Below are 130621 nucleotides of genomic sequence, written 5' to 3'. Positions count from 1 at the left end.
AGCTCAAACAATGAAAAGAGTAAGAGAGAGCAGAAAGGCAAAACCTATGAGAATTGAGATTTGGGGAGGAGGTTGACCTAATTACCTAGTTAACACACACTGTGACTGAATGAATTCTTGTATTTATATTTCAAGATTTGATTCTTGGTGGTTTTCATCTTTCATGACGCTATATCGTTAACAAAACAATACCCTCACCATGTTTTTTGAACATTTACTCGGCTACAGTAATACCGTATTCTGTGAAGTAGACCTGTGAAGTATAAAAGTGCATAAGATAGTGATGTATGGTACTTTGATGTAACTAAATGATTGCCACCATGACCGCTCTATCAGATTAAACAGAAGTATATCAGTAAAGGCGACTCTTCCATCAGTAAAATGCACTAAATAGAGTCAGCACCATCATGTGGGCACAACTGAAATGGCACACTGATGTTGTGCTGACTTTGTGCAAGGATAAAACAACCACAACTAAAAATGATTTAACCCTTATAATATGTTAACATATGGTGGATATACAGAAATGACTATTGCATAATACGTTTATTCAGCAAGGATGCATTACATTGATCAAAAGTGATGGTAAAAACATGTATAATGATACTAAAGATTTTTAATAAATGTTGTTCTTCTCGAATTTCTTCAAAAAATCCTGAAAATGTGTAAAGGTTTCTACACAAATATTAAGAGACATGGTTTTCAACATTGATGATAATAAGAAATGTCGCTTGAACACCAATTCTGCATATTAGAATAATTTCCGAAGGATCATGTGACACTGAAGACTGGATCAGGGACTGCTGTAAGTTCAGCTTTGTCATCCCGGGAATAAATTACATTTTTAAAATTTATTAAAATATAAATTTTTGATCAAACCAATGCAGAGTTGCATTGCTTCTTTCAAATATTACCTCAAACTTTTGGACAGTATTGTACACTACAGCAAAAAAAAAAAAAAAAATAATAAACTTTAAAAATGTATCAGCATTGTAAATTGTATAGTAGACATTAAAGGTGCACTGCAGAAAAGAAATTACCCATAAATGTATCAGTATAGTAAATTGTATAGTAGACATTAAAGGTGCACTTCAGAAAAGAAATTACCCATAAATGTATCAGTATAGTAAATTGTATAGTAGACATTAAAAGGTGCACTGCAGGAAAGAAATTACCCATAAATGACTTGGAAGGACAAGCAGTTTTTGATTGGTGTTTGACTATTGAGACTTATTGTAAAGCTTAAGCGTGTCCAAATCAATACAAGCCTATGAGATTTTTTCAAGAAATGGTGACATTAATGGACAGTGCAGTAAATCAATGCATCATGCAGTATTCAGTGCCTGTAACTGCCGTCAACATTGAATTGCTCACTGAATGAATAGTTTAATTGTCATTATTTGATTGGACATTTTTTTAAATTGTGATTGCCCTTAAACACACACAGAAAAAATGGAGACTTACAACGTCCACTGGAATTTTTACATACCAATAAAATACCTTGATGGCTGGATTATGTTGGGTCATTAGATTAACTAACAGATTATTGACAATTGTTAGAGTGCAAGACAACAAATGTCACCAGGGCTGTGGATTTTAAGATGCAGTCAGAAAATTGTACCAATTTTTTAGCAATCAGACAGACAGAGACTAGATAGACAGATGTCAAGCTTGGCATTCTTTTTTTTCCCGATTTTTATCAAATGAATACATAAGATAAAAAGAGTACACTTTAACTACATGACAGTTGGAAAAGCCTAATCCCAATCAAGTAAAATGTTTCTCGGTTTATTGTATCAATCTCACGTTTTGAGCAACTTTTGGCATCAAAATGGCAACGGATATACTGACTACTAAAGATGTTAAAAACAGATGTGTTCCATATAATTGAAGAGTCACCATTTTACGATTTCCCATCAGTCATATGATAGCTTTCAAAATCCTTTGAACTCAATATTCTCTTATAAAGATGACAGTTGTAAATATACACCTGCTATAGATAATAATGGGAAATTAATAAATACAGAACCTAAACAGAACTGATGTTTCTTAAAGGATTGTTAATAAAAGTTAAAATTTTAAATGTGGTAACCTACACTATCGTTTGAGGTCAGCAATATTTTTTTAATGTTTTTTTTTTATTTATTTATTTTTATTGTCTTATGTTATCTTATGTTCACCAAGGCTGCATTTATCAGACCAAAATAAAAACAGTAATGATGTAAAACAAACAAAAAAACAACAACATATATATTACAATTTAAAATAACTGTTTACTATTTATATAATATATTCAGCATCATTACTCCAGTCTTTAGTGTCACATGATCCTTCAGAAATCCGATTTCTGAAACATTTCTTATTATTTTTAATGCTGAAAACAGTTGTGCTGCTTAATATTTTTATGGAAACTGTGATACATATTTTCATGATTGAAGAATAAAAAAAACGCATTTAAATGTATTTATAGGCTAATAGAAATATTTTGTAGCATTGCAAACGTCTTTACTGTCATTTTGATCAATTTAATGCATCCTTGCTTAAACAAGTAATACATTATTGTTAGAAATCTTACTGAACCCAAACTTTTGAACAGTATACAATCAGCACTTAAATCAAACAATCCCCACATAAATTATTATACATGAAAAGATCTCAAGGAGCACATGCTGAAAATAGAGGACAGTCTCAGTGAGTCTCAGGTCTGCCTGAGGGAAAGAAGTACTGGTTATCTGACAAAAAGGGCACTGCAGAGGTCTGGTATCCGTCCCGTGGAGGAACGCTGTCATGAAGTGGGTTCCTCTTCTGTCTGGCTCTACAATTTTGGAACCAAACCTACAATAATTCAGTAATAGTGGTTAAAAATATATATTTTGAATTAGCATGCTAAAAAGAACAATTCAATTGAGTGAGTCACTAAAACTTGAGCCTATAAATGTTCTGGACCTGTATGACTCTTCTGCTCAGCCCAGTCAAGTCTGCCAGCCTCTGCAGAGTCTGTGCATCAGGGTTCTTGTCTTGGACAAAGTGGGTTTGCATAATCTGTATAAAGCAAACACACATGAAAACCCAATCTGATATGCAAATATTTATGAGTAATACACATTTATTTGTGGTTTAGGATGAATCCTTGGACTTAAAAAAAATATTCAGAAGCACATGAATACAGTTAGCTGTTACAATCCCTTTTACCACAGGTAGAGAAAAAGCATCTGAAGTGTACCTGTAGCTGTTCTGAGGTGAATGACGTACGAGGTCTTTTAGGCAGCTTTGGGAGATACTGTATGGCTCTGTACAAATCATTTTCTGTTGTGATACAAATTGCCTCATATTTAATCTTCTGACTACTTAATATGCAAGATACTGTTTTAATGTCCCTTTCCGTTGGTGTTATGTATGAAATAAAATGCAAACAAAAATTACCATTGTCTGACATGGGCTGTAGGTTTAGCATTATGTCATAGTGAATGCGACAGAGAACCTGGTTCTCCATCAAGCCGAACTCCTCCCCTGTAGAAAGCTGCCTTTTACAGAAGAAGCAAGCGAAGCAGGTGAGATGATATATGCCGTTTCCTGCCCTCCGAACCCAGTCATTTGCATTGACTTGATGGCCACATCGGACACATTTTATTCCAAAAGTACTGAAAAGAACATGTATTATTTTCATGCTGTTATACTACATCATTCTGTAATCACGACATTTGTCACAATAATTCATTTTAAGAGTTTTCAGAACTTCAGTTTTCTCAATTTTCTTCTTCAGTAATATAATTCAGGTTGCTCCATACTATATTATATTACATTACATTATATTATATTATAGGCCTAATTTAAGATAAAATGTTTCTTAAACATTTTACCATATGTACTAAAAGATTTCTGTTTATTATAAAATTATCAAATACAGTACAATTGTATAAGTAGGCTAAGTGCAGTATTGTTGTCAACCAACACACAATAAATGTAAATAAATTACGAAAATACCGAGCAATGGAGGAAAGCTTGGGGTGGGAAAGATTAAACACTTTACCTGTTATAATCCTTTCTACAGAAAATATCTTTATTTCTGATAAAGCAGCTGTTATAGTGACCCAAGGAAACTGCGCACACCGAGCACTGCAAACATTTCAGGTGCCAAGTTAATCCATTCACCTGCGAGAAGAAATAACGTTGAATATCTTTAAATGCTCAAAAAATATTTGTATTTGTCGTATTCATTCAATATAGCAGTCTATTTAATGCACATTTTATGTTGACAAATGTATTATCACTAATCTTTCGCCGTCATTGGGGTTCATAAGCACCTTCAGAACTTGTCGGTCCACAATTTCTGTCCCGCAGCGCGCGCATATGAATGAAGACGATATCGACGAACACCTTGATGTCAATACAGGTCCTTTCTGACAATGATGGTTCGACTTTGGAAAAATATATTTAGAATTCCAAGGTTAAAATATATTTCGTAATAAATAAGTTAAAATAATTGAAAACTTAATTAATTCCATCTACTTACCATTTCTGTGCGCGAGGATAGCCTACTTGAAGCGATGAGGAGACTGGGTTTTAAAACCCGTGTCACCAAATAGGCTACCACTCACACAAATCCTGAATATGGAAGCTAATGCTACACTTAGGTCCAATTATAACAGAATTATCGATCTTAACCTCTAAGCCCTTCAGAATTGTTATCATGTGCCATATAATAAGAGAACAGCGAAAGTCCATAATTAGGATGACTTGAAAAGTTCAGGATTGGAGACAGCCAGAGTGTATACATTTCAGCTGTCAGTCAAACGCAATAAGGCCACCATCAAATAACATAGACAGGAAATTCAATACAAGCATTTTGTGGCACTTGACATGGTTTAGCTGGTTTTGAAAAAAAAATATTAACGTTAAAATTGTCTTTTTTTTTCAATTATTATTATTCTATATTAATACATTTATATTATTTTATACAGTGTATTTCAAATATCTGTGAGAGATTTCGTTGTAGATCTCTAACCTCAAAATATCTTTAATTTATAGACTTCAAGAATTATTGTTCAAATGACTTCTTGTTACAACCAACCTCAGTAACTTGGTTTTGTTGTAATTTAATGCATTTTTCCAGTAAGGTTTCTACTTTAGCATATAGGAGTGTGCGTATTGTTGCAACACTTTTTGCATGTCCTTCCTTTCAGAGACTGTATGTATTGGAAAGCCAAAACTGTTTATACCAGACAAATTCATAGTCAAATGTTGCAACTAACAGTATAATATGGGACAGTTTGGTAAATTATTACAATAAATTTAAACAAAATATATTTTTTCAACACTGAAATTTAATATTACCCCTATTTAATATTACCCCTATCTGTTGAGCATTTCCTCTCTTGTGGCACACTGAAAACAGAACAGATCGAATGTATGCCTAGTATGATTTTTTTTTACTTCAATAAAAACAGTTTAGCCTACTTAAATAAAAAAGAGGAGATACGTGACAATTAACAGAGGTTCTTTATATAACACATACAATTATAATCTTATAATCACCATTATTTTCTGTTAGTGTCATTATTATGGACTTTTAGTTTGTTTTCATTCTATTCATGTGTTACTTTGTTCAGTTTTCCCACTCCTCAATGGTGTTCAATTGGTTTCAGCTGTGTTCTGTTCATCCTCATTTGTGTATGCTTTATAAGTTGATCCCTCACATTCATTCTCCGTTTGGTCTAGGTTGCATTTAGTGTTTGTTGTCCTTCCTGTCTGTTTATTCTTTGTTTCATCATCATCATCATCATCATCATCATTGAACATCGTGTTTAAATTATCTTAGTCTACCTTCCTGCAACCACCTTTGACAGTTATGCTATGACAAGGGTTTACATCAATGTTGTGATAAGGGACAGTTGGGACAGTTGCAACAGTGTGTTGCAACATTGACAGCACTGGCTACAGTATGTTAGCTTGACACAATAGCTTTAACACATGCCTTTTAGAAGCTAAGAAAACATTGTTTATGATTATCTGACTTCATAATGCTTCACGCAAACAGTTTACACTGTATGACAAAAAATCTGATCATAAAGAAATTAAACTGGAAATATATGTTTTGTTTTTGCATGTGGCTGCTTTCTTCCAGGAAGGAAGAGGGGCTAACAAAGCATGTGTAACATGAATATCATCTCTCTCATTTCTGATTGGTGAAACAAGTCATGTTGCAACTGCCCCATTTTTGCAACTGTCGTCCCTATAGTATACATTAACTACGTTGACAGTCTTAACCGCAACCCATTCACACATACAGGTAATTAGAGGAAGATGCACATGTGGGTAACCTGAGAGCTTTCAAATAAGTTTTTATAATGTGCAATACTTTGTGAATCACAGTGAATCACTCATTGCTTCCAACAACGGTTGAACTACCAGTGAAATTCAAATTTGGATTTTAACCGAAGGGGACGGGACACCTCCATCCATCCTTTAAAGACCATTATAAGGTTATTTTAGAAAAGATGTAATCAAATGTCTTACCACAAAAAGATATTGAAAAGATATTAAAGATATACTGCTTATGAGCCATATGAATATACCAAAGGTGCTTTCTAAATAACAAATAATCAATTATACACAGTGCTTTTAGTATACTGAATGCCAGAGAGGTGTTTACATGTACTTTCCTGTTGATCAGTTCAGTCAGTTATTCTACAAACACTTGAGTTTGAATATGTTCAGCTGTGAAGCAGTTCTGTAATCATTAAACACTAGAATTCAACATCCTGTTAGCCACGGGGGTGTTGTGACGCTGCATAAACTTATTCAGCTGACAGCATCATCTAGAGATCTGATGAAGAACTGCTTTATATAAAATAATCCAAGGCACTCATTTGTGTAGAAAATAGTTTAAAAAGCCTTTATTACATCAAGGCTTTTAACAATAACATTGGTGACAGATGCACCTATGCGTTGCGGCTTATGCCTTCGTCAGGGTGTGTGTAACAAACTGAGTCAGGTACATTTGAAGTAGCAGTTAATTAATCAAATAGCAAACACCTGGTCACACTATGCAAGGCAACTTGAAGGAAGAAAAATTCAAAGAATGGAATACTTTGGACTTTTTTGGACTTAAAAAACTTTAAAGAAAGTAATGGAGTGATGCATACTACTATTTGTAGGAAAGAACCCGACATAAATTCCATATTAAGAGCAGACAGTTTTCATCCGTTATGGATGACCGAGAATATTCCTTTTGGCCAGTTCCAGAGGCTGAAACGAATATGCGATAAGGAAGAAGATTTTAACATTAGGGCACAAGACATGACTCAAAGATTTAAGGAACGAGGGTACAAAATTAACAAAGCATATAATAGGGTAGGAAACATTAGTAGAGACGAACTATTACGACAAAAACGTGAATCACAGGATTCAGATACTCTGTTTATTTCATGACACAGTATAGCACAGAGGCAAACAGAATTAAGAAAATTATAAAGAGTAATTGGGAAATAGTTATGAGTGATCCTTATCTCAGGGAAGTCATGCCTGAGTCTCCTTCCATTGCATTTCGGAAAGCACCAATAATTAAAGACAAATTAGTGAGAAGCCATCTTTCCTCTAAGAAATCAAATACCTGGTTAAATGTAAGCGCAGGAAATTACAGGTGTGGCAACTGTAATCACTGTGATAATATGATTAAGACTAAAATGTTTAGAGATGTAACCTCGGGCTCCGAATTGAAAATAAGATATTTTATTAATTGCAATACCTCATTTGTGATATATAGTTTGGAGGTGTCCATGTGGATCCTTTTACATAGGGATGACTACCAGAAAATTAAAGATAAGATTATCAGAATATAAAAATGCTATTCGAGTCTGTAACCCTCTATACCCTATGGCCATACATTATAGAGATACAAATCATGGCAGCCCAAGTACACTGAAGATAATAGGCATTGAACATGTCCTCAAGTCCACAAGAGGAGGAGATAGGGTAAACAGGCTATTACAAAGAGAGTCGTTTTGGATCTATAAACTGAAAGCTAGCCTACTACATTTCCAGGCTTAAATGGAGAATTAGATTTTGTACCATTTTTGTGAAATTATTCTTTTTTTTTCTCGTGCAATAAATTGTATTATGTATTATTTGATGTATACATCAACTGATTAGTGACTTTGATCTGTGTCACTTGTTTTAAAATACTTTATCTCATTGAATATATAATATTGATTTGTTTATTTTGATTTGTATACCGTATTCAAGATATCGATTAAATTGTTCATTAATAATTTTTTTATGTATGTGTATATGTGTGTGTATGTATGTATATGTATATATATATATGTATGTACATATATGTGTGTGTGTGTGTGTGTGTGTGTGTGTGTGTGTGTGTGTGTGTGTGTGTGTGTGTGTGTGTGTGTGTGTGTGTGTGTGTGTGTGTGTGTGTGTGTGTGTGTGTGTGTGTGTGTAAATATGTATATGTGTGTAATGTGTATGTGTATATGTATGTATATATATATATATATATATATATGTGTGTGTGTGTTTGTGTATGTATGTATATATATATATATATATATTATTTTTATTTTTTATTTTTTATATATATATATTATTTTTCCTTCTCTTTATATTGAGTTTGATTTAACTTCATAATGTGTGAGATACTATTCCATTCTTTGAATTTTTCTTCCTTCAGGTTGCCTTGCATAGTGTGACCAGGTGTTTGCTATTTGATTAATTAACTGCTACTTAAAATTAACCTGTGACTCATTTTGTTACACACACCCTGACGAAGGCATAAGCCTCAACGCGTCGGTGTATCTGTCACCAATGTTATTGTTAAAAGCCATGATTTAATAAAGGCTTTTTAAACTATTTTCTACACAATTTGAGTGCCTTGGATTATTTTTTGTTTTTGAGCATAATTATCCCAACCAAAGAGCACCGAAATTTTACACCCATGCAGAACTTCTCTTGCATTATTTGCTGTGATGCTTTATATGTTAAGGAATTAAATTATAAAGTCCATGATAAGGGAATAAATTGTAAGATGTAGAAGTGGAGGAGAAGTAGATGTTTTGATTAATGCTGAAAAGCACATTTCCCAATAGCTGAAAATGCTGAAAGGTTCAAATCACTTCAGCTATAGGTTGTGAAGATATTCTTTGGTCTTCTGTGATTTTGTGGTAGGAAAGAGCGGGGCATGTTTAAAATAGGGTAATTTGTGAGAAATTTACACTGGAAGGGCTGAAGGGTGTGATAGTTGGGTGGTGGAGCAGACAGAGATTGTAAAAAAAAGTCTGATCGTAAAAGTTGGGGAGGCTTTTTACTTGCGAGTCCCTTTAAACTGTTGTTTAACATCTAGAAGCCATTTAGTGGGGAAATTTCTTTCAGTAGTTTACAATGTGTTGGTCAGTTCTAAGGCCTAAGTTCTAAGGTCAGTTATATAGGCCTACTTGTGTGAACAAGTTCAATTAAAGATATAGGCTACATCTTTTCTCCTTGTCAATATATATATTTATTAGTATTGTAATTGCCTAAATCATCATTGAATTTTACATGCATGCCATGTTCTTTCCTTTTAGAAAAGAGGGCAGTGGCCATCCTTATTATTTCCCTGAAGTTCAGCCTCCTACAGGGCCTACAGCCAGAATGGTAAGCAATGATTTTGAACTAAAATCACCTGCCTGTTGAAACGGGATGCATATTAAAATAGTTTGCTAAATGAGCTGCATATGACGTTATACCAATGCACAATTTCTTTATCATTTGCAACATTTCTGAAAATTGTATTGATATATTTTCATGTTTACTCTTGTAGCCACAATAAATAGACTAGCCTATAAAATATTATAATTATTATAATCCCATATAGCAAAGTTTTTGTTGTTGTTGTTGCTGCAGCAGCTGCAAAGCTCGGATGTTTGGGCCATAAAATGATTTTCTCTGCATGAAGTAACAAAAGTTATGTTTATTGGAATGTATATGATACTTTGTTGTAGACTTTGTAGCTAATAGCCTAACATTGAAAAATATGTTGATGGCTAATGCACAACAATTTATAAAATGAGTTTTCAACCCCCAAAATGATTATTGTTATGATTAAACTTTAAACATTGTCATGTATCTTATTAATCGTCATGAATCCTTGTTCCGCTGATAAAAATCCTTTATAAGTAGCCTACATCATTTATTGGGGCCATATTAGGTTGCGCTTGCGCGTATAACGCGTGTCTAGTGTTGCTCAACAGATTCAGACACGCGGTGGCGCAGCAGTAAACTTTTTCTTCTCAATTTGTTCTCAAAACTGAACTATTGTTACAAGGCGAGATCCCTTTCAATTTTTGCATTGGGGGTTTTAATCGCGGGTTTAGTCAAAGGGTGGAGTTTCCAGTAGGCTATTGTGTTTTTATTATCGCTCTAAAAGTTCCATTTGAACGATTTTCTTATCAGTCAGCTAAAAGCCCCCGCGAGTCCCTGTGCACGAGCTGACTTTGGCACGAAGGCTTGCATGGGAAGATAAACGACATGGAAATATTTATTTGGAGTTTTTTCCTTAACACCACTTTTTGAATTATTTGTGCTTTGGTATTGTAATCGTATTTTTTATTTAATTAATTTTGCGTTCCAAACTGCAATGAAAGGTGAGCAATTAACATGTTTAAATCTCTAAGTTTTATATATCAACTTTGTGGCAAGCCCTATCTGATATCTTGCTTTGCAGCGTTTAACTTTTTCCTGAAGTGGACATTTATCCTGCTGCTGAGTCTCTCTTTATGTGTTGGTGAAGAAGGTGAAGAAAGCGAAGAAAGCCCAACTTCACTAAACAATGGTAAATATCTCCATTATTTGTGTTATGGTTTAAAAAATAACATGTTTTTATTTAACAAGTATTTATTTAGATTGGTCAGGTACACTCAGCTTTAGTGGTTTTTCTTTTTCATATTATCATAACTAAGTCAGTTTTGTGCTTTCAATAGATTGTGACAATTTTTAATTTCTCAATATTTTCTCTCAAACTCATTTTTATAAGGCATATGCTTAAATCATAACAAGCCTATTTAACATACTTTGAATTTGGAACCTTTAATTAGCTTTCATCAAAGTCTCATATGTTTAATCATACACGGCTAAATGCTCAAAAGGTCATTTTCTCAACAAAAAGAAATAAATTATGATATAAATATAAAAAGCAATCCTTTTGTGTATACTATCTGGGTATTAATAAGCCTGTTAAATTTCACAACAGTTTCAAATAGTTTATCAGAAATTTACAGCATGACTCTTTTTCCGTTCATCCTCATGGAGGAATGGGTAAGCAGCAATGAACAAGTCTGATCTTGTTTGGGTAGTTGTGAATGTTATCTCTCCGTTACGTCAGTCTCTCTGCTTACATAGGTTAGTTCGCTAAAATATCTGTAGAGGTTTTGGAAATAGATTAGTAGTTATCCTAAGTTTTCTCAGGTAGTGGTTGTGTTTCTCTGCTCACTGTTGTATGTGCATGAGCTAGATGTAGTTTGTGCAGTGATGGAGTACTGAATGACAGTAATGAACTACTGGAGAGAGTAGATGATTTTGGTTATCTGCCACACAATTTGTGCACAGTAAACACATTTCATTCAAAATTTCCTCTATTTTTAGGCTGTGTCAACATGCTGTTGTCAAGAGAAGTAGAGGGTCATGCCACTGGCAACCATGAGCGAAGATATGATGTGTCTTGTATTTATGAATAAGCCTTATCAGGGGAAGCCCCTTGTCTCATTCCTATTGAGAATACATTAATAGTATTGTGAGAAATGTATGAAAAATGTCACAAAAAGCATAGTTTACCAACTCACTGTAACTGTACAATACTGATAATTTCACTTATTTCAAATGTTACATTTGACACAATGAAACAAATTAGTGCAGAAGTTCATACCATTTCGGCCATGGTTACAAAACCATCTATTACCATTATACCAACATCAATCCATCATATCTTCCAGTTAAAGTGTAAAAAATTAAAATGCTGGAAATCCTGAGAGCTGCATACAAAAGCACATGATGCATTTGTCCTGATGAGGCATGTCATAATGGTTACGTACATCTTCAGATATAATCTCAGATCTAAACTAAGCCTGACATTTTGTAGTACATAAGATTGGGGGTCGCCGGGGAGTCATAATACAAAATGAAGCCTTTTATAACTTTGACTTTGTGTAATGGCTTGTGTTGGAAACTTAGAAGTGAAGACCAGGAGACTCGGTTGTATCTTCAGCAGGATTCTTTATTGAGAACACGAGCTGTTGGTAGCTGCAGTTATCAAAGTCTCTCTAAGGCAGTGTATATTGAAGATTATATATATTTTAGGAGTCAGTGCTTAGAATTGGAGACAAAGCACCTGGCTGACGACCTTAAACAAAGCATGCAAATTAGGTATCTAGGTATAGGAACCTGCCCCAGATTCCTAAGTGTTACCAGTCCTAATCCAATAAGCATAACTATTCAAAGAATGGGAAGGGGCTCCAAGAGCTATTAAAGACAAAGGGCGAGAGTCTCAGTAAAATCTGATGCATTTGACTTACAATAAAGAGAAAAGGACTGGTAGGAACCTCTTGCTAAAATCTTTGACTGAATCATTCATCTGATGTCATCATCTTTTCCTTACATGCTAAATACAATGTACTTTCCCATAGTTTTGTGATGTTATGAAGGATGTAAGATCAGCAGATTTTAAACAGATTCTTAAATTTGTTTTCCCACACTTGTTCTCTCCAGTGAATCCTTGTTGCTATTACCCTTGTCAAAACCGAGGGATTTGTGTTCGATATGGCATGGACAGATATGAATGTGACTGCACCAGAACAGGATACTATGGAGAAAATTGCACTATACGTATGTATCTTGCTCTTATCTCATTCTTTCTGTATATTTGTACTGTACTCTTTGACTAAATGATGGACTGAGCTACAGGTAATAATAATGTTTTACCCTAACCTGAAATTTAAGCCTACCATTTCTTTCATTTTGATATTAACCTAAGCTGTGTGTACATAATGGCAGCACATACATTTGCTGAATGATTTAAACAGAACAATAAACTATCACAGATGTTTTGGAAGTAGATACCTCTTTAACAGAGTCCAACATATGTGCCAGCCTATTCCTGGCAGAGAGAAAGGCTCAGGACCAATTTTTACTCTCCCACAACCCCCAAGCCAGCTTTGCTGTCTCTCTCCTTTTCCGTTTCTCTTTTTATGTTTATACTTCCTGTCTCTCTCAACTTTTTGGCTCATGTGATCTGGCTCAATAAAAGGTTTTGCACATAGTTTCAGTGAAGTTACCATATGCTGTTTGTGTTGGTAGGAGGACTGTGTTAGATAAAAGACAAAAAAAAACAACAACAACAATGATGCATGTTTTTTGAAAGAGCTTTATTTTCTAGAATAATTAGATTGCTTAATTTAGTGTCAATCCAGTTTGAATACAAGTTTTCAAAGGAATTCCGAGACGCATGTCCAAAGTATTGGGCATATATTTTACCAATGCAGGGTGTATTCATAATCCCAAACAGTTGCACCTTCTTATTCTTTATTAGATTCACACTCTCCTTTTCTTCCTATCTCTTCTTCAGCTGAGTTCTGGTCTCGAGTATCTCGGCTCCTGAAGCCCAGTCCTAATGTTGTCCACTATATCCTAACCCACTTTGACTGGCTATGGGACATCATCAACAGAACGTTCCTCAGGGATTGGCTCATGCACAAAGTACTCACAGGTTGGTTTTGTTACACATACTCCGCATGGCTTATGTGTTCGCATGTTCATAATGTTGCTCATGTGTATTTATGTGGGATCATTACATGCATAAATAGTATAATACTGATTTAGAGTGTTAGTAGATGGCAATGTCTACGAAGTGTACACATTTATTTGTTTGGCTCAGTTTGTCTCTTGTGTAATGCACTAATGCCTTAAGTCACTGTTCTTTCTGTTACTTAGACATTTGTTAAAGCATTTGTTATAAAGGGACTCATCTACCAACCAGCTAGCTGGTTACTTTCATTGACTTGTGAGTTTTGTATATAATTTAAAAATTCTTTAATATTTTTTAAAGTTATCATGAAATCAAAATTGACGATTCTTATTTTTTATGGAATATTGCAGTATTTATTATAAATTAGCTTTCAATCATATGCCCTCATAATCTTTAATCAGAATAACTTCTAACTCTTGCAACAACATCTCCTCTCTTCTCTGATGACATGTTTACCAGTGCAAGGCCGGAGCAACCTGAAATTCATGAGAGCATTTGCAAAACACAAACGTCCAATCAAATCCCACCCTACATTTTTCTTGCTTTTTTCAGCTTTCAAAAAGCTGTATATACATCACAATAAGGAAGAAAAAACTATTACAACTTCCTTTTTATGCAACTTTAAAGGTGCATTTAAAAGTTATTTAAGTTGCATTAGCATCACTGTTCTTTTTGCACTTTAAAGGGCACCTATAATGCAAAATTCACTTTTACATGGTGTTTGAACATAAATGTGTGTTGGCAGTGTGTGAGCAAAACCACCCTAGAATGATAAAAATCCACCCAGTGGTTTTTTTTTTCAATCTCAATAAATCATAAGCACTGTCTCAGAGCTGTTCTAAGATTCGGCGCCATGTGACGTAGAATTGCGCAAGCCCCACCGACGTGGTTTGATTGACACTGTGGTTTTGGCATAGACCCCGCCCTCGGTGATCTGTACAACATCCTCCATTGTTTCAACGACAGCCGGTGTTCTGACGATTTGTGCTGCCTTGTCGAAAATGTCTCCTAAGAAACATAAGTGTTCTGTTGTAACAGAACTGGGATTCTGGGATGTAACAATGTACATAGTAGTTTTCACTTACTTCCGACATCAGAGCCACTGAAAACGCAGTAGATGGATTTTATTTACGAAGGAAAGGCGACACTTAAACTTCCAAAATACGTTTATGTTTGCGCGAATCATTTTCTGACTGACTGTTTTGTGAACGAGGGTCAATTCAAAGCAGGTCTTGCTTCAAAGTTAATCCTCAAGTGTGGATCGTTGCCTACTGTTCGCGATCCAACGTCACCTCCAGTAGAAGTGTATTTTATGATTTTTGAGCAAATAGTCATTTCAGTCGATGTCAGCCAATTCAACAACAAATGCGTCTAAAGTTGTTGTCGTTGTCGTAGGATGTCTGTGTATATAATTTGAACCTTGTTTGTATAGTGTCTAACCACACGTTTATAAATATGTTTTTTAAAGATATTGTTTTAAAAACTGTGCATGTTTTCTGTAAAGACAAGACATCAAAATTGCTATGTTTATACAAAGGCCAGCACATCGTCACGAAGCTGTAGAACGAGGGATATTGGCGTGCAGACAGAAACATCACATAAGTAATTTCATTTGTACGTAGCAAACGTTATCACAGTATTTGTGTTTGTAGTTTCAAAAAATTGCGCCAACGTTATCACAGTTTGTGTGTGTGTGTTGCACATCCATAATTGCAAAGGGGACGCGATTACAACTTTATAAGTACATAAATGTATCAAATAACCATTTCGAGACGTCCTGGTCCTTTCTCATTTGTGTTTCTTCTGCCGGAATCTCTTCATCATCTGGGTCTGATTCTGGTTCAAACATGTACGGCTGAATGTCATACAAAACAGCGGGTCTCGTCTCTCACTCTCAGCCATTCTGCTTCTACCGACTGTTTATTGCCATAGGTATGCAAGTTCCAAAGGCCGGGCGGGGATATGCAGCTCATTTACATTTAAGGTGGTACACACCAAAACAGCTCTTTTTAAAACGGGCCCCAAACATGACATTTTCAAATGGTTATAATAAATTAACTGTGTGGTATTTTGTGCTGAAACTTCACAAATACATTCAGGGGACACCCGAGACCAATATTACATCTTGTAAAAAGTGGCATAATAGGTGCCCTTTAAGTATTGATTCCACATTGGTGTTAGATGCTCCACTGTCTTCTATCCACATGGTTTAACATGAACATCTGTTTTTTATGTTAATTACACTGATACTGAAACTGATATGTTTAGTTAAAACAGTTCGGGTCACATCATTGGGTGCAGCAGAGATGACTTGTAGGTCAACCTGGAAGTTAGCATCACCCTGGTTCCCTTGACAAAAAGCCAGAATTTTCCATTGGTTTTTTAGATTATTGAAGAAAATAACCAAGATAATCTTCACAAATGTACACAACTTTTATACATTTTGATGCCTAAATACAGTCGCCAAAGGTAAAAAGCTAAATATAGGCAAACTATACTACGGTCATTACTTCAGTGTCACCATCAATAAGATTTTCGACAACTCTTTCCATCTTTATTTAAAATCTACAACAAAGGAAGATTCTGAAAAATGTTTGTAACCAAACAGTTGTGGGACACCATTGACTTCCATAGTAGTTGGGAAAAAATACTATGGAAGTCAATGGTGCCCCACAACTGTTTGGTCAAAATATCTTCCTTTGTCTTCAGCAGAACAAAGAAATTCATACAGGTTTTGAACAACTTGAGGGTGAGTAAATAATGACAAGAATTTTTATTTTTGTTTGAACTATCCCTTCGATGTGTAAACCTTTTAGATTAGAACCAAACTACTGAATGCACCTTTAATAATCTTGTAATATACACTGTAGTTTTGCACATCCACATTAACAGCTTAACGTAAATATCCAAATTGTCAGTGTCACTCTGAAAACTAATTTAGGAAACTGGTCAGGTTGCATGCAATGTCACGAATTTAATGAGCTTTGCGTAAGAAACACTGTTACCTTCTGGACTTTGTGTGACATGAGCTGACATACAACAGATTCAATTCCTTCTGTTTATCATGGTATCTGTGCAGCCTAAATTGTACCCAATTTTCACTTTTCTCTGCCCTTCACAGCCACTGTACCAGTGCAAATACTGCTTAAAGGGTTATTTCCCCAAAAAATTTAAATTCTGTAATTCATTTCTCACCCTCACGTCGTTCCAAACCCAAACCACTCAATTCATATTGATAATTTTACAATCTCTTTATTAACTTTTTGAAACATCAAAGTGGTAGTTGCATAGCTGTCAATAGATGGACAGAAATTGATCAGATTTCATCAAAAAGATGAACGAAAGTCTTAAGGGTTTGGAACGACATGAGGGTTAATTAATGACAGAATTTTCTTTTTTTTTTTGGTGAACTATCCCTTTAAGCTTAGTTTTCAAGTCTTATTTTAGGGGAAGAGGAGAATAAGTTCACTCATAGTGTAATCATTTATGTTTTATCTGCGCACAGTCTTTAAAGTCTTTGGCTGAGTATCTACAGTACTTCCAGACCAGACCACACATGTATAGTTTAGACAGAAATTCAGCTTGAAGTCTTGGTCGGTGGATTAGAAATTATCTGTTTCCTTTGCTTTGGCAAAACTATCTATAAACTAAATGGCTTGGATGTAGTTCAGATGGTGGTGTATCTGAGTCGGACTTGTGATGATTGTGATTAATGTGTGTGATTGTGCTCTGCAGTTGTTGTCAGAACAAATGGGATGGTGTGAATGAATTTGGCTTGGTTGTATTTCTTTTCTTGTAAAGGGAGTCTCCTTTAACTCAGCATCCTTCCCTTATTTACTCAGTCACTACTCTGTTTTGAATGGCCCCTATACTAACGGACAGCCTTTTTTATCATTTCCTCCCAGTTGGTGCTCTGTAATGTTTTCCTGTACAGACATTAAAGTCATTTAAGCTTTAAGTAATGTGAATGTGGTGGCAAGATACAGAGGAATCTATCATTTCATTCTGCATTCATTGCAATGACTCCAGCCGGCTGTTGCCATGGCAATGCTAATGTACTCTGCAAGAGGCCCTCAAATTCCTCATGTCCTTCACACTGCTGTTGGCCAAAAAAATTCCTTGCAGAAGCCAAGTTACTGATTATCCTGAGGTACTGTTCCAGGAAAGTGTAATGGAGAGCATGTTAACTCAGAATAAGTCTACCTGTGAAGTGGTGTTGCTCAATTGTTTGTTTATGTCTCCTGTTTAAACGTGCTTCCATATTACCCCAATATTAGCAGTTACCTTTTTATTGAACAGCTGCTGTGAAAAAAACAACAACATTATTATCCTTTTTGCTCTAACTATATATTAGGTGTACTTAGGTCAACATTTTTTTGTTATAACAATGTTGATGTTGTACTGCAAAACACTTTTGCTGCAGTTGAAGTTTTGTGGTATGGTTAGGTTTAAGGGTGAGCTAAGGTGTAAGGGAAGGTCAACAGTGTAATTGTACAGTACTTGTGTTTACAGAAATTAACTGCAGCTATAATTACATGAAGGTATTTTTCAAATGTAAGTACAACATAACATGCATGTACACAATAAGTGCAATGTATCAGATGATTATTTAATGTCTCCTGGGGTCTATATGACCCCAATCGACTTTTTCGTAGTAAATAAACATGGTTCCCTTCATCTCAGTTGCATACATTTTTTTGACTTTTTCTACATTATCTATCTATACACACACACACAAAAAGCTGGGCTTGATTCGGTTGTTCTAAAGGCATGTACAAAAAAAAAAGTCACACTTAGTGCCTTTGGGGTCAATATGACCCCACATTGAAATGAATGGGAAAATCGATAAAAATGTGTTTTTTATTTTTCATTTGTCAAAAAAAATCAATAAATCTGAAAATTTCCATAACGCAATGAAGTCCTGGTACTAGAGCACAAATGCAATGTGGAATGAACATGATCACTTGCACACACACGTGTACACGCACACAAACACACACACAGGTGTGACTCCAATAGAAAGCATTTTTATTGAAATTGGCAAATAAAATCAATAATTCCAGCATAAATCTGAAAATTCTCACACATAAATGAAGGTCTGGTACTAGATCACTAATACAATGTGGAATGAACATTATCACACACACATGTGCGCCCACACAGACACAAATACACACACAGATAGAGAGAGGTGTGACTGCAATAGAGAGCATTTTTATAGAAATTGGGAAATAAAATCAATAATTTCTGCATAAATCTAAAAATGTTCACACACATATGAAGGTATGGTATGAGAGCACAAATGCAATATGGAAAGAACATGACTACACACACATAACATATACACAAACAAACAGGTGTGACAGCAAAAGAGAGCTTTTTTCATAGAAATTGCTAAATAAAATCAATAATTCCAGCATGAATCTAAAAATGTTCACACATAAATGAAGGCCTGGCATTAGAGTAAAAAACAATTGGAATGACAAACGAACAAACAAACAGGTGTGACAGCAAAAGAGAGCTTTTTTCATAGAAATTGGGAAATAAAATCAATAATTCCAGCATGAATCTAAAAATGTTCACACATAAATTAAGGCCTGGCATTAGAGAAAAAAAACAATGTGGAATGAGGCATGATTACACACGCGCACACACACACACACACACACATGCACGTGCGCACACACAAACACACACAGACACAGGTGTTTACTCTTCACTCCTGTTCATATCCGCCTATAGCTGTTTGTTTTTATTTCCTTTTAAAAAATAATTTCTTATTCTAAAGTTAATCATTTTGTACATTTCGATTATTGAAATATGAAATTGCAATGTTTTTGCCAATTTTCTTAAAAAAATGTTGCCATCAGGGGTGGTGATGGCGCAGTGGATAAGACACATGCCTTTGGTGTGAGAGACCCGGGTTCGAATCCACTGTGAGACACCAATGTGTCCCTGAGCAAGACACTTAACCCCTAGTTGCTCCAGAGCCGTGCGACCTCTGAAATATAGCAATTGTAAGTCGCTTTGGATAAAAGCGTCAGCTAAAATGAACAAATGTAAAATGTAAATGTAAATGCAATCAAGTATTTTCTTTAAGTGGTAACTTGTGGCATTATTGCAAATTTATTTGGCATTACTGCAAAATTTATATAGCATTATTGCAATAACAAGATACTTCAAAAGACCTCAAACAACAACAAAAATAATTTTAAACTTTGACAAAATACTGATTTAATGTATTTTAAACGTTTAAATATATATATTCATAACAAAAGCTGTTATAAGAGCAGTAAGTCACATCCAGAAAAATGAATGGATCTCTATGGGGCCTCTGCTGGAAGTAAAGCCCAATTTATACTTCTGCGTCGAACTTACGCCGTAGCTACGCCGTAGTCTGTGCGTAGCGCGCGTACCCTCCGGCGTACCCTGACGTGCATCTCTCCAAAAATGTAACAACGCGTCTATTCTACGCGGACGCAAGCGCTGTGATTGGTCTGCTCAAACCGCTTCATCGGGTTTCACATGCTCCCTCTGCGTGCGTCAACGTGGACAACGAATCAGAAGTATAAATTAAAACCAAAGCGTAGGCTACGGCGTAGAGGCTCCGGCGTAGGTCCGACGCAGAAGTATAAATCAGCCTTAATGGTAATTACACTTTAAGGCTAAAAATATAATATCTACAAAAAAACATCTAACCAGCAGATGGCAGAAGTATGCATCTAACACCTAGATCAATATCCAGAAACAATTCCTATTTAAATTTAATTTTCATTAATGTGTTTTTTTTTCACAAAAATTTAATATTTCATATTTATGCTAATGGTGTTGTTGAGGAATTCTGCAGGAAATAGGTAAAAAAGTACTTCATATCCCCCAAAACACAGCATAAAAATATAGTTGAGAAGTAAACGAAAAAAATTATATATAATTTGTATTATTAAAATTTACATTTTTTTGTACAATAGTTCTTTATGTCTGGGGTCATATAGACCCCAAATACACTGAGTGTAAACAGGAAGCAAAGACCATAGTAGGGTTAAATGTTAGTACAAAGTAGTCAGACACTTATACAGTGGGTCCTTATTTTTATCTAACAAATAACAAAATACAAAATCTATAGGGGGAGACTGGGTATGGTTGTAACACTTTTTTCACCAACTGTAACTCACTGAATTTTTAGAAAAAATGCGAAAAATATCATGATTGTGTTGTGATTGTCAAAACATTTGGTTACTAAACTGAATTTCATTAAGTTTAGTGACAACATATTACAATGTTTACATGGTACACTAACTGGTAGGCTACTGTTTTTATTAGTGCTAAGTTGCCTCAGATTTTAATTTACAAGCTTATGATTCGATTCTGATCTTGATTCAATATCGATTTATTTGGATAAATATCAGGTACAGTAGCTACATGTTATTTTTTGTTAAAGGTTAAAATTAACAACTCAAATTAACACAATGTGTTTTTTATAATAATGCCGTTATTTTTTTAATGATATGCGTAAAAAATAAAATAAATGCTATATTTAATAACTATAACATTATATAACATATAATAAAAAAATATGTTTAGCAAAATACTCCTCTCTATAGTTTATTCTTTATTACATTTTACATTCAGCAATTACATAATACATGAATAATTTCAGTAAGTTGTAATGTATCTTTCAAAATACCTTCTGATGTTCATTAATGTTTATTTAATATATACTTATATTTAATACTGTAAGTGGTAAGAGATGATCGGTTCACAAAGCGCTTGAACTGAGGCTCTACAGCAATCTGTCACACGGCACATTAAAGAGTGCCAAAACGGTATTTATTGAATTTCGTAATAAAATTGACAAAATTTTAAAGCTGAGACTTAGTTTCATGTTAGAGTAACCTGCTCTGTCTTGTCTGTCCGTGTCAGTGTCCACTTTGCTTTGTGATCTTTCACAGCGTGAGAAAATGAATGTGTGGCGTGAGAGCGTGAGAACAGTGTCAATTGTGCAACTCTCACGCGTGAGAGTTTGCAGCCCTGTGACTATCAGAGTAACACTGGTGACAAATGTTGTTAACACTATCATTTCAAGTGCAGACTTGGTAGTCCCAAAGACTGCATAGGCCACATTTTACTCACACTTCCTTGAGCTTTGACTTTGAGGTCAGAGTATCCTCACCACTGGCTTTCAAAAAATGTTTTGTAGCTGATCAGGCTGACCTGCCATTATTTGAAACCTCACCAGTTCCTTTTTAAAAACACTGGCAGGCACACCTCTATCTTTATTTCTTTTCTTTCTTTCACTGACATTCTGTAAACATTTTTAAAAGAAACTGTTCTTATTTTTATGTAAGGGGATTTTTAAAGATGTGTTAAAGATTGGTATCAAAGAGCGCACCTAGGTTCCTAACTGACGATGAAGGCTTGACTGAACATCCATCAAGTGCTAGACAGTATTCTAGGTAGGGTTGGGTGCCGAAACCCGGTGCCAATAGGGAACCGGTTCCGACGTAAACGGTAGTAACGAGACCGAATAAGAACGAAAATTTCGGTGCCTGATTTCGGTGCCTGCCTTTTTTTTACCGCCCCCTGGTGTTCCGGCGTCAACTCGCTACTCGGCACACTTGTTGAACTGATAGTGAGGGGATTAATGAAGATGTCGAAGGCAAAACGCTCCAAGGTTTGGCTGCATTTCACGTGTAAAATTACGCGTCAGAACGCCCTCTGGGTGTGCCGATTGTCTGAAGCCCTTATAGAATCACGCCAATGCATTGGCTGATGGTGCGGACGCCGCCTCGACGCTCTTACGTGGTCATATTATATTGGCGCGCGCACCATCTGTTCCTCAGATTTCTCTGCCAAAAAAGGAAGCTTGTCGGCAGCGCGAGGAGCTTGCCAGCGAATGCAGCGTCTCGTTCCCTATTCAGAGAACATAGGTTACACCAGTAACCAGAGACGTTCTCTTTCATAGGTTCAGAATTAAGTAGTTGGAAATTACTAGTCATCCAATTTTTTATTTCAGCTATGCATTCCGTTAATTTTGTTAATTTTCCGAGTTGGTAAGTTTCGCCGGGGCGGGAAGAAATATAAAGCTGAGTATCATCAGCATAATAGTGAAAGCTAATCGCATGCTTCCTAATGATATCTCCCAAGGGTAGCATATACGTGGTTAAAAAAAAAAGCAACGGTCCTAGTACTGAGCCTTGAGGTACTCCATACTGAACTTGGGATCTATGTGACATCCCTTACTGATTAATTTCAGTAAGTTGTAATGTGTCTTTCAACATACGTTCTGATGTTCAATAATGTTTATTTAATATTAACAAGTAGTAAGAGACGATCGACAAAGCGATTGAACTGAGGCGCTACAGCGATCTGTCAAACACCACATTAAAGAGTGCCAAAACGGTATATATTGAATTTCGTAATAAAATAGTGCTAATAGTAAATGTAATGAGTTGAATAAATAAAAAGTATGAAAAATGAAAAGGAATGGGAAATGAAAGAAACCATTTTTCTTAATAAAATTGACTGACATGAAACTAAGTAGCAGCTTTCAAATTCTAAGTAGCCTGCTTTGCCTTGTCCATCTGTGTCAGTGTCCACTTTGCTTAGTGATTTTTCACTGCATGCGAAAATGGATGTGTGGCGTGAGAGTGGAGAGAGTGTGTGGATGTGCATTTGTTATTATCGGAGCCGGCCAACTTTATCATGTGGAACTATGTCTACCGAGGTGGGTAATCATACACATTGAGGTGGAAGTGTGTGTTTATTTTGAATTACTGTAAAGCAGTTTGTGTTTCTCGCTCATTCTTGCTTCTCACGAGACTTCCTATTTCCATCTCACCGGGACATTTGTCCCCATGTTGCAAGGTTGGTTTTCTGCCTGGGAACGTTGGGGGGAGCAGGGAAAGTCACCATTTTCACTGGAACAGGTTATTAAACCATGCAAATGATTTCTAAACGGTTTTATTAAGTTGAAATAGTTGCCAAGTTCCCCTTTAAAAATGCTTCACATTCGCATGGGAAACTACAGTTTAATCTAAGTTCAATTATTTTACCTACAAAAGTTTAAATATGAAGTAAAATATACTGTAGTTTTGGTAAAAAAAATCGTATCTGTTTTTTTCTTTATAAAATCTGCATGTGCCTATTTCTAGCCTTGGCAACCGTTCATATGGGATCTGAGAAGTTGGTAACTTACCCCTGACTGGAGGTGTTGCAACTCTTCCCATGTTACAACCATACCCGTTGCAACATAACATTTTAAAATGTGTTATATCCCACAATGCACAAAAGTCAAAATTTTATTATAAGATGGACTGGATGGACAGGCTTTTGATATCTTTAGGCAAGCTAATGGTGAATCAAATGAGTTGAATGAATAAAAAGTATGAAAAACGAAAAGAAAGTTCCAGTGAAAAGGAATAGGAAATGAAAGAAACAATTTTTTCACAAAATAAAAATCCTTTAATTTCCAATCCCGCAATTCATTCCAAACCCGTAAGATGTTTTAATGTGGAATGAGACAATGTTAATTTGTTAACATACCTGTAAAAGTAGGGAAGATCAGGTCTGGTTGTAACATGGGGGGAGTTATAACATCACCAGTTCCACCAATCAGAGATGAAATTGTAGTTTATCAGGCAAAATGTGATGAATTTTAACCTGCTTATTTTAAACCATTATGCTAATATGGCTAGCTAAACAATGGCTGACAGGGATGGAATGGGATTTAACACATCTTTAAAAAGTGTTACAACCATCCCCTGATATACAGTCACAAACTGTCAGTTTAGTTTAAATTTGAACGGACTTTTAGTTTTCACATGTTCTCTTTTGTCTTAGTTCCCTGCCAATCATCAGTTTCCATAGACACTAATCTTCATCACAGCTGTTAATCATTTAGTTCATCCCCATGTGTATTTAAGTTCCTCATCTTCACCCAGTGTTTGTCCGGTCTTATGTTGGCGTCTGTTTGTTCTAAACCTTCTATGGATTACTTTTTAGATTTTTATTAAACTCTGTGTTTTGAATCATCATCATCTTCTGCTTCTTCTTTGTCTGCCTGCACCTTGCTGACACATACAACTAAGAACAGTTTAAAAAAAAAATATTTACAGAATGCCAATGAAAGAAAGAAAAGACAGATAGAGGTTTTTTTTTTTTTTAAAGAAGAGGTTTTCAAAAAAGAAACTGGTGAGCTTTCAAGGAATAGCAGCCAAAACAGTGGTGTGGATTCTCAGACCTCAAACTCAAAGCCAAAGGAAGTGTGGATAAAATGTGGCTTATGCAGTTTTTTGGTCTACCAAGTCTGCACTCCAAGGTTAACAACTTTCATTAAACATTAGACACACAAACTCACACACATTGACAGTGTTTTTTGTTAGACCTACATGTTCTTTACACAGGTAAGGTCCTTGCACACTGAGTCCGAAATTCTCCTATGCTTTTTTTTGTATTCGTGATTCAGTGACTCTGAATTGTCAAAACACCATTCAAAATGTTTGCTACGGATGCGGAAAACGCAGAAAATTGAACCCGATCTCAAAATTTTTTATGACGAACGAAAGTTTCGGAGGCAGTGTGTAATCGCGATTGACTAAACATGAAGTCGTATTTATTTTTTAACGTTTAATTTCGTACTCAGTGTGCAAGGACCTGTACACTGGAGTTGAGTCAAGTGTTTTAAGCATAAATATAGTTAAGGAAGTTTGTTCTAGTAAACTAATTTACACAAACATGCACAAACAGAAAGTGGGTTATGTGGGTCGAGTTATGATCAGTCACAGTGAGAGAGACATTGTTTTGAATTGTTCTATTGGATTGTTTAAATAAACCTTTTTATGTAGCATATTGCATATTGTGGCCTGTGTTTTTGCTTCTTTAGTTTAATTGTTACAACTTACCCAAGCATGTGCTACAACCTACCTCAGTAGTGGCCTCCATTTCTTTCTTGACATCAGTATCAGTATCGAACCGTGACTCTCGAACCTTGGCCCACTCACCCCCTTCCCTCGTCGGGAAGAAAGTAAACTTAGCCTAAAATCATTCTACCTTACTGTTCTCTTCTTTAATACTGCAACTGAATGTTACCTTTGACAAGAAATGCCATAAGCAAACATCAGAGTGAGTGTGAGAGTTATCACAAAATGTAATAAAATGCAAATCATCATTACAAATAATTGCATTATCACAATCGATGTCATTTCATCATAATACAGTTTGGTGACAACTGGCCAGAAAATCAACTAAATTTAATGTAAGCCGGCTCATCAAGACATCAGACCAAAGCACATTAGCGACATACACTTCCACATCATAGACAGTGCCTGAGTCCAAAATTGTATACTCTCTTGAATTCTGAATACGTAATTACTTCACAACCTCTAAAAAAGTACGTTCTATAAAGTATGAATATGTTTAGTATGAATGTAATCCGGACATACTTCTTTTGCCATGTTATCATTATCATGTGACCTTCCAGCTTTAGTTACATCGCTTCATCTCCATTCACAAATCCTCTCCCGTGGCCTCATGGGATAGTAAAGTATCCATCATATGCACACTTCAGAACCTCGCCAGAAGTAGGTCATCCAGGTACTTTTTGCCTACTCATAAAAGAGTACTGTGAATTCAGACATACCAGTATATAGTAGGGAAGTATGCTATTTCAGATGCAGCCAGTGAACAGTGATCATGGCATTTTGGAATCCATCACCACAAACAAGCAATGTTGTTTCAAAGCGAGCTTGCTATTGCTAGCCTCTCCAAAGAGCCTCTCCTTTTTTTTTGTTTTTTTTGTTGGCTTTCAATAATAGGAAAATGTATAGTGGTCAACCACCAATGCAATGCCAAGCTTGATTTATCATTTGTTTTGTGTTTTTCTAGGTATCATTTTGTCTGATGGTGTTTTTGAATATTCTCTCCTTTCACAGTAAGAGCCAACTTAATCCCAAGCCCCCCTACATACAATTCCAAATATGACTACTTGAACTGGGAGGCGTATTCCAACATCACCTACTACACAAGGGTTCTGCCACCAGTCCCTCAGGACTGCCCCACACCAATGGGAACCAAAGGTAAGAGACTCTGGCCATGCAAGTCCACTCCAGATCAGTGTAGCCTCTTCCCTCTGAAGGACACATAATCTGAAAATTATTTTTTTCTTTATAAGAAGCAATATTAAAATGCTCTAAGGCACGCATATCACTATACTAAAGTCACTGGAAATACCTGCTGTTTTTTGAGGCTGTAGTTAAATCATTCCATGTGTCTCTCAGGAAAAATGAAGCTTCCAGACCCCAAGCTTCTTGTAGAGAAGTTCTTGTTAAGACGGAATTTCCGGCTGGACCCTCAGGGAACAAATTTAATGTTTGCCTTTTTCGCTCAGCACTTCACGCACCAGTTTTTTAAGACTCACAACCGTGTGGGACTTGGGTTCACAAAAGGTCTGGGTCACGGGGTGAGTCACAATTTTTTACATTTAACATATTATCTCCTAATACGCTTATCAAAAAAGTGTTTGATAGCTTTACCTGTGCAGATTTATTATTATTATTATTATTAATATTATTATTTATTTTTATTAATGAAAAAGAGAGGATATGCTGTAGAATATGCCGGAACCACATCCATCCACACTCATATTACATATAATGTTGGAAGGACTGGGGGGAAGGGTTGGGTCAAAAAATTGTATCTCATTGTCAGCACACAAGCATACTTTAAGTTCATATTTTTATTTGAGCATAGGCTATATAAAGCCTTGTTACCTCTTATGATTGTTTGAATCATTGTTGTATGCAATGAAAACTAAAAATAACTTTTTATACTGTATTTGCTATTCGCTGAGTGTCTGAATTTTAAAAAATACAATTATAGATTAATTAGCATTTTGAAAACTAGGTGGATGCTGGACACATTTATGGAGATAATCTTGATCGCCAGCTGGACCTCAGACTGCATAAAGATGGAAAATTGAAGTACCAGGTACTGTTCACATCAGGCATGTTGTGGAGTCATCAGTCATGCTAGGCTGAGCATGTCTTCTAGGAAATGTCATTCTGTTTATTGCTTTTTCGTGAAACAGCTCCTAATAGTCTCACTTTTACCCTTCTCCTACCATAAAATAATTTACAATCAATCATATTTACATGTTCTACAAATTATACATGCATAATAATCCTGCTTGTGTTTCACGAATGAGACCCTATGCATTTTCAATTGCTTCATTTCCCAGCTGTGTGCATGTATTTACTTCTGAATGTGCTTAACCTCATAGTGTGGGTGTGATTATAGTTCAAACATGTGGTTTTTGTTAAGCGTCAGTGATGTCATTTGAAATATTGCACACTGTTTAGTCTAGTAGCAGTAAATACCGTATCTAGTGTGCTTGGTTGGTTAATGTGAGCATATATTTCACTAATTAAAACAACTTTAAAAGAGATTTCAGGACGCTCGTTGTTCAAAAGAGTTCACTTATTTACTGGTACTGAAAAAGAAATATGAGAGAACAAGAAGTATCGAAACATCTTCTCAATTCTGTGTTTTTCCATAATTTTTCTGTTTGGCTCTGATGTAGGTTGTCAGGGGTGAGATATACCCCCCTACTGTGCTAGATGCACAGGTCAAAATGAGCTACCCACCGTCTGTTCCTCCTGAGAAGCAGTTGGCCATTGGTCAAGAGGTGTTTGGACTGCTGCCGAGTCTCAGTATGTACGCCACCTTGTGGCTGCGTGAGCACAACCGTGTGTGTGATATCCTGAAACAAGAACATCCAACCTGGGGGGATGAGCAGCTGTTTCAGACTGCCAGGCTAATCATTATAGGTAACAGATCCACATAAAAATAATTTGATGTCGAGAGAATACTTCAAAATATATACCACTCAAATGATGTACTTTGCAGTCATGGTTGTGTGCCATTTAGAATGCCTATTAATTTCCAGTTCCATTTCTGAATTTGAATTAATTGAATTAGGATGTAGAACTGTTATTAAAATTTACATTAGCAAGAAGACTTACAATGAATCAAGTATATTACAATGAAGTTTTGTTTATTTATAATTTTTTAACATATTTCAATATATTTATATTTAACAAATCAACTTTATTGTCGAAGTCAACTCGTTAATTTAAAGAGAGAGAATTCATAAATTATGAATTTTCTCCAACCATGGTGTCTATTTCAACTTTGATGTCTTATCCTAGTGTTATTATATTACATTGTATTATATTATATTATATTCAAATCTGTTATGTAATAATTTTTTTTCAAACACGGAATATCCTCTATGCTATTTCATCAAATGTAGGTTTTTCAAGAGTGTTCAGAGTTTTCCTTTGTGGTACACTATTTACATAATGTCAGTTTTTACTAATTTATTGTAAAATGTTGACTCCCTAAACTCAAGGCGAGACCATTCGTATTGTGGTCGAGGACTATGTGCAGCATCTGAGCGGTTACCGGCTGAAGCTCCGGTTTGATCCCAAGATACTGTTCACCTCACAGTTCCAGTACCAGAACCGCATTGCTGTGGAGTTCAGTCAGCTTTACCACTGGCACCCGCTCATGCCTGACAGCTTCCACATCGATGGAGATGAGATTCAGTACCCACAGTTCATTTTCAACACCTCTATTCTCACCCACTACGGGGTGGAGAAGTTGGTTGAGGCCTTCTCAACCCAACCTGCAGGACAGGTAATGGCACCATGAGGGTTGTAGGGTTGCCTTGGGTTGTGTTTGGGTTATGTTTAGGTCTGTTTTTGTCATTCCAAGGATCATTTCCAGATTTTACCACCCTCATCTATTGAAACATGTCTGTAAAGCCCCTTTCACACAGAGATTCCGGAAAATACACGGATAAAGTGACGCGGGATTTGACCCGGGTTCGTTTGACTTTGGTTCATTCACACTGCCAGTGATTTTCCGGAATCAGATAGTGCGTTCACACACAACCCGTAACAATCCCGTAAAGACACGTGACATCGATGTGACATGTAATGTCTCAGCAGCGTCTATAGTTTGCTTATGAGCTGAGATTTCTTTCTGGAGAAACCACGCTTGTGCATTTTTTTTTCTCTGATTCGATCATAAACTTGCGCATTACGTACCGTTTGAAGGCATTCTGGCAATTTCCCGGGATCAATGTGCCGTGTGAAAGGGGCTTAAGTGTTTTATTGCAGAGGGACATGGAAGCCCCATAATTAAAATGTTACCCCAAAATTCCTTCCCTCACCCTCATGCCATCCCAGATCTTCAAATAAACACAAACAGATTTTTAGAAAAATAATCTATCTTTGTGAGTCCATATAATGTAAGTGGCTCCAAAGTTGATGCTTTAAAAACCACTCAAAGTGAACATGACGGTAATCCAAACAACCCTAACCAGACGCGCCGCGACATGCGATAAAAGGTATCTTTTCCATGTTAATCAGACTTTTTGTCCTAACCAGACTCGCAGCGACACGCGATGATTCTACATGCGCTTCTGATTGGCTGTGATTTTTATCGCGTTCCATAGTCGCGTTGCGTCTGGTGTGGACAGACAAATTATTTGTTGCTGGAATCTTATTGCATCGAGTCTGGTTAGGACACGGTGTAAGGCCATGTCCGCCACAGCCTTTTTCCCAAGGCTAGCGTATTTTTCCAATTGTTTTCAATGTGAGTGCCGCGTTATTAAAACGACAGCAGCAGTGACTAGGGCTGGACCAGAATATTCGAATATTCGTTCGGTGGGTTGGTATTCGATTTGAAAATTTGACATTCGAATATTCGTTTTTTTTTTTTTTTTTGCACACCTGGGATCCCCCGCGAAACGGTTCTCACTCGCGCTTGAATAAGGCCGGCGACACACTGGCTGCATGGCGTGAGCGTCTCAGCTGTGTGGCATGTACGTTTTTATTTCAGCTCCCATGTTAACAGGTTGGAGTTTGCACACTGCCTGTGTGAAACACGCGTCTCAGGCGCGGCTCGAAGCCACGCGGAAAATGCGTGCATGCTAGAAATAGAACCGACGCCTAACTGCAACGGGAGTGTTCTCTGGCTAGAGCGCAGAACAGCGGAGTTTGTATGGACCGAAGTGCATGCCTGAGCTTGTGTTTTGGGTTAAGCTGCGTTGCTTTGACATTGTGGAAAATAGAATAATAGAAACAAAATGTATTAGCCTTTTACCCGTTATTATCAATCTAAATTAATCGCGTTTTTAATTTAACTTAATTTCGTTTTTCTTTATTTAAATTTTGTTTTTTCTTTATTTAAGTTTCATTTTTCTTTATTTAAATTTTGTTTTTTCTTTATTTAAGTTTCATTTTTCTTTATTTAAATTTCGTTTTTCTTTATTTAATTTTCGTTTTTCTTTATTTAAGTTTCGTTTTTCTTTATTTAAATTTATTTTTTTCTTTATTTAAATTTCGTTTTTCCTTATTTAAATTAATTTTTTTCTTTATTTAAATTTCGTTTTTCTTTATTTAAATCTACCCTTTACTGTGTCAGTAATTTGTTAGTCAGAAAAATATTAGACTACCTTAAAAGTATTGCTTAATTTAACAGACCTGTGTGTGTGCGTTTTATATCATAGTGGAGTGTCCGTTCTCGGAGCATATAAACCCTGCCCGCGTGAGGTGCGCTGCTTCCCGCTCGCGCTGTTCTGTAGCTGACTAAAAGTTTATTAATTCTGAATGTGTCGAGTCTCGCGTGTCCATCTATTTTGCGCCAAATGCAACACTGCACTCCCTTGTGAAGTCGGTTGGATGAACGGTTCTCGAAATAATCAAAATGCAAAAAGACAGACCAACACAGAGATTCCTGCCTTTAGTAGTGAAAAGAATATGTTCAGCCCCCTCTCGCCGAATCTTAGAATATTCGATGTTCATTACTACCGAAGCTTCGAAGCTCAAAAAATGGTATTCGGACCAGCCCTAGCAGTGACCACAGAACGTAATACTCGTATGAATGTGTACAAACTTTTTATTGAACTAAATCACAAACACATAACTAATTTAAACAAACACACACACAATCACGCACACATGGATAAAATGGAAAGTGAATGTGAATGTGAATGAATGAAACAGCAACAGGGGAATGAAGCTATGGAAACATAACAACAAACGTAACAGTCATTGAACAAAACCATCAGCACAGGGGTAAAAAGGGGTTATACAAGCTTATACTAAACATCTTTTGAGTTAGTTAAATGTACAATACTTGCACTGCCTTAGCCATTGAATGAGCGTACGGATACAGTCTCAGGAGAAAGACTTGATGGCTCAGTAGTTCGATGGTGGTGCAGTTGCAATCAAGTGATGACAAACTTGCGATGTTAGTCTGACTCTGTTATGGTCAAGGAAGTTACAGTAGGGCTGGTTGTAAATTTAGGCCCCTCCGGATGTTTCCAGTCTTTTCACACGAACAGGAGCCAGAAGGAAGGTCACTGAGATAGTGCCCTTTAACTTCTGCAGAGGTCACACCTCTGGAGTTTAGCTTGACCAATGAGAAAGGTGTAATTTTCAAGCGGGAAAGGTTCCTTTGTTCGGAAGCTAACTCATTTGCTTGATCAGTGTGAGCTGGCAGTTTGTGTCCCTTCATACTCTGATTAATATAACAAGCATACAATGCATGCTATAAAGAGGTGATATACATCAATGAGCAGGGTGTTAAACAAGAATCATTTTGATAGGAAGCATGATATAGATAAGGTTACATGAATTAGTAGTTATAACATAAGGCATGCATAAAACAGTATACAATACTAAAAGACAATATACAAAACAGTAATGATACACACAATGTCCTGGGGTTAAGCATGTTCCTTCATAGTACGTTTTGTTTTATGGTTCGCCTGTGTCTATTTTTCACATGGCCTGTGCTGTTGCATGCCCACCTTCTGCAGTTTTCTACGTCGTAAATCCTGTTTTATCTCACTGGCATGTATTTGCTGCTATGGTAACCAGGTTTTTCCCTTTTGGGGGGTTTTCAGACACCTTAGCACATAGTTTTGTTTTTAGGAGAGGGGGTTTGCTGGATTATTCATTAAATATAATGAGTAATTGTGTGTCTGACTGGTTCAGCTGCTACAATGTTTCGGAAGACATTGATTTATTAACTGGGGTTGTATGGATTACTATCTTGTTCACTTTTCATGTTTATAGAAGCATTAACTTTGAGATATTTATCCACTTGGATTAAATGACATCGTAGAGATTGATTTTTTTTTTTATTGATTTTTTTTTTGTGTGTGTGTGTTAATCTGAAGAAAGAAAGTCATATACGTCTGGGACAGAATATTTTTGGGTGAAGTATCCCTTTAACTGTAAAATAGTTTATCTGAACAACAGAATACAGACAGAAACATTTGTAATGTGTATATATATGTAGGTATAATCTGATGGGTATGTTTCTGAGAAACTCATATCATGGTGTAATATCTGTTAGATAAACATTAAGCCTTTACATCATAGCATAATCAGCCCTGTGGGTAAGATCACACCAAATATGTGCCTGCAGAATATAAACAAAAGCTCTGCAGAACCTGAACTAATGTTGATGAATGATAAACACTGAATTCCACATTCTAAAATGCTTATGCTCACCAAGGCTGCATTTACTCAATAAAAATACACTAAAAACACTAATATTGTGAACTATTATTACAATGTAAAATAATTGTTTTCTATTTTTATAAATGTAAAAATGTAATTTATTCCTGTGATGTCAAAGTTGAATTTTCAGTATCATTATTCCACTCCTTAGTGTCATATGATCCTTCAGAAATCATTCTAATATGCCTATTTTCTGCTAAAGAAGCATTTATTATTATCATCATCAATGTTTTTGCTGCTTAACTTTTTTGTGGAAACAATGATACCATTCAAAAAGAGTGAAATGAATACTTTTATTCATCAAGGATGCATTAAATTGATCAAAAGTGAAAGTGAAGACATTTATAATGTTACATAATATTTCTGTTTAATTAATGCTTTAATATATTTAATAAATGCAAATAAATTACATTTTCAAATATTCGGTCACTTAAGTTTAGAGTCTAATTCTCACTTTTATTAAATAAATGCAGCCTTGGTGAGCAAAAACAATAATAAAAAAACAGGCACTGTAGATATTTATGTGATTACCTATTTTGAATAGATGAAAATGTAATTTCAAAAGAGATTTAACATGCAACATATTTTTAAATGATCATTTTTATTTATGGTAACGATGGCTATGGTATTTTTTTTATTATAAATCTCTTTGTGGTGGAACAGATTGGAGGTGGTCATAATATTCACCCAGCGGTGTGCAAAGTAGCTGAGGGGGTCATCATTGAATCGAGGGAGCTTCGACTTCAGCCCTTCAATGAGTATCGCAAGAGATTCAATCTGAAACCCTATACGTCATTCTCAGAATTCACAGGTATGATTGTTCTAACACTTTTTTAAAGCTTCATTTGCAATGAAAAGTACAAGGAAAGAATCATGGACAAATTATCATCATTAGTGCCTATAAATAGCTTCTGTAGTTCCTTGATTGCTCAGTGTATATATATCATTATTAAGAGGTCAGAAAGAATGCATTTGATTCATCATTCATTTTTAAGGGGTAATGAGGGTAATGAGAGAAATGAGAACAGGATGAATATTCAGGGTTACGTTTTGGATTATATACTTAATGTTTAATCAATGTTTGGCTGCTTACTACACAACACATGCGCTACCCATCTGCCCACATCTGCACACAATATTTATGCAGTGTGCATTCGCTGTTAATGGCTGAAATTATCGTTTTACAGGAGAGGAAGAAATGGCTAAAGAACTGGAGGAACTCTACGGTGATATTGATGCGCTGGAGTTCTACCCAGCTCTTCTTCTAGAGAAGACACGACCTAGTGCGATATTTGGCGAAAGCATGGTGGAAATGGGAGCCCCATTTTCCCTAAAAGGCCTGATGGGAAATCCCATTTGCTCCCCTGACTACTGGAAGCCCAGTACATTTGGGGGGCAGACAGGCTTTGATATAGTAAACTCTGCTAGTTTGAAGAGACTGGTTTGCCTCAATACAAAGTGGTGTCCTTATGTATCTTTCCATACTCCTCCATCAGATTATAAACAACAGAGGACATCTCACGGTGAACTTTAGCACAGTGTACTTCTCGAATTTGTTTTAAGTCACAGACCACAAATTTGATCTTTAATAAGAAGCTTAATGATATTCAGGTTGGATAAAATGAATTATCTTGTAAATCAGAAAATAACTAGTAATAAGAGTTATTAGAGAGTTGTTATTTGTTACAAGGTGATTTGAAGAATAATTTCTCACAATATTACAATATAATGGGTAACATTTTACAACAAGGTTCATTAGTTAACATTAGTTATAATGTATTAACTAACATGAGCTTACCATGATCAATAAATTTGTTACTGTATTTGTTAATCTTTGTTAACGTTAGTTAATAAAAAATATAGCTGTTCATTGTTTGTTCATGTTAGTTCACAGTGCATTAACTAATGTTAACAAGATTTGTATAATGTATTAGTAAATGTTGAAATTAACATGAACACATATTAATAAATGCTGTATGCGTGCAGTTCATTATTAGTGCATGCTATCTAATGTAGTTAACTAATGTTAACTAATGAACCTTATCTTAAAGTGTTACCATATAATGAATGCTTTTGCAATATGAAATAATGTTTAGAAAGAACACACATTAGTATTTTATGGACTTAATTGACTCTTTGCTAAGTCCCGTCTTAAAAAGCATTCACCAGGATTTGTTCTTTTATTATGCTACTCCACAATTCATCCCAGCCCACTTAATGAGCATATTTTACTGAAAATCATGCTGTTAAAGATAATCTCCAGTTCACTTTATGAAGTGTTTATGGGAATTTTGTGTCTGAGTTAGAAACAATAACTAAAGGGGTGGAGCTTAACAAAAGATCAGTTTGAGGATTGACTCTGAGGTTGGTGATATTGGCTCCATATATTCAGTATTCTGGTAGGACTTTATAATTAGTTTCCATTTGTTAATATTAGTTAAAATGAACTAACACTGACAAATACTTCTAAAGCATTTATTAAACTGGGGGGCCATTTTCAACTGAAATTTTTTTTATGCATTTTGGCCGTACATTTACTCGATAACAGCGTTTTGGGGGAAACTGTTTTTAAAGTGCAAGTTTTTGAAAACGCTAATGTTATCGTCTCCATGTAAACTACAAAAACACTCATGCGGGTTCACATCAATAATTACTGTAAGAAATGTACTGCTCATGCATTAACTGACTTTAACTAATGGAATCTTATTGTAAAGTGTTACCAGTATGGTTTACTATTTACTTTATTTTAAAGAGTGAAAATTGGCATTTTTTACCTTATTTGTTACCTTCTTGATCTAACTATTAAAATGGCTTCTGTTGGTGTAACCTTATATTGTCAGGTTGATTGTTGATTGATTGAGTCAAATTAACTGAGGGGCCATTTGTAATTAAATAATTCAGACTTTTTATTCATTTTGGCCGTTTATTTAAAAGACAACTGAGTTTGAGGGCCTAAAAATGCAAACTTTTAAAAAAGGTACATATTACTTCTTCAGTCTATAGGCTCTTAGGGCCCTATCATAAACCTGGCGCAATGCAGCGCCAGGCACAACGCAAGTGTTTTAGTTTCAGCCCGACGCAGTTATCATTTTCCCTTCCTGTGCCACATTGTTTAAATAGCAAATGCATTTGTGCGCCCATGGTCTGGTCTGAAAACGAGGTGTGTTCCGGCGCATTGTTAGCACGTTGCTATTTTGAGGCAACTGAAATAGACTGCGCCATTGACCAACAAAAACCTGGTCTAAAGTCAATGGTGCAGTATTTTTTGTTATCTAAAGGGCGCATTAGTAATATGCACCTATAGGCGGGTGCACAACGCGTGTACAAATATTTTAAATAAAATAAAAAATAAAATAAAATACAATACAATGTAAAAGATTATTATTGTGTGCTTAAAGATATGGTGGAATCCGGCTTGTTCCATAGACGCTTTAACCTCACGCACGAGCAGATCCATTTGCTCTCTGGAGAGGCGTTCAGTCTTTCCACTTGCAAATTCCACCATGTAAATAGTGAATTCGCCATGGCGTGAGCGCAACTGCCTTTTAAAGGGAATGGGAGATGAGACTTTAATTGGTTTATTGCATGTAAAGCCCAAAACACACCCTTTACTCATTAAGAGAATAGGGATAACCCTTTAAGACCATGCTTTCCTATTGTTAAACTAGCAAAAGTGGATTCGAGCACGCCCTAAGTGCCGTGTACTTTAGAATAATACTGCGTTTTTAGTCATTTTCACAGATCCGTGTGTATAGGGATCATTTTGACAACTTTTTTCGTCTGTACAAAGAAAAAACTTTTCAGTTTTAAGTATATCGTTGGCGTATAAATGTCCCCTTAAGTTTACAGGCACTCATGTTGCCAAACATGCATCCATTTTCCATACCACTCGCCTTATATAGGATCGGTGGAGTCTATCCCAGGGAAACACCCGGGACGAATGGATGGCCAGTCCATCGCAGGCAAAATAAACATTTAGCTTTTTTTATTCATAGTTCTCAAAGAAATAACAACAACAAAAAATGTATTTGCCTCATAGTTTGTTCTGTTAAGTAAATGTATGGTCTAATGCACTGTTCAACTTGAAAAAAGTAATTTGGCATTCAACTTTGAATATGTGATTGGCCAGTTTTTTTTCAGTGTTTACTGTTGTATTAATTTCTCTTCCTTGATAGAAATGAATATAACCTTATAATATTCCTGTCCTTCTAAGCAAAAGGTTAGCATTTGTAACACCATTATTATGAGATTTTTCTGCAATATGATTTTGTTTGTCAAAAAGAACTTTATCTGAATGTCTGATCATTGTCAAAAGCGGTTTACTGAAATAAAACAGTTTTTATATTGTACATTTGAATGGCGAAATATTACTTACCATTTCCACTAATCCTAATAAAAAAAACGAATTGTGACCATTAATACAGAGAATAATATTTGCTCTATTCATTACACTATTAACTGTTCTGAATAAAATTATATAGTTTAAATGGTATACAATAATACTTGTGTCTCAGCTTCCTATAATATGACTTGTGTGAGTTCAAGAAAGTCAACAAGAGACATAGTTGTATTATTTGGTCAATTTTACTTCTATATAAAAGAAAGTTACAACAGTTGGTTACCCATGAAGTACAATATTCCCAATATTTGAAGATTAATGTTTAAGAATACAGGTAAAGCATATAACTAATGTTAAGGGTAGTTTAACCTTTGGCACGAGCAGAAATAACAGTCAAGTTGTTGCACAAATTAACCATTTTACATCTTTTAAGTTCCGTGATCTCATTGCATTTACTCTCCGTTAAAGTGGAGACCTTTTCCAACAATATTTTACACAATACCATGGTTATGTCATGGCGGGGAACAGAACACAGGAAGCAATAGCAAGTAACTCAATTTATTAATGACCAAAACAATGACACGGGCGTGGAATGGTAGCGCAGGGACTTCGATGGCCAGAAGTGATGACAGGAACCGTGAAGTGGTGAAACACAGAAGACGGAATCCACACAACCCAAACGATAATCCACAACGAAACGACAATCCACGAAGAACACGAACACCGGACGAGCGGGATGACAGGACTGGAACACCGACACAGGAGACATCAAACAACGATCTGACAAAGAGGACAAAAACCGGTGAGTATAAATAGGGTGAGGAAATGGACTGCAGCTGGTGGTGATATGATGATCAGCTGGAGCGGATCAGGTAATGACATCACACTCACGCCCACAACGCACGTGCATTCATACCACAACATAAACACGAGACGAGAAGGAACCAGAGAATAGTATACCGTGACAGTACCCCTCCTCCTAAGAACGCCTCCTGGCGTTCTCAGACTCCCTTACCTGTCGATTGTAATCATCGATAAGGGAGTGATCCAGGATGTCTCTAGCAGGTACCCAACTTCTCTCCTCCGGACCGTAACCTTCCCAGTCCACCAAGTACTGGAATCCGCGTCCCCTCCGCCTAGAGTCCAGAATACGGTTGACCGAATAAGTGGTTTCCCCATCTACGAGTCGCGGCGGGGGGGGAACCGGGACTGGCGGATTAATGTGCGAATGAAACACGGGCTTAATTTTGGATACGTGGAAGACGGGATGAATCCTCCTGTACGCCGGAGGTAAATTGAGGCGGACTGCCACCGGACTAATGATCTTGGTGACAGTGAACGGGCCAATGAATTTGGGAGCAAGCTTATTGGAGACGGAGCGGAGAGGAATGTTTCTGGTAGAAAGCCACACTTTTTGACCGACGATGTATACGGGAGGCCTTGACCGGTGGCGATCGGCCTTGGCCTTGGTGCGCGCCCCCACCTGGAGTAGAGTCTCACGGGCTCTAGTCCAGGTACGGTGACACCTCTGGACGAAGGCGTGAGCAGAGGGGACCGCGACCTCGGATTCCAGACTGGGAAAAATAGGTGGCTGGTAACCTAAACTACACTCAAACGGAGAAAGGCCCGTGGACGACACCGGTAACGTGTTGTGGGCGTACTCCACCATGGATAGTTGTTGGCTCCATGAGGAAGGATTCTTGGAGACCAAGCACCGCAACATCCTTTCCAGATCTTGGTTGGCTCTCTCAGTTTGGCCATTGCTCTGGGGATGGAACCCTGAGGACAGACTAACCGTCGCACCCAGTAATCTACAAAATTCTCGCCAAAATTTGGACACAAACTGGGGTCCCCTGTCGGAGACCACGTCCATCGGGAGGCCATGTAAACGAAAGACGTGATCTACGACAGTCAACGCTGTCTCCTTAGCTGAGGGTAATTTGGGTAAGGGGATAAAGTGAGCCGCCTTCGAGAACCGGTCCACCACGGTCAAAACGACTGTGTTACCCTGGGAGGGCGGGAGGGCGGTAATAAAATCTAGCGCGATGTGGGACCAGGGTCTCGAAGGGACTGGCAGCGGTTGGAGTAACCCATCTGGAGGTCGATTAGAAGTCTTACCAGTGGCACAAACTGAGCAAGCCAAGACAAAACTGTGAATGTCACGAGCCATAAGTGGCCACCAAAATCGTTGCTTAACCAAGAAACTGGTTCGGTTGACTCCTGGATGACAAGCCACGTTGGAGCAATGACCCCACTGAATGACGTCGGACCGTAATTCCTCCGGCACAAATAAACGATTCGGTGGGCAACCGGGCGGAGGCGTTACCCCTTCTAAGGCCGACTTGACCTTCGATTCGACCTCCCATGTGAGTGTGGAAACAAATAGGGTTTCGGGTAAAATGCACTCGGGAGTAGACGGGCGTTCGGAAGGCTCAAAAATACGAGATAATGAATCGGGTTTGATGTTTTTAGAACCCGGGCGGTACGAGAGAGTAAAATCAAAACGGCCGAAAAAAAGTGCCCACCGAGCCTGCCTGGAGTTCAATCTTTTAGCCGTTCTAATGTATTCTAGATTCTTATGATCAGTCCAGACGATAAAAGGTACCCCTGACCCTTCTAACCAGTGACGCCACTCCTCCAACGCTACTTTGACTGCCAACAACTCCCTGTTACCGATGTCGTAATTACGTTCGGCTGGGGACAAGCGATGAGATAAAAACGCGCAGGGATGCATCTTGTCGTCTGTAGAAGAGCGTTGGGATAGCACTGCACCTACCCCCACCTCTGACGCATCAACCTCCACCACGAACTGACGTGAAGAATCAGGGGCAATAAGGATGGGGGCTGAAACAAAGCGGCCTTTCAGTTTGGCAAACACAGCTTCCGCTGTGTCTGTCCACCTGAACGCCGTTCTGGGGGAGGTCAAGGCAGTCAGAGGTGCGGCTAGTTGGCTGAAGTTGCGAATAAAACGCCGGTAGAAATTGGCGAAGCCCAGAAACCTCTGTAGGGCCTTACGGGAATCTGGGCTTGGCCACTCGACCACAGCCTTAACCTTTTCAGGATCCATACGCACTCCTTCAGACGAAATGATGTGCCCTAGGAAAGGAACAGACTGTGCATGAAATTCGCATTTCTCCGCCTTGACAAAAAGCCCATTCTCTAGCAACCTCTGAAGCACTCGTCGGACGTGCTGCACATGTTCCTGGAGAGAAGATGAAAAAATCAATATGTCATCCAGGTAGACATAAATGAACTGATCTATCATATCTCGCAGCACATCATTGACGAGTGCCTGGAAGACCGCAGGGGAGTTGGACAGCCCGAACGGCATGACCAAGTATTCAAAGTGCCCCCTGGGGGTGTTAAACGCAGTCTTCCACTCATCCCCCTTCCTAATGCGAACCAAATGATATGCGTTACGTAAGTCCAATTTCGTGAAGACGGAAGCTCCCTGTAACCTCTCGAAAGCTGAAGACATCAACGGCAAAGGATAAGTATTCTTTACCGTGATGTTGTTCAACCCCCGGTAATCGATACAAGGTCGCAGAGAACCATCCTTCTTCCCCACAAAAAAGAACCCCGCCCCCGCTGGAGAAGAGGAAGGGCGAATGAACTTGGTTGCTAGAGAATCAGAAATATATTTCTCCATGGCCTCCCTCTCAGGAACAGACAGTGAGTATAACTTGCCCTTGGGCGGAGACTTACCTGGCAGTAAATCTATGGCACAGTCATAGGGACGATGCGGAGGGAGAGAAGCAGCACGAGACTTACTAAACACTTCCTTCAGGTCCAGGTACTCCCTGGGCACGCTAGACAAATCCCCTGCTTCCTCCTGAAACATAAAAACAGGCACAGACGAACAAGCAGACACAAGACAGGACTTATGACATTCCTTGCTCCACTCCAGCACAGTTCTTTGCTGCCAGTCTATACGGGGGTTGTGGTGGATGAGCCAGGGGTGTCCAAGAACGATGGGTGCGAGGGGTGAATCCAGTATGTAAAAAAAAATAGTCTCAGTGTGGTTGCCAGATGTGATGAGGGTAATATCTTCAGTCGTGAGTGAAATAGTGGGAAGTTCTTGACCATTAAGTGCGTGTACTGCAATCCTGTGAGTGAGGGGCTTGAGGGGAATCTGAAACTTGAGTGCAAATGATTTGTCCATAAAATTACCTTCAGCCCCGGAGTCCAAAAGTGCTCTACAGTCGTGCTGGTGGACTGACCATCTTAGTCTTACCGGGAGGAGGGTAGATGTGGATGAGGTCTTCTTGGCGGAGATCCCACCCGATAGTAGCCTCATACTTACTATCGGGCTTGACCTTTTACCGGGCAGTTGTATGCGAAATGTCCCGTACCCCCGCAGTAGAGGCAAAGGCCCTGGGACCTCCGCCTTTCCCTCTCCTCCCGGGAAAGCCGAGCTCGCCCCACCTGCATGGGTTCGTGATCGTAGACGGGACTGACCGCGTCCCTGCCGCTGGACCTAGGACCCTCGGCTCCTTCCGGTGTGCGGGTGAACGACCCTCTTCGCTCGACTCGTGAGAGTCGAGCGTCCACCCGCAGTGCCAGCTCGATTAGTCCATTTAAAGATGTGGGGAGGTCCAGGGCGTAGATCTCCCTCTGGACGCGGTCAGCCAACCCATGCAGGAACATGTCCCACTGCGCCTCCTCGTTCCATCGACATTCGGCCGCCAGGGTCCGGAACTCGATGGAAAAGTCCGCAACCGACCTCTCTCCCTGATGCAGGTCGGCCAACACCCTGGCGGCCTCTCTCCCCGCGACGGCGCGGTCGAAAACTCGTCTGATTTCGGAGGAGAGTGTCTGGAACGAGGCGCAGCATGGGTCTTGGTTCTCCCACACCGCCGTTCCCCATAGCGCCGCCTTTCCCGTCAGAAGGGTCAGGACGAACGCTACCTTGGCCTGTTCAGTCTGAAAAGTTCTTGGTTGTAGCGCAAAATGCATCGAGCATCGTGTCAGAAAGGCTCTACAGTACCTGGACTCCCCGGAATAAGCCTCCGGAACCGGTAGGCGGGGCTCAGACTGGTGGTGGAACTCTGGTGGTGTGGGGGGAACGGCTGGTGCGGGTGGCGCAGTGGGAGCTCGCATTTGTTGGATCTGCTGGGTAAGCTCGGACACCTGCGCCACCAAAGATTGTACCGCACGACCCGTGTCATTCAAATTTCTCTCTTGGGAATCCATCCTACGTATGCTGTGCCGAATGAAGTCCTCCAACGAAGACGATGGTGCACTCGCTGCTTCCATGGTTTGGTCAGATCGTTCTGTCATGGCGGGGAACAGAACACAGGAAGCAATAGCAAGTAACTCAATTTATTAATGACCAAAACAATGACACGGGCGTGGAATGGTAGCGCAGGGACTTCGATGGCCAGAAGTGATGACAGGAACCGTGAAGTGGTGAAACACAGAAGACGGAATCCACACAACCCAAACGATAATCCACAACGAAACGACAATCCACGAAGAACACGAACACCGGACGAGCGGGATGACAGGACTGGAACACCGACACAGGAGACATCAAACAACGATCTGACAAAGAGGACAAAAACCGGTGAGTATAAATAGGGTGAGGAAATGGACTGCAGCTGGTGGTGATATGATGATCAGCTGGAGCGGATCAGGTAATGACATCACACTCACGCCCACAACGCACGTGCATTCATACCACAACATAAACACGAGACGAGAAGGAACCAGAGAATAGTATACCGTGACAGGTTAGGTTTGTAGAATAATTTCTAAAAATATTAACTGTTTCTAAAATTTCTGAATAGTATCTAATTTTCAGAAATACATTAACATATACATTTAATTTCCCCTAAATACTTGCAGTATTATGAATTCCTTGGCATATGGAAAAAAAACTGTCTATGAACCTGGTGACTGAAAAATGTTACCTACAATTATTCCTTGTGTCTGAATATGCATACTTCCCTTCTACAAAAATACAAATATATACAACAAAAAGCTGAATGTGAAGTATATTTACAGTACAGTGGACCATTGCATTTTACTGGAAAAGCTACGTAATATTGTTTTTTCTGACCATACTATTGATTGGTTTACCAGCTATTTGGAAGATAGAACTGAGTGTGTTTATTTTGATAATCTCAAATCAGCAACACTGAGGCTGCGTTTACACTTGACATTAACATGCGATCACCGTGATCCGATCAAGCAGATTAGATCATTAGCCAATCAGGACATTGTGGTTTTACATTTGTTCACATTAAGTAGCCTCAGTATCTCTGGATAACCGATTGGATTTCTGTTTCCTGCATAAATTAGGTCTGTAGCACTAAGAGTAAAGATGATACAAATAAACAATGTCCCAATTGCTTTCACTCACTCACTTTACTTTCAATCTCCAGTAATTAGATCAAATAATTTTTTTTGAACGAAGGAATACTTCCAGAGTTGATCATACAAAAATAGCTGGGTTGATCATGTTAGTCACATCGACCATCTGAGTTTAAGCTTAGGCTATAGCGTGCAATGATTATATTGACAGAAATGGGAGAGTGATAAACATGCTGAAACAATAAAAACATTCAACATTTAAAACATAAAAAAAAAAATCAGATTCCGATTATTCCTCTGGCAAAGCAGCATGCAGCTCTTCATGACTGACTGTGATTGTACAGGCGATCGCCTCAAATAATGTTGCAACATTACCATGAAAAAAGACACACATAGTATATCATGTAAGTCTAAATAAACTGTTTTAAAGATTGACGTTTTTTGTAAAGTTCAAATAAGTTTAATTTCTTGTCTAAACTGCTTCTGGCCATTATTTCCTGACAGTCACGTGGGGAGACTGGGCGGGGATTTAAATTACGTCCACCTGTGAATGCAGACACGATGGCTGGATTGCGTTTACAATCCAGATCACAATGAGTCCTCGACTACCTCCGAACCTGGCTACGCTGATTGGATAACATTCCGATCAAATGTGCGTTTACACTTGTCTTTTCAATGTGTATGTGGACAACATCCGGATACAGGTCGCATGTTAATGCCAAGTGTAAACGCAGCCTGAGTGTAGCTAGTGGTGTACCGCAAGGATCAGTCTTGGGTCCAATTTTATTTACTATCTATATTAATAACTTGGGTGATGACATCTCACAGGCTCATTTCTATTTTTATGCTGATGATACCGTTATTTATTGTAAGGCTGCTACTTTACACCAAGCTATTTCTTATTTACAATCTGCTTTTAACCTTGTTCAGGTACAATTCTATAAGCTTAAACTAGTTTTGAATGTTGAGAAAACTAAGATTATGCTTTTTTCAAAATCTAAGAAGTCTCTGGACAGTCTTCCAAGTATTTTTACTAAATATGGTGAGCAGATACAAGTCAAATTGTACAAATGGGTATACTAATTGACGATCACCTCTCTTTTAAGTTGATAAAGGTAGGATTTTCAAATTAAAAATAGGATTTTATTTTAGAAACAAAGCCTGTTTTTCTTGGAAAACCAGGAGGAGATTGGTTGCCTCAACCTTTCTCACTGCACTCGATTACGGTGACTTGTTCTATAGAAATAGAAATAAATAAATAAATCTTTTAAACCTTATGGTATGTAGAAATTGTACTTTTAAGTAGTCTGATGTTGTTTGTTTATGTATCTTGAGGATCTTGTTAAATGTTCCTTGTTGTTGTGCGTGTGCTTGGTGTTCGTATTTGTAACTGTGCACTGTTAATATGCTGCCAATTTGGCCAGGTCTCTCTTGAAAAAGAGTTTTTAAATCTCAATGAGATCATCTGGTTAAATAAAGGTTAAAATAAAAAAATGTATCATACAGACCAAAAAAAGATTTCATGGTTGTTATTTGTATGTCATCTGCAAATGTAAATATTTAATTAATTAAAATGTCTTGGTAAAAATGAATGATGGTAAATATTGTTGTAACTATATACTGTTCTATATAAATGAAAATTATTAAATATTCTTTGTTAATTAATTTAACAAAGTGAAAAAAAATCCTTGAATATTTAAACTAGATATTTACATTTATTCTTACTTTATTATTAAACATTTTCTGCACTGCAACTATCTGTTTGGAAGAAATGGTGGTTCCTCTGATTTAAAAAAAGGAAATAGTAATAAAAAAAGCTTTTTAAGCTAATTCACAAATATTGAGATGATCAATATAATTATAAAATTGAGTTCTAGTTAATTCTAGTTATATAGAGTACCTAATCACTCTGTGATTTTGTAAGATACCCTACCATATATAATGATTTTTAAAAATGGTTTAACATCTAACATATGTAATTACTGTAAAATACTTTGTGTTTTGGAAATATCGTCATATAATTTACAGATAATTCTTCTTATTATTTATTGTCAGTTATGTACCACTAGTAATGTTCGCAACATACCATCCCGTGATACCGTAAACTTTGTCACTGTATCTTTATGTTGAATTTCTTAAATTTCTTTTTACTCTAAATTTAACAGTATTTTTTCAGTGCAGTACAGCAGATGTACAGTAGGCTAAGTATAAAAAGTAGAGCGCAGTCTCGGGTGTATCCCCCAGCCTGCGAGGGGCAATGGGTGTATGTGGCGAGCAGGACGAGGCAGAGGGCCGTGAGAGAGCGGCACGAGGCCGGTGGCATGATTGCTGATGATACCTACGCAACGCACCGCTCTCGTATCTCTCACGGAGGAGCGGAAGCATAAAAGGAGGAGCGACGATCGTGAAGAGCGAGAGAGGAACAGGCCTGGTCTTATGTTGAGTTTAATTATTTTATTATATGTTACAGCAGTCGTCCGTGAGGGGCTGCTGTCTTTTACTTTCGTTTTGTATTTATTTATTTATTAAAGTTTGTTGAATGTTCGCCGGTTCCCGCCTCCTCCTTACAGTAACATATACCTTGTTACACCAACATTATAAGAAATGGCAATCATTAAAAAAAGAGGGAGGAAAAAGCACCAGCACCATCTTTAAATTAAGGGACAGTAGCCCTGCGAAGTGAGTGATAAAAAAGAGCTTTCTTTCAACTTCAATATTTGTTAAACACACTTGTTATTTACTGTGGCTAGCAGAGGGTCCAGATAATTCATGGTCGAGCCTGGTGTTCACCTGATGGCCCGGGGCTCCAAAAGCAGGGCATGGAGGAATGCCAGCTGCTGAGGGGGCGGAAGGGTAGAAGTGTACATCCACAGCCACAGAGGTCATGCCCAGAGACACGCAGTGGGACAGCATTAGGGGAGAAAAACCGTGGGAGATATTGATGCTGTGGCGCACAGGAGTTGAGGAGGGATCGGTGGTCTGGAGGGTCAGGGAAGACCGCAGACCCTCCTCCTGGGCCGGTGCTGGATTGGCTGTAGGAGGTGAGGGGGCGTCCTGGCATGGTTCAAACTCTCTGCTCCTCCAGTCCTCCATACACTGCAGCTGAATGTCAGAATGTGGTGAGGGAGACACCTTCCCCTCCTCAAATATAGTCTCCAGCTAATTCATAATGGAAAAAAAGACACAATATTGTTAAAAAGAAAACAAGTACCGGTAAGTGTTGCTTCTTCCTTTATATCTGGGATTTAATGCTCAGATTGACTGTATGTTTTTTTATGTTTGGAGTCCCAGAGATTACAATGCTTTATGAATAAGAATAATACTAGCAAGTTCAAAATCTATCTATTCATTTAACAGAAAATGTATACATTTCGAAGAATGTTCATGCTGCTTTGTTCCATACAATGAAAGTGAATGGTGACCAGGGGCTGATAAGCTCCAAAAAAAGAAAAGGGTGCCATAAGATTGGTCCATATGACACATGAGTTATATTCACAGTCTGTGCATAAATGATGATGCCCCATTTTATTATTGTCACGGTCGCGTCACCTCCATTCATAAACCCTCTCCTGTGGCCTCATGGGATGGTAATGCATCCATTGAATGTGCATTTCAGAATCTTTGCGGTAGTAGTAGGTCATCCGGGTACTTTTCGCCTATTTTTTTTCACATACTATATAGTAGGAAAGTGTTCGATTTTGGACGCAGCAACTATTTTTCATTAAATAAATGCAGCCTGGTGAGCATAATAGACTTCTTTCAAAATATTAAAGAAACATACTGACCTCAAACTTTTTAACCGTAGTGCATATATTCAATGTCAGGTATCAAAATATTCTGCTTTAAATGTTTACAATTTTGTTTGTTTGTTTGTTAAACTGGTGAAAAGCACTACAAAAGTAAATGGCTTTGTACTAGCTGCAATAGTCGGTGTTACCGGTGTTACAAGGTGTATGCCGTGCCTATTCGTTTTGTTAATAATGCCGTCTTATATGTTATGTTAATAAACGTTCTGTTTATTATAAGCGAGTTTGTCATTGTACTGTTTTGTTTGTTGTTGTGTTTTTCATTAAGGTTAATATAAACCCACCATTCAAGCAATTGCCGCTAATTGGAAAGGGAAAGTAAAATCCGTTCGGGCATTCATAAGCATTTTAAAAGGGAGGTGGAAAAGAAAGAATAACTCCAACATCACCCCCAACCCCAGTGTTGTCACACATCAATTTACAGGTGGGAAAATGTCCTCACTGCCACATCCCTACTCAGTACTGACCTGGTCCTCCTCTCTAGGCTCCGGGTGAGTCTCCACAATAACTGGCAGGTCCTGGGTGGAATGGACACCCTCTTGCACTACATCTGATGGTGGCTCCATCATCATGGTGGACGAGCTGCTTTCTGTTGGGAGCGCTCTTGTCTCGGATATGTTGGGGCTTTGCTCAATAACAGCCACCAAATTATCATCCTCAAATGCTCTGAAATGTGTCGTCATTAAAAATGTTGCAAAAACGACTATTCAATTAAAGGGATAGGTCATTCAAAAATGAAAATTCTGTCATCAATTACAGACATTCCAAACCCGTAAGACATTTGTTCATCTTCGTAGCACAAATTAAGATCTTTTGATCATGCAACAACATCTGCTCTCGTGACAACACAACATAAATTGGAGGTTAATGTTTTGAACATAAAGTGGTAAATTCATTTTTTTTTTGCGCATAGCACTCATAACTCTTCATAAAATTGAAGTAAAACCACTTAGATCACATGGAATACTTTTATGATGTCTTTACTACCTTTCTGGGTGTTAAAAGTGGTAGTTGCATAGGCTGTCAATGAGGGACAGAAAGCTCTCAGATCTTATTAAAAAGATCTTCATTTGTGTTCTGAAGATGAATGAAAGTCTTACAGGTTTGGAAATACATGTGGACGAGTAAATGATTACAGAAATTTCATTTTTAGGTGAACTAACCCTTTAATGCAACGTTGACAGGCACATTATACAATTAACAAATGCTCTCAACAAAACTAACTTGTTATCATATGTCCTTTCCATCGCAAGACGTTCCCCATGTCTGCAAGGCCCACCCATACACCGCAGAGCTATGAGGAAAAAAATATTATATTACATTTTTTATGCATTTGAAAATCTCATTTAGGAACTTAGGAATCACAGTTCTATACGAGAATAATAGGTATCAAGGTTTATTTATATTATATTAAAGTCTCACCTGCTCTCCCTGTAGGTATAGCTGCAGGATCATTTGTCTGAACCAGAGAATAAAAGGCCATGGCAATGAAAATGAATGCCAAGGAAACACCTACTCCAACCACGATAGGAATGTCATGTTTCTCAATCACGGGCAACCAAGTCTGAGATTTCTCCTTTTCTCTGAAGAAAAGAGGGTCATGTGTTATTTAAAAACCACAAATCAAACAAAGCATGAAACAAAAACATCTCAGCATGCTTCAGCAAATTTTTAGGAAAAATGGCAAAAAATTGAACTAAAATACCATCAAAATCTTCTCGGTTACGTATGTAACCCTTGTTCCCTGAGTAGGGAACGGAGACGTTACGTCGTGACAACGAATGGGGTTTCACTTGGAAAGCCTATCAACTTTGAGTATTACAAATCGAGCCAATGGCAAAGAAATGCCATGGGTCTGCGGAATATGCATAGCGTATCTCCGCCCCACCTCATGGGTATAAAAGGGAGACGCGGGCAACATGCAGATATGTTTCTTCGCTGAGGAGCCGAGACTGAACTCAGGCGATCCCGTGGTACAGAGGAAGTGGCAGGCAGACGTAACGTCTCCATTCAGGGAACGAGGGTTACATTTGTAACTGAGACGTTCCATAATCACACCACCTCGGCTGTCTTCCAGTGCCCTGCGTAAATCAGAGCTCCCTGTCGGGAGACTGGCATGGACGAAGGACTCCTACTTAACACAGGAATACCAAGGTACACTAGGAAGCATATCTCAGTGGAAATATGCAAATAATGCCTGCATATTTGGGGGGGGGGGGGTTTACAGAATACACATATGGCCCGAGCGCGGGCTGCATATGGAAAAACACTGGGGTGTCCAGCCCGCAGGGTGGAATGTTTCATCCCCAGGGGTGTCAAGATGGCTGGCCAAGGGAAAGACACATGCACAGAGAGGCTTACAGTGGAAATACACATGTGGGGGTCGCCCAGAGGGGGAACCATGCACATGGCGGCACCTAGCCAACGTGAAAGCTGCCGGAGGCATAACTCTGGCGTTGACGTATACAATGCTGGAGGAGCTCAGGGCTTGTTGGGGAAGCTTACCTGAGGAAAATATTGCACGTATCCAGTCTGTGGAGTGGAATGGCGAGCAAGCAAAGACACCTGAGCAGATCCTAGTACCGGCTGGTTGAAGCGAGTACATGAGAGAACACTGGTTCCACTCGGAGATTGTAGAATCTGGCGAATGTGTTGGGTGTCGCCCAGCCTGCAGCTCTGCAGATGTCTTTTAGCGAGGCGCCATGCGCCAGAGCACAAGAGGAAGCCACACTCTGGGTGGAGTGGGCTTTCACACCAAGGGGGCACGGTCGACCTTGCTGCTGGTATGCCAAGCAATGGCGTCCACTATCCAGTGAGACAACCTTTGCTTGGAGGGAGCCTTTTCCTTCAGCTTCCCACCATAACAGACAAAGAGCTGGTCTGAGGTCCTGAAACACTGCATTCTGTCTACGTAGGCACGGAAAGCACGTACTGAACAGAGCAGTGCCAAGGCTGGGTCTGCCTCCTCCAGGAGCAGCGCTTGCAGGTTCACCACCTGATCTCGAAAGGGAGTGGTGGGAACCTTGGGCACATATCCAGGGTGGGGTCTCAGGATCACGTGAGAAAAGGCCGGCCCGAATTCCAGGCACGCTTCGTCAACGGAAAATGCGTGCAGGTCCCCTACCCTCTTGATGGAGGCCAATGCAACCAGGAGCGCTGTCTTAATTGACAGGAACTTAAGCTCCACTGATTGCAGAGGCTCAAAGGGAGCACTGAGTTAGAACCACTGAGGTCTCCCAAGAGGGAACGAGAGGAGAGCGAGGAGGGTTGAGTCTCCTCGATTCTCTCAGGAACCTGATGATCAGGTCGTGCTTTCCCCTCGGACTTACCGTCGACTGTGTTGTGATGTGCGGGGATAGTGGCAACATACACTTTCAGGGGGAAGGGAGACACCCTTCGCTCCAACCCATCTTGCAGGAAGGAAAGCACGACACTGATCGGGCATTTCCTGGGGTCTTCTCGGTGAGAAGAGCACCGGCTGACGAAGAGGTTCCACTTTAACGCGTAGGCATGTCTAGTGGACAATGCTCTAGTGGAAGTGATGGTAGCCACCACCGCTGGTGGTAGGGTACTCATACCTGCCTCGTCCCATCCAGTAGCCACACGTGGAGGTTCCAAAGAAAGGGATGAGGGTGCCATAGGGTGCCCTGTCCCTGATAAAGAAGGTCCTTCCTCAGATGAATTGGCCAGGGAGGTGCTGTCGCGAGGAGTACAAGTTCGGAGAACCAGGTCCAGGTGGGCCAGTGAGGCACAACCAAAATGACCTGCTCCTCTTCCTCCCTGATCTTGGAGAGGGTCTGTGCAAGAAGGCTCACTGGGGTTAACGCATACTTGCGGAGGCCCAGCGGCCAGCTGTGCGCCAGTGCGTCCTTTCATAGCGTGCCCTCGGTCAGGGATTAATACAGGTCGCAATAGGACGAGTCGTGGGAGGCAAACAGGTCTACCTGAGCGTCCCCGAACTGATCCCAAATCAGCTGAACCGACTGGGGATGGAATCGCCATTCTCCAGGAAGTGCCGAAACCGTTGCACAGTTCAGGGTTCCCAGAATATAAATGGATCGAAGCGACCTCAGATGCTTCTGACTCCATAAGAGGAGGTGGCGGGCGAGTTGCGACATGCGGCGGGGGCGTTGACCACCTTGTCGGTTGATGTACGCTACTGTCGCGGTTTTGTCTGAGCGGACTAGTACGTGTTGACCGCTGAGCGGTGCAAGAAAGCAGTGCAGAGCAAGGCGTACTGACAGCAACTCGAGGCAATTGACATGCCAAAGGCGCTGGGGTCCTGTACAGAAGCCCGCGGCAGCATGTCCATTGCACATGGCGCCCCAGCCCGTGGTGGAGGCATCTGTTGAGACAACAACATGCCTGGAAACTTGTTCCAAGGGCACTCCGGCCCGTAGAAAGCTGAGGTTCGACCACGTGGTGAAGGTCTGATGGCAGGTCGGAGTAACTAGTACTCAGAGCATGCCGTGTTGCCATTCCCACCTCAGGACTCGTTGCGAAGCCAGAGCTGAAGCGGTCTCATATGAAGCAATCCGAGCGGCGTTGTTGCGGCTTCAGATGCCGTATGCCCCAGGAGCCTCTGAAATAACTTCAGTGGAATCGCACTCTTGCCCTCGAACTGTCTCAGGCAAGTCAGCTGTGACCGCCTGTGTGCGCGCGCTCGTAAGCTGCGCGGACATGGCGACCGAGTCGATTTCCATACCGAGAAAAGGGATTCTCTGCATGGGGCAAAGTTTGCTCTTCTCCCAGTTGACCTGAAGACCCAGACAAGCTACGTGCCGGAGCACTAGGTAGCGCGTACTGATATGCCCGCCCCTCGAGAGCAAACCGAAGAAACGGTCTGTGTCGAGGAAAAATGGAGACATGAAAGGGGTCCTTCAAGGTCGATCACTGCAAACCTATCCTGCGGCCGCACACATTCGAAAATGCGTTTGGCCGTGAGCATCTTGAACGGCAGCCTAAGAAGGGAGCGTTTCAAGACGCGCAGGACCAGGATTGTCCAAAACCCACCGGAATTCTTCGGAACAATGAAGTAGGGTCTGTAAAACCCGGACCTCATTTCGGCTGGAGGGAGACAACGTCCGCTATCATGATAGGGGCATTGCCAACGACCATAGTGAAGCTAACTACCCTGAAGCGGGTAGGAGACCGTATGAACTGAATCACGTAGCCGAGCCTAATGGTTCGGGCAACCCAGCGGAACAGGTTGTAAGCTCTAGCCAGGCTCCCAAGAACTGTGCCGGCGGGGTCAAGCGAACCACAGACGTCCCCTCGGTGGTGCAGCGAAGCGGAATGACCGGCCCGGACATGGGTGGCATAGCGGCCCGGTGTTGGGGCAAGGTCATTAGCCGCAACCTGAACGAAGAGGCCAGGAAAGGACCAGTGTTCCACGGGGCCTGCTCTGCCAGGGGTCTGGCGACAAAGGGGGGCGAGAGTGGTGCGGCCCGTGGGCGGCACACACTGTCATCCGAGAACTCTGTGTGCTCAGATGGAAGTCAGTTCTTAGAAGAAGAGGTTCTCCCCCAGCCCTCCACCGGGAGAAGGAGAGGATCTGCTACCGCTCCTGGAAGAAGGCCTCTGCGAGGGCAGAGAAGGCTGAAGAGGTCACTGAGCAGTAGTAAAAAGTCAAAGGAGACTCCCACGATCTCATGACCTCTTCATGCACGTCCAGGAAGAAAGGAATTGTGGGTGGGTGCTGGTGTCAGCACACACCGCATCCAAAACCAATCGTGCCGGGAAAGCATGGCTGTCAATTCTGGATCAGACTCTGCAATGCTGGCACACCTGAAGGCGGCAGCACTGCCGAATCCTCATCTCCAGAGGACCCCAGCCTGCCTTGTGATGCGGCGATAGACATAATTTCATCTGCCGGGGCGCTGAATGAGATGCTGGGACAGCCTCATCCAGAAACCGCGCAGGTTGCAATGTGAGAGAGGTGTGTGGACCGAGGAGAAATTGTCATTTTTTTCCCACATCAACTGCCTCTGGTCACCCTGGCCACCAGCCAAAGTATTTCCTTGTGTAGAGAAAATAGATTGGGGTGTGGATGAGGGGACTCTCGCTCTAATGAGGTCATTGAGTCTCTACCACGACATTGCAAGGGTCATGTTCCCGCAATGAAAACATGACGCATCCATGAACGCTGCCCGAGCGCAATCTATTTTTAGCCAACACGCGCCAAGCAGCGTTCATGCCCAACAGCATAATCAACCAGACTACCACACCCAGAAATGCACGGGCATTTTCAATGCATCTTTAAAAAGACGTGTCGCGTGCAAGCTCTTTTGTGAGAGGGAAAACTCTGCAGATACTGAAGCGACCAGGGAGAAACACACGACTGGCAAACCACTGCACAGATCAGCAGGCAATGTGAAACTTGCTGGAAATCGCCGTCACACCAACACATGAAGCTCGTCTCGAAGAGTGAAGAGAGATGATCTCAGAATGGCTTATGGAGTGAAAAATGCTCTTGGCTCCTTAGTGAAAACATATCTGCACGTTTCCCACGTCCTGGTTTTATACCCACAAGGTGGGGCGGAGATACGCTATGCAAATTCCGCAGACCCATGGCATTTCTTTGCCATTGGCTCATTTGTTGTAATACTCAAAGTTGATAGGTTTTCTAAGCGAATCCCCATTCGTCGCCACGACGTAACTCGTAGTGACCAAGAAAGGGAACTCTCATGCCACACTTTCTCTTAATGTTGATAACGTTGAAGTACTGCTGAAATATAGTTTCAAGCAGTCACAAATATATCTATGCTCATCACTGATTTAAAACCAAGAAATTTTTTTTTTTTTAAATCCTAAAATCTTTTTTTTCTGGAATTTCTGTCTTACATCCTCTGTAACACACTATAAAAATGAATTAAAGTCACAAATCTTTAAGGACCTACATAGAAGTGCATCCTAAACTAAATGTATTGTCATTCTGTCATGTTCAATAATAGTTTGTTAAGGTTGAAGGAAATAATACTTCTTGTTTCAAAGTGTATTAACTAAATGACTATTAAGGTGTATATATATTATAATCTTACACTATAAAATAATAAATAAATAACTATTTTAATAATGAGATATTATGGGAGGGGGGAATGATAAGCTGAATAATGGGGAAGCTCATTTGATAACCAACCTGTTATTATTGTCAGTGGTCCTCATTGGAGACTGTGAGGTGTTTTTCTTGAGTGATTCGACTAATTCTGTGTCATTTGTCACCGATGACTTCGTACCTTCAGACTGCTTAATGCTTTGACTCTTATTTTGATGCAGTTCCACAGGGGCTGAGGCAGTGAAGTTGTCCACATCCATTAAAGGTAAGCCTGGAGTCTGGGAAAAGCTCTGAATGTTTTTAATCAGAGAATATGAGTCTGCAGGCAAGGGGCTGTTTGTGTTTGGATTCATTAATGGAGGTTTAGTGACCTGGTCCGTTGGTTGGATATGTGGATGTGTATCCTGCATAAAAGTCTCTTTGAGTTTGGGAGATGGTGCAGGTTTGACGGGCACAGCAGTTGGATTTTGCGTTTGTATGTATTCTTCAATATTTTCATTACTTCCTATGCTAATGCCAGTTGGCTTCAGTGAAATAAATTCTGTAGTGTCTTGGGTAGATTCAAGATTCAAGTATGTTGGTGAGTCCTCAACAAATGCATTTAACACTGCGGCAAACACAAAGAATAAGAATGAGAAAAAAACAAGCCAACACACAAACAAACAAACAGAAAAAAACTTTATGCCAGGGTTTCTCAACTCTGGCCCTCGAGATCCACTTTCCTGCAGAGTTTAGCTCCAACCCTGATCAAACTCACCAGCCTCTAGCCAGAGATGGTCTTATTATTGGGAGAAACGAGGGTCTGTGGTTCTACCATTGGAAAAAGCGTAAACAACTAACTTGAATCACATGTGCCTAGATAACCAATCACATTACAGCCTTGACATCATTGAATTTTGTTCAGAGTTGTACGACAGTCAATCACTGTTTGTTGATACCATAGAAATGAATGAGAAGTGCCGTAAACTGAATCCTACCTGTCACACAATTGTCTGTGATTTCTCTTTTAAAACAGCATTTTTTTTTCATTGTAAATCAATCCAAAAATAATGTTTGAGAGCAGACTTATTGAAGATTAGCTTAGCTAATGGGCTGTCGATTCATTAAATAAGCTGTTTTCCCACAAAAGCAGTTTATTCAGCGTAGTGAAGCCTCTCTTCCATTGACATCCATGAAAAAAAGGCCTCAGGTTGCCTTCCCTGCGTATCTTGGGGTGCTTCTCAATTTCCCTCCTCGTTTCCTCGTTCCTCCGTCTTCCATCCTATGACCTGGAAACCTATCGAGCCCAGCCATCTTGAAGGACATCTCAATTCTCTAATTGCACCGTGAGGAGGCGAGGTTCGAAGAGTGAGGAAGCTTCCAGTGGAGTTATGAGCGAGGATGCACAGGTGTTTTATCAACTAAACATGACGCACGTATAAATTCTCCTCCCCCTTCAAATCTGTCTTTACCTTTGCAGTTTAAATAAACCACACATCTCACATATTTCAACAGGGTATCTTGCTTTATTATTATTTATTATGAATTTCTTAAATAAACAAACTTCAACAACATAAGGGCAGATCCTTTGAGCGGTGCTGATGACGCTGTGAAGTTACGCTCGAGTGATCAAGTATTCCAATGTATAAAAAAAGCTTTTATTTGATTCCTCCGTCCTCCTTTTCTTTCCTTGGAGCCTTCTCTCGCATCCTACAGCTCGTGGAGCTGAGACACGGGGAAAGGAAGGGAGGAAATGAAGCGAGGATGCACAAATAAGAATTGAGAAGCACCCACAGTGTTAGGGGTTTTTTTGCTGGTTTTGCAGGCTTGCCTTCGAGTGGCTTTGCTCTATCTTTCTAGTACGACCTGATTAGACCTTGATCATGTGTTAGATTAGGGTTGGAGCTAAACTGTGCAAGAAAGTGGACCTTGATGGCCAGAGTTGAGAATCCCTGCTCTAAGGTATGTTAATATCCTTACAAGATATTTTTGTATAAACTACAGTTGTCCGCTGAAGGGATTCTTTTATCTCTGTATTGTTCAGAATCTTTGAACCGTAGAGAAAGGAATTAGTAAATAATTCTTTTTCACTCTCTGGAACCTGTAATGTTAGAGAAACAAACACATTCAGACCCATAATTGTTACTAGATGCATTTGTTGCAAGGCATTATTCAATCTTTTAAATGCACTTAACCACTGAAAATGGTGGAGAATGTGGATGAAAATACCAAAGTACTCACAAAACAATCAAAGAGTCACAGTTACACATGTTATGAGGCTAATGTCACAGATGGTACCAGAATGACTCTGCACACTGCATTACTCACAGTGGTTATAATCATTTTACTCAGATCTTCTTTATCACGTGGGACATCCGAGTCAGCTTTAAGTTAGAGCATTAGAAAGATTAGATTAAACTGAGATGCAAACAGGAAATGCATGTATATTAACTGGAGGCATGAGAACTACTAATAGTTTCATTCTCATGCATTTTACCCACCTGTTACAGTAATAATGGCACTTCTCACATCCTGACCAACTCTGTTTTCGGCAGTGCAGTGGTACTCTCCTGAATCAGACCGGTGAATGTTTGAGATGACTAATGTCCCATTATCTGTAAAATGAAATGTTACGTTTTAAAAACAAGGAAAAACCTGCATCTCATTAAACCACAGTCTGTTCCGTATGTATGTAACAAACCATCAATGTGTATCTGTTGTGGGAGTGAGACTGGAGACTTTGGACCAGACAGTTGTGGTGAATTTCGTATTAAAGCGGTTCTAATCCAAGTGTATTTGACAGGAAAATCTCCCACGGCTCGACAAGGGAGACTAACAGGAGATCCCTCTGAGACAGTGAGTGATGCAACGAAGGAAACAATGACTGGTTTCACTGAAAAGAAATGCAAAGTTAGATCAGGGGTGAATTCCAGTCAGAAGTGAGCCTCCCTGCCCTACTCACTCCAAAGGGCAGAGCACTTGAAGAGGAGACTTTGGAGGGAGCAGGGCACTTGCGTGTCATAATGTAGCCGTTTGGAATGCACTTGGTGAAGGGAACCATGAAAGCAATGTAATTTCCTGGAATGTTACCGTGTCCATCAGCCCATTATCTGTTCTTACAAGATGTATTTATTATTGCTGTTAATATTATTGTTGCAAATAAATATACATTTTATAATGAAGTTTCTAAAATATGCTTTATATATGTGTGTGTTTCGTCTCGGTTCTCAACTTTAAAACTTCCTATATTTTTTTTGGGACATTGTAAGCAGTCAACACTACCTACCTACTGTTAAACTCATTTATTACCTATGAAACCTATTTAAACTTCATTGGAAATGTATGACATGTGTAAAATATCACAAAGAAAACAAAACAAATGATTCTGCTTATATATTTACTCGACCTCTCCCGCCATCTAGCTTTAACATGAATAGCGAGGACTCGCCACCCTGGGTCACATCACCATAAACGATAAAATTACTTCGATAAATTGAAGTGACCATCGCATACCCTTCATTAACAGATTTGTGGAAGAGCCCTTTATGAAGGGATTTAGGTGTTCACATTTATTTGGAACGCCCCGACAAATGGCATCCCCTTCGCAAAGTTCCCTTTCAAGGGCGCAAAGGCAACTGTTTGGAATTTGGCCCAGTTGTCATTCTGTTGAAGTAGAGACATCACAAACACCCTAACAAAAAAGAACTAAGGTGGTACCATAATACAGTGACGTATTAGTTGATAATACCATGGTACAAAATGCTTACCTTAATAATAATGTGTTTTCTCGTCCCCTTATCTCAAAGAATACCATCGAACATGCCCAAAAACATGTTAGTACTATGGTACTTTTTTAGTATACTTGTACTTTTTTGGCAAAGAAGATTTACCAGCAACTCGAAGAGTCATGGTTTTCTCATCGTGACCCAGTGTATTGGAGGCTGAGCATGTGTAATGTCCTTCATCATGCTTTCTCGCTGATGAAATGTAGAGAGTTGTGTTTCTTAACCTGGGAACAAAATTAATTCACAAGCACCCCCTGGTAAACAAGAACCACAATTATAGTTAATAAACTCTTTCTGCAAAACTTACCCCATGGAAATTTTGCCTCCAGTTTGGACAGACTGGCCTAGCTTTGACCACTTGATTGAAGGAGCAGGGTGTCCTAACACTTGGCAGTGAATCGTCACTTCAGCTCCTACAGGAGATGTTATCACCATTGGCCAGATAGTCACGGATGGAGGTTCTGAAATAAGGCCAGATTGACCACCGAAAGAATATAATTAAATGAGCTTTGCAAACATAAAATGGAGATTTCAAAATTTACAAATGACTAGTCAAGGTTTTATGGCTTAGGGAAACACCCCTTTTGTTCATGATAGAACTACAGGTGTTTTGGGACATTGTGATAGAAATATCCTGAAACACCTGGGGCCTCATTTATTAAACTGTGCATAGGATCCTTACTAAAAGTGTACGTGCGCCAGAAAGCCAAAAATGGCGTACACAAAAAAATATTCAGATTTATAAAACCGTGCGTACACCAGAACCTACGCAGAATTCACTTTATAAATCCCAGTTAGCGGAAGATTGTGCGCACATGCATCTCCTCCCCGAAACAACCATATATGGAGCTTACAACGCCTAGCTTTACTATGCATATCCTCATCTGCATATAATTTGCATATGATTATTCATCCACATGATAACATGTTTAACGGTACAAGACATTAGGAAAATATGAAATGCGGATGTGCTGACACATTAGTTAAATTAATAAAAATCATTTAGTAGCCTATCCTTGCCTTGTTTTTGAATAAATAAAGCAAATAGTATAAAATACATTTCTGAGAAAGTTTTTCTCAATCTTTTCCACTGGCCAAAGAGTATTTTTAATTGATTTATGTTTTTAATGGAAACAGATAGACCTTGTTGTGTATTGTTTGCACGAAACTATTTTCTCAGACAATCTGCTATTTACATGATAAGCAATTATCTCTGTAGTTAAAACATTAAAACACAGCATGCCAGAGGAAAAGTGTTCGAAAGCATTGCATCCACAACCAATATTTCTATGTATTGAATATAAAAAATGTTGTAACTTCTCAGTAATGATTTCATGTAATTTTAGTGTTTAACTCCACTAATCAGAATGGCATATTTAATCTAAATCTTTACGACAGAAGTAAAACAAAGTTTAAATCATTATTTTATTTATTTAAACTGTTAGTGTGAACATGTATAGCATGTATTTAAATGTTTTGAAAAACATTTTATATTATATACAAAAAATAGTAAAAAAAAAAGTATCAATATCATTATCATATTTATTTGTTAGGTGGAACAATGCTACATAAATCACAAGAGGTTTTTCTTTAAGACACACATGGAATCTGTGCCTGCAGAAACCTGCAGATTTATACATCATTTAAATGTCCAATCATTTATAAAAATGCACACTTAGCCTTTGCGTGTTTCTTTATTAAATATTCTGCCTAATTTTGCTATTCTTTCAGATATCAAGAGGAGTTTAGTACTCAGCTCCATTTACCAAATTGAAAAATTATTATTAAGTATTAAAAGTCATTCTTCAGATTCTGTCTGGGCCTGATGGGTTTCAGTAGTTTCCACTTCCTGTTTTTTATGTGCAATGAAATGTTTATAATTTCATAGTTCAGACTAAACCTTTCTCAGATAATACCTCTTTAGTTACTTTCACCTAGTTACTTTCAAGAAAGTCAAACAACTCCTTACCATGAACATCCAGGAAGATTTTTTTCGAGGTGAGAGCCCTTTTGAGAAGGGAATTAGATGCTCTGCAGAAATACAATCCACTGTCTGTCTCTTGTACACTAAAACACAGATACTTACAGTTAAAAAGATAATAAAGATATATATTTTACTGTTTTACTGTTTTAACTTATTACAAGGCTCAATTTACAGATAGGTCATTCATAATTAAAATGTACACAAGCATCACATTTTAGCAAAAACAGAGTACATAAATCAGGGGTGTCCAATCCTGCTCCTGGAGGGCCACTCGACTGAATGAACTGCAGCAAACAAATCTACACAAGACACCTTTGGAAGAGCAGGTCTCCATTAGGATCAGCAGTATAATGCAGTCCTGGGTGGAGGAATCTGTTGTTCTTAAACCAGGACACTTGTGCTTGAGGTCTACTGTGAGGAGGCCTACAGGAAAGAGTCGCAGATTCACCCTTCCTCACTGTTAGGTTGGCAGGTTCAAGCATAAAAGTCCAATCCATAACTGCGTGAGAAAGGATGAAAAGGTATGCTAAATAGAGGACAGGTGTGAGCAGCTACCACCTGGAACAAAAGTAGACTCATCCGAAAGGAAGTACCTGCAGGTAAGAGGTAGGCTGGTTGGGATTTCACTTTCTCCTTCTCATTGCGAGCTTCACAGAAATACAGGCCCTCATCTTCTGACAAAACTCTCCTAGGAAGAAGGTTTTCACACCTTTAATGCCTTCTGTTATAAGTATTTTAACTCACCATGAATTCAAAATTGACCATTCCTATTTTTTTAAGGAATATTGATTTATCCGTGCACATCATTATTGTTTTTAATTTATGTCGCCTCATAATCTTTAATCAAAATAACCTCCTCTTCCTCTTGCAGCAACATCTCTTCTCTGATGACGTGTCTATTTGCGTGAGGGCGGGAAAACCTGTCACCCACATGATATCACAGCAATAGCAAACAACGATCAAACAATTCTCCATGGACAAAATCAAGTCCTGTTCTACATTAGTTATTTTCTGAGAAGCCGTTTTACTCACATATACTGTTAATGTCAGAATAGGGAAGAAAAGACCAACTTCCATTTCTTGCCAATTTCAACAAAAAAAGGCATATATTAATGATTTGTTGAATAATGATTAATGGTGATTAAAATGTAAAGGTTTTGTTGCTTTAATTTCACACTTATTGATTCATAATCTGCCATAGAAATATCTCACTTGAAACTCAGCAGTTGTCCGTCCTTCTGCAGATCCCATCTAGAAGAATTGGGTAATGGACGTCCATCCTTAAACCATTGCACTGTGGGAATGGGGAAGCCTTCAACAAAGCAGTGGAGTGCCGCTTCCTTTTCAACAGGTACCGTGACATTCTGTGGGCCCTCAATGATCTTTATGTCTATATTGAAACCTGTGCAATAAAAAAAATAAAAAAATACACTAATTAATAAAAATGCCAGATTTGTATAAGGCAAAATATATCAAAGTTGTATATCGTACCATGCACTGTCAGAGTTGCTGCTTGACTCTCTTTACTTATGTTCAGAAGAGGATTGTGGGTGATACAGATATATATTCCTTGGTCTGTTTTGGTGATGTTAGCCATGTGCAAGGTGCCTGAAGTCTTCCTTTGACTCCCTCCTCCATACTGTCCCTAGTGGTAATATTTATTATTTAGCAAAGAAATATTATTACACTTGTCACAGAACTCTTTCCAGTTTCCACTTTTGGTGACAAATCATCAGATCTGGCTGCATAAAAACTAATCTCTCTCCATGCATTTGTCAAGGTTGCACTTTCTTCGTTGACTTTGAGTGCTTAATCATATAAATATTGAAGTTCTGAGAGATGGGCTTCAAAGTTAGCAATCTGGGACTACTCAGCTGATATGTGTGATGTAAATAGAATAAAAATAGCCTACACCCAAACCACACCCACGAACGGTTTTAATCAATCACCAACGCTCTTTGACTTGCCTCTTTGAAGTTCTCATTGGTCAAGACCTTTAGAGATCTTAACAGGAAAAATATCACCAAACAATATATCACTTTGTAAAGGCTTATCAGCTTCAAAAAGTAGTAAATATAAACCCATATTTAGTTGAAGTTGATTGTTAGTTATTTTATTGTAGCCATTATTTGATTATATAACAGTGTAAAAATGTTTTAGTACTATAGCTACCTGAATCTGGTTTCCTTTGGTGAGAACTCTGCCATTTTTCAACCATGAAATCTGAGCAGGAGGAGAACTATCACCAGAGACACACTGAAGGAAAACATCATGTCCCTCTTCAGTTCTCATGGACTGAGGGTGAAAGAACACATCTTCCAGGCCTACAAACAAACACAAATTACAATCTATGACCATATGTGGTGGACATCTTAAATGCATCATGTGTATGAGTCCTGTGTGTAACCATTAACATAATCTCTCTTATAGAATTTCAGTACTAATGCAAGATACATACATGCTTTGCTGATCATGACAGTGGTCTGAATCTGTTTGTTCCCTCTCTTTGCACTGCATGAATAGTTTCCAAAGTCTTCCTCTTTTAAGCGTGGAAAGAAAAGTGAGCCATTGGCCATTTGATGAATCCTGCTGTCCAGACCACCAGTGTCTCTCTCCCATTTCACAGGTGGAGGACCCTTTAGGCCAGAGTCAAACACTGTGCAGTGCAGCATCAGAGAGCTATTTAAAATCCCAACGCCATCTTCTGGTAAGATTGAAAATACTAAGCAAAAGATAAAAGTGTGCAAGGAAATAAATTCATATAAACAGATGATGTAAATATAAAGAGAGTATAATATAATGTTTTAATTAGAGATATAAGGTAAACATAATATGAATTATAAATGACCTTTTATAAGCCATTTCTACCTCTGAAAAATGAGTGTTGCTGTTGTACCCTGATATACTGTAGTTGATTCAATCATAATAAATAATAAGTTTGATTTGGGTAAAACAATTAAAACAATGGCAGTAAAAGTGTTTAATTGCTGCTGAGACCAACTTTTACTAAGTCTTAAAGGAGTAGTTCCCTTTCGTAGTCACTACGAATTACGTCTTGACGACGAATAGGGTTTTGCTTAGAAAGCCTATCCACTTCGAGAATATAAAACGGGCCATTGGCAAGAAAATGCCATGGGTCTGCGGAATTTGCATAGCGTAACTCCTCCCCACTTCGTTGGTATATAAGGAAGGACGCTCGCAACATGCAGTAATGTTTTTTTTCGCTTCGGAGCCAAGAGCATTCTTCACTCCACAAGCCATGCTGAGATCATCTCTCTTCACTCTTCGAGACGAGCTTCTCTCCAGGTGTTGGTGTGATGGCGATTCCCAGCGAGTTTCACATTGCCTGCTGATCTGTGCAGTGATTTGCCAGTCGTGTGTTTCTCCCAGGTCGCTTCAGCATCTGCAGAGTTTTAACTCTCACAAAAGAGCTTGCGCGTGGCACGTCTTTTTAAAGATGTCTCGCCCATGCACTTCTGGTTGTGGTCGGACTGTTTCTCAGTTTGATGGGGACAAACGCTGCCTTGCGTGTTTGGGCTTAGATCATGCTAAGGCAACTTTTGTGGATGGTTCATGTTCTCATTTTAGGAACATGACCATCGCGACACTGTAGTCGAGACTCAATGACCTCACTAGAGCGAGAGTCCCCTCATCCACATCCCGATCTACCCCCTCCTCGAGAGGTGGTACTTCGGCTGGTGGCCAGGGTGACCTAAGGGTGATGGTGTGGAACAAAGCGCCGACGATACTTCCTCGGCCCACACCCCCCTTTTGCGTGCCGCAACTCGCAAGCATTCCGATTGAGCACACGGGGCCGTCTTCGGACACTCCCCGTGTTTCTTTCGGCGCTCCAGACGAGGAAACTATGTCCATCGCTGCATCACAAGGTGGGATCGACTCCTCGGGAGATGATGATTCGTCTGTGCTGCCGCCCTCGGGTGTGCAAGCATTTTCTGAGTCAGATCCCGAGACGTCAGCGAGGATCGGGATAGAGTATAACCCTCCGCCCTGTCCTGAGCACTCGTGGCTGGATGATTGGTTTTTGGGTGCTGCGAGCGCTGACTCCCGTCAGCCCGTCTCCCCAATACCATTCTTCCCAGAAGTGAATGAGGGGGTCACAAGGTCCTGGAAGGCTCCATTGTCTTCCCGTGATCGCTCGGCGACCTCCTTTGCCTTTCCTCCCCTCGATGGGGCCACAGCCAAAAGGTAAACTGGGGTAAACTCCAGGAGAGACATTTGTGGCTCAACTTGACTGATATGAGAGATGTCGAGCGAAACCGTTTTCTCGACACTCCCATATCCCAGGCTGGCCTCTTCGTCCAACAGTTCTCAAACGCCCAGAAGCAGACTGAGGCTGTAAAACACATTCTCCCCCGACGGCCTGCTGCTGCCTCCACCCAGCCATCGGCACAGATTCCTCAGTCTGCTCGCCACTGAGGGCGCACCCCTCCCGCACGGCCCCAGCAGCAGCCTTCACCCCGCTCCGCCTGCGCACCCTGCTAAACACCAGGCTAAGCGACGCCCTGGGCTGCTTAGAGATGGCGATCAGTTCTTCCCAGGAGATGGTAGCATGACCACTCCTTCCCCCGGTGGAGGGCCTGGGGAGAATCTTTTGTTCGCCCCCTGGCGGGCAGCACCCTAATGTGGTTAAAGAAATAACTGACACACCCATTTCTGAGCCATCAGAGGTCCCGGATGACAGTGTGCGCCGCTTACGAGCCTCGCCACTGACGTCCCCCTCTGTCGCCAGACCCCTGACAGAGCAGGCCCCCGTGGAACGCTGGTCCTTCCCTGGCCTTCTCTGTCAGGATGCGGCAAATGACCGTGCCCCAACACTGGGGGCGCTATACCTCCCACATCCGGGCCGGTCATTCCGCCTCACTGCCTCATTTAGGGTACGTCTGTGCTTCCCAAGCTGTCCCGCTGGGTCGCGAGAACCATCAGGCTCGGCTATGCGATTCAGTTCGCACGATTTCCTCCCCGCTTCTGGGAAGTCCTTACACTATGGTCGGTGGCAATGCCCCTGTCATGCGTGTGGAGGTCGCTACCTTACTGGCAAAAGGTGCGATGGAGATCTTCCCTCCGGGCGGGCATATCAGTACGCGGTTCTCCTATCTCCCATCTCGTCAAGGCATCCCTTGTGCTGCTACGGCAACACTTGGTTCATATCCTGAGCTATCTCGACGTCTGGCTGATCCTAGCTCACTCTCGAGACAAGGTTTGCAAACACAGGGACCTAGTGCTCCAGCACCTAGACTGTCTGGGCCTTCGGGTCAACTGGGAAAAGAGCAAATTCTCCCCCGTGCAGAGGATCTCTTTTCTCGGTATGGAAATCGACTCGTTCGTCATATGCGTGCAGCTTACGAGCGAGCATGTGCAGTCACTGCTGGCTTGCCTTAGAACGAGTTTTCAGGCCACGGGCTGGGGTGCCATGTGCAATGGACATGCTGCCGCGGGCTCGTGGACAGGACCCCAGTGCCTTTGGCATATCAATCGACCTATGGCTAAGCAACGCCCCCAACGCAATGAGCCAATCACAGTGCAAATAGCTACCCCAATACACCCGGACATTCTCTGCTTCCTCGTCCATTGAAATGCATTGCGGTTAGTCAGTATTCATTCGTTTTGATTTTTTTTCTTGTCATTTTAAGTTTAAAATTGTCAAACGGTGTGCATGGGGTACATGCAACTCCGACACTAGGTATCCCGAGAGGCTGAGCGACAGTGTGTATTTTTTACCCTTTCCGAAGCCACATCTCAACCGAGATAAGTGTCTGGATTAAGTTATGCGGTACACCACAACACCAACTAAACGTGGATAAATTAAACAAGGATGTCTACATCTGTTCTAAGATAAGTCAACAACGTATTTGAACGTTATCTTTAACATCTCTAATGTAACGTTAGCCTAACATTAGAAAACGTTAACATTAGCTTCTAGCTGCGTTTTACATCATGTTCACTTAGCTTCATTAACGTATCTGTAAATAACCGAGATAACTAATGTTAGCAATGTTGTGCTGAATGATTCACGTAAATACTGTAGCACCAAACTAACGGAGAGGTACTCTTGGTAAAGATGGTAAAAAAGGCTAGTCCTGGAAACATATGCAACTTAGACCTGTACATATTTAATTTGATCATGAACCATTAATTACATATTGAAGCACAACATTTTAGACAACTTTCTACCAAAATATATATCTATATAATCTTTCTGTCTCCAAAAATCATCAATTGCCTCCTGTGAAATGTCTCCTACTGTCACAGCTGCCATAGCGCCTGTCACCGAATGTTGACTGTTTGTCCGAGTGAGTGGAGGGGGCGTGGCTCAGCCATAGTTCAATTGCCTCGAGTTGCTGGCAGTATGCCTGGGTCTGCACCGCTTCCGTGCGTTGCTCAAGAACCAGCACATACTAGTCCCCTCAGACAATACCGCAACAGTAGTGTACATCAACCAACAAGGTGGTCTACGCTCCCGCTATATGTCGCAACTCGCCCGCCACCTCCTCCTATGGACTCAGAAGCATCTGTGGTCGCTTCGAGCCATTTATATTCCAGGAGACCTGAATCGTGCAGCCGATGAGCTCTCACGGTTTCAACCTCTACCTGGAGAATGGAGACTCCATCCCTAGTAGGTTCAGCTTTGGGAACAGTTCGGCGACGCACAGGTAGATCTGTTTGCCTCCCACGACTCTTCCCATTGCATAGCTCCCTTTGAGCCTTTGCAATCAACCGAGCTTAAGATCCTGTCTATGAAGACAGCGCTCCTGGTTGCATTGGCCTCCATCAAGAGGGTAGGGGACCTGCAGGCATTTTCAATTGCCTGGAATTCTGGCTGGCCTATTCTCACGTGATCCTGAGACCCCGGCCTGGATAGATGCCCAAGCTTCCCACCCCTCCCTTTCGAGACCAGGTGGTGAACCTGCAAGCGCTGCCCCTGGAGGAGGAAGACCCAGCCTTTGCACAACTCTGTCCAGTACGCGCCCTCCGTGCCTACGTAGACAGAACGCTGTGTATCAAGGACCTCAGACCAGCTCTTTGTCTGTTATGGTGGGAAGCTGAAGGGAAAGGCTCTCTCCAAGCAAAGGTTATCTCACTGGATAGTGGACGCCATTGCTTTGGCATACCAGGAGTAAGGTCAACCATGCCCCCTTGGTGTGAAGGCCCACTCCACTCGGAGTGTGGCTTCCTCTTGGGCTCAAGCACATGGCGCCTCACTAACAGACATTAGCAGAGCTCCAGGCTGGGCAACACCCAACACATTTGCGAGATTCTACAATATCCGAGTGGAGCCTCTCATGTACTCGCCCCCAGTGGACGGTATTAGGACCCGCTCGGTGTCATCGCTTGCTCGCCATTCCTCTCTTCGGACTGGATACGTGCGATATTCTCCTCAGGTGAGCTTCCCCGAGAAGCCCTGAGCTCCTCCAACACTGTTGACGTCAACGCCAGAGTCTATGCCTGCGGTAGCTTTCATATTGGCTAGGTGCCTCAATGTGCATGGTTCCCCCCTTGGGCGACCCCCACGTGTGTATTCCACTGTAAGCCTCTCTGTGCATGTGTCTTTTTCCTTCGCAAGCCACCTTGCCACCCCTGGAGTTGAAAGATTCCACCCAGCGGGTGGATTCCATACAGCGGGATACTCCAATGTTTCTCCATATGTTACCCCCTTTCGGGTCATATGTGTATTTTTTAAGAGACGTTATGTCTCCCTGCTACTTCCACTGTACTTCAGGTAACGCCTGAGTTCAGTCTCGGCTCCTCAGTGTCAAAACATAACTGCATGTTGCCAGCGTCCTTCCTTATATATCCACGAGGTGGGGCGGAGTAACGGTATGCAAATTCCGCAGACCCATGGCATTTTCTTGCCATTGGCTCGTTTTATATTCTCAAAGTGGATAGGCTTTCTAAGCAAAACCCTATTCGACACCACGACGTGACGTCTCCGTTCCCTACTCAGGGAGCAAGGGTTACAAACTTTTACCCCATGATTTACTCCCCCTCAAGCCATCCTAGGTGTTTATGACCAGTGTTGAATGTTAAAAGTTAAAAACCAGTGTCAAAAATTAATTTGCAGCCAGTGTGGTCTAGCAACTCTCCGTTGACTTTAGAGCTGGAAAAACCAAAAACTGGTTAGGCCAATCAGATCGTGTATAGAGTCGGCGGGCGGGCTTAACATAATGACGACAGAGTTGTGACAGTTCACTGCTACTTGAAAACAAAGAATGGCTGCTGCTGCTGCTGGTGAACAGCGGTCTTTCGATTCGGCTTTGGCCGCGACTCTGGAGGATTTGAAGTTAAACTTTTCTTTGAAACAAGAACAAAGAAGCTCTGACTCTGACTCCATCGCTCTGACTACGTCACCTTCTTCGTTGCTCTGGGGTCGTTTCCCAAAAGCATCGTTGGCCAACTATGATCGCAATTTCCATTGAACTCTATTGGTAACGACGGAACTTGCGACCATAGTTGGCTTTGGAAAACGCACCCCTGGTTGGTTGTAGCGCTATCCTATTGTCTGCAGAGGCAATTTGAAAGACAACCGTTTATCCCACCCCTCGGATTGGTATGCCAGGCCAATATAAAAGATCTATAAACATTACAGATTATTGAAAGTAATGTGTTTGTTACTTTTGTACTTGTGGGTAGACTATGGACTGCATAAAGTAAATTAACTGTTCATTGTGATAATAAAGAGTGTAATATAGGCAAGATATTGCCGTATATATTGCCATTATGAAATAAGTTATATTAGACAAACGACATATATTAAACATTTAAAATGTTTAATAACTTATTAGAGAACAATAGGATGATACTAGAGAACAAACAACATCACCAATTAAACATAACATTTGTATATAAATGTGAAAGATTACACATGACATAAATAAATGTAGGCCTATAAGTTGACTCCAATAGATCAAAACTCTTGAGTTTTCTATTAAGTGTCAGAAAAACAAAATCCATTTTATGCAACAAAAAAGAAAAGATCAAGGTCACGTCTGCAATGCAATGGGGGAAAAAAGTATTACCTTAATGTAATGTTAGAGAGTTTTGCGATCGGGCAGCACGCCTCCCGACCCTTTCCCTGTCACAGAGATTTTGCTGATAATATATTACGAAATCTGGGCACCTTCACAGTGGACAGTGGCTGCATCTCCTCAACAATTAAAGCAGCAGCCAATTTGTTGAGGTCAGTGGAACTAATTGTTTAACCTGGTGGTGAACATGAACTGAGATCAAGCTTTTGTTGCTTGAGGCGGGATAATATTACGAAATCTGGGCACCTCCACAGTGGACAGTGGCTGCATGTCCTCAACAATTAAATCAGCAGCCAATTTGTTGAGGTCAGTCAAACTAATTGTTTTACCTGGTGGTGAACATGAACTGAGATCAAGCTTTTGTTGCTTGAGGCGGGGTATAGGTATCATCTCGCTCTCTCTCTCGTCCAACTATGTAGTGCTGTTTTTTGCAGTTGACAAGAGCTTTTCACCTACACATAATCTACACTTAACGACTATTCCCTTCTCCTTTTCTTCAACGATTTCAAAATAATGAGAATACTTCCATCACAGTCATCTAATGCTATGGCCTGCCATCTCCGTTTCTGACAATTCTACGTGACTACGTTAATTTTAATTCAGTAGTTAAATTTTTTGAATGCACATTAATTAAACTGAAAAGTAACGCGCATTACTTTAAAAAAAAAGTAACTCAAATATTAATGTGTAAATTTATAAAGTAATGCATTACCCCCAACACTGTATATGACTTTCTTCTTTCGGCGAATACAATCGAAGTTATATTTATAAACACCCTGACACTTCCGGGATTTATAATGGCAGTGCATTGCAACCATCAGTTTGAAGATCAAAAAAGTGCATCCATCCATCATAAAAGAAATCCACACGGCTCTGGGGGGTTAATAAAGGCCTTTTGAATTAAAACGATGAGTTTGTGTAAGAAAAAAAATCATATTTTAAACTTTATCAATTAAAATAACTAGCTTCCAGCCAAACAAACATAGAAATTCGACTTAAGTCTAAGTGCAACTTTATCCCTGGACAGCACGCCAAATAAGCTTATTTTATTTTTTTACTTTATTTGTAAATGTGAACTTGTGTAAACAACTGCCACCACATTTAATTGGACATTATTTATTTATTCATAAAATCTATAAATCAAAAAATGTATTGCATTTATGAAGTAAAGGTTCATCACCCAAGGCAAACTATCCTATTGCCTCAATGGTGCACAGTGTCTTTGGGCGGATTGCTGTGGCAGATTGCCAGCAACAGCCATTAGGAATGTTTGTGATTTTGACCTAAGGGTCCTCCTGACTCTCCTAACGTTTTGCAGATTAAGGAGCTAGATTTAGCACTAAAATGCTTTTTGAAATACTCTTAGAGCAAAAATGTAGGAGTCCTAAAATTAGGACTAAAAAAATTCATTTTAAGTCAAATAATAATGCAACTTTTAATGACTTCTGCAGTCTCAAAATTATTCAACCCTCTAAATAGAATCCCTCACAACAGCACAAATCTGCAAAACAGGTGTTGTCTCAAGCACACCTGACGCAACTAATCAAGGGCCAGTAGCCATTGGTGGTAGTTGAGGAAATCCCCCCTTCTTTCTAAAGCTGGGTGGAGGCAACATGTTCTCTCAGCCTCCCGCATATTAGCCAGGTTTAGCCACAGATGTCGTTCCTGAACCACACAGGTGGACATCACCTGACCCAGGGGTCGCGCAGTGACCTTGTCACCCCTTAGAGTGAGGTCGGTAGCAGTGCGCAGCTCTTGCATGAGCCCCGGGTCAGCCCTGCCCTCGTGCATGTATCTGAGCACCTTCGCCTGATGGACTTGAAGGATGCCCATGGCATGCAGGGTGGAGGCAGCCTGCCACGCAGCTCTGTAGGCCTTCGGAGGACCTACAGGCCTTGGAGGGGTGCTTTGAGTCGCCACGCCAGGTGGAGGTGCTCTGGGGACACAGTTGCATCGCCACATAGCACTCCACCGGGGGGCCCATTGTAGCCTTGGCCGCCGGGCCGCCGAGGGCAAAGAAGGCGGAGGACAACAGAAGTCAACGGGGTCTTCCACAACCTGGTGGTAGACCACAACCAAGCGCCCAGGGGAGAACACGAGCCGAGCGCAAATCTTTGCACAGATGAGCTGTAGGGCCGTGAACCCGCTGAAACGCGCCTTCACACCAATACAGACTGAGAGAGATACTCGTTGCTCATGAGAAGGCGAATAGAAGAACATAAACACTTCGGCTCCGAAGCAGAAACGATGATTAATGATTATAATGATTAATGATTCCACTCGCAGCTCCTTTTATACCCACGCGATGGGGTGGAGTTTGCGATGCAAATTCTGCAGACCCATGGTATTTTCAAACCATTGGCTCATTTTCTAATAACTCGAAGGTGATAGTGCTCTCTAGTGAAACCCCCATTTCGTCAGTCATTGATGTAACTTGTAGTGACTGACTGAAAGGGAACACTCTACCTACAATTGAAAGCATGGTGATGCTCGGTGATGTTCTGTGGCTGCTTTGTATCCTCTGGCACTGGAAACCTGTGTGTGGAAGGCAAGATGGATTCATTGAAGTATCTGGAAATCCTAGGAGAAATCCTAGGTTATGCCGTCATTGAGGAAGCTGAAGCTTGAGCGTCATTGGACCTTCCAACAGGACAATGATCCCAAGCATACCTCAGATTTCAACAAGGCTTGGTTGCAGAATAAGTCCTGGAAGATTCTACAGTGGCCATCAGTCACCTTACTTGAACCCCATAGAAAATCTCTGTTGGGATTTGAAGGCGTTTGCAACACACAAACCTAAGAATATTACTGAACTGGAAGCCATTGCTCATGAGGAACGGGCTAAGAGTCCTCAGAAAAGCTGCAAGAAGCTGGTGTCTGGTTATACATCTTGTTTGCAGCAGGTCATAACAGCAAAAGAGTGTCCTACTAAGTACTAAAGATGCTTTGTCACAGTGTCTGGTTGTGTTTCCCCGGGTTATCACTAGAGGTCCTCGTTCTCACGGTGTCATTCACATTAGACTACAATTCCCTGCATTCTGTTCTGTCACTTATCTGATTATTGCACTCAGCTGTTTCCCATCACATTGTTAGTTCTGAGTGTATATAATCCCTGTCTGTGTTAGTGTTTGTTACGGAGTCCTTGTTTAATGTCCGCACACGTCTGTTCCTGTATGCTGCCTGTTCTTGTTCATGTTTTATGTTCTTGGATTGACTTATTGGATTTTTGACCATTTGCCTGGACTGTTGTGAGTACGGATTACCCTTTAATAAATATACCTGCTATTGGATCATCTGTTTCCGTGTGTGATTACGTGACAGAAGGTCTCCGTCACACCCAGATCCAGCGGTATGTTTAGTAACATCTCTTCCCTAGCCACCGAGCGGGAGAGAAGGGAGTTTTTTAAGGGGACCCGATTGGTTAAGTTTCGCGGGTCTCGTGGAGGTCACAGTGGAGGAGGTAGTCGGGAGATGATCCCTGTTCCGGTGGTCCCGGTTCCGGTAGTCCTGAGTCCGGTGGTCCGGAGAAGGAGGAGACACGTTTCGTCTGCCCAGTCAGAGACTGTTCACATTCCGTCTGCCCAGTCAGAGATTGTTCACGTCACGTCTGCCCAGTCAGAGACTGTTCACGTTCCGTCTGCCCAGTCAGAGACTGTTCACGTTCCGTCTGCCCAGTCAGAGACTGTTCACGTTCCGTCTGCCCAGTCAGAGACTGTTCACGTTCCGTCTGCCCAGTCAGAGACTGTTCACGTTCCGTGTGCCCAGTCAGAGACTGTTCACGTCCCGTCTGCCCAGTCAGAGATTGTTCACGTTCCGTCTGCCCAGTCAGAGAATGGTCACGTCCCGTCTGCCCAGTCAAGGACTGTTCACGTTCCGTCTGCCTTCTTGGATCTGGACTATCTGGAGCGTCTGGCTCGGATCCTGGACATGCCCGTGTCTGCTGTTCCAGAGCCGGAGCCAGTGTCTGTTCCAGAGCCGGAGGCAGAGCCATTGCCCGTTCCAGAGCCGGAGGCCGAGCCATTGCCCGTTCCAGAGCCGGAGGCAGAGCCAAGGCCTGTTCCAGAGCCGGAGGCAGAGCCAAGGCCTGTTCCAGAGCCGGAGGCAGAGCCAATGCCTGTTCCAGAGCCGGAGGCAGAGCCAATGCCTGTTCCAGAGCCGGAGGCAGAGCCAGTGCCTGTTCCAGAGCTAGAGCCAATGTCTGTTCCAGAGCCAGTGCCTGTTCCAGCGCCAGAGCCAGTGTTTGTTTCTGTGTTTGTGTCTGTTCTTGTGACTGTTACGTTTCTTGTGTCTGTTCCTGAGCCGGTGTCTGTTCCTGAGGCGGTGTCTGTTCCAGAGCTAATGCATGTTCCTGAGCCAGTGCCAGTGTCTGTTCCTGAGCCGGAGCCAGTGTCTGCTCCTGAGCCGGAGCCAGTGTCTGCTCCTGAGCCGGAGCCAGTGTCTGCTCCTGAGCCGGAGCCAGTGTCTGCTCCTGAGCCGGAGCCAGTGTCTGCTCCTGAGCCGGAGCCAGTGTCTGCTCCTGAGCCGGAGCCAGTGTCTGCTCCTGAGCCGGAGCCAGTGTCTGCTCCTGAGCCGGAGCCAGTGTCTGCTCCTGAGCCGGAGCCAGTGTCTGCTCCTGAGCCGGAGCCAGTGTCTGCTCCTGAGCCGGAGCCAGTGTCTGCTCCTGAGCCGGAGCCAGTGTCTGCTCCTGAGCCGGTGTCTGCTGTACTTGAGCCGGTGTCTGCTGTTCCTGCGCCTGAGTCACGGGTGCCTGAGTGCCAGGCGCCTGAGACACCGCCCTGGCCACCCGAGGGGTCTTCACCGCCCTGGCCGCCCGAGGGATCTTCACCGCCCTGGCAGCCCGAAGGGTCTTCACCGCCCTGGCAGCCCGAAGGGTCTTCACCGCCCTGGCCGCCCGAAGGGTCTTCACCGCCCTGGCCGCCCAAAGGGTCTTCGTGTGCTTCGCCCTGGCCGCCCGATGGGTCGTCTGCTTCGCCCTGGCCGCCCGATGGGTTGTCTGCTTCGCCCTGGCCGCCCGATGGACTGTCTGCTTCGCCCTGGCCGCCCGATGGACTGTCTGCTTCGCCCTGGCCGCCCGATGGACTGTCTGCTTCGCCCTGGTCGCCGGCTGAGCCATCACCCCCTGTTCTTGTTCCCCTTCATGGTCCTGGCCCTCCCATCCCTCCCTTGGACTTCCCACTTTCCACCTTCCTCTTGGACTCTTGTGTTGTCTTGTGTACTGTCATGGAGCGTCTGGTAGCCGCTCCGTAGAGGGGAGGTTCTGTCACAGTGTCTGGTTGTGTTTCCCCGGGTTATCACTAGAGGTCCTCGTTCTCATGGTGTCATTCACATTAGACTACAATTCCCTGCATTCTGTTCTGTCACTTATCTGATTATTGCACTCAGCTGTTTCCCATCACATTGTTAGTTCTGTGTGTATATAATCCCTGTCTGTGTTAGTGTTTGTTACGGAGTCCTTGTTTAATGTCTGCACACGTCTGTTCCTGTATGCTGCCTGTTCTTGTTCATGTTTTATGTTCTTGGATTGACTTATCTGATTTTTGACCATTTGCCTGGACTGTTGTGAGTACGGATTACCCTTTAATAAATATACCTGCTATTGGATCATCTGTTTCCGTGTGTGATTACGTGACATGCTTGCCATGAAGGTGTTGAAAAATTTTGAGACAGCAGAAGTCATTAAAAGTTGCATTTTCATTTAAATTTGGGGAAACCACTTGAAACATTTGTTGTGTTGAGCTATTTTAATTAATTTTGTTTGATTTGTTCGTTGCAAATAGCTGAAAATCTGTAAATTTTGCAAATATACCTAATTTGCAATAGAGGTTGAATAATTTTGATTACAACTGTATATATATTAAGGTTCCATTTGTGCCAAAAACGAGTCGAGTGCTTTCTGTTTTGTACTATACATTTTCCTTGTCTACAGTCATTGCCTACTTGTACAGATAAATGTATATATGTTGATATGTACGTTCTCTCTTTATGTTGTATTGTTCTGCTGTCTAAACTGTTGTCTCTACTGCAATCTTTATTGTTGTCTTGCTATGTTATACATACTGTTTAATCTGGGAGTTTTTTTCAACACACAACCATTATCAGAGATGCACGCAAATACATTTGGAAATAGGCAAGCTTTGTTTCCGAATGCCCTAAGTAAAGATACGCTATGTAAACCCAGCCAGTATAATCACAATGAAAGAATCCAAACTGCAATATTTAACATATACTGCCCAGCCAAAAAGAAACAAAATAGGCTTTAAATAGGCAAATGATTAAGAGTCTATGACTGGATCGTTATTGCAATGATTATTCAAACATGTTTAATGTTTGGCAACAATTCTTCTAAACCTAATTGATGGAGAGGGGAGCTTTTAATTTCTTAAATAACCATGTTGGAAGACACATCATGGCCATATGACAATGTCAAGATTCATCAGGCTCAAATTGTGAAATAATGTTTGGGAGGCAGCATGAAGAATTTTTCACACAAGAATTGGAACCTCTAGATTGAAACAAATGTTGTGATGCATCAAATGTTAGTGTACTCTCACTCTCAATGCTTTCTTCTGTCCGCTGTCAATCCCACAATGCACCATGAATTGCAGAGGAATGAATTGGAAACGCTTGCTCTGCTCCGCGCCATTGGGCACGCACCGCAAGGACAACAGAAGACGACGACGATAAGGACAACAGAGAAAGACAACAGAGAAAGACAATAGAGAAATATGACAGTAAAGATGACTGTAAAGACAACATAACTAGACTACAGTAAGAAAAAAAACAGTAAGGAGACAGAGAAAGACGACATAAAGAGAGAACATACACATCAACATACTAATTTATCTGAACTAAAAAAAATATAAATTGGACCTAGATAACTGTAGACTGTAGACAAGGACAAATGTATAAACCACAAAGCAGTCAGCTAATTTTTGCCACAAATGGAACCTCATAGTGTAAAACATTATAGTGCTTTCTTGAATTATGCATAAAATGCATTTGAACATATTAAGTGAAAATAATTTTTGCATTTTTCTTATTTATTCATTTTTTACAAAACAAAAAGTAAAAAGAAAATTGTAAATATTCACTTTACATCACTTTGTGACGATTTTTCTGAAAATCATAAACCTTTATTTACAGGTTTAAATTAGATAATTAATCCTGTATTTTTTATTTTTAGGCTTGTGGACCCTACTTTATGTCTTAGTTAGAATGTAGTACTAAAAACACAATATATGCATCATGTAATCTGTAGCATAAATAATTGTATATTGCATTAGTGTTTGCAAAGTAATATCCAGGTATTCTAGATATTCAGTGTATCTTTCACCACATTAAATCTCATTTCAAATGGGCATCACTTTGAGGAAGCTGGGGTAGTTTGAAGTCCACCGTTGCTAGGCTACATGTGGAGCAAGCACAATGTTTTGGCAAGCCTTTTGTCAAATTATGCAAGCGTATAAAAGATTTGCATGGCACGCATGCATTTTTATGGGCCTGTTCAGAAGAATAAAATCACATAAAATCACATAAACTAACTTGCATCCAAAATACTACACAGGTTATACTCACCTAATTCAGACACAGCAGGATTAATCCTGACAGAAGAGGACAGAAGGAGGAGCATCTGAAGTGAACTCCATACAGGACGAGACATGCTAGCCCTCTTCATCTGTGCCTTTCAAACGAAGATAATGGTCCATAGCATCATTCCTCATCTGACCAAATGCATTCATGCACTGCAAGACAAACAAAGTTCTCATACTAATGCAGGATTCAACAAAACTGTTGCATTTCATAATCATTATTCACTAGATTAACAGATATTTTTCTGTCATAAAGTAGCCTAAATATCAAAGATTTCCAAACATACATACTTGTGCTGTGCCTCATTTATTGGTGTGAACGTATCTTCAAAGAACGAGTACAAATCACTAACTCTCACACAGCACAGCAGCACCTCCTCTCTCTCTCTCTCTCTCTCTCTCTCTCTCTCTCTCTCTCTCTCTCTCTCTCTCTCTCTCTCACACTGCATATTCCTATTTTGGTTGTGTTTCATTACCACTATTATCATCACAGCCAGCCTTTGTATACTACAGACCTCTTTACTCTCTTTAATAGACTGAGCACTTTACACCACACAGCAACAAACCCTCCATTTACTGATCGTAACATGAAAAGAGCAAAAGCGCTTTGTACTTAGAGGATCAGTTAGAAAGCTTGTAAGGAAAGGTTTATACCTGAGCACATAAGCTTTCATTGCTACTGTGTCCATGTAGGGTGGTCTTGGTTTAATGCTTCCCTAATATGGCCAGTACATGGCAGAAATGAGTGATGCAAAGATGCTGTAAATATGCTTATATTTCTTTACAGACATTAGAGTCCTCAGTGTATGAATGTGTTTTATGAAGATATCCATAGTTAGATTTTTTTATATAGGATTGTTCTATATTCTATACAGTATTTAATGCAATTTAAAAATTAAGAGTATCCCTTACTTTACTTTTCAAGGGGAAAGTAATTAAATTACAGTAATTAATTACTTAGTAATGCGTTATACCCAACAATGGTACATAACAATTTATGTTTGGATAGGCTTTTAATGTTTAATGTTGTTTATATGTCTATGTGTTGTTTTCAGACAAACATGTACAAATACATAAGTCAACAGAACACCATTGTTGAGTATTTTCTCCTGAAATCTGCAGTTTACCAAAGACCAGAGCCGGCCCGAGGCTTTTGGGGGCCCTAAGAAGAATTTGATTTGGGGGCCCCCTCCCACTACGTGAAGTCACCTGTGCTTGACGAATATTGACACAAATGTCACGCAATAATGATACATTATAAATGAATACAGTGAGGTTATGTATTAATACAAAATAAATACTTAATAGAAAAAGGTGCGTACTCAAATAAAAAAGTTTTAACTTTTACTTCACTCTTTTACTAACTCCTTGAAACTTCTTAAAACAAACTGTCTCAAATCATATAAAATAAATTATTTGCTAAAAAAATTGAAACAAAACTGAGAAATCAGAAACATAAGAGCAAGGGTTCAATGACAATTATTGTTGAAAACTGTAAATAAAATATTATTTCTCAACTGTCTCAATACAGTGTAACTGTCCACAAAATCTTTTATATTATTAGTATTATTGTAACAGACTTTGTTGGATTGTACATGACAGAATCCAACAAAGTCTGTTACTATAATACTGGTAATGATGTACAGGCGCTCGTTGTATGTGTGTATGCAATCTATTTTTCCCCTCGCGGCTTGCCGTAGATAGGAATGGGTCGTGCGCATTTGGTACTGGAGTGTCGCGGGGTTTTGGAGTTAGTGATCTGATCATGTGTGTTATGATAAAGTGGAAAAGAGTTCAAACTGCTATGTTTGTTATTTATTCAAACTGCTAACCTTACACCTAGAAGGTTAAGTTCCCCTGCGGCTATTTTCTCCAACTTAAACCAATACCGTGACTATGCGCAGTTGCGCACGAATTGTCTATGCACTCGCGAGGTGTCTAGATTATGCGCATGACTTAAACGCTGATAGACACAGCAGCAGTTGTTGTCAGGTATATTGATCATGAAATCAGAATTTTCTTGTGTTGAATTATTCATATTAATTCATTCATTTATGTCACTTGTTTAAGTCATCAAAAAAAAAAAAAATTAAACTCGATTGGGGGGCCCCCTGGTGGCCAGGGTGATCAAAAAGAGTTTTAAGGGACACAATTATTGACTGCAGGGGGACTTTAAGATTAGCAGATAAAAACATAATTTTCCATTCCATATAGTTGATTAGAGCTATCTTTAGATCAAAAGCAGACGATTAAAGAGAAAATCAAAAGAAATGGTGAAAAAAAAATTCTAATGATCATCTAATCATTTTTAGAGTTGCTGTTTTGAATACTAATGGTTGGCAAATTTGTAGGGGATGTTTTAGGCTATTTCATGCCTCGGTGGATGATTTTTTTTATTTATAATAAAATTAAGAAACAAATGGAAGAAACTGTGTGCCAGTATTATGTTTGTTATTGCTTAATATTATGTGCTGTGCATCTGTATGAGTTATTCTTTAATGTGCTTTACATGTCATCGAGATCCTCTTTCTTGACTACATAATAATGTTGTAATTAATTTTATCATTACATTTGACATTTTAATCGGTCCAGTCTATTATGATAGTGTACCATGTTGGGAGAGCAGCTGAGTACTCTGAGGCTCCAGCCTTATGACTCATCTGGCATTGGCCATAGACAGCAGGTGGGTGAGCTAATGGGATCTAATGCCAGGAGCCGGGGGTGTGTTTTCTTTAGCCAAACAACACCCCATTAAATGAAGAAGCAGTTTAGCAATTCATTAACATATTTAAAATTTGATCCCCTTACAAATACAACCAAAGCACTCGAGAAGGAGTTTAATTTGTCTGACATTAGACATATGGGTATGGTGGAAAGAGTAAAGAGAAAACTTTAGAATATTGTTTTTATATTTATATAAATGGATCTATAAAGACTGATAACCGGTGTTGGGGAAAGTTACTTTTAAAAGTAATGTGTTTCAATATTGTGTTACTCCCTTAAAAAGTAAATTATTGCGTTAAGTTGTCACTTTTTATGGAAAGTAATGTGTCACATTACTTTTGCCTTACTTTTTCTCACCTGGACTGGGCTTGCTTGTTTGTTTTTTAATAACCAAAAAAAAAGTTAAAACTATTTTTGCCAAATGTTAAAGGCGTGCCCATGAATATGCCTCAGGCTGAAGGAAATGCAAAGTCACGACTGTACTCAGAGGTGGGCACAAATACATCAAAAACTATTTTGTTACAAAATACAAATACTGGCTCATAAAATGTAACAAAATAAAATACAAAATACTGATGTGAAAAATGTATTTAAATAAAATACAAGTAATTAGTATTTTGAAAATACAAAAATACTCCCACAATAATCTTAAGTCTTTTTTTTTATTACTGAAAGGTCAATAACACAAATAGTAGCAATAATACAAATATGAGAAATGTGTAAATTCAAAATGGTGAAGAAGCAAAATAAAAAAGTATGGGCATTTCACTAAACCTCTACAGGGCCTGAAATAGCTCCCTCTGACGTAAATGGCATGTATAGCTAAGTTCACACCAATGGTGTGGTAAGCTGCCCTTAATAGCAAAACGTGTTTGATGTAAGCTACGTAGCCATATTATCACCGTTACTCTACTCGTGCCTTAAAGGACAAGTTCGGTATTTTACACTTAAAGCCCTGTTTTAAGATCGTTTCTGATGAAATAGAACGGTTAAGATTGAAATTTGGAAAAATGCTGCTGTCCCGAGAATTTTCGGTTTCTATGTTTGTTTTACACACGAGACTCTAACTGCCCTGACCCCGTGTGCCTTTTCCATAGTAGAATCGCAATTACTGAAAAACAATAGGATTGATGATTATTTTATACAAAATCAATATCAATATTTCTCATGTAATACGTTTAAAAACGTGTAAAAACTGCAGGTGGTGAACGTTGTATTGTGAACGCTTTACTTGCTTAGCATAGAGATTTCAGTGGAGTTACGACAAACGCGCTGTTTCATAATAGGTAGGGCCTATGATGTCCTTTTATGAATGACAACACAGTGCATTGGTCTCATAAGGCACAATTATTTTCTCTATAATGCCGTTCAGTGTGCAATATGTGTGTGTGTAGACTGTATATTTGTCACAAAACACTTTACCTTAATGCCATTTTTAAGAGTTCAAAACTCATTCACTTCTTGGAGGGAGCCCGGTCTACAGGGTGTCACGTGATTTTCGTGCATCTAACCTGGACATTGCCATTGCCAACATCAGACCGAAAATATGGCAAAATCATTTACTATGGTGATTTTTCTTAAGTATTTAAGTATTTGAAATACTCCAAATACACTCCCTCAAAATATTTTGTTACAAAATACATTTAAATTTTTCCACAACTGCAAAATACAAATTACAAAATACACTAAAGTAATTAAATACGTATTTAAAATACATTTAATTGAAATACTGCCCATGTCTGTAGAGGGCGCAGCTCAAACAAACCTTTCAGCTGTGCTGCCATTCTGGGTCACAGAAGAATAGGACTTAAGACTGTCCCTGTCCCAAATGGCACACTTCATATTAGGGTCTTGTGGACTTGCAATGGCTGCCGTGTGCGTGTGTACGTTAAGTCCATGAGACTGTTGGGTGTCCCATTGTCATTTTAGGTTTCAAAAGGGTGCTCACAATCTGACTTTGCGGTCGATATGCACACTCACTGCTCACTTTTGCCACACCTGCACTGAAGCGAGCTCCGCAGCATGCTTATTCCTTACACCATGAAAGTGTGGACTTGTAAGACCACAAGTGTTTAGGTTGCCATTTGGGACAGGGCCAGCCTCAGCAATAAAAACAAAAAAATGAAGGTGATTTTTGCTTATATGGTTAAGTTGGATCATCAAAGGTCAGCAACAAAGACATTGATTAATAAAGTGAGGTTAAATACATAAAGTATATTTGTATATTTCACATTAATTATTGCAGGTTTATGTAATATTTTGAGTATGCATTCACTGTTTGTTATTTATTTTGAGGAACATTGAATCTGTTTTTGTGCCAGTGAGATGCTTACATTTAGTCTAGAACAGGGGTGGCCAACCCTGCTCCTGGGGTCTATTCCAGAAAGCAAGGTTAACTTACCTTCACAATACCCTGAACTCTCAGTTGATTAACCTAAACCATGCTTACTCGGGGCATGTTGGTTCCAGAAACGCATCCGGGAGTAACATCAGTCAACCCAGACTATATTAACGGTGAACACACAAGACATTCTCAGCAGATCGATGAATCGATGGTTCACCATGGAAACGGACGCTAAGAAAAAGATTTTGTTAATCGCCACCTAATTGATAGTTTTTCAGTCTTGTCGTTTAATCTTCAATTACTGTGAATAAGAATTAGGCCTATACATTGTTTGTTTGAAGCTAATTATATAATAAAAACGTCATGGCGGTATAAGTTTTTTTATGTTTAGAAATTTTGCTTCCATATTGCTTGAAAGGTAAGATATATCACATAATGTATTTTTATTATATAAATTCATTATAGCATAACTTTGCATATAAAATAAATATAAAATAAAAACATTTAAAATAAAAATAATAAATAATAAAATATAATAAACTTGCACTGCACTGAAAAGCGAGCTCTGCAGCATGCTTCTTCCTTACGCCACGAAAAAGTGGACTCGTTTTGAAAATAAATTAAGAAAATAGGACTTAGAAAATAAAAAATCAAATAAACTACAATTTAAATTTAAGATAAAAAAAACGGCAGCTGTGGTTGCCAGAAATTACGGTATAGCAACATTACGGTATCAACACTTGAGGTTTTACAGATTTAATTTAAATTTACAGTAAATAATCTGTATTTCATTAACTGATATAATTTTAATTTACCAATAATAATAATATCTGGTTTGTACCTTTGTAATACACTGACAACCACCGAAAATAGGTAGTGATGAGAAAGTCACATGATGAATCAAATCTCATCACAAGCAGCTTTTCCACATGCTGAGAAGGTAAATATTTGAAGGTACACAGTGTCATTCACACAAATACTAAACACCATCATGGTGTAACGAACTGCTCCGAACTGGTGGCTCTGATGACCATTACATGTGGTAACACACATGACATTAAAAAAAGCAATAAACATTAATTCAACAACATTAGATGTAACATTTAACCCTAATATACATAACTGATTAGAAAAAAACTAAGAAGAAACAGTTATTTCAACGAAAATACAATGTGAAAAGGCATGCATGGAATTCTTCAGATGTCAATTTACAGTTTTTCACTCTAAAATACAGTATACATTGTTCATCAAATGCATGATTAGATCTATTACATTTATTTATCGTACGGAAATATTCTGTTAACCAATTAACAGGTTTTTTTTAAAATCACAATAATTTTTACAGTGTAATATAAAAATAAAATAAACATTAGCTTGTTAAAATCATGCTGTATAATATAATATAATATATATTCATACAGTTGTAATCAAAATTATTCAACCCCCATTGCAAATCAGGTTTATTGGCAAAATGTACAGACTTTCAGCTGTTTGCAAAGAACAAATTAAACAAAAGTAATTGAAATAGCTCAACACAACAAATGTTTCAAGTGGTTTCCCTAAATTCAGCTTAAAATGCAACTTTTAATGACTTCTGCAGTCTCAAAATGATTTATTCCCTTCATGGCAAGCATCCTTAGAACACCCTTTTGCTGTTATGACCTTCTGCAAACGAGATGTATAACCAGAAACGATGGTGGAATCTGAGGTATGCTTGGTCTCATTGTCCTGTTGGAAGGTATAATGATGCCCACGCTTCAGCTTCCTCGCTGACGGCATGACATTTTCTCCGATTTCCTGATACTTCAATGAATCCATCTTGCCTTCCACACGCTGCAGGTTTCCAGTGCCAGAGGATGCAAAGCAGCCCCAGAGCATCACCGAGCACCACCATGCTTAACTGTAGACAGAGTCTTCTTCTCAGCATATGCTTCATTCTTCTTCCTCCAGACACACAGCTGATCCATAGGGCTGAAAAGTTCCAGTTTTCTTTCATCACCCCACAGAACAGAATCCCAAAACTTATTTGGCTTATTTATGTGATTTTTAGCAAATTGGAGCTGACTTTTCTTGTGTTTTTGGGTCAGTAGTGGTGAACGTCTTGGAGTTCTGGCATGCATTTAGTATGCACCTTACTGTGCAGCTGAAACCTCAGTGCCTGTTGCCACCAAGTCTTGCTGCTGGTCTTTTGCAGTTACTCTTTTGCGGGTTTTTCTGAACCTGCCTTCTCAGAAATCTGGTTGCAGACGTTTATAACTTTTCTGCCCTGTCTAGGTAGTGTTCCTTTAACTTTGAACTTGTGAACTTTGCTTCCAACTGTGTCTCTAGGAACATCTATCTTTTTGTATCCTGTTCCCTGTTTGTGAAGGGCGATGATATCTTCTCTTAACTTTTTGGACAATTCTTTTGACTTAGCCATATTTCTAACATGCAGTCAAATGTGGCACTCAACAAACCTAGCCATTTCAGATATTTCACATGTTCTAGCTCAAGCAAACCTGGTGCAACTAATGAAGCCCTTGATTAGTTGCATCAGGCGTGCTTGAGATACACCTGTTTTGCATATTTGTGCTGTAGTGAGGAACTCTGAGGAAGTCATTAAAAGTCACATTTTCAGTCGAATTTGGGGATACCACGTGAAACAAAAGCTGAGGTTATCCGCTTAGTTACACTTAAACATACCCAGGCATGTCACATATAACCTGCTTTCTGGAGGGCTACCTCGCAGACTTCAGTTACAACCCTGCTCCAACACACTTACCTGTTATACCATGGACACCTTGATTAGCTGGTTCAGGTTGGATTAGGGTTGGAGCTGAACTCTACAGGGAGCAGGGTTGGAGACCCCTGATCTAGAACTACAAAAACCATCATGTTTACACATCGCACGCAACAGCTCTGCACCTTACTCACGATTACTCTCAAATTGTGGACAGGAAAGGAGTCAGTCAATAAATAGGAAAACAAAATAACTTGCTTTTTACTTATTTGAAAAGGTTACTGAAAAAGTTACTGGAAGTTAATGGATCACTTAATCTATTAACTCAATCTATTGCATCTGACTTTGCACTGACTGCTTGACACTAATTATGAATCCAATCATTTTCCAGGTAGACAGTAAATTGTGAGTAAATCTCTTTCGCCAAGGATCTTGTAAATTTTTCAAAGTACACAATGTTTCAACATTTTAACCGTTTTCATTGATATTGAAACTAAACAAAAATATCCTTTTCATAGCTGTAAACAGTTATTTTAGTTGTATATACTGTCAAAAATTCTGTTAATTGTATAATGTATTTGCATGTCAATATTTGTACATCCACATGAAAAATGATTACATTACAGTGCCAAGTGGAGGCTTCATATGTATTGAGTCATTGAAAACTATAGTCTATTGATGCTTGTACACAGCATTGTACACAATTAAAAAGAAATTTAAAAAAATGGAACTATAGGCCAAAATAACGATTTCAACTGTCGAACCCTATTTAGGGATATGTTGGAATTCTGTAATTTTATGTTAAGTAGATAGACGTCTGTGTTGTATACTAGCGCATACTGTATGTTTTCTTTTTGCATATATGTTTAAGAATTGTACAGCGCATTGGTCAACTACATGTTGTTTTAAAATTGTGCTTAATAAATAAATTGCCTTGCCTTTAACAATTGCAAAAATACTGCACTTACCCATGCAGAGCAGAAGTGTTAAGCCTCAGTGCAGCATCTCTGTCAGTGAATGCTTGCCAATGTGTGTCTTCTGGTTCATCAATGCAACAGGCTTGATCTAATGATGGAGCAGCAGACACACATACACACAGATGGGCTGTGTCACGTAACCTGGAGAACAGAGCACCACCCCTCCACAGCCAGGAACAATACGAGAGGACTAAGCACCACTCTGCATGTGTTCAGACACTGTGCAAAATGAATGAGGCCACAAATATAAAACTAAAACATGCAGTTTGAGAAAAATGAGAACAATTGTGTTTCAATTCCCTCATAATGGTTATTCATAAAAGGTGTCCACAAGTCTAATAGCGTTTGTTGTACGCATTGGCATAAATCATTTCACACCTGTATGTGTGTTTGGTTGCATGTGGCATGATTAATTATATTATACCATGGGCTATATTTAAAGCTGTAAAATATATTTCGCTTAAAATACCAATAACTTAAAAATAGTGATTTGTTACATACACATATGTGTTTTATATTTGTGTATTTTTGGGGGGGTGGGGGTCTGGACTATATTTCTGATATGCTTCAAAATTGGTTTATTCAAACATACTTTTACACTTCATATTAGAGCTGGTTAAAAAATCACAGAAAGGGAAAAAATACATTTTAAGTACTAAATGTTAACTTGCTGAGTTTCAGTAAAGACCATAACATTTACTTTTAATTAAAATTAATTAACATTTACAAGTTCAACTGCAGTGAATTCATCTGTGAATCTAATCTTAAGTTTCAATGTAAACAGTCAGAAAGAAAAAGTTAGCAGAAACAAAAAGATTGATTTTACAACATGCAATTTTAGGAATATACATAGAAAGTTATCAACTACCATGGGTTTCAGTCTTTGCGCATGTAAATCAGCTTTATTTCTTTTATCAATTCAGCACAATCAGATGTAAATTAAAGTACAAATAGCCTGATTTCTAATCTATGCAAGAGGGTGATTTTAATTAACTGAACAAAGGCTAGTTTTGTTGGCTACTGTGATATTTGCAGTGTGGAACATCAAACACACAAAGTCTGCTCTAAATCATTTCATGTTGCTACAGTAATTATCAGTGAGAAGCTACCTCTTCATGTGCTGAACACAAACAAAATCAACAGAGAAAACATCTTTGGCAAGACCACAAGCTGTGGTTTCATTCTTATTTACATTTTCAATCAGAAGGACTTGTCATGGATGCTCTTTAATCCACATATGTCTAACAAATCAGCTAATAAAGATGACAAGACAGCAAATCATCACATAATAAAGTGTTATGTATATTTATATTTAGTCATTATTCACAGTGTAACGCTGTGGGCTATGTCTGGATTCCTGACACACTCAGCTCAATACAGGCCCGGTTTCACAGACATGGCTTAGATTAAACCAGTAGGCTTTAGTTAAATTGGGGCATTTAAGTAGCTTTTATAAAGCTTTTATAAACGTGCCTTAGAGAAAGAAAAACAAAGCATTACTTGTATGCATCTTGAAACAAAACAATGGCACTGATATATTAATTTAAGATATTTTAAGTGCAAGTTTATTTCAGTTGAAACAACTCAAACATGCATTTTAGTCTGGGACTAGTCTGTGAAACCAGGGGATAAAGTCTCTCACAAGTGAATCTCATTTATTCACCCCTTACATGATTTTATAGTTAACAAATACAACCTTACTATGAACATTAATATTCACAAATCGAAATTAGCCTGAGCTTTCCTGTTGGATTTGAATATGTCCATATCTACATGATAAGAGTCCAAATCCAAATAAGCCCTGACAGAACCAGAAGAATTTCCTGTGGGAAATATAAATTAGCACTGGCATGAAGATGTGGCAAGCAGAAAGCTTGTTCTAACATGAGATGAGTCTCTGCGCTTAGACCTGAAAAACATCATACAGTATCTCAGTTTGTATCATTTAAGGGCCAGTCTGCTTTGATAACACATTTACTGACTATAACATAACATGGACTCAAGTGTTGGGCAGAAATAAGTTTTACAAACGGAAAAGTAATATAACTAGTGTAACAAATTACTGTTGCCAGGAAGTTATAAGTAAAGTAATAATATTACTTTTAAAATGAGTAATAAATAAAATAAAACTTGAGTAGAGCCAAATACTGCTGTTAAGTTACTTGTTTGTAAGTCCATATTCATGGTAACAATGCACATTATAACTATACTGCACTGGTTCAATATATTTGTCAGTTGACAAAGCAGCAAATACAATTCATCACACATGGCAACATCACGTAAGAAAGCTTTTCAGATTAATAGTGCTGAAAAGGTTTATCTTACCATTCTTAATCCATTCATTCCATGCATGTATCTGGTCACTATCATGATCCACAGTAGACGCTGTGTGCACATAAACTCTTTTAATAAACTGCAGAAAAAAAATCGTAAAAAAAAAAATAATACACCTACTCATACTTTCATATTTAATATCAAAGGACGCTACTGATTCATGACATGAACATTTTGACATTATTCTCACCATGCGAGTGATCCAGAAGCAGTTTCCTCAGCTCTCTCAGTGTCTGGGTGAGGTTTTTCAGTCTGTGATGTAAGTACGCATTCTCCTCCCTCAGAGTGTGAATTGTATCTTGAAGCTCATATGAAAAGTTCATTCGTGGTGTAAAAGACATGGTCAACAAAATAAGACCCAGATGCACTGAAAACATCTTTCTCTATATGTAGAAGCTGTTGCACACTTCTTTCAGCCAACTGATTCTTGTGTAGCCCGCACATGCATGACAAAAATCACTTAGAGCCGATGCGTACATTTAGAAATCAATCCAATTCTCATGCACCATTTATTTGGGTCTCAATACAAGCTGTAAGGACACACTGTTCTATATACAAAGCTCTTTTTAGGTTAACTAGTGTGAAAGAAAAATGTGAAAGCCTTTCAATGTAATGTGGTTTACTTTATGTCAGGCATGAATCTAACATTGGTTTATATTCTTTAGTAGCTTTTTTGAACAATATCCCTTACATAGGAAGACTGGGCCTAATTTTTTAATCCAAGGTATATATTTTTTTTAATTCTTCAGTTTTTTGTGTGGTAATATACCTCACCACCCAAAAAAAACCACACAAAAAAAACTTTTTTTGCTCAGGAGAAGTCATACACTTTATTTAGCACACATGCTTTTGGGGTCATGTTGTCACAATTTGACCTTGCCATTCATCTGTTTAAGGCTATTTAACCCCTTAATTGTCACTCTTGGCGCTCTTTTTATTTGTCGCATTTTTTCATACCACATAATTTAGTAGTTAGCATTAATTAGGTAGCTATCATTCTAAAGCTTATAAGTACTCAAAATTCATCCTGTGAAAACTATTTTGAAATTGGACGTTGCATTACCATGTAAACTGCACTCTAAACTCTTTTTTACCTCTACAGATAAAATGTTGTCGGGATAATACCGGTTCACGTGGCTACGCGAAAGCGATCAAAAAAATTCTGTATTAAAATTTTTTCAAGGCTTGTACCTTGGAACCTATTTCATTGTTTGCGTTCTCGAGCCACCAGGCACTGTTTTGTGCAAATGAGAGGCCGGATCGCTTTAAGGGTTTTCTGTTAGAGCGCGGTGTCGTGTTGCCGGCCCCTAAGTTAATAACTGATCGTTGCAAAACTAATCAAAACTAATCAAAACTAACTTTGGCTGGACAATAACTTTATTCGAGAGCTGCTGTAAACCAAAAACAATCTGTTAATTTCCTATTATCAATGTAAAGCTGCTTTGAAACAATCTTTATTGTTAAAAGCGCTATATAAATGAAGGTGACTTGACTTGACTAACGGCCCCCCCCCCCCCCCCCCTAGTGGGCGGTGTCAGGTTTCATATTACAAAATGTATTTTAACTACTTTATAATCAAAACCTTGTCTAATCTTGACACAACACATGTCATCGGAAAGGTCTTGAGTCTCAAAGTTCCATATTTTGTGAGAAGTGATATTTAGACAGAAATGTATTAATTTGTTTCAAGAGAATGCATAAAAAACACAATGGAATGTGGGTGACACCCGGTGGAAATTTTTGATACAGCGCCTCAACAAAATCTCACAGTAATTTTAATTTGTGTGACATCAACTTAAAATATGGAACACAACTTGGCTGGCTTTGATTTTATAGTAATTTTTAAGTAAAAATTAGTTTGTAAAATATGTATTTTATATTTAAAAAATGTAAAAATGTAAATGTTATTTAAAAAATAAATATTTAGTACAGTACATTTGATTTAGAGTAAATTAAAACTTCCATAGCTTTCGCTTTAGTAATAATCTGGTGAGTGTCTTCTTTAAAACAAGACCAAATTTAGGTCTATACTATATTCCAAACCATTCTTCAATTACAACCAGTTTGGATAGTAGGCCTACATTTTCATGTCTTCTCAAAAAGGGGGTTGACAGTGGAAAGGTTAATGGCTTTTCAGCAAAATATAGGCTAAACATTATGAAACGCATAATGATTCATAAGAAAGCAAATCATTAAATGTATCTGTTTGGTAATTCATAATTATAATTAATGAATTGTATAAATTGTATTACAACAAGTAGAACCCCCTGCCCTCCCCTCCTACTGCTAGAGGAAAACATTTGTGTAGACATGAAATAACTTAAGTACATTTTTAGTATAGCAGGCTATATCTTTAGTGAAAACTACCCCCAGTCTTTCTTACATGTTAGGCTAAGAATGTAGGCCTAGTACAGCAAGTAAGTAGGCATTATTATATATACTGTGCAAATACCAGGTTTTTATGTTTTATATCACAGTAACGTACCAATTGTAAATATACTTTATTTCTAAATATGTCCTGGATATATAAATATATGGCGTCTACCTGGGCAGTCTTTTATGTATTTATTCATCGAAATGTAACTTATTATTATTTATTTATTTATTTATTGGGCAGGATTTAGATAACGTTTTTTAACTTTTTTTTTTTTTTTTTGGCAACATTGCTACCAGCAACCAGCAACCAGCATCCCATATGCCAGCAACCATAGACAGTAAAAGAAAGCAACCAGCCAGCAACATTTCACAGAAAGTAGAGTAGGAAGTGTTTAATAATCATTTCCGGGTAAGGTTCATGGTCAAATAGAATCCAACATGGCTGCTCACATGTCCAGATTGAGGGGCTGGAGCCGAGCGCAGAGGTTTGGTCTAAATGTATAAGTTATTTAAGCACTGTAATGAAGTGTGTTGTATGTATAGAGCCGTTTCCACATGTTTGTTCTGACTTTATAAATTAATACATATTAGGTATTCTGTCTACTTTATAAAATCGTTAGAGCGTTAATGTGCGTGTGATTAACTTCGAAATCTCGCGTGCTTTCCCTGGCGTTTCGGTAATTAAACTGAATTGACAGCAAATATTAGCCTACATTAGCCAGTGTGGAGTTGTTGTTATTTTTATTTTTGCTCATGTGAGATACCTGTAAAAGCAAAGTAGTTTTACTCTCAGTATATTAAATTTAATTCAATTCACGTTTATTTGTATAACGTTAGCGCTTTTCACAATACACATCATTTCAAAGCAGCTTTACAGAAAGTGCATTACAATTTACAGAGTCCATATTACAGTTTTTATGTTATCAGAGGTAACTGTCATTTATTCTGCATGTATTTCAGAAATGAACTTATACAAAATCACAGTTAGCTAAGAAATGTATTAATTCAAACAATGTAATAATTTAATTAAGAAACAATGAGCTCATTGAAGTAATGAATACTTGTTTAACAAATGAATATGACATTTTAAAAAATGTAGCATTGGTGCATGTTGATTCAGAGTTTTCGTTATCTGAAATCTAAGCAGGAGTTGGCGTCGTCTCTTCATATGTGTTGGGCATCTGAAGTATATGATTATTGCTAAATGTCTGTGTCCTGCAGGTATGGCATCGCAGTATGTAGACCTTACAGCAGTGGCAGTGCGTATCCCAATGTGTCCCTGTCAGCGCCTCTGCCCGGGATTCCAAAACCTGTCTTTGCTTCTGTGGACGGCCATGAGAAACACGAGACTAAAATCACCACCTTAGAAAATGGACTCAAAGTTGCATCGCAGAACAAATTTGGTCAATTCTGTACTGTTGGAAGTAAGTAAAATGTGTAGCAGATACTTTGATGTTGTTTGATTCTAATGAGCTGAACCAGATACCAAGTGTTTTATTTCACCTGTTTGTTTTTAGTTTTAGTAAATTCAGGCTCGCGTCATGAAGCAAAATATCCCAGTGGAATTGCACACTTTTTGGAAAAGCTTTCCTTTTCTGTAAGTCTGTCAATGATTATGAGTTGGACTACTACTGATGCTGTTTTCATTTTTAGTGCACAAACCAACTCATTCTTCTTTACTGTAAGTCTACAGCCCAGTTTGGAAGTAAAGATGAAATACTCCTAACACTTGAGAAACATGGAGGCATATGTGACTGCCAAACATCCAGGTCTTGCATTTCTTTTTTTATTTTAGTCCAAAGTGAATTGTTTTTCAATGCTGTTTTGATTCTTTTCTGTTTACCTCATGCTTAATTTCTTTCTGTCATTTAAAGAGACACAACAATGTATGCGGTTTCAGCTGAAGTGAAGGGTCTAGAAACTGTGGTGAACCTCCTGTCAGATGCAGTTCTACAGCCCCGTTTATTAGGTGAGCATCTGAAAAACAACTAATTATTTGAATCTTTGACAGGGTTAAATAGTCTACCAGTCAAAAGTTTGGAATATTTTTATTTTTGATAGACGTCTCTTATTGCTCACCATAGCTGCAGTTATTTGATCAAAAATACAGTAAAAACAGTAAATCGTAAAATATTATTACACATTAAAGTGCCCCTATGATGCTTTTTCAGATAATACATTTTATGCATTGTGTAATATAGCTGTTTGTGAATGTAAAAGGTCAAAGTTTTAAAGATCAAAGTGCATGATAAATATTGTCTCCCCCAAAAAAAGAGAATAGATTCTGAACTGCAGAAGCGATTCGTCAGCAATTCCAGTCTCACTTCTGTAATCTACATGCCTACACATTTGCATAAACAATAATTATAATAATAATAATGAACTTCAGTTCTGGAAAGTGTTGCCAGATTGGACTGGTTTCAAACATCATTTGTGTTGCGCTTTTACTTCAAACAGAACCATATGTCTTTCTTGAAGAATTCTTGAACATAATGCAAAACTTAGCACAGTCAAAACTGATTAATTGTGAATCCAAACCTCTTTTCATCAGCTGCCAGGGACGAGTAGAGTGATGTTTGGATGGTTTAAAAATTGCACATGTCGTGATCAGGGCAGTGTGGACATGACGATGGAAAAGAGTGGTCCCATATTCGATTTCAATTAAGTCATTCAACTGTGCTCTCAGAGTTATGTATTTATAAAGAGCCTTCCAGTCATTGTTCATCACAGCTGTAATCCACATTTTAAGAGTTGGGCCACTCTCCCCCTCTTTACTGTAGATATTCAACTTACTGTATATTTATGCTATTTTGGCATAGCAATCAGTTGAATCAGTAATGGTAATAGACATTTCGTTTCCAACATGTGCTGTAAGCGGTAGACCAATCACAACAGACGGCACCGTCTGACCAATCAAAGCAGAGTAGGCTCTTGGAAAGGAGTCGTTTGATACATGTGCAATGTATATTATGAGAAAAATTAAAGTGTTTTTTGACCTTTGATGCATGTAAACCTGTTGTCGGAGACCTCTGAAACTAAATTAGGAATCTTTAAAATTGCTTAATAGGGGGACTATTATTTTTATAATGTTAATAAAAAAATGTATCACGGTTTCCACAAAATTATGCAATCAATAATATTTAATAACTGCACCACATCAGCATATTAGAATGATCTCTAAATGATCAGTTGACAGTCGTGGCCAAATGGTGAGGGAGTCAGACTGGTGACCCGAAGGTTGCCTTAATTCTGCAGGAAATGACTGAGGTGCCCTTGAGCAAGGGACTTAACCCCCAATCACAGCAAAAATGACTGGCGTGTGCGTGTTGGCCTTCACCATATCACTTTCATTCATCATGTGACACTGAACACTAATTCAGATGTGAATTAGCTTATTAGGAATAAATTACATCTTAAAATATATTAAAATAGAAAATTTATTTTAAATTGTAATAATATTTCAGAAAATATAGCTTCTTACTGTATTTTTGATTACAAAAAATGCTTTGAGCATAAGGGACCTCTTTCAAAAACCTTGTTAAAAAATCTTAATTATTCCAAACTTTTTACTGGTAATATAACTTTATGATATTTTCTTCAGATGAGGAGATTGAGATGACCAGAATGGCTGTTCGGTTTGAGTTGGAGGATCTGAACATGAGACCTGACCCGGAGCCTTTACTAACAGAAATGATTCATGCCGTATGACCACTTCTACAAATATCAATACCTTGCTGTAGATCATTGAATTGAGTTTGTAAGTCCTATTTTATTGTCTTTTCAATGTTTAGGCAGCATACAGGGGCAACACCGTGGGCCTACCTCGCTTTTGCCCTGCCAACAATGTTGAGAAGATCGACAAGAGGCTGCTTCATAAGTACCTGCAGAGCTATTACTGCCCGGAGCGCATGGTGCTGGCCGGGGTTGGGATTGAACATGAGCAGCTTGTTCAGTGTGCCAGGAAGTATCTCCTAAATGTTAAACCTGTATGGGGCGTGAGCACACCTGCCAACGTCGACCTGTCTGTAGCACAATACACGGGCGGCATTGTTAAGGTGAGCACCTTTTTAAAGGCTGTGACACACCTAGCTGACGTCAAAGAACTAACAGTGATAAAAAGCTGACTGTTTTGTCGCCTCCCATTGCCTGCATCTGTGCCTAAAAGTTGCACCTGAAGACACCAAAAGAACTACAGGTGACTGCCAACTAGCATGTGCATTCTGCGCCTGTGTGCAAGGAAATAACAATGTATATGTCATTCAAATAGGGAAACCCGAAACTAGGACTGCAGATATACAAACTGTAAACAAAGCGGTGCCATTTTAAATATCAGTCATGCTGATCACTTCTTCATTCCAGGTGGTTCATGTTGTTATGAAAATGTCTGCATATTGAATGCTCAGGTAAGATGATGTAAAATTAGAACAGACTCTGTGCTATATGCTCTGTTTACTTTAATCCTCATGCACTGACACTTTCGCTAACCTGAACAGCCAATCAGAGCGATCTTTCTTACCGACGACCCTGACAGAGATTCAACATGAAAAAGCTAACCCATTGCCGACCGACGGCATGGTGTGTCACAGCCCAAAGAACAGCAGAATTTTAAAGATTCCCGAATTACTTTAGCTAAGCTTTTTGTCTTATATCAGATGGAGAAGGACATGTCCGATGTGAGTTTGGGTCCGACACCCATTCCAGAACTAACGCACATCATGATTGGGCTGGAGAGCTGCTCCTTTTTGGTTTGTTACACATATTAAATCAAATCAGTTCAATTTCACACTTGCTGAAATTGGTTGTGTGTTTATATAAGTCTTTTTTTGTGACTGACTGATAGGAGGATGACTTCATCCCCTTTGCAGTCCTTAATATGATGATGGGAGGCGGAGGGTCCTTCTCTGCCGGAGGGCCAGGAAAAGGCATGTTCACCCGTCTCTACCTTAATGTGCTCAACAGGTGCGGCATCCTCTCTTTATGCTCTGAAACTGCTGTTTTATGGTGAACAGTTTTTAGCAATCCGTTGTCGTTTGGACAGGCATCACTGGATGTACAATGCTACTTCGTACCACCACAGCTATGAAGATAGTGGTCTTCTGTGTATCCATGCAAGTGCAGACCCTAGACAGGTACTGTAGTTAGGTTTAGGTGATAAATATTACTACAATACACTGTATTTTTTTTAACTAATCATCTTTTTAGGTGCGAGAAATGGTGGAGATCATTACAAGGGAGTTTATTCAGATGACTGGGACAGCAGGAGAAGTAAGACCTTCCTTTGTTATTTGTTTCTCACTCTGAATTTGTTGCAGTTTTTTGCATTGCATTGTTGCAAATCTCTCACTTGTGCAGATGGAGCTAGAGAGAGCCAAGACACAACTGAAATCCATGCTCATGATGAACCTGGAGTCTCGTCCCGTCATTTTTGAAGACGTAGGTCGACAAGTACTGGCGACAGGCAAGAGGAAGCTGCCGCATGAGCTGTGTGAGCTCATCAGTAAGTGTTGATGATACTGCAGAGTAAAGCCTATATGAACTCATTATTTAGCTTGAAAATGTATGTTTAATACTTAAACTACCTTTCAAAGTGTTTGGGGTCAGTGAATATATATATTTTTTAAAGAAATTCAGCAAGGATGCAGTGAATTGATTCAAAGAAACAGTAAAGACATTTATAATCTTTCAAAAGATTTCCATTTCAAAGGAATGGCAAGAAATTCAAAAGAACGGCATTTATGAAAGAATCATGATTTCCAAAAAGATATAACGCAACTGTTTTCAACATCGATAATAATAAGAAATGTCTCTCGAACATCAAATCAGTATATTAGAATGATTTCTGAAGGATCATGAAGACTGGATTAATGATGCTGAAAATCCAGCTTTGCCATCACAGGAACGTATGACATTTTATATGGTTATTTAAATGATTATATTTCTCAATATTACTGTTTTGCAATATTTTTATAAAATAAATTCAGACTTGGTAATCACCTTGGTAAAGTGACTTAAAAAAAACTTTTGAAGGGTAGTGTGCTTTCTTGACTGAATACATTACTTGGCTTGAATGTGTAATATCAGTATCAAACTATTCACTTGTTCTTTCCTGGAGACATCTCTGTGGAAAAAAAATCAATTAACAATTTCTGTGTTTTAGGTAATGTTACGGCCAGTGACATCAAAAGAGTTACAGCAAAAATGCTGCGTAGTAAGCCTGCGGTAGCTGCGCTGGGAGATCTGACGGAGCTGCCCTCGTACGAGGACATTCAAGCCGCTCTCTCGAGTAAAGATGGACGTCTGCCTCGCATATACCGCCTGTTCCGATAGGGGAGCGACGGCTGACGCCATCTAGAGACAAATAGGAGCACTGACCCAACAAATATTGTTCTTGACTGGAATTTAAGTGCAATGCTTAGAAGGACTGTCTGTGGTTGCATTTCATCTATATAGTGATTCAAAGGTGACTTTAAAGAGATAGTTCAGCATTTACTGAACTAATATTCTGTCATTTATTCACCTTCATGTCATTCCAAAACGGTTGACTTTTTCTGTGGAACATAAAAAATGTCCCCAACATTGTTTGGTTCCCAACATTTTTCAAAATATCAAATTTTCTGTGACGCAGAAGAAAGAGGGTCAAACTGGTTTTGAATGACATGAGAGTGAGTAAATGACAGCATTTTCATTTTTGTGTGGAGAATCCCTTTAAATTTTAAATGCTGATTTGATGGCTGTTCAATTCCACACCCCCACATTGATTTTCTGCATGATTTTGTTTGAACCCATCACGTGTTGAAAGTGAATGTTATTTGCCTCAATAAGTGGACTTTCCTATTCCATTTTTTCACGTCTGCATTGCTGTTGATAGGCTGTGCTCTTCTGTGTAAAACTGGGCAAACCAGAAAGATATTTCTCACGTTTTCTTTTCACAAAGCTCTATAAAACGTATCTTTTAGTTAGGTGTTAGATATTAAAATATATAATCAGAATGACAGAAACTGCACTTACCATAGCAGTGAAAACCGACCCATCAACGAATGGTCTAAAGTGTATATAAGCCCTACTGCTCTTGCTAAATCACTGTTAACATGACCACCCTAACCCAATTATTGTCATTATCCCTTTATGTTGGTTTGCCCTGAAATAACATATTTATTCCCTTGCACTTCAGTTTACAGTTATATTTTTCCATTGCTGCTCATTATGATGGCAATGGGTGAATCTGACATCTATAGGAAAAAAAGTAAAGTTTGGATCTTTTCTATTTTTTGGCTTTCAATGCATTGGATTAAAGCTTTCAATGTATTGAATATGCAGCAATCTGTTCCTTGGCTTGTGTCTGAATAACCTTTTTGCTGTCAAATGTGTGCTACTGTGCTTAAAACAAAATCATAAGAAATAACACCAAATACAAGTCAGTTTTTGTATTACTTTACATTGTAAACAAATATTTGTAACAGGCTATTTGGTTTTAAACAGCAGAATGTATTTGAACTCACTGAGGCAATCATGAGCAAGATCGCAGGCACTTTCAGTACAAATAGAACTGAAATTCATGATGTGAATGCGTGACTTCGTATTACATCACAGTCACTGAGATCCATGCGCAAGCAATACCAATACTATGTTCGTTCCCTATATCACACTTTACATCAAGTAAGCTGAATTTTGTTGTTAGTTAACAGTTAAGGCAATAAACTCAAGTATAGTCTGTACCTCCTCACTTAGACTTTGCACACATTTTAACCAAAGGTCAAATTCTCTACATGACACACCACATTCACCTATCGATGACAATCAATAAATAAACAGCTGCTAACACCAATATCCCTCATTTTGCTGGTAATGATGCTACAGTACAGTATCCTTTTAAAAAGCAGTACCACTGTTAGCACATTGTTAAGAAACTGTTCAAAAGAGAGAAACAGAAGCCAATGAAACCAGGAGGATCAGTTACCCTGTACCGGTATGAGGCGTTTAAAGATTAGAAGTTGAGCTAATGGTTTAACAAGGCTATATAACACTATCAGTTGAAACCATACATAGAACAGGCTGTTATGTGGCTTGCAAGTTAAATAGCAGAATATGAAACAATACAAAAAAGCTAATTAGGAATAATGGATGTACAGTACAGTTAACTTAATTTACTCTGGTCAGTATAATTTATAGATTTAAAAAGTCATATTTTACAGTTCCAACACTAGCTGCTAAACATCCAGCTGCAGTCTTTTGGTCCCTGGTTTGTGCACTTCAGTGCCGTGACATCCGTAGTACCGAGTTATCCTTTGGTCCTGAAAGTCCAGCTTTCCAAGTCAGTTGTTCGGTGTTTGAAATGATCAGTTTGCACATCGGTAGATCAGGATATGGTGCAAACTGTACTGTTATTCTGGTTTTTCATGACTGCCTCTCTCTTCTTCAACTCCCGTGTGATTCTCCTTCGGATTCCTTCTAGGTACAGGTTCCTGTCGAACTGGCCAGCACCCAAGGGAATGCTGGGGAGGATAACAGACTGAGTTAGTGGTTTATCAAACCTGCATGAAAAATGTCTCATGACAAACACACACCTATAACATAAACAGACCTCAAAACATTCCATAAATTGATGGCTTGTTTGTTAGGGAGACAACAGCCGGTTGTCCCAGTACTTTTGATTGCCATTATTTTTTTTAAGGTAACTCGTAACACCAAAATATTTAGAATGGCATGAATGTGAAGTCAAACTCATGTAACTACTAGTTAGTGCAACCAAAAATTCGGGCATCTTTTACTCAAAATGTCGTTCCAAACCCATAAGACTTTTGTTTATTTTCGCAACACAACTGCAGATTCAGAGCTTCAGATGACCATATCAAAGACTATAGAATAACACAAGATGCATCACTCGTATTGTTTTGAATGGGGAAAAGTGCAACGCTCAATATGGCGGAATAAGTCCCGCCTTCTAAATAAGAGCCAATCGGCGATTGGTAAAGTTATTGCATCACTGCAGCTGCCGAAGCTCTGGTTCCTATAGAAACAGTCAGACTTGCTTCCACTGCGCATGAGCTTGATCCAGCCTGAAAAATTGTGTTTCCTGTCATGATTCGAGCATTTAGAAACTAAATTTATGAGACAGTTGTTGTCAGATTTCATCTGTGATTTCAAATATGGAATTTAATCGTAAGCTTGACGAACAGTTTTGGAGAATTTGATGTTTCCTCATTCAAAGAGATGGGAGCTGCACTTGTATGCCCGAGAGGCGTTTCAAAGATGGCCGCCGAGTGAAATGACTTGTGTCTTTGGGACTTGGACCATATTTGATGAGCTCGATGTGTGTGCGCTAATCAATGTTTACATATGAATAAAAGCCTACATTTAATCTGTTCATCATATAATATGATTGGGTTTCCTTGAATTCAACTATTGGATTCATATGGATTACTTTTTCGATGTCTATCAAACTGTAAGTGTGGTGAAATGGAGGGACAGAAATCTCTCAGGTTTCATTAAACGCATCTTCATTTGTGTTTCAAAGATGAAAGTCTTAGTTTGGAAAAACAGGAGAGTGAGTAAATGGTGACAGAATTTAAATTTTATGGGTGAATTATCCCTTTTCATGATTACTACTCAATAAGTAGAAATGAGTGCAAGAGCTGCTTACTTGTCTCTACCCGGACGAAGTTTGACCTGAAACATGCCGATGACTGGCCGGTGATCTGATGTCTTAATGGATGAGCAAGACGTATACTTGATCATTTTAATATCATCTACTTGTCTGTTTCGATAAAGAATCCGATCCTGTCAACACAGGAGGAAAAATTAACTACGACACTAGTATAGGGTATATAGTGACATATTAGCATATAATTAGCACAAAAAAGTTTACGGTATATGAGGGTGTTCTCTGCTTTGTGGTGGTGTCATAGACGTCACAACCAATGTCATACTTGTAAGTAGGAGGAAAGTGAATAGATGCTTCCTGAAACCCTTTAAAAATGGAACCTGCAAATGCACAAAGACATTATTCTAGTTAAATCAGTCAAAGAACAAATATTCCCTAAAGGGGACATAATACCTGCATAAATTACACAGGACCGAAATTTTACATCTTTCTGCACTTGCCTTCCTTCATTTCTTTCAACAGCTGGTCATGTTGTAATAGTGGGCTCATATCAGTGCCTACACCCTGATTCAAAATGGCCTCCACCTCTCCTCTGGCTTTATTTAGGCGGAAGTTAAAATCTCCAAACCAGAAGACTTCATCAAAACGGGTTGTGACATCACCTGAGAATGAACCATTTTTGTTTAATAAAATTCAAATAATAAAATAAAGAATACACAAACTCTTTAAATATGACAAAAGCAGTAACACTCACAGGTGGTGGAGCGGTAAGGGTTGGTATCAGGAAGGTTTCTAGGAAGAGCCAACGCTTCTATTATCTTGTTATAGTCTAAGATCCTCTCATATACTTTAGAATCTCCAGCTGAAACAAACACAAAGACTGGGTTGGGTTTATTCCTAGCTGGGCTTAAACCTAATGCCATAGTCATTATAAACATTCATTAAAACATAACCCAAGGGCAAACAACCCGGTTATAAGTTTCCATAAAATATTCCACTTACAGGTGAAATGGGATGTAATAAAGAGGAAGGATGTCCCGAAAAAAGTGAAGCCGATACCCACAGCTCCTTTAGTCTTAATCTGAGATATAATTCGGGTTGTGACAGTAGCATGTTCCACCTCTGTAATGACAGAAAAAGACACACTTTTATATATTATATTAAATCATTCAAACATTTGAGGTCTGTAAGTTTTTACAAGAAATTAATACTTGTATTCAGTAAGGATACATTCATTTAGGGATGGACATTTTTCAAAAATATTGTATTTGAATATTTGGGCTCATCAAAAATGAATACTCGTTAATTTGAATACCCGAATGATTATTCGTTAATTTAAATTAAGTTGAAACATTTATTTGAATCATTAAGTTTGGATTTCGTGTGATTTCTCATTGTGACAGACGGTGATATTAGATATTAGATTAACTCAGTTTCAGCCGACCATGTTCACACATGACATGTCGATTCATTTGATCCAAAGTAATTCCATTTTGTAAGATCACTTAGATCAAAGTAATTCCATTTTGTAAGATCACTTAGATCAAAGTAATTCCAAACTGGCACAATCTTGTATACATGCTCCACAGGGCCACTCAATGCATTTAGGTATAATAGTGTAGTTTGTGTACTTAGGATCTATCATGGCCAGCAAAGCAACATGTAGATAAATTCAAATAGTATGTTTATTTGTTTGAATAATTACAGATCGAATATTCAACCATTCGTGCACACCACTACATTCAATTGATCTAAAGTGAAATGCTATTGTATTATTTTGAACTTACACCAATAATATCAATGACTAGTCAACATAATAATAAGAAATGTTCCTTAAGGAACAAATCAGTACATTAGAATGATTTCTGAAGGATCATGTGACACTGAAGACTGGAGTAATGATGCTGAAAATTCAGCTTTGCCATCACAGGAACAAATTACAATTTAAAATATTTCAAAACAGAAAACAGTTATATTAAATTGTAATAATATTTCACAACATTACTGTTTTACCGTATTTAACAAATAAATGCCATGGTGAACATAAGAGATTTCCAAAAAAAATATGACAGACATCAAGACCCCAAACTTTTGAATGGTAATGCATGTACTATATCATATAAATTTGAAAAAAATAAAACAAGCTTTACCTGAACAAAACCATATGAGATCTCTCCTGACAAATATAGTGAGATAGAGAACTCCATGGGCTGCTGCGTACAGCATCACGTAATATGGCCCAAGAGTTTCCTGCAAGCGGATCTCCCACTCCCTCCTGTTGACAAACATGTAGAGGGTAAACATGCTGATCATCAGGAAAACACAAAAAAAAAAAAAAAAAAGCAAAATCTTACCTGTCTGGACAACCTTCCTGAACTCCTATAACGTAGACGTCCTGTGCAAAGTCTGTGTCGGTTGGGAGCAGAAGATCATCTAGGTTGTATGGAAGCCCCTGAGACCAAGAGTGAGAGCTTAGGCTACAGCTGCTATGCACTTCAACAAACAAAACATGAGAAATGACATATTGTTCCACACCTTTTCTCCCTGCATGTTCCATGTGGCGACGTAGATACCGAGTCGTCTCTCTGGGAAGTAGCGGTCTAGCTCTTCTGCCCCCAGCAAGGCACCGCTACCCAAAACACTGCCCTCCAGAAAGCTCCTAAAACCACATGCAGGTACATTTTCAGGAAAACAAAAAATCATACATTTTTTCATAAATTCTCCTTCTAGCATATGTCGCATTATTCATATTAACGGAATTAAGATGACTTCACCCAAATGTCATGCAGCCCTTTTCTACACAATGGATCCATACAGTGACCAGGATGTTCTTTTTTTTTGTAGTAAAAAAGTATCATAAGAACTGTAGATTGTGTGTATGGTCTGGATAAACCCTACATTGTGGGAATGAAACCCCCTTTTTTTTTTCTTTTTTTTTTTCTCAGAGTAAGACACCTTCAACATTTTTCACATTATCACACACAGTTTATAACTATTTTTATAGTTATAGTTTAGAAAATGGTAATAAAGTATGACAAGAACTCAGAGTTATCAAATCAGTTCAGTATTCATAAGTGTTTTACTTTTTATTTATTTAGTCAAAATAGTACACACTTTTAATATCAGCCATAACATAAAAGTAATTATTGATAACGGCCAACTTTTGAGCCCCTGGTGACAATATGATCTAACTGTATAGAAAAGAACAGTGAGAAATTCTTAAAAACATCTCCACTCGTGTCCCACAGAAATAAATCACAAACGGTTAAGTTAAAACACAATGGAATTTGATTTCTGGGGGAACCATCAGTTTAATCAACACAAAGTGTCTAATAGTTAGATGTTGTATTTCATGTTGTCCACATATAGTCGTTTCACTTTCAAGCAGAACACGAGTGAAAGCGCTGATGGAGTTTGACAGTTACATGTGCTGAACAAGCATTTCACTGATCCATTAATCTCCTTTGCATTCCTCAGCACGTGATCATGTGATCTTAAAGTGGAGGATATGCGGAGCGATAACTTCAAACAGGCTGCAAAAAAGAAGAAACGTATGAAAAAACACAAGCTTCTCACCTGTTCCTCACATCCCGGGGTCTGATGGGGTTCAGAACACTATAGGTGGACTTCATGGAATGGACAGAGGCATTGTCCGACACCATGGTGTCCAACAGCCGGCTATCGCTCAGGTTCCTCTGAAGCCTCTCCGACCGCCCCCCTCTCCCCACCACACTGTAATCCAAACAATCCCTGTCAATCCGATTAGCTGTCCTTAAGGACGCGGAGGCTGCGCTGTTATCCAGAGGAGGATATGTGCCAGTGAGCTGCAGTGGGGACAGAATAATTCTGGACGGTTTCATTCGCTCTTTATTCGGATCGAAATTCTCACGGGAGGATTCGCCATTCTCGGAGAAGCTCCCGGTCCTTATCATGAACGGTGGTGTCTCCATGGGTGGGAGATCGAGTGGACGTCCGGCTGCAAGGCCCTGGCCATTCACTGAGGCGGTGTCTTTAAGCGAATCGGTGGAAGAGCCAGTCTCACCCGGGTCCGTGAGACTCTCCTGGCTGTTCCTCAATCTTCTCCCCCTCAGCTTCTCATCAAATGAGATGTTTTTACCATCCATGCCCAATCCCACGGGCTTCGGAAGAGACGGAGGTCGAGGCTGATATGGACTAAGCTTGGTGTCCTTGTTAAGCTCATCCTGAAGCAGTTTGGTACCATCATATGGCTTCTTGATGTCTTTGAGCTCCTCCTTGTTGCTCTTCTCTTTCCTCAGGTCTACACGCAGTACATTAATATCTGTTTTACAAGCTGGTTCTCCTGACCTGAGTTCTGTGGGGTTAAACGGGACGATGCTGTCTCCATGCTCACTCATCCTATTGGCAAACTTGGTTTTAGATGTAAACAAGCCCCATGGTTCTCAACTGATTACATCCTGTGGAGAAAGTGAGAAAATCATTATATAGATAACTTATTATTCCGTCAATTACTTGCCCAATGTGGAAATTTGCATTATATGCAGGTCTATATAATGAATGAAGTGTTGTGTGAGAAATAAATCTAAATCATTTTAAAGGGATAGTTCACCCAAAAATGAAAATCTGCTGTTAATTTACTCACCCTCACGCCATTCAAGATGTAGGTGACTTTTTTCCTTGGAAGTTAATGGGTGCCATCACTTTGAGATTCAAAAAAATATATGCAGACAAAAAATGAATACCCGCAACTCCTGACGATACATTGAGGTCTTGAAAAGAGAAACGATCGTTTGGAGCGCGAGCTTCCTGTCGCATATAATGAAAAGCTAACGCTATTCGTTTACAACAGAGAGGGAAGACGAGTGCATTGTATATTGTTCATCAAAATGGTTCTTGTGCTATTCGTGGATGCCGCAACGTATATAAAAAATTAAGACCACGTTCTATCGCACAATCTCAATTGGGACAATAGACTTTACACAGCTTCCCAACGTTTCAGCTTGCATGGACCGATCATTTAGCTTCTTAGGACCTCAATATATCGCCAGGAGTCGCAGGTTTTAATTTTGTTTTGTCTCTATATGCTTTTTTGAATCTTAAAGTGATGGCACCCATTGACTAACATTATATGAATCACAGAGGACAAGAGTTTCAGCTAAAAAACTTCTTTACTGTTCTAATTAAGAAAAAAGTGTCACCTACATCTCAGATGGCCTGAGGGTGAGTAAATCAAGAGCAAATTTTCATTTTTGGGTGAACTATCCATTTTAATCAGCAAAACAATTTAAATCAAAGGATTTTTAACCTTTTTATGTTAAAAAAAATCTATCTATCTATATATCTATCTATCTATCTATCTATCTATATATATATATATATATATATATATATATATATATATATATATATAAATACGGGTCCTTCTAAAAAAATTAGCATATTGTGATAAAGTTCATTATTTTCCATAATGTAATGATAAAAATTAAACTTTCATATATTTTAGATTCATTGCACACCTGCTGAAATATTTCAGGTCTTTTATTGTTTTAATACTGATGATTTTGGCATACAGCTCATGAAAACCCAAAATCCCTATCTCAAAAAATTTGCATATCATGAAAAGGGTCTCTAAACGAGCTATTAACCTAATCATCTGAATCAACTAATTAACTCTAAACACCTGCAAAATTCCTGAGGCTTTTAAAAACTCCCAGCCTGTTTCATTACTCAAAACCGCAATCATGGGTAAGACTGCCGACCTGACTGCTGTCCAGAAGGCCATCATTGACACCCTCACGTAAGAGGGTAAGACACAGAAAGAAATTTCTGAACAAATAGGCTGTTCCCAGAGTGCTGTATCAAGGCACCTCAGTGGGAAGTCTGTGGGAAGGAAAAAGTGTGGCAAAAAACGCTGCACAACGAGAAGAGGTGACCGGACCCTGAGGAAGATTGTGGAGAAGGACCGATTCCAGACCTTGGGGGACCTGCGGAAGCAGTGGACTGAGTCTGGAGTAGAAACATCCAGAGCCACTGTGCACAGGCGTGTGCAGGAAATGGGCTACAGGTGCTGCATTCTCCAGGTCGAGCCACTTTTGAACCGAAAACAGCGGCAGAAGCGCCTGACCTGGGCTACAGAGAAGCAGCACTGGACTGTTGCTCAGTGTTCCAAAGTACTTTTTTCAGATGAAAGCAAATTTTGCATGTCATTCGGAAATCAAGGTGCCAGAGTCTGGAGGAAGACTGGGAAGAAGGAAATGCCAAAATGCCTGAAGTCCAGTGTCAAGTACCCACAGTCAGTGATGGTCTGGGGTGCCATGTCAGCTGCTGGTGTTGGTCCACTGTGTTTTATCAAGGGCAGGGTCAATGCAGCTAGCTATCAGGAGATTTTGGAGCACTTCATGCTTCCATCTGCTGAAAGCTTTATGGAGATGAAGATTTCATTTTTCAGCACGACCTGGCACCTGCTCACAGTGCCAAAACCACTGGTAAATGGTTTACTGACCATGGTATTACTGTGCTCAATTGGCCTTCCAACTCTCCTGACCTGAACCCCATAGAGAAACTGTGGGATATTGTGAAGAGAAAGTTGAGAGACGCAAGACCCAACACTCTGGATGAGCTTAAGGCCGCTATCGAAGCATCCTGGGCCTCCATAACACCTCAGCAGTGCCACAGGCTGATTGCCTCCATGCCACGCCGCATTGAAGCAGTCATTTCTGCAAAATGATTCCCGACCAAGTATTGAGTGCATAACTGAACATAATTATTTGAAGGTTGACTTTTTTTGTATTAAAAACACTTATTTTATTGGTCGGATGAAATATGCTAATTTTTTTAGATAGGAATTATGTGTTTTCATGAGCTGTATGCCAAAATCATCAGTATTAAAACAGTAAAAGACCTGAAATATTTCAGCTGGTGTGCAATGAATCTAAAATATATGAAAGTTTAATTTGTATCATTACATTATGGAAAATAATGAACTTTATCACAATATGCAAATTTTTTGAGAAGGACCTGTATATATGTATGTATATATATCGCAAACTATACATTTTCATGTATAAAGTCAAGTCTCCTTTATATAGCGCTTTTTACAATACAGATTGTTTCAAAGCAGCTTTACAGTGATAACAGGAAAATAATGTAACAAAGTTTGTTTCTAGAAGTAAATAGCACTATAGTCCAGCCTAAATAAGTTCAGTGGTGGTTAATTTTTGTTGTAAAAAAGTTATTAATTTATATATAGCCGCACTGGAGAAAACCGTGATGTCATTGTCCAGTTCAGTTCAGTTCTCATATAATGCTGTTGTCAATGCAGGCAGATCAATAATATTGTAGAATATTTAATGTCCCTAAATATACAAAGACCCATAGTTTGTCATTATACAAATTCTGTTTTTTTTGTATTTTCTATTTTTCCTAAATTAAATAGTTTTGCTCGCATTGTATTAAATTCAAAATTTTACAAATCATATTATTATAATACTGTCTGGAGAAAATGTTTTTGTGTTAAGTTAACATTTTATATTTTGCGTGTATTATTTCGGTGACAAAATTCGTATAAGGTTACTCCTCCATTGTAAGTAGCTTTGGTTAAAACAGGGTCTAACGTTACTAAATTAAAATGTAATTTTCTACACTAAATAACAGCTTTGTTGTATGTTACCCAATATTAGAGAAAACTTTTGAGGTCAATAAATGTTTAATGTTTAAGTTTTTCGTTTTTAGTTGAAACAGGTGTCGTGTATTCCAAGTCCAACCCTATTTGTGACAGCTAAGAGATAAGTTAGTGGCAAGAGGTAACTTAGAATGTTTACAATTAACGTTACACAATCCATTGTTTGTTGCAGCCCTACGTAAGACTGTACGAACACCGACATCGGAATAATAAACATTAATCATTACTAATCTACTAAAATGTTTGATTAGCACAAGAGATCTACGTATTAAACGGACGTCGTAAATTATGAACACAAATCGTTAGAGAAAGTTACAAACAACAACAACAGCAGCAACATAAAAACAATACAATTATTATCATTGGTGTCTACCTTTTAATTAATACTTAACTATGAAATTAACAATTGCCTAATTGCTAATGTTAACTGCTAAAGACATTAACAACAAACAATGAACTGTTATTATGATCAGTGATTACAGCTGACAGAAATCTCTGTCCCTCACAGCGATGTAAAACTCACTGATGCCACACGATGGTCACTCGCACAGCACATCAGTAAGATCGATGAAGCGTTTTATCTTTGCAAAATATAAACAATGAAATGGAATTAAATCTATATTAAAATACTTTTGTGTGAAGAATAAAATGACGCAATTTGAGTATGAAATAGCTCACCGTTACCTACAGTTCGCCGAAGAGGAAAACTTAAAGGACTTCCTTAACAACCAAAGCAACCAACAACTTCTCAAGAGGGTGCGTTTACAGTCTGCAGCAGTGTATTATGGAACAGCGCCATCGTGCGTTTATTATTCATCGAGTTGGTGTTATTTTCACAAACGAGTGGCCAATTTACAAAACTATCCACTTATTATTCAGGAATTTGGGAACCAAATGTAGTTTTAAGTAACGTTACCTAACACTGAAATTATAGGCTAATTACACTGATCCGTAGACTATATCTTTATTACAAGTCAGTGGATTATTAATAGTATTTTCCAAATTGTTTCCCATTATTTCCTCAAATTAGAATAATTGAATGGCCAGTCAATTACAAAGTAGCCTAAAGCATAAACAATGCCTTATAGGTTTTCACCGTGATAAAAGAAATGATAATCGGCTCCCCTCTTGTGTTTGGATTAAATTTTTTAGATTTAATGGTCATTTTTGTTATTAATTTGAAAAGTAATAGACCTAGACTACCAGTGAGTTAACTATTCTTGCTGTTGCTTAATGCCTAACCTTTGATTGGTGTGTTAAAGACAGCAAAATAACAGAGTTTTGATTTAGAATTATGTTTTTATTTTTATACTGAATTTTATTAAGATAATTTACAAATATATGATTGTGCTTTGTACAGTTTCAATAAAATTGTTTATTGCAACAAAGAACCAGCACATATTGTAGAGCATGCATTATTCTGGTGATGTATGGGATTACACATTTAAGATCTGCTGATCCTATGTTCTGACAGAACATCACATGCAAAATGAAGGTACATTGTATTTAGCATTTAAGGTAAAGATGATGACATAAGATTAATGATTCGGTTAAGCAAAGTTGCTAGCAAGAGGTTTCTGCCAGTTCATGTTCTCTTTATTGTAAATCAAATGAGCCGGAATACCAAGACTCTCATATTTTGTTGTAAATGGTTTGTGGTAACCTTGCCCCATTCTTTGAATAGTTATGCTGATTGGATTAGGACTACGATAACGCTATAGAGTCTGCATACTTCATTTGCATTAAGGTCGTCTTCCAGGTGCTTTGACTCTATCTCTAAGCAATGCCACCTAAAATGTATAAAGCTATGTACGATCCTCAGTTAGACTTGATGACTGCAGTTTATACCAGACAGCATGCTCTCAGTGAAGCATCCTGCTGAAAATACACAGTCTCCTGGTTCACTTCTGAGTTTTACACAGATGGCAAGAGCTCTATAATAAAATATTGGAATCAAATTGCAGTATCGCTGTAGTGTGCGACTATGATGGTGGTGTACTTTCCAGCATGACAGAAGGTCCCTCTAAAGGGTCAATGTGTGTTCAGTTTTTAGGTCTGAGTTGAATTTTAACACTTTAACAAAATTTAACACTTTTCTCTTCGGGTATTTTTTTTTTCTCACAAATGTATTTGTTGACTTGAAGAAAGACAGACGCAGGTAACAGCACATGCTAAGTCAATGTCTCTCACTAGCTCGCTGTTTGTTTAGGCTTGTTTAGAGCAAATCTACGGAGCCATATGTACAAATCACAAACACAGGCTAAAGTTAAAAAAAGAGCCAATTGGCAGTTAAATATACATTATTCTACACTCTTGTTATCATTATTATTAATTTATTTAACATTCAATGCACATGAAGTATAAAACAAGAAGGGCATAGCCTTGTGAAAAAACATGAACATTGCGTTTACTTGCATTCTTCTGCGGTTGGCTTGTCAGTATCACGGTTGGTATTAGAATATTGCGGTTATTGCGACAGCCCTAACTTAAAGCAATAAGCTGCATATTTCCAAAGTTCAACTGAATATATATAATATAAGAAGTATTAACCCTTGATTCTTCCCTTATATGGTATCTTCCCCTGTGTATTATTCTCTTATTTCTTTCAGTATACTCTATAGAAGTAAATATAAACTAGGTTAATACAGCGATACTCTGAATTCACCTTTTGAGTAAGAAATTCACTCTGGAAATAATCATGGAATGTAAATTAATTTATTTGGTACTTCTTGAAAATTATTTAATACATTCACATAATGATTCCCTTCACATACATTTGAGTTTCAGTTTTCAAAATGAGTTATTTGAGTAAGTGTTTTATATTCACAATTTTGAATGTAATATGCATATAAAATGGCTGAAACCATTGAACAACTGTATTGCCATTCAATAGTCTTTCCTCCAGAAATACAGGTGTCCTATGTGTTTTTGGTTCAGTTTCCTATACCATCCATATGTATTTAATATGCTTTAAGACAAACCGTGTGCAAATTCATAAGTCAGCAGGATTGCGGAGTATTTTCTGCTTAAAACTGCAGTGAACCAAAGACACTCTCAAAATCGCGGTTTGAAATCGCTGGTGTTTCTGACGTCACAAACTACCTTGTAACTAATCACGTCAATGTGTATTCGTCGACTAGGGGATCTCTGAGCTGGTGTGAATGAACCGCGCATACTAAATGAGGTTATACGCAGTTACATTCCAGCTATTTTAAGGCATGAAGAAATTATTTCAAGGAAAAATCTTTAATGAAATTATGGTGATCAGAGAAGAGTTTTAAGGGATACAATTATTGACTACAGGGGACTTTAAGTTTCTTGGTTGTTAGTTTGAATATGTTACCGTTACGTTTTTCTGTAAGTTAGTGTGCTCCAAAACAATGACAAAATTTGTATTCAAATGACATAAGCGTTCAAAACTTACAGTCTCTCACTTCTTGAGCCAATATGGATCAACTTTTGAAATGTCTTTTGAAATGTCTTCAACATTTTGATGATTTTGATTTTGAATCACTCTGCACTTCAGCTTGTCATAAGATTTTCAGCCCAATCGAATGCTCTCTAGAACTGAAGCGTCCCGCCCCCTATATTATAAATATACACTTAACCTGCGTCAGAAATCGGTAACTTGTTCACAAAATTACTATTTTTTATATAGTGAATGGCACATAATTCACTATATAGGGATATGTCATTTATACAGATTATTGGTCCTGCCCTGTCTTCCTGTTTCAGTAGAAAGTACAAAACTGAAATTAAAAAAATTACCTTGAATAAGGTAACAGCAAAATCAGCATTTATTTGTTTTCGTAATAAACAGCATCAGTTACCGCTCTTCAACGTACTCCATTTCAAAATGGCAATTGTACACGAACATGTAAGCATGCGTCCAGCACATGTGGCTTCACATAGTACATTCACAATTAATAAAACACACTTAAATACAACTCTTTCATTTTACATTTCAGTTATATATGAACATTCTACAACAGATTAATACATGAAAAGGCAGTTTTAACTCACTAAGACTATATTGATGAATTTGACCGTTTTTATTATTCCCCGTTGACTCTGAAGGAACTCTGTATCCACTTGGTCAGAGCTCTACAGTGTGAACATTTCAGTCGCATTTGCGTGCGACTGTGAAAAAATATTTAGGAGCACCAAGTGCGACTGACCCGATCAGGCCCGGCTCCACAGGGTTTATTAGTTTCTACCCTCAGCTGAAACTAATAAAAGCATATTAGTGAAACGGCAAACGATCCAGTGGATATTTGTGTTTGACCTCTAGAGAGCATCAAAGGTTTCTATTTACAACTTGTTTTGCAGAGTTGAGCAATGCAGCCAATCACAGACATATCTGTGTATTTCTTGAACGCAATGGCCAACCAAAGGTGTTTAAGTAAGTCAGAATCCACTGAAAACACAGGAGTTTTTGTCCATTTTGTGCCGAGTTTTGCACACTCACAAATTCTATCATTATAACAAACACGAAGTGTAGACACGATGTAAATAAGAGATTCGGATATTGGATTGTCAGAATGGAAAAAATGGAAATTATCAGGGGCTTGGAGCAAAATTGCCACCAAAATGAATATAAATGCAACCAAAATTTGTGATTTGTGAGCGCAAAAATGCCTTTCTTGTTTTTAATATTTATATTATACGATATAGAAATATCATATGAGCAAGAATGCTTTTTCCCAAATATTAGCATGATTGCAAATGTGATTTTGATTGTATACAACAGTTTAATAAACAAGAAGTTAATATTAAGTCACTTACATTTTGGGCTCAACATTGTCGGATTTTACTCTATTTTCTCAACGATGTGCATCTCAATCAGCTCCTTATCGCAGGGCACTGATCAGGGAGTCAGACGTTTTAAGGGCTGTTTAAATCGCAAAATTCTTCCAGTTCACTGGAACGTTCAATCCCTGAAAAATCCCACAATGCACCGCAAAAACAGGGAGCATCGATGCTCAATATGCTTTCCTTACTGATAATTACATCACATTTCTGAAGTGTGTAGCATCTGGACCAATCACACACACAAATAATTCATTATATTTAATGAATAGTCCGGCAAACTCTCCCAACAAAGATCTGTGTAATTTCCCCCGAAAGTAACACAATGAAGCTAACACCACTGGCAGAACTCAGGGTCCTGTTACATTGATAAGAATCTTTACGACCCCAAAAAGGGAATTCCTGAGAGATGTGACACTAATTCTTACTGAGGAGAAGTAAACCCCGTTAATCCTACATATTCTATATATATAACCACTTGAGAAATGTATAAACATGTATCTAATTTTCACATCTCATGATTTTCCTTCTGATGTTGTTTTGGATTATGTTTTCTTGTAAACTCTAAAGGGTTAATGTTTCAGACTTTGCATACTGTGGTTAACCAAAATCATATGTGTTGCATGTTCGGTCTCTATAAACTCCAATCTTCGTTCCCCGTTTGTTAATGTAGGCCTCCATTACATTTTGCTAACTTTGTGACGCATGGGTATTATAAGAATCTTAAAGATTATTTTTCTTGAACACTCAATGAAATTACAGATTCAAACGCCTTGCTCGAACACAAAAGGTCGTAAAATCTCCCTTTCAAAGGGACAAATTCTTATTGGCTCACACACCTCCAGAGGCTGTGACATCTTCACACTGAACACAAGATCAGCTCTCTCTTCTTGACCCTCTTGACTCTCTTTGCTCTTCGCGCTCTTAGCTTCTCTTAGCTCTCTCTTTCTCTTGGTCCTTCCTGAGAAGTCCTGATGTAAAGATGATGCTAAACTAGAAGTTTTCTAAGAACCCCCAAGCTGTGGCCTTGTCTTTCCATTCACCAAAGATCCTCTGATTTCATCTCTGATCTCTCATCAAAACAACATCAGCAAAGATCAACTGGAGCCTCAACAAATTGCATCAGGAGAGTTTAATTCAAATGGGCGAGACATGCAAGTATAGTCTCATTATTTGATACATTAAGTATCCTTACACCTTTTAAAGGACGTGTTAGAACTAAACTGCTGGTTTGCTCAAGGCTGTTGATCTGCTGAATTTCAAACAATGCTATAACTTCTTGCTTTCCTGTATTCTTCTTCAGCTCTCTTTCCCTTGGTAAACTGTATGCATGTATGTATGTGTATGTTAGAGTAGTTTAAATGTTTAGTCTAGTTAATAAAGTCTTGTTCATATCACACGTAAAGTTGTCGGTGCCTCAAGCTCTTATACGGAGTCACTAATCATATTGATCTTAACTACTTGCTCTTAGTAGTACTTAGTAAGAAAGACATTTCCCATGCCCCGGAAATGTACATTTCTATTAATTACTTAATAACCAATATTGAGGGTTCACAGGATGAACCAGCTATTGGTTGTAATGTTAATTTAGCTACATGAAGTTAACCCGATTAACTGACACAAATATCCATAATCAATTATAACAAGTTATGATTGGTTATTAATATTTCATAGAGCTACAAGTGTGAAACATAAAACGCATGAGCCAACTCAATAAATATAATTACACGCAATAGAGGATTTGAAGACAAACTTTTTTATTATATGTCTGCATAAGCGCACATCGTTAGACAGGCAGTGATCACATCTATTTAACATACATAAATAATATTCGGCATAAATGTTGTATGGATATGTAACAAAACAATGTGTTTACACATGTGCAGCATAACAAATAATATCAAAAAGATATAGGTCGCTCAATGTTGATTATTACCAGTGGTGACGTTCTACAACATTGTAAAAAAAATATTTTGTTAGTAGTTATTAATAAAATAAAAAGGCTCCATCTCACAAAACAGCAGGGATTTAAAAACTTTGATGCTCAATATCTCCTAACTACCCTAAACGGAGATAGAACTGTATAATTCTAAGCTCACGATTGTATGCTGATGTTGTATGTCGCCAAAAATGGAGTAATCACTGCCCCAATGTGTAATGAGCCACTAGGGTCCCACCAGTGCCTGGATTAGTGTACACTATAACTTCTGATTCACGAGTTCGGGAGCTAGGAAGCTAATTGAGACGCATCCGAAAATAGTTCCAAACAAGCACTGCATCCGTAATTCTAATACTTCCCTATCTTTAGTCTGCGAAAAACAGTATATTTAAAATAGTGTCCGAATACATAGGCTGCATCAGAAATCACATACTTCCCTGTATAGTAAATGAAAAACAGCATGTGACAAAAGAAGTTTTTCCGAATTCACAGTACTCATAAAGAAATTGGCAAAAAGTACCTGGATGACCTACTTCTTCTGGAGATCATTCTGAACTGTAAGATTGACACTTTACTGTCCCATCAGGCCATGGGAGAAGATTTGTGAATGGAGGTGAAGCGACGTTACTGACGCTGGTAGGTCACATGATAAGGACAACATGGCTAATGTATGTCCAGATTACATTCATACGAAAGTAATCTGAAATATATAGAAAATACTTTTTTAAAGGTCGTGAAGTGAATGAGAAGGGATGTAAACTGAATCATAACTGAACTGAATCACCTGTCGCAATTGCCAGTGACTTCTCTTATAAAACATTATAAGACTTACTTTTTGTGTGTAATCTCTAAAATTACATAAATCTAAAACAAATGTTAAGAGCAAACATGTTGAAGATTAGCCGATAAGCTGTCGATTCATTAAATGATAAGCTATTTCCTCACAAAAGCAGTTTATTCAGCTTAGTGAAGCCTCTCCTACATTGGCATCCATTCAAAAAAGGCCTCTGGTCTCCTTCCCTGTGTACCACAGCATTAGCAGGCGTTGCACTTTTTTTCGGCTAAGGTTGCAGGCTTGCCTTCAAATGGAAACTTTGCTATCCCATGAGGCCAAGGGAGGAGATTTAAGAATTACTTTTAAGGAAGTAGTGCACCAATTTCGGACGCAGTGAAAGTCACACCTGAGCCCCTGTGCATCTCCGTTGATGAATGAACTAACATTAACAAAGATTATTAAATAGCCTACTGTAACAAATGTTTTGTTCATTGTCAGTCCATGTTAAAAAGTGTTACTCGTTATTTTTATAGGCTAACTGAAATATTTGGACTTTATAATATTTAACTCTTGTACTAAATGTAATTACATTAAGATGATTGTGAATACAGGCTACAGGCTAAAATATCAGATGCAGAAAAGTTTAATTTAATTTTTTTATTTAATATTTCTATATTCATAATTTTACATTTAAAACACTAATTTCATAGCATTATTCCTGCAACTGTAATTCCAGGGTAAATGCATATACCCTATAAATTAAATAAATAATAAATAGTCATTTCTGTCAGTAATGCACAATATTGATTTTGCTTATTCAATTCCAGCATAATGCCAACAAAATACATATTTATTTATTTAAATAAATAATATGAAAGTAGCCTAATTTAAAAGGGAACAGTATGTAAGCCTAACTACATTTTTTTATGTGTTTTTTTTATGAGAAGACTAACTTTTTTTTCTAACTTGAGCACCTGTGCACGACCCTGAAAATGTTACAATGTTTAAATGTTTACAGAAAGCAGACAGAGGCGCGTGCACTCAGTCTGGCGCGTGCCGCTAATTGATACAACCAAAGCGCGAGCTTGAACCAGTGACCTTGTGCGGACCTCGGTCAAGCAAGCCTTCCAGGGGTCACGACAATCGTACAGGTGTTCAGCGCCCCAGACAGACCAGACATTCCTGTCTGGAATCTTTAGACGATTCCCCTATAAATACTGATCGGGGGTCATGGGTGACACACACCTGACTGACACTGGACGTGATGCAGCCCTCCACTCTCACCGATCGCGAGAACACCCTTCCCGCAGCTGACGGGTGTTTCCTCATGTGGCGGGACTACATGGATCTCCGCAAGACTCTGTCGCAGCTGCTGGAGGAGCATCGCGAGGAAAGGCAAGCCGTGACTGCGCTTGTGACCCCCGGGGAGCGATTCATGAGCACCGGCTCATCCAGCAGTGCCTCCAGCACTACTTTCTCCTCCTCTAGCCGGGACCACCGACGTGACACCTGCGGCTTCTGCCTAAAAAACGGAGAGAGCGAGGAGGTGTACATGAACCATAGACTGAAAGCCCGTGACGGACGGATCCTCTGCCCGATCCTGCGGAGTTATGTGTGTCCTTTCTGTGCGGCCACCGGAGACTGGGCGCACACGCGCCAATACTGTCCTCGGATAAACGCTTCGAAGACGAGCAGGATGTAAACCAATAGACTCTCTCTCACACTTTCTTGTTTATGTGAAACTGAAAGTCTCTTTTGTATGTTGTGAAAATATGTTCAGAAACGTTGTTTGCATATTACTGGTTGAAATGTGTTCCATTGTTCCTTTCAAAATAAAGATATTTTTCTAGTTTATCTAAACATCGTTTTAATTCTTATTATTGCTTTGCATTTAAATACATTCCCCGTTGTTATGGTTTGGAATTTAGTTAGACAGGTATCAGATAATAACCTGATTTTACAATTTTCAGTTTAGCATCTGGTGTCCTATAGAGAGTGATTAAACAGGTTGCTAAACGCAGTTATGATAAAACCTCCTGATTTCATCTGTCAATTTCACAAGCTAAGAGCATTTATTAATCTTTGTTAATATTAATTTAAACATTTACTAATACTTTATTAAAATCTTGTTAACATTAGTTAATGCACTGTGATCTAACATAAACAAACAATGAACAGATGTATTTTTAATAACTAACGTTAACAAATATTAACAAATACAGTACCAAATGTATTGCTCATGGTTAGTTAATACATTTACTAATGTTAACTAATTAATCTTATTGTAAAGTGTTACCAAAACATTTACCAAATAGCTATTTGACTTTTAAAAACAAAACATATTTAAAGCAACACAATGGTTATTCATTATGATATCATGATCTTGATCATGCATAAAGATTTACTGGATCTGCATCATGTGCCATACTATGAAATTTGTGTAAATCAATAAGCTAACAAACAGTGTAGCCTACTACTTGCATAAAATTCATATAATAAGTTATCTTATCACTCTATATCTCCCAATAATATAGATGATATTTTAAAAAGCTATTGTTATTTTTACTGATCATTAAACACATTAAAGATTTCACAGCAAAGATTTGCATCACAACCTGAAATAGATTCATAATTTTTAGAATTATGCTAAAAGGCAATTTACTCGCAAAAAAGTATAAACTATGATAATGTAGGCTTTATGGGGTTAAGTTTTCTTTTCCCCAAACTTTGAATGTGTTTGGAAATGTGTCTCTGATTCAGTTTTTTCCATCTTTCCTATATGGCACTGTCTGAGCACTGCCCAAGGTTACTCTCCGCCATCACGATAGGTGGTGCTATGGGGTTGTGAGGATTAAAAAACTCCTTCGCCAACCTCGCGTTGCCAAATATAGAAAATACACATATAAAAATGTACGCTTTTACTAACCTGTTTAAAACACAGACTGTTATCCCAGCTTCATCATTTCAATTTCACATATATGTCAAGTCGTTTTGGGATGGACTGAGCTAAATGTTATACTATGATTTTCTCCGTTAGGGGGGATTTTAAAGTTGAAATCTGGCAATCTTGCAATCTACGTTGACGACACAACTTGTGGATCCACATGTCGGTAAAGACCTCTGATCCACCTGAATGAATCGCAAAATAAGCGTCTTCTAATCAATTCATATGTCCTATCGATTATGTTTTAATATAAGCTGTAGTTGCTATGTTTTGGAGTCACGATTATATCCGTAATATAACTTAAACGTTCACCAGCAATCGAGATGTGTCTGATGAAAGTCGCGTAGAAACTGTGTAATAGACCGGTTTGGTAAACTTTAAACTTACCATGACTCATAATGAGTAACACCACAGTTCGAGGCAAAGTCTGGACGGCTGTGATTCAAGCTTTGAAACTGTCAATGGCTCTCATAATGCGGATGATAACGAAGCTGATTAACAGAGTGCTGATGAGCACGAGCGCGCTGCCGTCACCGAAGATGATGAATGGTCAAGCGGCAGTTAACAGACGGAAAATGGTAACGTTACGTTATTAAATAAGTCTTTTATTTGCCATTATTATAATTATTATAGGTTATGACAAACCGGTTTTTTTCTCAAAAATAGATACTAAAGTTACCAGTGTCTTATTTGTAGTTACTGTTTATTATTCCTCTCTGTCTTTTTTTTTCAACAGTTAACGTTAGTTTTACTGCTGTTCGTTAAAGTACTTACCAGTTGGTTACAAGTAACTTACTTGTTGCCAAACTAGTAGGCCTAATTGATTCTTTGCTAATAGATAGTCTCTTTCCCAATAGTGACAAGTATCTACATTAACAAATATCAATTTATATCTACTGCAATTATAACCCATTTATTTTAACACTAGTGTGTATTTCATTTGTTGATAGTAAAAAAGAAAAAATATTGCAAGTAAAGTTTTAGTAATTTAACGTATTTTTAAAATTAAATTACGCTGTAAAGTGGCCATTCTGACTAATTGTTGAATATGGCAAGTAAAAACTGAATTAACTAATGAGCTAAGGCTACTAATAACAGCCGATTAAATAACTGTCTATTAAAAATTAAAACCTAAGTACTAGTTTAACCAGGACCTTTATAAACCTATGACTGAATAACTTTGTGCATTTTTTTTGTTGTGTTTCAGGTTGTCGGGCTGGGAAACCCTGGCATGAATGGCTCTCGACATAGTGTTGGTATGGCTGTGCTTACAACTCTAGCAGAACGTTTGGGAACGCCAGACAGCTGGAGATCTGACCGACAAGTCTCAGGAGAGGTTTTTGTAACACACCTTCAAGACATCCAGTTGGTTCTTCTTCGACCCAAGTTGCTCATGAACATCAATGGTGTGAGTGTGGCAAAAGCAGGTGAGACGCATTGTATTATCCTATAAAAGAATAACTCGCCTCAGGTGGATGATTACAGGAATCTTGGGCTGGGCGGTATGACAACATATATTGTGCGATTCCAAATCTCGGTTCTCTTTTGCAGCTTATTGCACTTGAATGGTCAAATACACACACATTTTATGTCAAAATGCCCATCGGGTGGATTATTCACATACACGTGAACAGTTAGGTGAAAATCAGATGTGGATCATTATATTAAATCAGTGACAGTATCCTAATATACCTGTGTCATTAATGTTAATCAAACAACAAAAGACAAAGAGAAAACAATTCACTGCTCTTGACTGAATAACATTTGTATCTTTAATAATAATAACAACCAGTTACTATACAGTAAAGATTATGCAGTTTTATTTATTATAATATTAATAATGTAATATAATATCACCTTTTTATTCAGTGTCTTTTAGGGATGGCCCGATACCGATACTGGCATCGGGGATCGGGTCGATACTGTCCTCATATACTCGTACTCGTACTCATAAAAATTCGCCGATACCACGTACATTTTGCGAAACGAAACTGGCCGCCGCGAGTGCTTTGTCGAGGTGAACTGAGGCATAGGGACGTGCACTCCCAACGCAAAAGAGTGCGGCGCGGCACTAGATCTGATGGCCGAGCGCGGGCGCGGGCGGTAATGCACTCACTCTGTGTGTGCGGGTTCCGGGAGAATAAAACGAGTCGCGGGACTCCCGCAAACTAGAAATATCTATGAATACAACATATTAAAACTAATAGATTTTCATTCATCTGTTGCAGAAAAGCAAGAAGAACAACTAAAACAAAATAGAAACGATTTACAGGCCAGAGTTTCTATTCATAACATGTTTGCAGCGTTGAGCGATGTAGCCAATCACAGACATGTGTGTTGATTTCTTGAACGCAATGGCTAATCAGAAGCATTTAAGATAGACTCCCCTCACTGCTCAAAACTTTTTTGTTCAGTGCTGAATTCTGTATGCTGGCAAATCCTCTAATTATAACAAACAAAGTGTGGATATTATGAAAGATTCATTGTGCAGTCAGCTTCATTGATAATAACAGATGTGTGAGATCGCGATGAACAGTCAGCTTTTTAGGAATTAGACTATTAAGGGAGCGCACTTTGGGCGCATTCAGTCATGTCAGACCATGCACGCAGTAACTGCTTGCTTTTATGTTAAATTAACAGTGGTTTGTGTGTTAATACATTTATTATTTTACTCATTATTATTTATTTTTAGACTTGTTAAAACAAGCAGAGAAGAAAATAAAAACAGTCTTCTAACCTGTGTTCTAAAATAGTCTTCTGTCTTCTTTTCTGGGAGCCTATAGTTACTTTTGCGGTAGAAATATCGGTATCGGTACTCGATATCGGCAAGTACACAAATGTAAATACTCGTACTCGTATCGGTTTGAAAAAAAATGGTATCGGGCCATCCCTAGTGTCTTTACTATTTCTTAAATAAACCTACTGTACCTGAAAAACTATACTATATTTAATTTGTATGGTATTTTTATACTTTATTTAAACTTACTTTATGTATACTTATTTAAACTTTAAAATTACTTTATTTAAATTTAATTTGTTTAACAAATCTTCTCTCTTATTTTTAGTTATAGCCAATATATTGTGATGTATTTCATTATGAAAATAAGATTCTGGTCATATCGCCCACTCCGTTTCCATCATTGGAAATCTGGATTTATTTCTTCTTTATTTTTTATTTTTTTTATTTTTCCAGCCAGCAAATTTTCAATTCCGCCTGAACATATTCTCTTGATTCACGATGAGCTTGACAAACCGCTTGGGAAGTTCGGCGTTAAACACGGCGGAAGTGCAAGGTGAGTGAAAACTTTTTATCAGACTTTTGTTTTGATAACATTGGTTTAAGTTTCTCTCTTATATGTTATGTTGACGTCATTGGACCATGTGTCTTCCTCTCAGGGGTCACAATGGCGTGAGATCATGTGTGGACTGCCTTCATACTGATGTAAGTTAGCAAATATTTAATAGAGCAAAACATTAGCTATAGTTACTTGCTTTATAAGTTCATTATAACACACGCTGACTGTGTCCGCAGGTGATGCCACGGTTGCGCATTGGTATTGGGAGACCGTCAGGCAAAACGCCTGTCGACCGCTACGTTTTGGGACGTTTTTCACAAGAGGAACAAAATGTTTTAGACTCTGTCATGAAGCAGAGTGTAGATGTTCTGCTGACATTTCTCACAGACTCGCAACCCCAGACTTCTCCAGCAGAGGGAAGGAGAGCGTCACGCAAGAATAAAGCAAGGGTGCTTTCACCGCTTCAGGACACCACAGAAGAGCACAAACTGAACTGACCTGTTATAGGTCAAGTTATCAAACATATCAGTTATCAAATATGATATGTTTAATAACTGTTTCTCTGTTGTGTAGGAGCTCAGTTTGTTTATGATGCCATGTTTAGACCCCCAGCAAAGCTAAGGACATAGAGGGCAAAACCAAAACGGACATTAATACATACTAATTTTGATTACTCTGTTGTGAAGGAGTTCAGCTTTGCTAGAATACACTGTGTCTGCCATATTTTAAAGTCCAGTTGACTTAAGATACAGCAGCCTGCATTACGTGCTCTTTTGTAGTTTCTATAACATGATTTCCAAAATTACGTTTTGCAAATCCCTAGAGGTTCCTGAGGGAACTGTGGAAGGTTCATGGCACTGGAATAGAAATACCTATGCTGTTTTAAATAAAATAAAATAAAATTAAATGTCAAAAGGTTGATTAAAACATAAGCATGAGAAAATAAACAACAGAAATTTTGGAACATGTAAAGAAGAATTCAATATATTTTTGAAAGTTTAACAATACTTCAAATATATCAGCATGTTTATCAGATAAATAACTTTATTCATATGCATTAATGTGATAGAACCATTTGGAAACCCCTGATTTAAAATCCAGATGACACGACTTCATCGTCAAGATAATCTTAATAGTGTCATTCCAGGTTACTGGGTATGTGTTAATTTCAATGTATTGTTATGTTTTGCTTTTTTTAAAAATTCGCCCATTGCTATGTTCAGTATAGATTAACCGACTTTAAACATTTCTGACATTCAGAGAACTGTTACTTAAATGTATACTGTGAAAAAAGTGTTCAAAAATGTTAAATAAACATGATGTAAAAAAAATCAAAAGTGACGTAAAAAAATATTTCAGATTATAGCTCACAAATAAATTATGTCATTGGTCAAATTATAGAGTGCTGCAAGGGTCTGTTTTAGGCCCTCTGCTATTTTCAATAATACATGCTGCCTCTTGGTAATATTATTAGAATACATGGAATCAGTTTCCACTGTTATGTCTACTTTTATATTTAATCACAAACAGATGAAATCTCTAAATTAAGTTGGCAGAGTGTGTTAGAGATATAAAATATTGGATGACCAGTAATTTTCTTCTATTAAATTCAGATAAGACTGAGGTATTACTTATTGGACCAAAAAGCTGTACACAGAACCTGTTAGAATACAATTTGCATCTAGAAGGATGTACTGTTACTTCATCCTCTAGTTCAGTGGTTCTCAACTCCAGTCCTCGGGACCCGCTGCTCTGCACATTTTGTATGTCTCTCTTATCTGACACACTCAGCTCAGTTCAAGGAGTCTCTCCTAACGAGCTGGTGATCGGAATCAGGTGTGTTAAATAAGGAGACATAAAAAATGTGCAGAGCAGTGGGTCCGAGGATTGGAGTTGAGAACCACTGCTCTAGTTAAAGGCCTGAGTGTTATTTTAGAAACTTCCAAACAGCCTTCTCCCAGCTCAGAAACATTCGTTACAGAACATTATCTGATACAGATGCAGAAGAGCTGTCTATTTATGACCTCTAGACTGGATTACTGTCATGCATTTCTAGGGGTTGTCCGGATTCTCAATAAAACTACAGTTAGTCAGCTGCTAGAATCCTTACCAGGTTAAGAATAGTGTATGATCATATAACCCCAATTTACACTGGTTATCTATTAAGTTCCGTATCAATTACAAAGTATTGTTACTGATCTAAGGTCCTTAATTGTTCGGCTGTATTTAACGATCTTCTATCGCCCTATTGTCCATCACGCTCTTTAAGGTCACAAAACTCATGGGCAATGGTTGTACCTAAGGATATCTAAGTAAGTCCACTAATGGATGGAGAGTTTTTTGCATTTGGCTCCTAAACTCTAGCCTTCCTGATAATGTTCGAAGCTCAGACACACTCCCAGTTTAAATCTAGATTAAAGACGCATCTCTTTAGCCAAGGATTCACATAATAGACCTTATAACCTTGTACGCCAGTTATATCAGATGACATAAGATGTCTAACACCTGTGAAGAGATGAGATGACGCCTACCCCTGCGAGGACTTCACATGACTCCAACTCTGAATCAACATGCACCACTGACAAATTTTCTTTGATCATTATGATCACAACTTGTAGTAATTCCATTAATTACATCATTGTTTCTGCCTAAACGATTACATGATATTAGGTAACTGCATGTTTTGTATCTTACAACTGTACATTTCTGACATATGGACATCACTTTGACACAGTCACCTCTGATAACATATTCCTCTAAAATGTAATTTAGAAGCATGAATTTTTTTATAAAGGTGCATGCCTTGAAACTGTATGTATTTTTAAAAGCGCTATATAAATGTGAAATAAAATTTAATCATGCGACTTTATACAGTCGTTCAGATGTTCTTCCATTGAAGCTCAAGATGCTCTTTGGATCATTTTAAATCATTCCGGAGAAAATGGTCAACATAACCGACACAACAATGTGGAGTTCATGCAGCTCCAGACAATGCTACTCTCATTAAAGCAATTAAAGCAACATGAGAACAAAAAAAATTGCTACAATATTCTTTTATTCAATGTAAAAAATATGAAGCCTTTGGAAAAAATGCTATATAAAATTCTAAATAAAATAGTAGAATAATTATATATGAATAATTTCATCGGCTCATATCAATGCAATAAAGAGAGTTGTGAAGGAATTCCATCGTTTAAATGGGGCATTTTATTGCTCTGACATGAACAAGTGTTTTTAAGGTATATGAGAGACTTCAAATCACTTGTTTCGTCACTGAATTAACAAATGCTGAATGAACACTGAATCGACAAAACACAATCAATGCAACTCTAATATGTACAACAAACAATATTGCAGGAACCGGTTTAATGTCTTTCTGCCAGCTCTTTGCTTCTCGGCTTTAATTACACTTAAAAATGTGACCATTCTTTATTGGGCTCAGTTATCAAGTCATGAACTCATGTAATTAACACCAAAACTCATTAAAAAAGAAATACAGACAGAGGATAAAATGTTAATAATCAGTGATCTGAATCAGTGCTGTGCTGAGATTTCTGGCAGATGTGGAGCATCCATCCTAGAAGACTACAAAGAGTTCCTATCAATACCACAGCATTAGAGAACTATTGAAAAATACTTCAAAGACAATATCACTTGTGGCAGATTTTCAACATTCCAGCTTGACAAATAGGCTTTCCCTGAGCAATCCTTTACAATAGACCATTCCCAGCTCCTCTGAATGGTCAGGATTGCTTGGTCCACTCTTAGCACAAACAATAGCTAAGGTCAGAGGTTACTGGCACGGCTGGACACAGCTAATACAAAAGTGCAAATTTATTCAGGGTAATGTTCTGAGCCTCATAGGGGGTCTTCCCTGTTTTACAAAAATATTTAAAGTAATACCACCCAATACACAATGCCTAAACTATATCTCAGCAACTAAGTCATTAAAAGAGTATTTTCACTAGATTTCTCAACATTTTTAATTAAAAAAATATAATTTTTGTAAATTGTGTCTTTTAAAAAAAAAATCATATAAATTCATACAATTTACTAATCACAAGAATATTTTTTTGCCAAAAAAGTGGTTTGATTTTTCTTTTTCATTTATAAATCTTGTGTCAATTGTTTTACTGTTTAAATTTTGCTTTAAAAAGCCATACAGATATTAAGACTGAGTGGCAGTTTACATTGTAAATGTTTACCCCATTTACATTGTTACAACATGTGTTCAATGAACTGTATTTTTTCTGAGCAATAACAATGTAAACGTTCAATAGCATTTTTGTAGTCAGGACTTCATGTTCCTATACAGAAAAAAAGGGGGGAAAGTGAACCTCATAACCCTCATCTCTACATTTTAAATTAAATTAAAGTAAAAAATAAAAAGGCTTTAGTAACATGTTATATAAATGAAAGCATTCTAATGAAGGTTCTAATTAATATTTGACTATAGGCTACAGTGTTTACAGAAACACTATTACGTGCCTGTTAAAAACACTTTACTTATGAAGTGTTAATGAACGATTCCTTTGTGGTAAAGTGCCAGTGTAATCCCTTGCACGAGCAGCTTTTGAGAGATAGGAAACGTCATCGAGGACACAAAGCGTAATGGCACTGTAGACACTGTTGGATTGTAATTGCAATGGGCAAAAAATGGAGTGTTGTTTCTTTAAGAGGTTTCTGGTCCCAGCGCAGCTGCTGGTCAGTACGCCGATTGAGACAGTGGATACTCATCCCCTTCTCACCACAATGGCCATTTATCACTCACTGGTGTGTTATTCAAATCTCGTACCAAGCGGCCACCGACCCCACTCTCGCCCTCGCCGTTAATTTAGAAAGCTGCGCAGTTATCACGCGAGCCTCCACGCATCCTTTAGCCAGAAACGCTGCCAGTGTGTTTGGGTCGTTATTTTACAACAGTCCTCTGGACGGGAGTGATAAAAAGCTAATGTATAAATGAACTCGTACCTTTTGACTAACATACATGGTGAGGGTCACGCGCATCGCGTCTTGAACACGCTAAAGAACTTTATTTTATTCTGCGCATTGAAGTTGGAGACTCGCAGCGCCGCGGAACGACACCTCTGGAGGAATTTGACGCACATCAGGAGGTTTCTCCTTTTTTTGCTCGTTTTTGGTCTTCCATACTTGACCAGAAACATCTCACAGGTGCAGACATGGCGAATCGCTGCCTCAGTGCCTTCTGAAGAAAGTGTATCGTGATGGTGCAGCACAGCCTGAGCCTCCCAAAGATCACCGACCGCATCGACAGAGAAGCTCCGCCAGCACATTCCTCGATCGTTTCAGAGGGAAATTCTGATTTTTGTGTATTACAATTGGTCATTTATTTATGTATTGCACTGGAACGAATTAATTGATAAAATCGTTGATTAATTTGGTTAATCTGAGCCTTATTTACTCGGTTTTATTTTGCGGTTATAATTTTAATAACCCCCCCCCCCCCCCAAAAAAAAAGATCTGTGGAAATATGCTATTTATTTTTTTGTAAAATAACAACATTAGAGTCTTAAAGCAACATTACAGGCTTAGACGGACAGTATTGTGAGTGTCAATTTCGTATCGTGCTATTGTGACATTTCTGTAGATAGGCTAACGAAAAGTGGACCGAACAAATATTAGGATGTAATTTTACTGCCAATGAATTTGTGAAATACAGCCGATATAATGAAAGGCAGCACGCCTGAATTATGTAAAGAAAGAAAAAACAATGTGCTTGAAGGCCTTTTTCCACTGAGGAGCAGAAAACACACGAGGACCCAAACGCATGGATCCTACAGTAAATATTCACACAGTTGTGCTGTTTGTGGAAGGAAATATGAGCTCAAGCAGTTGATTGTCCAAACGCAATTCTTGTGAAATGTCAAGCGATCAGTCGAGAATTGTGCCTGGACATCTGTTGCTGGAGGCTCCCACGCGTCTCCAATCAGCTCTGATCAGCATCTGTTACATCCGCATGGGATTTATTATGCGTATTTTATTTTAAATAGCGAAGAACTCTAACGAAGAAGTTAATGATTTAAAATGCAGTGTTGAAGAAAACAGATTAGCTGAATTTGTCTACATGTCTTATGCCTAATTTTAATAAACAAGATTACATTTGTTGTATTTTTCGTTATGTGTTGGTAATGTTTTGAATTAACAATAGAAAATAGTTTATCTTGAACGTTAACTTAATGTCACGTTACAAATTATAGCTGTTTTTATTTCACATCAGATGTTGGTTTGTTTGTATTTGATTTGGTACATTACATAACATAATTGTAACCTAAAATAATGAAAATTCAGCACTATTAGATGTTTTTAAGTAGCCTGTAATAAAATAAATCCACATTTTTATATCACGAAAAGAGATCTTGCCTGCATTATTGTTAAGTAAAGCAGAACTAAAAATGTTTATCAAACGAATTTGTTAGTTAAATGATCTGTCGATTAACTTTAATAAAGCTTTCATTTGTGATATTATTGTTTCTTTTACTCGTTTAAAATGAGCTGACAGGGTTTTACGATTTTGTCACATTTGAGGTGTCTGCTACAGACTTTAGGATAACAAAGAAATGGCATGTTAATCCAATAGGATTAAAGAAGATTAGTTTTACACACAGGTCAGATCTTCTGATCTTTTTGAAATCAGCACGAGCAGCATTAAACGAATACATAGTTGTCATCCATTTGCATTAGACCTTTTAATATTTTTTCTAGCCTACATATTAGGTTCATTCTGGTGGAATTCATTTAAAGGCGAGTTTATACGGTAGCCTAATTATTTAATGTTAGCCTAATTTAAATAGTTTTCTTAGATTTTAACCACATAAAAAATAAAGATTTGGTTCCCTCCAACGTAGAGAATTTGAATTAAGAATAAAGAATTTATAAATCATAGCAATATTTTCTTTTTTAGGACACTTTAAAAAAAACATGAATTTGAAATTAAAAAAATAATTATCAAAATATAATTTAGGTATAGAAAACAAAATACAGTTTTTGTTTATAACAATTAACTTAAAAGAACCTTGGACACTTCTGTTCACATGTGTCATAATTTAGAAGATCCTTTGTTATTAGCCTATTATTAACAATATTATTATTTGACTGTTTAGCGCCAGCACACATTTTTAAATGTTTATTTGGATAATTCAGGGCAAATTAGTCTATACATCCGGCTATATATCAATATACAAAATGAGTTTATTTCAGACATTCTACTAAAATTATTCACATTCCTCTGTTAGATGTAAAAAAAACAACAACAAAAAACACTATACTTTTATTTAAATGGTTACAAAATTATAAACAGTTTCCTCTAAAAATGAACTGCATTTATAGAAGACTAACTCTCCATGCACTGCTGTCTGGTCTTCACGTACACAGCAGAATAGATCACTGAGCTGATATGAAAGACTAAGCTATAGGCTATGCTGTGTTACTAGAATTTACTTATCATTGCAACTATCTCACATGGAAGCAAATGAGGCCATACATCATGTAGGGAAGACGTGTCACGTGACCGTGTCAACATCATAGTCTTAGTAAGTTAGAGGATTATCAATCATTTCAGGCTTGCAAAGAGGGACAGATCTCGGACAGACATTTTCGTATACATCTTCCAGAGGCCCATATCCCCCACTGACCACACAGAGGCCAAGGGCATCCCCGGTGCCCCCTCCACCCCTCTCCCAGCATTCCCCCTCCTCTCGCCCTTTGTTCACCTGTTGTCCCGGAGACTCCATTGCCGCGGTAACCACCCTATTGTTTGGTTGGGAACAGAGATGAAGAGACACAGTAATCTCACAATGAATCAGCATAATATAAAGCAATATTGACTTTTGAAATCGGAGTGACAGAAAGTGGGATGCAGGATGCACTTCCTTAAAAGTTTAGTCAACGGTACCCTAAAAAGAAATTCAGGACACCCATTACCACAACTTAACAAATGTACGATTATAACTTTTATTCTAATTTATTGATTAAATTAAACATTTTAACTCTTTCCCCCCCAATGACGGGATTTCCGGCGTTCCGTGTTTTCACTGTAATACGGTATGGGGCGCTATTTGGCATCTTCAGTAGGCTAGTACAGAATCTCCCCATCAAAACACGTCTTCACATGCAAAAGCAGAAACAAGCGGTATAGTGTATGTGAGCAGATGCATATTTAACATAACGCGATCATCAACATTAAACAGCATATAAACCAAAACTGCATAACGTTACCGAATGAAACGTCGACCCAGGACTGTGCAGCATTAAGGGGTGTCGATGGACTCGACCTACTCCATCTATGTTTTAATAATCGTTCTAAATCAGACGTACAAAACACGATTTTCTTTTTGCTCAAAATGTTGCTTTTTAATGAAACTTACTCACATTTAAGTGTTGATTAAAAAAAGAATGCATAAAGATAAGAATTGTTTTTGTTGTTGTTTGTTTGTTTGTTTGTTTAAAAGCAGAGGGTCTATTTTTTTCTTTTGATAAATTGCACATTCAGAGATTCATACAACAGAATATTCTGGGGGCCATGGAACTTTTGTAAAAAGGAGCAAGAATACTGGCGGTGGCTGCAGGGGCAACTTTTTTCAAAAACGCTGGCGGGGAAATTGTTAAGTTGAAAACATTTTGATTAGTTCTGTTGACATGCTATAGACCAATGTTGATCATTACATCAACTTAATGTTGTGTGTAGTTTAATTTAATTTAATATTGTGTGCGTTAATTTAGCCTATTGTTTTTGAAGTTGCAGTCGGGGACCAGGGTAGCACCATATATTTAATTTCTGATATGGATAAATAGTTCAATGGTTTGACAACATTGTTCAGCTGACAAAACATC

The 130621-nt window shown here is 38.6% G+C and overlaps 7 protein-coding genes across 18 annotated transcripts; 4 read left to right on the top strand and 3 right to left on the bottom strand.

Annotated features, from left to right (window-relative positions):
• Positions 1–2615: 2615 nt before the first annotated feature.
• lhx6b (LIM homeobox 6b) lies at positions 2616–5702 on the bottom strand. Its single transcript, XM_077231043.1, is given in 8 exon segments — positions 2616–2730; positions 2732–2835; positions 2947–3042; positions 3224–3306; positions 3415–3641; positions 4031–4152; positions 4305–4418; positions 5697–5702. Coding segments are annotated over 8 exon segments (867 nt in total).
• Positions 5703–10215: 4513 nt separating this feature from the next.
• ptgs1 (prostaglandin-endoperoxide synthase 1) lies at positions 10216–37727 on the top strand. Its single transcript, XM_077231807.1, has 11 exons — positions 10216–10631; positions 10712–10819; positions 12748–12864; positions 13604–13744; positions 26713–26856; positions 27058–27239; positions 27683–27766; positions 28359–28605; positions 29190–29476; positions 34042–34189; positions 34566–37727. The coding sequence occupies exons 1-11, from the start codon at positions 10625–10627 to the stop codon at positions 34910–34912; spliced, it is 1812 nt and encodes a 603-aa protein (XP_077087922.1). The 5' UTR covers positions 10216–10624; the 3' UTR covers positions 34913–37727.
• Positions 37728–37943: 216 nt separating this feature from the next.
• LOC143739358 (titin) lies at positions 37944–88696 on the bottom strand. Of its 4 annotated transcripts, XM_077231803.1 has the most exons (22): positions 88562–88696; positions 88363–88422; positions 86029–86125; positions 77260–77426; positions 63099–63362; positions 62813–62964; positions 62132–62285; positions 61853–62042; positions 61234–61328; positions 60953–61139; positions 60626–60723; positions 58964–59117; positions 58762–58880; positions 57573–57764; positions 57373–57486; positions 57200–57255; positions 56852–56972; positions 54977–55499; positions 49261–49421; positions 49063–49132; positions 48306–48504; positions 46470–47191 (listed from the first exon to the last, which is right to left on the bottom strand). In XM_077231803.1, the coding sequence occupies exons 4-22, from the start codon at positions 77357–77359 to the stop codon at positions 46766–46768; spliced, it is 3375 nt and encodes a 1124-aa protein (XP_077087918.1). In that variant the 5' UTR covers positions 77360–77426; positions 86029–86125; positions 88363–88422; positions 88562–88696; the 3' UTR covers positions 46470–46765. The 4 variants fall into 4 exon arrangements, with proteins under 4 accessions (XP_077087921.1, XP_077087920.1, XP_077087918.1 ...); XM_077231806.1 differs by lacking the exons at positions 86029–86125; positions 88363–88422; positions 88562–88696 and adding exons at positions 37944–38497; positions 77565–77659 and having other exon boundaries at positions 46823–47191; positions 63099–63296; XM_077231805.1 differs by lacking the exons at positions 86029–86125; positions 88363–88422; positions 88562–88696 and adding exons at positions 37944–38497; positions 77565–77602 and having other exon boundaries at positions 46823–47191.
• A 2446-nt stretch (positions 88697–91142) lies between these two features.
• pmpca (peptidase, mitochondrial processing subunit alpha) lies at positions 91143–98057 on the top strand. Its single transcript, XM_077231842.1, has 13 exons — positions 91143–91232; positions 91969–92171; positions 92265–92344; positions 92434–92516; positions 92622–92716; positions 94349–94449; positions 94539–94802; positions 95400–95492; positions 95588–95706; positions 95786–95876; positions 95950–96012; positions 96100–96244; positions 96905–98057. Exons 1-13 carry the CDS (start codon positions 91186–91188, stop codon positions 97072–97074), a joined length of 1554 nt encoding a protein of 517 aa, XP_077087957.1. The 5' UTR covers positions 91143–91185; the 3' UTR covers positions 97075–98057.
• A 101-nt stretch (positions 98058–98158) lies between these two features.
• inpp5e (inositol polyphosphate-5-phosphatase E) lies at positions 98159–118909 on the bottom strand. 9 transcript variants are annotated; one of them, XM_077231837.1, is made up of 11 exons: positions 118863–118909; positions 103925–104784; positions 102884–103007; positions 102703–102800; positions 102499–102623; positions 101351–101470; positions 101103–101228; positions 100849–101010; positions 100613–100728; positions 100388–100524; positions 98159–99239 (listed from the first exon to the last, which is right to left on the bottom strand). In XM_077231837.1, the coding sequence occupies exons 2-11, from the start codon at positions 104722–104724 to the stop codon at positions 99104–99106; spliced, it is 1944 nt and encodes a 647-aa protein (XP_077087952.1). In that variant the 5' UTR covers positions 104725–104784; positions 118863–118909; the 3' UTR covers positions 98159–99103. The 9 variants fall into 9 exon arrangements, with proteins under 9 accessions (XP_077087952.1, XP_077087950.1, XP_077087955.1 ...); XM_077231835.1 differs by lacking the exon at positions 118863–118909 and adding an exon at positions 108693–108778; XM_077231840.1 differs by lacking the exon at positions 118863–118909 and adding an exon at positions 108693–108778 and having other exon boundaries at positions 101103–101210.
• nanos2 (nanos homolog 2) lies at positions 116796–117233 on the top strand. Its single transcript, XM_077231042.1, has one exon. It carries the CDS (start codon positions 116796–116798, stop codon positions 117231–117233), a length of 438 nt encoding a protein of 145 aa, XP_077087157.1.
• Positions 118592–123166, top strand: ptrh1 (peptidyl-tRNA hydrolase 1 homolog). Its single transcript, XM_077231848.1, has 5 exons — positions 118592–119053; positions 119683–119902; positions 121669–121768; positions 121872–121917; positions 122008–123166. The coding sequence occupies exons 1-5, from the start codon at positions 118874–118876 to the stop codon at positions 122266–122268; spliced, it is 807 nt and encodes a 268-aa protein (XP_077087963.1). The 5' UTR covers positions 118592–118873; the 3' UTR covers positions 122269–123166.
• Positions 123167–130621: the final 7455 nt, after the last annotated feature.

This window comes from Siphateles boraxobius, unplaced genomic scaffold, assembly GCF_051911475.1.
Source record: "Siphateles boraxobius isolate OS27281-9 unplaced genomic scaffold, OSU_SipBor_1 16, whole genome shotgun sequence".
Classification (NCBI taxonomy): domain Eukaryota; kingdom Metazoa; phylum Chordata; class Actinopteri; order Cypriniformes; family Leuciscidae; genus Siphateles; species Siphateles boraxobius.
The sequence above is the reverse complement of the archived record's forward strand: the minus strand, read 5'-3'. Positions and strand labels throughout refer to the sequence as shown.

Bases quoted from the DNA above. Each gene is read 5' to 3' on its own strand.
- ptrh1 (XM_077231848.1), top strand. From the start codon at position 118,874: ATGAGTAACACCACAGTTCGAGGCAAAGTCTGGACGGCTGTGATTCAA. The intron at 119,054-119,682 runs GTAACGTTACGT...GTTGTGTTTCAG, and splicing joins CAGTTAACAGACGGAAAATG to GTTGTCGGGCTGGGAAACCC. The intron at 121,769-121,871 runs GTGAGTGAAAAC...TCTTCCTCTCAG, and splicing joins AAACACGGCGGAAGTGCAAG to GGGTCACAATGGCGTGAGAT.
- inpp5e (XM_077231837.1), bottom strand. From the start codon at position 104,724: ATGAGTGAGCATGGAGACAGCATCGTCCCGTTTAACCCCACAGAACTC. The intron at 102,801-102,883 runs GTGTGGAACAAT...TCTTGGTCTCAG, and splicing joins GGAACATGCAGGGAGAAAAG to GGGCTTCCATACAACCTAGA. The intron at 102,624-102,702 runs GTAAGATTTTGC...GTTTGTCAACAG, and splicing joins CAGGAAGGTTGTCCAGACAG to GAGGGAGTGGGAGATCCGCT.
- nanos2 (XM_077231042.1), top strand. From the start codon at position 116,796: ATGCAGCCCTCCACTCTCACCGATCGCGAGAACACCCTTCCCGCAGCT.
- LOC143739358 (XM_077231803.1), bottom strand. From the start codon at position 77,359: ATGAAGAGGGCTAGCATGTCTCGTCCTGTATGGAGTTCACTTCAGATG. The intron at 61,329-61,852 runs GTGAGATATTTC...CCTTCTTCCTAG, and splicing joins GGACAACTGCTGAGTTTCAA to GAGAGTTTTGTCAGAAGATG. The intron at 48,505-49,062 runs GTTAGTTTTGTT...GACACATTTCAG, and splicing joins GAAAGGACATATGATAACAA to AGCATTTGAGGATGATAATT.
- ptgs1 (XM_077231807.1), top strand. The intron at 13,745-26,712 runs GTTGGTTTTGTT...CTCCTTTCACAG, and splicing joins CATGCACAAAGTACTCACAG to TAAGAGCCAACTTAATCCCA. The intron at 26,857-27,057 runs GTAAGAGACTCT...TGTGTCTCTCAG, and splicing joins CACACCAATGGGAACCAAAG to GAAAAATGAAGCTTCCAGAC.
- pmpca (XM_077231842.1), top strand. From the start codon at position 91,186: ATGGCTGCTCACATGTCCAGATTGAGGGGCTGGAGCCGAGCGCAGAG. The intron at 92,345-92,433 runs GTAAGTCTGTCA...CTTTACTGTAAG, and splicing joins TGGAAAAGCTTTCCTTTTCT to TCTACAGCCCAGTTTGGAAG. The intron at 92,517-92,621 runs GTCTTGCATTTC...TGTCATTTAAAG, and splicing joins TGTGACTGCCAAACATCCAG to AGACACAACAATGTATGCGG.